The sequence below is a fragment of the Apteryx mantelli genome, chromosome Z, assembly GCF_036417845.1.
Source record: "Apteryx mantelli isolate bAptMan1 chromosome Z, bAptMan1.hap1, whole genome shotgun sequence".
Lineage (NCBI taxonomy): Eukaryota > Metazoa > Chordata > Aves > Apterygiformes > Apterygidae > Apteryx > Apteryx mantelli.
The window spans coordinates 71,684,072-71,828,250 of NC_090020.1; the positions used below are offsets into that span (position 1 = coordinate 71,684,072).

The window sequence follows — 144,179 nt, forward strand, 5'->3', positions numbered from 1 at the left end:
CCTCCCTAGTGAAGCAACAGCAAAGCCTTAGCACCCTACGGGCGGCTGTAGATGAAGACTTGGAGCGAACAGAAAAATCCATTACAGCCTTAGAAAAATCGTTGACATCGCTATCAGAAGTAGCGTTACAGAACAGAAGAGGGATGGACCTCTTATTTTTGCAACAGGGAGGATTGTGTGCAGCCCTAGGAGAAGAATGCTGTTTTTACGCGGATCATACAGGAGTTGTCAGGGATACTATGGCGAAACTGAGAGAAGGTCTTGAAAGACGCAAAAAAGAAAGAGAAGCCCAACAAGGGTGGTATGAGTCATGGTTCAGTCATTCTCCCTGGCTAACAACCCTATTGTCTACAATCGCGGGTCCATTGGCTTTATTAGTACTTGTGTTGACCTTTGGACCGTGTATAGTAAATAAAATAATTAACTTAGCAAAAAGTAGACTTGAAGCCGCACACCTGCTATTGATAAGAAGTCAATATGAACAACTAAGTAAAGACGAGAGTAAGCATAACCCTATGCTCTCCCTAGCACAAGAAACTGTTGTCCGGTTTGATGAACAAATTAAAAGGGACCAAAACAAAAAGGGGGGATTGTGATATGAGAAATTTGTTATATCAAACCAGGAAGTGTTTTTTTTGAGAAGAGACCGGATGCCTATGTGAGAGCTAAAACCGCAATGTTAGTTTGGGTTGCCTAATATGGTAATATTGTAGAACTGCATTGTGAAATGTGTGCACGCGACTTAAAGGCCACAACGTACCATGCAGAGGAAGACTCCAGCCTTCATGCCTACGACCACCAGAGGGCTGAAGAAGACCCCCTAGCAACAGTCGGCGCAACCGCAGAAGTTACAGGAAGTGCCACATATACCCGGAACTAGAACCGCATATAAGGAGACTGTGAGCAGGAGAACGCGCGCGCCGTTGGTGGAGCAGAGACTCCCCGGCCGCCCAGTGCTGTTTTGCTTACTTGTGACTTGCTCAATTATTTTATTAAATTGGAATTAATGCAACCCAGTTAGAGTGGTCATTACGATTTGTCACGTTTACCTATAACACCATATATCATGCAAATAGTTGTAGACTTTTATTTCAGGCTTTATGCTGGCTCTAGTAGTTGTAGATGGTTTCAGCTATCACTTGGTCTAAACACCTCCTATGGAACAGCATTAAACTCTTTGAACTAAACTTTGTTTCTAGTTATGCACGTTTTTGTATTTCTGTGGCTTCTGCCAACTGTTCTTGGTTCTTCACGGGCACCACTTGGAGGTTTCTCAGATGAGAATCTAGCAAGCAGCCTTCTACAGTAAGCTACATTTTCAATAGAACAATGTCTGACCCTGAGGCTTACTATTTCTTTACTGTGGGCTAGCGGGGGCAGAGTGTTGGTGCATAAAATATGATGTAAAGTTAAAAGTTGGTAAGTTTGCATAAATCAATGTCAAATACCTTTTAATGTTTGCAGTTTGAAAGCTAAGGCCTCACTTTACTTTAGAACTGAAATTCAAGTAATTTAAAAGTCATGCTTGTGGTAACTAATAGTTTTGAACTTACTCTGTTTTTCCTTAAAAATAGGGGATGCCATTTACATTTAAGCAAAACTGTAGGAAATCACATGGAGACAGATGGCTGCAAAACCTGATGCTCACTCATTTACCCCCTCATGTTTTTTCTCTGCATATGCTGGTGATCTGCTGGGAAATGCTGGGTTCTGCAGCAGAATACAGGAAGTTCAACTACAGGCTTCAAAACTGTATAAATTGCCAGATTTCTGTACTCTCTATTCTTTTTCTCTAGTTAAAAGAACAAAAATCATACAACTACATGACTCAAGCCTACTGGCACTGAATATGCATCATGATACAAACTAGAATTTCTGTGGGAAGCCTTGTCTTTGGATAATGTACAGAGAGGGCATAACTAACATAGCTGAATTCAGAAGTCAGGATGTGAGCGATCTGACGCTTCTTACACATTAACGCAGCCTCACTGAGGAACGCTAGTACAGGCTTTTCCCGCATTACATTATTTATATTTATTTATTATCTGCTTATATTAATGCTTTGTACCGGTCAGTTAGTGCTGGTTGAAAGCTTCTCACATTTTCTACTCAACAATGATCGTCATGAAAATGTTTCAAATTAAAATTCTAAAGGACCCAGATCAAAATTATGTTTTATTTTCCTTGACTATTTGACTGTTTAAAATGTAGCTTTTTCATGTCATTTTATTTCATGTCATGCAATCTGTCATATTAACTGTGTAAATACTATGAACAGTATCTGCACTGCTTGCCAGCCTATGTTTTGGCATTGCTTGGCCAAATTACTTGGTTTTATCTAATGAAAAAAGCCTTCTTTATATTTCCTATGAAATCTTTCAGAATTTTTCTTCCATAGTAATGAATGAATGGGTTTTAATTTTCACTCCATTAGTGTAGAGGGATGTTTTAAAATACCAGGATTTTCTAGGGACCAGAAATTCTGTTTCCAACTTTTGTGTTAAATTGACTGTAACACAGATAATACTGGATGGCCTCTGAATCAGGTTTCAGGCCATTAGTAGAAAAAGTTGTCTTTTAACTTCACGACATGTGGACATTTAAAAATCTTTATATTGTTTCAGTAAAATATTTATCTGTTTTCAAACACATTCAGGACTGTACTTAGGACAGGCAGGAGGAAGCATTTCAGCTGGTATCATTGACTGAGTTCAGGGAACTAGGAAATGGGGGTGGAGGGGAATTGACAGTAAACCTCTTCCTGAGTCAGTGATCTCCAGGCAAAAATCTATCTCCGGGTCTCGCTCTTTTCTCGCCTCCCGCGCAGCCCTCTGGCTCTGCCGGGGGCGTCTGTAACGGCCGCCCGAGGGCCGTTTCTCATGCCGCGCGCAGGGCTCGCCTCGGAGGGGCCGCGTCCCCTGCCGGAGCGCCGCTGGGCTGTTCCGCCCTCCTCCCCAGCCGCCGTGGTTTGTTCCCGGGGAGGGCGGGAAGCCGATAAGTGTGAGGTTCGCTTCCGGGTTTCCGTGCGGGCGGGCGCTGCGCGGTTGCTCCTCCCCCGTCGGCGCGCCCAGCCCACCCAGCCGAGCACTATGCGCAAACTCGGGCCCTGGCTCAAGATGGCGGCGGCGGATAAACAGAAACATGAGCACGGGCGGGTGAAGATCGGGCACTACATCCTCGGCGACACGCTGGGGGTCGGCACCTTCGGCAAAGTCAAGGGTGAGCGGCGGGGCCGCCGCCTCCCCTCGGCGGCCGGGCGGCGGGAGAGCCCGGCGGGGCTGCGGCGGGGGCAGCGCGCCGCCGCCTCGGGGCGGGCGCGTCGGGCGGAGGAGCGGGGTCTCCCCCTCCGCTCCGGGCGGCGGGGCCGGGCCGCTCCTGCTGGCCTCGGTGGCGGCCGCCCGCCGTCGCCTTGCAGCCCGCTGGGCTGGAGCCGGGCGCCCGCCGAGGCCCGGGCGGGCCCGCGGGGCTCGGGCGGCGGCGCGGCCCTGCTCCGGCGGCGCGGGGCGGGGCGGGGCGCGGCCGGGGGGCGGCGGGTGGAGCCGTTGGGCGCTGCCGCGCGGTGCCCGCGTCCCGCGGCGGGGGCGGCGCCCGGCCACGGGCTGCGGCGGGCGCGGGGAGCGGCTGTTCCGCCCGTCCTCTCAGCCCGCGGGGCCGCTGTGCCGCCGCGGGGGGCGGGCTGAGCCGCCGGGTCGCCGCGGGGGGAGTACGGCGCTGTGTCGGGGGCGGCCGCGGGGCTGGCGCTCAGCGGGGGTATCTGCAGCGAGGGGGGAAAAGGCACGGTCGTCTCCCCCGGCCTCGGCGGCTGCGGGCCGGCAGCCGGGGGCGGTGCTGGTGTGGCGCGGCGTGAGGGCCGCCAGCCCGAGTGTTGCGGAAATAGTTTCTGGTGTGTTGTAAACACTGCTCGGGGAAGTGTCGCTGGATTTGCTGATTTGCCCGTGGGTGAGACTTGCCGTTTTACAGCGGGAAGTAATCACTGGAGGAGAAATAGCTTTCTCCTCGGTGTTGTTTGAAAGCTAATTCCTAGAGGCTAGTTATGCCGCGTTTTTTTTTTAAAATACTACCGCGTGTGCGATGAAGGTAGGGAGGTCAGTTCTGGAGCTCTGTACATTTACATTTCGCTGCAGATATATTGACACTCGATGCCCTTATAAGGAGAGCGTGCTTCCTCGCTTTGCAAAGGGAGAAATAAGCATGAAAAAATGATGGGCCTGAGATCATTTGACTAAGTAGCAGCACAGCTGGCACACAGGCATGGAAAAACTTTGTGCTAAATCCAGTTGGCTGGTGATTGTCAACCTTTTTCAGCTCAGACTTAACTTTTCCCGGTAGGGGTGCAGATGCTACGCAGCAAATTTGAAGCCTAGTAGAAATAGTTTTTTTTTAAACTCTTTTGATTCCATTGATCATGGGTGGGAAAAACCCTGCATTAGCTTATTCTTACTATTTTAATGTTTGTGAGAATTGTTCAAATATTGGGATATGCAAATTGAAAATATCCTTTCACAGATGACTTAAACTGGAGTCAAGTTGGCCTTTTAAAATAAGCCAAAATTGTAATGGTTAACATAGCGGGTTGCTCATGATTATAATTAATGCAAAACCAGCTCATCCTGTTTTATCTGATGTGTAGCTGGTCTTTAACATGGCATGTTTTTTCGATGTAGATGTTTCTGTTGTATGTTCTCTCCACAAGCTCTCCCAAGTACAGGCATGTTCTGAAGAAAATACTGATGCTTTGGCAGTCCTTACTGTGTTACCAGTTTATCTTTCTTCCTTCAGTTAAAATTCCTCCTGCCAGAAATAGGATCAGAATATTGATATCTCTTGGGATGATTGAACAAGGAGGGAATGAAGAGGTTGGATTTCCCTCCTCTGTGAACTGTAGAAGTAGCAACAGAGATGCTATGGGGCAGTAATAGTAGAAATAAATTCTACCTGGTAGTTGCTTTTTAGTAGGGAGCTTGTAACATGCTACAGAATATAGAAGTGCGTTTGGAGTGCATTGGAGAAGTGCATTTAAGAATGCCTAGGAAAGCAGTAGCAAATATTTTGAGTAAAGCCATTATAAGCCAGTCTTGAAAGAGGGTGACTCAGAAGTTTTACTACCGCAGTTGGGAGCGGTGACCCCAGAGGCAGCTGAAGTAGTTTCCTGCCTTGAGAAATTATCTCCTCTTTAAGTACAGAGGAAATGAGACAAGGGACTGTCAGACATCAGATTATCTCATCCCTCATTGAGGGACTGCATGATTTAGGGGAGAAGAAGAGTCAAAGCTTTTTTTTGTTTTTCTTCCTTCCTTCCTTGCACAATGCGCTGCACCAAACCAAGGTTGGCATGCCCATAAATGTTCTGATATGTTTGCTTTTGAAGTTCTGAGAGCTCTGTTGTGACAGTGCATTACTGCTCTTGCTCTTATCTGTATTGGCAAAAAGTGTCTGAAGTTGAAGCACTGAAAGATGGTCAATTGGTGGAGCTACTGTTAATATTATGACATATTAGTGAAAGTTTTTCCTGTTCTTTATATTTCATCAGATACAATTAGCTTGAAGGGCTAATACTCTGCTTTATTGAAACAATAATAAAAAAAGACTAGGGTTGCCAGTTTTACTACTGCTTTTTTTTTTTCCATAGTACCCCTTTATCTGTCTCTTATTCTGTTGAAGTCGAGTGTTCTTTTCAGCTACTTTGTAACTGTTGATCATGTAAAGAGTGCACATATGCATGCACGAAAATATCTTTTTTGGGGTGTGGGGGGGTCCTTTCTGTTCCTGTACCTCACAAAGGGCACTATTTTGTCTGTGATGAACTAGTTTTCTTCCTGAGCACATTTTATTTATTTAAAAGCATATCTATGCTTGTTTTCTCATAATCCTCAACTGGTGACTGATGTGGTTTCATCACTTGACCCTAAAAGGAAAAAAGTAGTGAATTTCTTCAGCTAGTTTTCCTTGACCCCATGCATGACCTAGGGATTGGGCTTATGGCTTCTTGAAAGTGGATGTTTAAGCAGCAGTGGCAGCCCCCAAAGGTAGGCTGGAGAGCCAGTGCTGTACACAGTAATTGTTAAAGGTGTCCCACAGTCAAGGGAGCCATCGGATGAATTCACCAGGCCACTCAACCCTTTTACCCTTGCAGATAATTGTTACTGACCTGCAGTAACAGTTTAACTGTTCATCTGACTGTACTAACCTGAATCAACCACTGCGTTTATATGTTTGACCATGCCTTAAATAGGCATTTGAGGAGGAGAAAGTTGTTTCCTAGCAGTATCCTGGCAAAACTGAAATACTGCAGAAATGAAACTGTAGGACAAAAGAGAACTGAAAATCGAATTCAGTTTTGTGAAGTACTTTATTTAAACTTTAATAGGGTTCAGTGTAAAACACTTATCCTTATTTTAGCTTTCTCCTCAATTTTTTTTGATCTGTGGTTTCTCTTTTAAAAAAAATTGCTCATGTTTCCTGCTGAAACCAAATGCAAAGCTTTTTCTGGATACTTCAAATAGTTAACTTTCATAAAGGAAAGAGTAGTTAGACTTGTGGTGATTTGTACAGAGCAAGTGATGATGCTGTTTAAGTTTATAAATATACAGTAATATTTGTTCCAGATTCCAGAACTAGGTTAAAAACTCTGATCTGTCTGGACTGCAGAACTGTTGCGAATAGTCCTTGCTGATCAAGGCAGTGATAAGATACCAGTGAAGGGACAATGAAGGTCAATTTGCTGTGTAATGTAGTTCAGCAATATGCCTTTGCACAGTATTAACTCGTGTTTTTATATCTAATATATATGTGTAGAAAAGACTTGCTTAGCTCATTTTTAACGACAGGGTGTGCTGGATTTAGGCTTTTAATGTATGAAAATAAGTAGATTGCCAGTGACATGCAATCACTAATCTTTAGTCTCAACTGACTGCTCTTTACTGAGCTGAAGATTGGGTTTTTGGCCTCTGCCAGAAACATTTGATTATGCAGAACATATGCTTGTTCAGCTTTTTTTTTCTACAGACTTTGACTGGTATCAGAATTTCATAAGAATGTCTTATTTGGTCAGAATAGCCTCATGATTTTTCTTTTCTAGTTCAAGACCTTCAGAACTGAGTTTATAGAGATTGTTGCTTCTGTGCTTAAACAGTTAAAGCAAGTTGTTGCTTCTCAGATTCTGTCACTGACTGGCTTTTTGAATCTTGGTGTTGTGCATAGCAATAGCAGAGCTTGAAGGCAATTGGTATTGCCAAGAATAAATAGTAAGTATGTAAAGGGAACTTCTGTTGCGGTGTTTTTTCTTGCAAGACTGATAGCTGGTTGAGGGTTAGGATGAGTAATTTAAATATTTGTATTGCTTTCTTTTAATTTGTAAGTCTCCCTAAACTTATGTCAAGACATAGTGTAGAGTAGCTCTCAGAAAGATAACACCCCCTTCTTAGTTTTCTACAGACTCCACACGATGTTATCATCTGAGGTCTTACTTACAATACCGTTTCTATGCTGAATTAAAAAATAGCCAGCAGTCTGTTACCAGTAAGTATTTGCTGTTTTGCTGATACCAGATACCTTTAACTGCTTCATCTTACAAGAAGTTCTTGTGGCATGTGGGTAAAGACTTAAAACCATATCAGTCTTTCAGTGCCTCTTCTGGGAATTAACAAATTAGTTCTAATGTGATAGTACACAAACAAAGTTGCAAAGCCATTTTAACAGTGGAGAAAGGAAATATGACAAATCTTACAAATGACTGTAATAGTTTTTTGAGTTCTAAATTCCAGTTTTCATCTAATATAGCCTGACAAATCAAAAATGAAGCAGTAATTGGCTGATAAATGAGTTTTTATAACACACTGAGTATAAGAATACAAATACATATATGCTAAGCTGTAAAACTGCTTAATTGGATATGGTTCTTAAATATAAAAAGGTATTTAATTTGGTACTCTTAACCAAAAGAAAATGCATGTTCATATGTCTAAATGAATTTTTGCTTACTTCCTAAGAAGCTGTTTCTTACTAATTGAAGTTAATTACTGTCAAATTTAACTTACCTATTGATTAATTTTGAAATACTTCTGGCTTACCTCAGCTCGTATTGCTGATATGCAAAGACATTGTCATTCATGTAAGAATTGCTTTTCTAGTGTTTTCTGTTAACAAATCATGCTTCTCTAAATTTTGAACACAGGTGATATAATTAGGTGGGTTCCTCTTAAACCTCAATCATTCTTGAATTTAAGAAAAAAGGGCTGTAATAAAATTATTTGCTTTAGTTGCAGTTATGACTGAAAACAAATCATTCTTCCTGTATGTGGCATGGTTTAATGTTCTAGGCACTCACCTACTGAGGCTCTGTGGTTTGTCCAGAACTTGTGATTAATGTTGGCTTTTTTCTGCATTCCTCAGCAGTGTGAACGTGCTTGTCCAGAGTTCTAGTTATTGTGGCCCTTTTTAGGTAATAGCTCCTCTGATTTGGGATATATTCTTTGACTTGCAGTCACAACCTTTCTCTATTCTGAGATTAAAAAAAAGCATCTCACCACCACAACTGCATGTTCAGGGTTTGGGTGGTCCATTACTTAGATGCTTCCCTACTGGAATTTAGACTAATTGCATTATTTCACACAGTAGCCGTCTTTTTGTGTGAAGCACAATCACTCTGAGTATCAGTTTTGGCACCCACTGTTCTTGCCTGTCTGTCAAGAGCAGGAATTTCTCAGTTACATTGGTTTTTAGATAGAGGAAAAGCAACAGCAGAGTCTTATGTTGGAAATTAGATTTGCAGATTGATAGGCTTTTGCTAATTTCATCAATTATCAGTTGAATGCAGAATGATTTTGTGGATCACTGCAGTAGAATAATTAACCCAGTAAAGAACTATGCCTTCTGCTTTCAGAAGAGATAGGCTGACATTTAGTGCTAGCGTCTAGCTTTACCATCTGATATGTGGGCCTAATTCTTGATCCTGTTCTCAGGGTTTGTACTTGCCTTGCTGTTCTCACTAATGCAGAATTACATGTCTGCTTTTCTGTGCTTTGTTTCTTGTAAGCAAGATTATAAGTACTCTGAGATATGCTAGCTTCACTATTAAAAAGTATCAATATAATGCAGAATTCTTGGAGAATCTGCAGATGAATGCATTCTTTCTTTGGAATTCCTTTAGAATTATTTATCCCAACTTCCAATGGATAGATATACTTTAAAGCTTGAAGCCTGGAGTTTGGTTAGCTTTTCAGGTGATGGGAGGCAGCCAGGTGAGCAAGTACTGTGTTCAGTACTGTTTAGAAAACTAAAAATTAAAGGCTGAGTTGCAATTCTTTTGCAAGATACCTGTACAAGTGAAAAGGGACTTATAAAGTAGACATGGTCTTCAATAACATGTCTGCTGGCCTCCAGGAGGTTGTGATGTTTTCTCTAAACTGGTATCTAATTTGAAGAAATTGCATGGGAAGGACAGCTCAGCATAGGAAAGAGGTAAACTACCAAAGTCCACTCAAGTGGACAAGGACGAACCATGTAGATGTCCCTTGAATCTGGTCTGCCTTTAGAAGGTAGGAAGCAGGATGGCTGCTGAAGTCTTGAAAGGGTTGTAGATAGTGGTGTTAAATCACTGCATACAAAAATTAATCCAGGTGGCAAATTCTTCCTAATCAGTGGAAGTGATGGTCTTTGTCTCTGTGGCTTGTTTCTGATCTAATGTTGGGGCTAAGTAGAATGTTCTTAGCAACTTAGTCATGGCTAGTTCCAAGAGCAGCTGCAAAATTAAAGAAGTTGAGTAGCAGAACCAAATAGCCTCCTAGTGTAACTGTCTAGCATGTTTTATGCCTAGTTACAGGAGAGCTTCAGTTACCTCACTTTCCCAACTTAAAGTTATGTAAGAGGTTGCATGTTTGCATTGTTTAGCATAACTGCTACTGGATTTTACTTAATTTCTGCATTTCTCATAGCTTTTGCTATCTACTTTACATAATAGTGGTTTGGTGTGATGTTCTTGTTTAACACACAGAATGTGGAGCTTATATAGGGTCAGAATGCTCCAAGTACAGATAAATAATTATTTTTCCAAGCAAGCTGTGATCAGATACTCTTAGCAGTAATTCAGAGCAATTGCTGGAATGTCCTTCTTGGGGGAAGAGAATCAATGATTTAGTAAGAGCAGTGCTTGTAGGCATTGAGTATAAGAGCTGCTGCAGGCTTCAGAAAGACTGTGTCAGAGTTGGTTAGCAAGGGAGCCAAAAGCTTGGAGTAACTTACACAGGACAAGAAAATTAAGTAGCCAGTATGACAGTATTTTGGGATACAGAACACAGTTTGAAATAGTGCAAAAATGCAGTAATGCTGCAAGACTTCTGGGAGTTAGGTTTAAGGTTTGTCCCTAAACTTCCAGTTTGTTTTTAACTATAAAATTGTGGGAGGAATTTGTGATAGGTTAGAGGAAATGACACATGATCTAGTTTTCATTTTAGCCCAAGATGATAGGGATATGTAGGATCTAACACTTTCATTGTGGTATTTCTCGAGTATAATTGAAATGGTCCAATAAGTGTTCTTACGAAGCAGCTGAAAACCCTGACTAAACGATTCCTTGTTCCTTGCAGTTGGCAAACATGAGTTAACTGGGCACAAAGTTGCAGTGAAGATCCTGAATCGACAGAAGATTCGCAGCCTTGATGTTGTAGGAAAAATCCGCAGGGAGATTCAGAACCTCAAACTCTTCAGACATCCTCATATAATTAAATTGTAAGTTTGTTTGCTATAATCAAATCTACTTAAGCTGTAATCTCTTGCTCTTGCTGATTTGAAACATCTAAAAACATTTAGAGGGCAATAATATTAGCGGTATCTTGTTAGGAAAGTAGCCAACTCCTGAGTATGCAACTTTTCTCAGTGTCCTTCATGATGTATTTTCATAAAATTGATCTGCACAAGACAGAGCATCTGATTCTTTAGGCAGATATATAAAGGTAGTGGCATGACAGACTTCTAGCAGTATCCATCTCTTTGTATTTAACTGCTGTTTTGGTATTCTTTTTTGGTTATTTGATCTGTGTTGGTTCCTGCCTCCCCACCCCCCTGCTTAGGAGCTGAGTTAAGAGCAAGATTGCAAAGGGCATTTCTATGGGAAGTTTTTTCCCCTCAAAAAATTTTTTAGCTATGTGCTGGTTGAGTTATGTTTTTTCAATGTAGGTGGCTTTAGAAGACTTTTCTGAATTAAGGATGTGCAGTCTCTGTTAAATGGGATCAGAAACTTCAGAATTCATTCACTATAACTGCTACCATTTATCCAAACAAATGTGGTATTTACATTGTACTTGTTCACATCTGTTAGTCAATCAGTAGTTAATCAGTGGAGTTCAGAGTGCAATTAAATACATCCTAGAGTAGACTCCTATCTAGTCTGAGGAAATCATAAATGTCACTCATGTTTGACTTCTGTTTCCTATAAAGTGAACCTGCAACATCTAGTAGGGCCCACCTAGTGTGGGTGAATTTCATATTCCTAACTGTGGAGTTAGAGTTTAGATTTGCTATTGGCATAGTCCTGTCTAAAGACCACACTGCCACTGGCAGATACTCTCCCTATGCACTCCTTTGAATTGGTACCAGCCATTATGCAGTCTTGCACTGAAGCTAGATCAGATCGTGTGAGATCATCTCACTAAGTTTTTGATGGGTTGCATTTTGGAAAACTGTTGAGCTAACTTGTCTGTCTGGCTTGCTTGTGCTGCCAAAGAAGAGTGAGGGCAGGACAACTCTTTTGGTAGTAAGGTCTTATGTGCCTTGAGACAGCTGTGAAATGGCATTTTTGGTTCAAGTGTGAGCACCTGGATTGTCATGGCTTATCTGTGAGCAGCCACAGTGCAGGATTGTTCTTGAATATCTCCACTCTGCTGCAGGATCTCTAGAGTAGATGTTCTGAAGTGATAAAGACAATGTCCAGTAACATACAGGTATGGTTGCACAAGCAATTGAATTAGTCAGCTTGCTGTCCCAAAACAGAGAGATTGCTTCTGTGTGATTCCCTTTTCCACTTTCTCACATGACCCTGATCTTTGTGCATCTGCTTTGAAATTGCTTTAGCTTGCTGAAAGACAGACTAATTTAATGCTTTGAGGTCAGTTCTATAACATTTTAGCAAGTTAGAATTCACAAAGGAGTCCGAAGAGACCTGTAGCCAGCACAAGATAGGAAGTGCCAGTGTACCAGGAGGGAGGAAACAGGTATATGAACTTCTAGTGCTGCTGAGCTGTTAAGTCAGCTCAACAGATTTCAAGGGACCATTACTTTCCTAGTGAATTATGGGAAGAATCTCTTTTCTGCATGTGAGGGAGGTGGGGCAGGATGTGGGAGATGATGCAAAAGTTAATGGATCCCCAATTTTTGAGTTGTTCAGTCTGCATTTTTAAAGCAGAAAGGTTATTAGCCTGTGTGCAAATAGCGCTTGAGCTATACTTGATACCACTGTGCTGGTAGGCAGGTAATTTATGAATGTGCTGCTTGTGCTATGGGGAACTGGGTTGGGGAATTGCTGGATAATAGCTCAAGAGAGTTAAGATAAAGGTAAACAGGAATTTCTTTCTTCATCCTGTAGTTTTCTACAGCCTAACTATTGCAGATTACACAGTCTGATTTAGAAGACTGCTATGCTTATTAAAAACTTTATGCAATGCTTTAGTAAGCCTGTAATAAATAGACAAGTAATAAATAAGTAAATACCATTTTAAGCCTAAGATTTTCTTCTTATCCTATGCTTTAAATAAAAAACCCTTTGAAGCATCTCCTTTTGAGTTTTGATCTCTAATAATAGAACATATTTTTTTCCTGTACAAAAATGCTTGATGCATTCCAGTTTTCTGTGCTGTACAGTTAAGTTTGACAACTTTATTTATATTGTAGATAGATCCTTAACTTTGTTTTATTTCACAGCCTTCTTTTCCATAAATAGAAAAATGAATGGACTCTAACAGTACAGAGTCACTGTTTCACTATTCAGAGGATGGAAATCATTGTAAAGATCTAAACGATAAAGTAGACAGTTGCCCATTCATTTCATGACTATGGGATAAGCCATTAAGAGTCATGCTGTTGGAAATGAGGTTGCACTGTGACTTTTGAAGTTAAGGATTAAAATATTATTTCCATAGTATTAGGTCTTAGCTATGGCTTCAGCATATAGTTGACTTCAGTACATAAAATGCTACTTTTTCCTGTGATCTTGCCCTAATTTCAGCCAAGTTATTTGGGACAAAATCATTAAAGATGAAGCATCTTGGACTAAGCTGTCAGATAAAACTAGCTTTGGAGACCCCATGTTGGTGAAGGCCTCAGTATAGTACTTAGGTTATTGGAATGCTGTACTGTTTTAATACTAAGCTGTTGAAATATGTATGCATACACATGTACAGGCATGCATACATCTGGATAGTCTGAGTGCAGTTCAAGAATAACTTGTCTGGGCAAGCTGAAGCATGTTCACTTTCTCCCTTGTCTTGGAATCAACCTTTTGGAGAATGCTGCAGTTCTGTAGCATATGTGTGAAGTCACTTGCTTTTTACAACCAAGATATTTGCATCCTTAAATATAATACCTCAAAACATACATTTTCATCCAATTACCACCTTCTATCCTCTCTAGAGTATCTGAATTTTGATTGAAAGATAAGTGTGCTCTTTTCTGTTCCATTAAAAATTCATCATTAGATGAATTCATCATTAGAGCAGCTGCTCTAAGAGGGGAAAATATCAAATGCCTTCTAAGTAAGGATATACAGAAAACATATCAAAATAACTGAATTAGGGAATTTGGCCATAAGCTAGTTATTTCAGAACTTCGCAGCTTTTTTCAAACTTTACTGAAGTATAATGAAAAAACAACTATGCTGTCAGTACTCTTAAAAATACTAATGATGAACTTAGGTCATCTTGTAAAAGCAAACTACTCTGCATCATGAATATTTTTACTCTAGTCTTGAAGTACACTATTCATGGCAAGACAGTTCTATTGCCTGATTAGAAGGAAAGATGTATAGCTTTTGGATACCGGCAAAGTCCTCTTACATTCCTTCCTTACTGCTCTGATAAGCTGCGTGTGAGGTAGCACTCTAAATAGTGTTATAGGATAGAATAGTGGAGTGGCTCTAAAAGTGTGGAGGCTGGTCATCCTAGTAGAAAGTATAAATTACCTGCTGGTTGTTACAGCGAAGGTATCACATAAGGAAAGGAGGAAAAATAGCTTCCGAAAAAGTATTGGCATTACAGTAACTGTAAATTGGTGGCTGATAAATATTTAAAAGTATAATCTTATTTGACTTTTCATGTAACATTGGTTTTAACTAACTTGAACTAGCTTCTGATACTGAGTGTTGGACTAACAGATACATTCCTCCATCAGGTACCAGGTCATCAGTACACCAACTGACATTTTTATGGTGATGGAATATGTATCAGGAGGAGAACTGTTTGATTATATCTGTAAAAATGGAAGGGTAAGAAGTAGTCCAGTGCTACAAATCAGTGTCTTGCATTCTGTAATTTATTTTGTAACATTTTTGTTAAGTGAAGGTTTGTTTTTATAATGCTGATAGGAGTTAAAGATACTTTGTGGCTATGTTTTGTTCTGAAACTAAGAACAGTTGCATGTTCACAAATATTTGGGATCTGTTGTGTTTAATTTCTTGTCATAGCTTTTCTCATTGAAATAAAAATGATACTAATCAGCTGAACTAAAATTACTGTGTACAAAATGGATGAAGATGTATTCAGTATAACCCACTATCGGGAAGCCAATGATCTGTCCTTATTAACTGTTTTACTAGCAAACAATTTCTGTGAATGCTTTAAAGTCACTTTTGACAAACCATCTAGAGAGCTCAGTCTAACAACTAATTAAAGTATCCTGGCAAACCTTGACATGGGTTAGGACATGTTCACAGGAAGTGCTTTGACAACTCTGCTGTTTGGGGATAGCTGCTAATAGAAGCATTAGAAAAGACTAAAACCTCTACCTTTGTGCTGAGTGGCGGCAGCTTTTGTCAGCTTAAATCTTACTCTGCTTAAATATCAATGTTTGTCAATATCAAAGTTTGCAGTATTCCAGTTTGACAAAGTTGATGTTTGTGTGCTGGTGTTTCTAACCATTGATTATATAGCATCTGCCAAATCAATTTCAGAGCTATGAGGGAGAAATTGTAGTGACTCTGAGTCAGTGGATATTGTTTATTTTAGTAGTTTTCAAGTTGTATAAGAAGTAATATAGGATTAAACTTCTGTTATGAAGACACCTGGTCATCTGCTGTATAAAGTATCAAAACTATAAATGATAACTTTAATTCATTGGACCATGTTCTTTAATTCATAGAAATGAAAAACATGTCATCTTTCAGTGTCTCTAAAATTGTTTAAAACCTTTTGTCTGTCTTAGCTTGATGAGAAGGAGAGTAGACGTCTGTTCCAGCAAATCCTTTCTGGCGTGGATTACTGTCACAGGCATATGGTAGTACACAGAGATCTGAAACCTGAAAATGTGCTGCTTGATGCGCACATGAATGCCAAGATAGCTGACTTTGGTAAGCATTGCATTTTATAGCTGATAATTTTTTTGGTGTTATTCAGATGCTGTTAATTATAATAGGAATTTTTTAATAAAATGAGGATATTTGAATATCCTGATGGTTGGATATAATATGTGAACCTAAAGAATGAATGTAAAACAAAATGGTGTTCTTGCACATCTGTAGAATTTGTTTTTCTCTCAAGCTGTCTTTTCAAGTCAGGTATTTTCTGTGAGTGTTTGAAATTGTCAACTACCTAGTTTGGTCTTGCTTAACTTTTTTTTTTTTCCTCTTTGAAATGCTGAGTAGACTTAGCTCCCTGCTATGCCACTTGATTCAAAATTGACTCTTATTGCCTGTTTTTCCATTTGTAAAATGCAGATGCTCAGCTCTTGAACTAGAGTGCAAGAGCAGTTCATTATGTATAAAAACCACATTGCTCTAGTAAAATACACTATTCTTTCTATGAAACTGTTAAATTCACTTTAAAAACTCAGATATGATTGTTAAACATAATTGAGGTAAATCATGGAAGGTAAAACAAAAACAGCTAATGTTTAAACTCCTGTGCTCTTTACTATATAGCAGCCTAATTAGTCAGAAAGCTTAATTGTTTTTATTGGCTGTTTTAGACACAGCTGCTGAAGAGACTGGTAGCTAGTTCTTGGAAATATCTTAAACAGGAAACCTGACCATATAAGTAGAGCGAGGTGTCCATACTGCTTGTAATCATAGTACTTCTCTTGTAGACATAGTGAATAATACCTGCCCTTGTAAAGCACTTTGAGGTCCTTAATGAAAGGTGCTTGCTGATGTTAAGTATTCTATCTTAAAGGTATGCTGCCCAAGTACATGGGGATTGGGAATCTCCTGTGTAGAAAATGCTTTGAGAGAAATGGCTTACCTGGTGGACAGATTAAGTACACTAACTTATAAAATATCTACCTGTAAATCAAATGTTAGCAAAGCTGTCACATTCCATTAATTGTAACTAGTTTATTAAATGAGCTTAATTGAAGCTGTTTTATATTAAAGTATGAAGGCTAGTTTATCTGTGTTTTTTCATCTTTTCCCCCTGTAGAAGGACATAACTCCTTGTCTTAGACTGAGTTTTCTTTATCATGCAACCTTCACTGAGAAAGCTGGAAAATATTTTCCACAGCTATGCTAGAAGTTGTGATTCTTCCCTGACATTAAGGTGACCATGCTGAGGGCTGATGAATGGAGATGGCTTAGTTCTAAATTATGCTTTAATCACTAACAGAATATCTAAAATCAATCTATAGTAAACTGCAATTAGTCAGGAACCAATTGAGCAGCTTATATGTCTGGACTGTGAGGGGTTATTGACTTTGTCACCTGCTCCAAAGCAGTTATTTGCACTTCTCAGTTCCCTTAATTTGTATGTCCTCTTACAGAATTTCAGACAATTCTATGGTAGCATCTTCCTCTCTGGCATTTGGAAGCAAATGTGGTTTTTAAGACGCTTTGTTAATGACCAAAATTCTATCTTGCTGTGCTGCTCTGTCTGCCTTAGAGCAACTTTGTTCTCTCATGCCTGTACAATCCAAATAAGACCTTTTTGTGTGTCTTGGAATGAATGTTTTCAGACATTACTGGGTTGTGTGCAATAATGGACTGATGTTAGTCTCAGATTTCTGGTAAATTAAATGTAGGGTCACATGGTGTTCTCTTCTATAAATGTTTCAGTAATTCCAAACAATTGTTCTTCCTCACTGAGGTAAATTAGTTAAATTTCTAACTCAAAGTACTAGTGACTTGTTCTAAGTGGTATATGCAGTGTGAAATCATTTTGCTCTCTGAATTTTTAGTAGTTACTCTTGTACACTTTCAGGTCTATCAAATATGATGTCAGATGGAGAATTTTTAAGAACAAGCTGTGGTTCCCCTAACTATGCTGCACCAGAAGTAATTTCAGGAAGGTAGTTTTTTAATATTGGATACATGTGTGCATGTACTTCATTTTGCTGCCTAATGCTAAATGCTACAAAACTAGTGTAATTGACAAACTGGATGCTGAGAAAGAGTGGGATGAACTCTTGGTTGCCTTGATAACTTTTGATGATAAATATTTAAGCCCTCTGTGAACAAGCTTTGGATAGCTCCTCCACAGTGGAGTTGATGTCTAATGCCTAAAATCCAGCATGTACAGTATGCTTGATTTGGTTTTAACTTGTATAGTTCAAGTCTTCAATCTTTTTTTCTGCACAGACAAAATTACAGGCAAAGATCTGTTGTGAAATTGAGTAGCAGTGGAATATCTGCTGCAGAATGGGTATTCTGCCTGAACTTCCCATTTTTTCTTTTTGTACTCCATGATTCTCGAATCTGTTGATTTCAGTCCCCATAATAGCCTCCATTGCTATTCCATTGCTATGATCGGAGGCCAAAAATCAGATTTATTTAGGCAGTAGGATAGAAAATATGTCAAGTCTTGCTATATTGACTTGCCTTAAACTTTAAACCTCCCAGTTTTGGGGGATAGTGGACCTCATTATTATTGTTTGAATGTCATCTGTGCAATATGTAACTGTCACCTTTCTTGGCAGTAGATGCAACTTCAGTTTACCAGTGTCTCAAATTATATTTAGGGTTATACACAGCAGAGAAACTGCATTTGTGCCCTAGCTCTTACTACATATTTGAAGGGGAAGAAGACTGGACTGTGAAATTAAATGTTATTTGTAGATTTGGTTGCTCCATGCTCACATACTTCTAACTATTGTAATGTAAGCAAGTGGGGAAAAAAATCAATTTAAATGTATTAAATACAAATCACTAATAGTTAACTCTTTCCCAGATTATATGCAGGTCCAGAAGTAGATATTTGGAGCAGTGGGGTTATTCTCTATGCTTTGTTATGTGGAACACTTCCATTTGATGATGATCACGTGCCAACGCTATTTAAGAAGATATGTGACGGTATCTTTTATACCCCTCAGTACCTGAATCCATCTGTAATTAGTCTTCTGAAGCACATGCTGCAGGTGGATCCAATGAAGAGAGCAGCAATCAGAGACATTAGGTAAAATGCTAACTGATGTCTGATCAGATGCTGAAGTGATAATCCTGATGCAGATATGCAGAATGGAGAAATCATTCATACAACTTGTCCTTGTTTTGTAATCTGAGATGAAAAATTCAACTTGACTTTTGGCTTTAGTTTTGACAGTTCTGAGCTCTAGTGGCTGGTGAAGTATCCACTGGAGATCACAGTTCTGTTCTGTCTTCAAAACCCTGGCATGAATCTGAGTATGCATGACAACTACTACATAAAAACTCATACCTAAAACTTGCAGCTACAGATAGCTATTGTGGGCTCCAGATTCCAAGATGTGATTCTGAAACTAGAGAGAGTGTCTAGTTTGACATGTGCACAGTAGGTAGAAGAAAAGAAAACTGGTAGCTGGTAAAGCTGTACTTCACATAATAGTTTAGTTAGGTTTTTAAGACACCTCTAAAATATTCTGGTATCTTAGTGAAAATGTTTCCTCCCTGAGGGCTGGAGGCCAGGAAGCTGGCCATGTTCCTGTTTTTTCAGTAGTACAATAAAAGTTGTAATGCATGTATCCTTTACTACTTCATTACAATGGAAAGTACTTTCCTACAGCTTCCATCAGAAAATACTACTGTGCTGTGACAACTAAGCCTTATAAAACTTGGGCAGTTAGGAACTCAGCTTATTGAATCGTATTGAATAAGCCTGGAAGAGAAGTGGTATGAAAAAGGTGTTGAAAAATACTGGTAGCAGAGCATGGGTGGATTTTGAATCCTAAGCAATTCTGCCATTAGCCATAAGACTATGACACCTCACAGCTTAAAGGGTCAACTCTTAGTTTAATTGAATACCTTGGCTGTGTTAGGTTTTGCAGGTGCACAGGGGGAGAAGCCCACAGCAATGAGTAGAAGTAAAATAATCCTCTGCGATGAGATATCCAGTTAGGGCTGTGCTTTGCAGTTGTATAGGAAAAGCTCTTTCCGCTTCCAGATTAACTGGTCACTACTGATAGGTGCCTTCTGTTCCACAGATTTGTGCTAGGCATGTTCTCAGGATCACACTTGTTAGAGCTTCTTGATCATTATACTTAAGTCTGTAGAACAGACTTGCTGCAGATTTAAGTACTTGCAAAAGTAGTGTCATGCAATATTTTTTTGGCTAGTTAAGCAGCTTACTCTAGGCACAAACTATTCTTTTCTTAATCATTAAATACTTAGGTTATCCAGTCCTGTGTCTTCTGTATTTTCACTTTTACCCCTTATGAATACTGTTCATGTGGCCTTACCTTAGCTCTGTAAGTCTTGAACAGAGCTGTGTGGTGTTCTGAATGAAAAATGATGGGCCTGTGACTTAATGTTCAAAAATCCTCGTCCAAAACTTCTACCAAAGAAATTATTCAACATAATGATTTCTTCATTTTAGTATGTATAGTTATGTATGCACTGTGGGGGGAGGGCACAACTACTTGAATGGGTGTAGCATAAGAATTTCAGTTGGAAATTTCAAAACTTAAGATAGTGTGTGTGTATGTGTGTGTGTGTGTATATATATATATATACATACATATATATAATGAAAATGTAAAAAGCTAGTTGAGTTCTACACTAGGGTATTTTAGGAGCTCAGGTAGTTTTAGCACCTCTAGGAGAGTGTATGGGTGTTTTTCTGCTCCTGGCAGATGTCTAGTAAGATCTTGTAATGAGGTGAAGGAAGATGATGGCTTTCCCTAAAGCAGAAACTGTTAATTGCTTTAACCTGCAGCTGTTTGTGCTGCATGGAAGGGCCCTTACAGTTTAGGCTGAAGTAGATGGTTTAAATGTGTTACTGACACCTATGATTTTTTTTGTACAAACTAAAAAATATTTTCTTTGCGAAGTTGGTCTCCTTTTCAAAGGAATCTAATTCTAAAAATGCTTGCTGTAAACATACTCAGACTCTGTTTTTAAATCTAGGGAACACGAATGGTTTAAGCAGGACCTTCCCAAATACCTGTTTCCTGAAGACCCATCATATAGCTCAACCATGATTGATGATGAAGCCTTAAAAGAAGTGTGTGAGAAGTTTGAATGCACTGAAGATGAAGTGTTAAGTTGTCTATACACCCGAAATCATCAGGACCCCTTAGCAGTTGCTTATCACCTCATTATAGATAATAGAAGAATAATGAATGAGGCCAAAGACTTCTACTTGGCTACAAGCCCACCGGATTCTTTTCTTGATGATCACAATCTGTCTCGTCCTCATCCTGAAAGAGTGCCATTCTTAGTAGCTGAAGCACCACGCCCTCGCCATACTCTTGATGAACTGAATCCACAGAAATCAAAGCACCAAGGTGTAAGAAGAGCTAAGTGGCATTTAGGAATACGGAGCCAGAGTCGACCAAACGATATCATGGCTGAAGTTTGTCGAGCAATTAAACAACTGGATTATGAATGGAAGGTAAGGGAATAAAGGACCCTTACAATAGACAGCAGTAAACTTTTCAGTTACATTGGTAGCCTAGAGATTGAAAAAATTATATTCTTCGATGCTTCTGTACTGGAAAATCTGGTGTACCTATGCTTATTCTGACTCTGCTTTTGGTTGCTGTGTAAGAATGGTTTGAGGGGTGAGAGTTGATGCTGGTAGGAAAAGTCTTGTTGATGTGTCTGATCTTTCTACCGAAGCTATGGGTTTTTTCTTCCCCACACAGCAATATTCCAACAAAAATGCTTCAGACATAAGCCTGAAATCACCTGTTTGTAACCAGTGAGTTGAAATGATGGGGAAAAAACACATGCAGTGCTTTTTCTGGAGAAGTTGTAGTAGAAATTAACTCAGATGTCTTCTGTACTAGGTTGTAAATCCATACTATTTGCGTGTTCGAAGGAAGAATCCAGTGACAAGCGCATATTCTAAAATGAGTCTACAGTTGTATCAGGTGGACAGTAGGACATACTTACTGGACTTCCGTAGCATTGATGGTATGTGAAGACCTAACTTACTGTAATTGTAATGGAAATCATTCTAAATGTAAGCATGTCTTAATTTACTTGGGTAGAAGTGAAATAAGTGCTGCCCTATATCAGTTTAAGCTAATCTAATTTAGAGTTGGTGTTTTTCTTCCTTCTCTCCTTGTCCATTGTTCCTGAGACCACATGGTTAGCTGGTTCATCCCTTAAAAATAATTTTTTTAGCTATATTGATTCCTGAACATCTCCATTTCATGTCTGCACCAGCACTAATACTACTGGTGTGAAAGGGGACAGCATCGAGAAAGGCTAGATTTAGATCAGCCTAAACTGCCTGTGGGGCCTCACCCCTGGATTTAAACATTGATTTAGATCTGAGATAAGCATGTGAATATTCCTCCTAGTGAAGATACAGTTGAAGTCAAATTTTCATGCCTAGATGTCAAGTTATGTTGTATATCCAGTGCTGTAGTAAGCAAAACTTGAGATAGGAATTGTCTACTTCCAGTAATTGAATTCTTGAAAGCAAGTGGCTTAACCTGTAGAATAAGCTCTAATTTCATAGACAGACACTGGTACATCATGTAACTGAATTGGGTACCTTCATGAAGATGGATGGAGGAGGTAATATTGGTTGTCCATAACAATCATTTAAGGGTATAATAGAAGAAAAGCAAAATTATGTACTGCTAATAGTGCTCACAACATGCCTAGAGAAACATAAGGCATGGGAAAAGGATTTACTGGAGTGTGGCTGGATTACAGGATAGGACAGCTGAGACTGAGTTTGACAGCTTAACCTGATCCAACTTAGCACTGCTGTTCTTGCCTCATCCGTTTCGGTAGTATGGGTGCTTGCTTAGATCCTGTGGTACTTGATACAGGGGCTGATCACTTTCCTGAACTGTCCTACTGCAGTATGGGATGAATTCCAGCCCTGTTAGAGGGAAGATGAGTGCTTAGAGCCATGCAACTGGGGAAAGGCAGCCTGCTGCAGTCATGGCTTCAACCCTGAGAGAAATGCAACCCAAGGATGTGGATTTGACATCTGTCTTCCAAAAGTGAAGCAGATCTGAGGTTCTTTTTCCTCTGCCATAGATAACTGTTCTCCATTCCTCTTGCATAATTGTAGTTTGAAGCACCTCTGAATGGTGTGAAAGGGCAGTCTCTCCTGTGTTCACTAGTTTCTCCTGGAAATACCGTTTTTGGTGCCAAGTGTGTGTCAAACTAATGTTCAGTATTTAAAGCAAGAATAGAAGTACTTCAGCAGAATGTTACTTCTAAAAATAGAAGTATTTCTTTCTCTTAATGGAGAAAAACTTAAGTCCCTGCAGCTCAAATGTACAACACATTAAGGAAAAATTTTCTGAAAGTGAAAGATAAATTAAATGGTAGCAAAAGCATCTGCAAATCTGCAAAATGTTCAAACTGTTCTTTGACTTAATCATAAGTAGGTATAGCATCATAAGGTTAAGCTTAAAGATGAATTAAGTGAGCTACTGAAGCAATTGAACAATTAGACACTGAAATTAGTTCATAAAAAAATGTCAAGTAGTGCTGGTCTGAACTAGATCAGGTAGCCCTGGAACATAGTTCAAAGGAACTATGAACATAGGAATAGCTTGTGTAAGGGATAGCTTATCATAGTTAGGATATAGGATAACTTAGGAAAAGGAATAACTTGGTGCTTCAGCGCTGTTGAGTACGTACAGGACTTTATTGTAGCAACTGCATACAGTTTGCAAAAGCTTCTCATATACTCATAAAGATCAAAAAATGAGATTATAAGGGGAAGATGTTTGCTGTTCCTATGAATGATTTGATATTGATAACTAATTTATCTCCTCTTTCCTCCAGATGAAATTACTGAAGCCAAGTCTGGGACTGCAACTCCACAGAGATCAGGTTCTGTGAGCAACTATAGATCCTGTCAAAAGGATTCAGATGCCGATGCACAAGGAAAATCTGCAGATACATCCCTTACCTCATCAGTGACCTCTTCACTTGACTCTTCTACAGCTGACTTAACTCCAAGACCAGGGAGTCATACAATAGAATTTTTTGAGATGTGTGCAAATCTTATTAAAATACTTGCACAATAATTTTGAAGATGGGCTTATTTCTTTTACAGCAATAAGCATGCCTAAATCATAGTCAGATGCTTCCAGTTATAATCAAGTTAAATTAAGGCGCTGAAAAAACTAGCCACAAAACGCGATTTGCACAGGGATTGAAATGATTATGGGCAGTTAGGTATACTGTGTTGAAGCTGGAGTGAATTCTGATTGTGTGCTGTCCAGTTTAATACAGGTACAGGAAATTGTGTGCCCTTTGGGCAATGTTCATAACATTTTATGTTGAGTGCACGTTAGGCTTCATAGAACATTTAAGTCACAAGGACTTTTTTTGCTGGTGATGCATACATCTGATGCACTGTAAGTAAATGTACACTTACTAGTTCAATGACTGAAATATGTCTTGTTGGTCACCATCTACAATTGTGCCTCAGTTGATCAGAACTATCAATTATTTAACAGTAATGTGTTAAAACTGCTGTTACTCCCCCCTTACATTTGACAGTAAATGATCAAGATTAATGTGCTGTAGCTTACTATTTTTAATAACTGATAGATTTGATCAAATGTATATGCTGGCGAATGCAACCAGTTGAAATGTCTTAATGCATGTACATGCTCTGGAAGCACTAAGGGTGAAATTCTGTGGGCTATAAGCAGAGCAGTTGAGGCCACAGTGGTGGTGAGGGGCTCATACAAAGAAGACTCGGCACCCCATGGGTTAAAATGAAATGTTGCTCTGTGGAGAACTGTCAGCAACTTCCTTATCTGTGTGGATTGACTAGCTCTCATCTTACTGTGGTGTCAGCCCAGCAGCTCCCCACTGCTGCTGCAGGCTGAGAATCTTGTTCCTCAGAGCTATGTGCATGTAGTAAATAGCACAGCCTAATAGCCTCATGCTATTCCAGAATCTAAAACTGACAGTTTAAGTATATGTTAATACTTCCTAATACAGCTGTTTCTATACAGTATATGCTATGTCAACTTGTGATATAGTTCACTTTGCAGTTGAAGCTACACATATAGGTCAGGTTTTCTCAAGCCACCTTTATAGCAAATTTTGCCATTTAAATTAAGAAACTAACAGTGCAACTGATCAGTTGAACACTTAAAACTGATCATGACAAATAACTTGAGTGCTAATATTCAAAATGTTTTCAAGAGTAGATTGCAATTGCTGATGACAAATGTTTCTGCATTTAGCATTTCTGTGGTGTTTCAGAAATGAAATCAGTCCTTAAATGTTAATCATAGCTAGTACTCGCCCCAAAGCATTTAATCTCTCTTCTAAAATTGGATGTACTTACTACAGTTCCTTTGTCATCTAGCCCTAATAGATGTAAACATTAAACAGTAAAGTGTATGCCAGAAAACATGCTTAGTCTTGCATTCAAGAACAAGTGTTCTCTTCAGAATAAACTTCATGACCTACTCTGTTTCAGAGACTGTTCTTGCATTTACAGACTGGAAATGAAGGCATTAACATACAGAGTGAAACTTGGACTCTTAAGATGGATGGGGATTTTTGCCAATGACTTTGAATTGGAGACTTCATCCATGACTAAGTGCTAACTACAGGCAGTAAGAACAGTTTAACCCAGGACAGCTGGTTTCAGTCCAGAAGTTCATCTGTTAAGAACATTCACAGAATCTGAAGAAACTGTTTAAGTCCCAGGGAATGCTGTAACTGCATTCTGAACTGGGCAATTGCGTGGTCTGTCTAGTACCTAGGTACAGGTTAGAACTTCAGTCCCTTGTGCTCAAGTAGTGTTGCATATGGTCCCTGTAATGCAAGGTTATACTACTGTATCTCAAAGTGGAAAGACTTCCTTTAAGTAAAGCTTTGGGTTTATACTGCTGAGATTGAGATGCTAGCATGAGGGACCAACTGCAAATTATACTTTCAGATATGTTTTTTAGTCTTGTAAGAATTGGTTCTGATGTACTGAATAAATCATTGTGATCCTTTTGGTTTCCCTTTATTTTGAAATTGTTAAATATTGCACTTGTACAAATACAACAGACACACAGATTATTTATTGCAGTAATTCCTCATCTGGAATTGGTTTGGGATCACTGGAGCTGTCTCTTGTATATGTTAGACTAAATACATAAATGATATCTGCTCCTGGTTTGCAAATTTGTCATGCTAACCACAAATGCAAGATGTCAAGGTGCAAATAGCTTTTAATTTTTATATACTTTTTTGGCCCCCTTGTGCTTTAAGGCAACCATGGTTTTTATTTGTCTTGGTAGCTGGAGGTTGAAACAAGTTTCTGGCAGAAATGTACTGTATGCATAGTTTTAAATAAAGTAAACCTTATGGGTATGATAAATCAGTTTTGATGGCCAAAAGTTTTCTGATTGAACTGAGGTTTTTATACTGGGTGGGGGAGGGGGGATTGACAGCCTATTCGAATCCAGCACAGTTGTCTGTTGCATGACTTTCTTATGCTTTTTAGGTCTTGGTGTTGAAACTGCTTTCTTCAGATGTTCCTACTGATCTTGCAGACCTTTTTTTAGGCATCATAGTATCTGCTGGTAGGCTGTGAAACAAACTTTCACTGAGAAATCTGGCAGGGCTGTAAGGGGACAGCTTATGCAAATCGGTCAAGTACACTACTCCATATTCCCAACCTTACTCCAGTTGGAGTACTTTGAATTATCTTGCCTTTGTATTGTAACTTTTCAAAAATATGGATATGTCTGATTGTCCATATGCGATATAATTCACTAGGTAAAGAGTATACATCTTGGTGCAATATTTAGACTTTCATGTATGTCTTGACATGAGTGTTTAATATGAACTTGGAAATTTTATTTTGCCAGTTGATTACCATTGTAAGATATGAAGTCCTGTTCTTTAACAAAGATGTGCCTACTTCCTATATTGATTTTTTTTGACAAAGCTGAATGCAAAAATGCTTGTTTATAACTGTATGACTTTTTAAATTTTCAAAACTTAAAACTAAGTAAACAAAATACTTAACCATCTTGTTTGGAATTGTGTGCATGCTGTCTTCTAGTGTTTACATATGTCATCAATTAATAATGCAAGGGTTGCTAAACTTAATGTTTAAAAGTGACATTAATAGATAAAGGTTGGCTTAATAAAAAACCCATACCATGACCACTGAACAAATAAGATACTGCACAGTGTATGGGCCAAAGAATTCCCTGTTATGAATGTTAGCTGCCACCAACTGTGCTAGCTTAGCAACTGAATGACCCTTTTCCCTCACATTATGTAACCCCTGCTACTGCAAAATGGCATTGGAGATGAAAGTAACACTTGAATAGTCAGTGTAAAAAAAATTCCCTCCTATTTTTCTGCCATGACTACTGAGGTTCATCTTATTTCATATTTTTTTCCATGTGCCATCATTCTTAATATCTGCCCCTGTAGTTGGGGGTCAGTTTTATACCCTATACCCTGTCTTTTTCCTCCTTGTGTTTTCTTATTGTGGGTTGTTTTCTCTGTAGTGTTTCCTGTTAAGAAATAATTCCATCTTGAATGAGGTGGCTGGCACCACAAGTAAAATTATTTTTACAGCTGTACAGTGTGTTCCACCTTGCTTCATCTCTTCCGTTGTTGCATTTGCCTTTGTAGTTGCCCATCACTGTAAGTTGTAGCCACGCACAGTTGTGTATTAGTTCTCCTTCACCATTCCCTAGGTACTATTTGATCTGTACCTAGCTATGTGGTGCGTTATGTGCTACTGTGAAACCCTCAATGCTGTGTCAGCCCCTGGATGCTTCACCTGTCCTGTACCTGCTGCTTTGCGGCATGTTTTGCTCCTGCACTATGCTCCGGGCCCCTGACAAAAGCCTGGGGAGGGCACCAGGCCGCGGCTGCTGCAGCTCATCTACCTTGCAGAGGCCTCTCTTACCTTACTCTGTTTATAAATTCTGTGTAAATATAAATTCAGTCTAGATTTATATATTTTTTTTATCCCATTCCTCTGACCCAGAAAGATGCTTTTCTGAAGGGATTCAGTAAGTTTAACTAGTCCCTGCCCCCGAGCCATGGCGGCTGAGGAGGGCCCGGCCGCCCGCGGGCTTCGACGACAGCGGCCCGAGAACTACAGCTCCCAGCATGCCGCGCGTCGCGCCCCGGCGACTTCAGCTCCCGTCATGCACCGCGAGCAGCCCGGCTCGTCCCCTCGCGCTGGGGGCGGCGGGGGTTGACTTGCCCCCCGTCGCGCCGCCGGGCTCCTGTCCCTGAGGGACGCTCCCCTCCCGTTCCCGCTGGGGAAGGGGAACGGGAATGGGAATGAGGGGAAGAGGAATGAGGGGAAGGGGCCCCACCACGTCCCTCTCGCGGGAGGCTGCTCGTGTCTTCTACTTCCGCTTCCTGGCGCCCCGGAGGTCAAAGGTTGTGTGAGCCTTCAAGCCGGAAGAGAAGTGGCCGGAGGAAAGGGGCAGGTAACGGTCTGCTGCTGCGGGCCGCTGCCGGGGGCTCGGGGGAGCCGCCGCGGTGCCTGCGGGGCTGCCGGGCGGCGGCGGGGCCGGGCCGTCCGGCGGGAGGGGCCGCGGGGGGCACGGAGCCGTCCCGTCGGTCCCGGAGGGGGCTGCGGTCGGTGGCGGGGAGACGCGGCCCCCACGGCCCTGCTGGCTACGCGGCTCCGCCGCCTCCCTGGCAGCTGCGCGGGGCCTCGCCGCTGCCGGCCGAGGATCGAGGCGCGGGACGTGCCGCGGCCGCCGGCGCTGGTGCCCGCCCGGGATTGCTGGCCGCCTTCCTGCGCGCGGGGCCTCCGGCCGGGGCGGCCGTGCGGGGGAGGCTTTGCCCTAGCGCGCCGAGCCGGCGGCGTGCGGGTCTCTGCGGCCTGAGGTGGGCCTGATAGTTACAGCTTGTAGAGGTCCTGGTTAGTTGTCCGTATCTGAAGTGTGTCGCACACCTTGGACCGAGTCGTGTCCGTTTTCCTTTTACCTGCTGCCTGGTGTGTTGATTTCAGCATTATAAGGCTTTCTGGTGTGTCAGAGCTTCTTTTATTTTTCTCTTTTCCTTGCTAGAGAACGTGCTCCAGCTAGGCTCAAAATTATCGTTACCTGAGTAATACCTTGAGCAAAGCTGCTGAGCAGAATTTGTGTGGCTGCATGGCAATCTGTTGTATACTATTGTCCTAGAATCAAAATGAGTAAGTCAGAATTTTCTTTCTCTCTATGCTTAAAAACTAAATTGCTTAACTATCGAAAATATATTTTTCCCTAGTTCTCCAAATGGCTTCTTTTGGGTGGAAGAGAAAGATTGGTGAGAAAGTTTCAAAAGCCACTTCACAGCAATTTGAAGCAGAAGCTGCTGATGATAAGGGTCTGGCTGATGATGATGAAGATAACTGGGTGCATGCAACTAAGAGAAGAAAGGAAGTTCTTCTAGAAGACTGCATGAAGAAAAGCAAGCAGCTGAAGGATGAAGGTGCAAATTTGGCAGAAAACAGGAGGTACTAGTGTTATTTTACTCTCTATCTTTAGACTGAATAAGTGCTAAATGGTATTTTAATTCTTTTTCAAATATTAAACAATCTGCTAGATGTTGCATTCATATTTTTCATATTTGTAAAAGAAGTCAGTCATTCTTTTCATTTTAACCACACTCTCTGGTACTGAATCATTTGTTGTTTTCTGTGGTGCGGTTGTTGGTGCCTGTGAAGTGAAGTCTGTATTCAGTCATGTTTCTGAGTGTTCACTTAACAAAAAATGATAGAAGCAGAGAGCTGAAAAACTGATTGGATCTGAAAATTGAAAGGGTAAATAAAATTTTGTGAGGTAAGCCATACTGTAAGTCATGTTTTAGCTATTCTGTGGTAGTTTTCTCTTATACTGTTGTGAATATGTGGCAACTTACTCCTATTGAAGAGTAAATTTCTTTATATGGGTACACTGAGTAGGTAAACCGTGCTCAGCACCTAATTTCATGGTAAATCTGTGTTCCAGTTTACCTTGCAGACAGTCAGGTTCAGATAGCCACCCTGAACACCTTCTGATTAGAGAGTACTGAGCCTGGAGGCTTCCACAAGTTCAGGAGGGTATTAACATTGTCCTGTTATGCTGCATGGAGAAAATAACTTTGGAGAGGAGGGGGGGTTAGAGGAGAGAGAGTATAAATTACATATTAAGTAAGTAATTTGGCTAGGTTGTCTCTAGGGGGGAGAAAAAAAAAAGGGAACAGTTCCAAAAATAGTCCCCTTAAACTCTTTGGAATACTTGACATTTAAGTCTGTATCCTGACTTTAGTTGTATGAGCATCTCTGCTTAATTCGTTTTCGCAGAAGAGAGGTGACATTATAATGCTTAGTTTCCTGGTATAGATAACTCCATAGTAAGTCCGTGTACACTCCTGTTCTGTTGAATTCTTGCTGTTAAGATATTTTAGTCTAAAAATGGGTGCCCTGGGCAAGGTGGAAGAGAGGACAATTCAGAAGTTTGAAACAGACAAGTATGGTTGGTATTGGCAGTGTGTTGTGTTCTGATGTTTTATTTATTTATTTTAAAGAAAAATCTTATTCAAATATACAAATATGGTTTCCTCTATTTACTGTTCACTCTGATAGTGACACTGTTGGGGCAGTGGCGGGATTCACTTCTGTACCTCATTTTTGTGTTTCCAAGTTCCCTAATTCCCGAATAATGTTTTGAAACCTTTTAAACATAAGTTAAAGTCCAACTAAGCTAAGTCAGTTTTAGGTGTGCTGCCTTTGTATTAATCAATATCTTTAATGCAATAGCATCATAAATTGGTAACATTAATATTTTACAATACTCAAATTACAAGAGTTTATTGTTAACACTTTTATCTTTAATGCTAGGAATAAATTAGACCTAACTTTTTGTAGAGAACTTTTTGTATACTTTATCTTTTTTTAAGACATTCATAGAAATTGTGTTTTCAAGCTTAAGAAGGTGGAAGCATTTCTAAATGCTTTCATTCTACAGCTTGTAATAACTAATATTTATTCTGCTTATGTGTATTAGGCATAAGCTGTGATCCTTCCCACTTTCACCCTCTTCATGTTTTTTTCTGATATGCTGTACACAAAAAGAACCCTCAATGCCTTGTGGATCTTGGTGTTTTGTATTTTTTATTTTGTTTTTATGTATTATATAAAATGCAATAAATCTTCTTAAACAACAGCAAATAATCTCTGTTATATATGGGGATTAGGGCAGGAAGACAGACTGTTGTATGTTCATTCTGAGCAGCAAGTGGATTTTTTTGGTGCTTTTAGTATCTTAGTCCTAGAGATTGAGTTTTGCCTGAAGATTTTCACTTTCTGTCAGTTTGAAAACAATTAAAAAAAAATAGCTATAAGTAGTAACATGTAATTTTTTGCAGTTTAATGAGAAGAGTGTTTCATCAAAGCGCTTATGAGAGCTACTGAGAGATACTAAGTGGTTTATAACAAATACAGAAATTAAAATGCAGGTTTTGGGCGGCTTTTCACTATCTTAGTCTGGTGTGAACACTTATATCTGAGGCCCAAGAGAAGTCAACTTACAAAAGTTGTAGTTTTCATATTTCAGGGGAACTTACTGCCATCAATTTATAGTCCCTCTCTGTAGGGCGATTACTACATTAGTATGGTGCTGTCAGGGCACATAACTTTCAGGTATATCTCAGTTTTAAAAAAAAGACTTCACATAGACTTAGGTTAAACTCTCAGTGGGAGTCTTTCATTACTTCAACAAGTGGAATAGTTGACATGCCTCCACCAGTAACTTGAGGAAGCAATCTGCAAGGAACATTCACTCTTTCTGGAAAGCGTGGTGGAATTGTGTTTAGACTTAGTCTATTTTTTGATTATACATTTGTACAAGATAAGCAGGCTTATGTAACGAATTGAATACTTAATGTAGGTTGTTTCTATAAATTGTTATTAGGCACTAATATTTTAGGAAAGGTTTTGAGTTGGATAGTGCAGCATTCGGATAAAAGGATAGTATTTGTTCTGCTGGAGAAGCCCAGAAGAAAATGGAGACTGAGCACTAGAGAGAAACCAAGGTTGTATTTTAGTTGGTGTTATTTGTGGGATGGAGGGAGGGAGAAGGGGATCCTGGAAAGAAAAAGACTCGGGAAGAAGCAAGAGACTAACTGAAGGAAAGAATGGAAAGTAATAAATTCATCTTCATTCCTTATAGAAAAGGGACTCCAAGCATGTGCATGGCAAAATTAAAGTAATATGATCAAAGATGGCTTTTCTTACAAGTCTAAATATTCAGTTAGAATAGCAATGACCACTATTATGCTTGGTTAAGCCAGGTAACTTATTCTTTTGATAGGGGAAAGCTGTGTGTTGTTGCTTCCCCACCTTCTAACTGAATATACTGGCCATATGTTGTTGTTAGTCTCCATACAGGCAGTAAGTCTGTTTCTGTGAATGAGTGAACTCAGACTGGCTTGTGCTTATAAATTAAGCCTCAGTGCTTCTTGGGGGAACGAAATAATGGACTGCCAGAAAAAAATTGTGCAGCCAAGAGCAGGCTGCTGACTGGCAAACTCGGCAGTGGCATGGATGAATTGTTTCAGTGGTGGCAGCAGCCACCTGTGGGTTTTCAGCTTTCACAGGAGCTGCTTGGGGGGGCTCTGCATGTGCACTCTGTAATCTGTGTGCAGTAAGCCTGTTAAGCCTGGGGAGAGACAGGAAAAAATGCTGCCTAAGAGGACAGTTTGTGATCCACATTTTGTTCTTTTCTTGGAGGGGAACAGAGTGAGGGGAGAGACAGGGACATGGGGGCTGCCAGAAACAGGTGATGGACTAGACTGATTATCCTAGTAGGTCTAATATAACCTGGAGGTCATGGGTTAGGAAATTCTGACCTAGAAGCCTGATGAATAGTTATGAGGGAGATGACTTGTGAATGAGTAACTGTGCTGTAAGAACAGAAAGAATGGGCAGATGGCTGGAAGAAGCGAAATTTGTCTGCTGTTTGGATGTGTGGGAAGGAATGATTTAAAAATCCCCCCCCCCCCCCCCCAAATAAAACCCTTTTGTGAAACAGAGGACAGTCTGTTGGTAGAAGGAATGGAGAATATTCCAGAAGAGAAAATGTTTTTGCTTAAATGGAATTCATAATGCTGGCAGATTATCCAAAATGAGATACCAGCATGAATGTGCACTGGAATTAAAGAAAATAAACCCCTTCAGAAATCCAGTTTGTGTGTTTTGCATGGATGGTCCTAAACAATTTTAAAGCTAGCACAACATTCAAGGATAAAAATTTGCACCTTTGAAAACAGCAATTTGCCATTGTAGCTTGTTTTGAATGGTAAGTCACCTTTGTATGTGGACCCAGGCTTAGAGATGAGTTCAGAGGAGATAAAATAATGGAGCATATATGTGTCCTCAGACCAATGATGTGTAGAGAACTAACAGCAAAGAGTGGAAAATTTGTATGTCAGGCTAGTATGTTCAGTATAGTTGAATTACATGTTGATATAGATGACTTTGCTTTTCCCCATGCACACTTTTCTTTAAACAACAAAAGTTTTTGTAGCTGTCCAGTAGGTGGAGTTAGAGGTCTTCTCGAGGTATCCTGAAGATAAGCAAAAAAAAATGCTCACTTAAATATATATATATATATTTTTTTTTTACAAAGAGACGCTATTGGGTTTAAGTTTTTACTGATTTGTGTTTAATTTTTCAATTATTTTGCAAAAGTATTAATAAATAAAAAAATCATGTTAATAGCACTCTTATTTCTAATTGTGTTTATTCCTTATTCCATTTTATATTACACTAAAAAATTTCCGTTTCTAAAGCTGGCGCCTGTTTGGAAAGACTGGCTTTAACTGGAACACACTGTTTTGGCTGATCTACTAGATATTCACCTGTGTTAAAATAAATAGTTAATGTCACTTTGTTATTTGTTGATGTAAATTAGTCTGATAAATTTACTCTTCCTTTTGCAGTAGCAAATTAAACAGTGACAAGCCAAAGTGCTATGGACAGAGCAGAAAATTGGTTAATCCTCAGAAATAGTTTGCTTTTCTAGCAGAATTACTCTTTAGGAGTTACTCTGTTCAGTTTTTTACTCTACCGTTATTAAAAAACAAGTTCAACTTTTGTGAAATGCCACTTAAGCTCAACTGCTAAAATGTGGATTTACTCTTTCTCTGGCACAAATATACCAGAGTTACTTCAACATACCTATCTTGTCATTCCTCAGCAATATATGCCACAGCGAGTTTCTTTCTTGCTAGATATTGTAAGATGTTAGTGAAGAGATTATCAGTGACAATCCTTTAAAGGAAGTGTTTAGTGTGGTGATCAGTTGTGTTAACTGTTATGAAAAAGATATGTTTAGAAGTTTGAGCAAAAGATTAATATCTATTAAAAACAACAACAACAACAGATCTTTCTGTCATGATTATATAATGTTTGTATTTACTCTCAAGTTAAGTGTCTTTCAGTTTTAGATTATGGTAAGTACTTGATTACTAGTGAGTTAGGGAAGCATTAAAGTTCCTTTCAGATTATTTTGCTAATTCATTTAGGTGCAGCCAACATGGCAAAGGGCAAAGATCATTGTGTGGAAATTGCCATAAACCTTCAGTCAATAAAATTGATGTTATTTACATAATGAAAATATTAGTAAAGAAGTTTCCCAGAAGACCTACCAGCTGTCTTTGACTGAAACATTTCAGCAGCTTAATTACATTGCAGTAACCTTGGAGAAGTGAGGTACATTAGAGTATATGGGATATTTTTAGAAGTGGGGTATATTAAAGAGAAGAGGGGTCCAGGAGAGTTAGTTGATTTTATTTATTTTTTTCAAGGATTACTCCCTCCAAACTCAAGAGCGGTCCATTCCGATGAGCAGGAAATTGAACAAAGGTGGTAGGAGGTCTGCATGGATTAAACAAGGAGCTCCTGACAAAACTCAGATATAAAATGGAAGCATAGAAGAGGTGGAAGCAGGATCAGGTTACCCAGGAGGAATATAGAGATACTGTCTGAGCATGCAGGATTGGGGTTAGGAAAGCCAAAGCCCCCCTGGACTTGAATCTGGAAAGGATGTGAAGGGTAACACAAAGGGCTTCTACAGGTGTATCAGCAGCAAAAGGAAGACTAGGGAAAATGTGGGCCCACTGCTGAATGGGACAGGGGACCTGGTGACAAAAGACATGGGAAAGTCCAAGATACTCAATGCTTTCTTTGCCTTGGTCTTTACTGGTAAGACTTGCCTTCAAGAACTCCGAACCCCTAAGACCAGGGAACGTTTAATTGTACATACATAAATCTATGGGACCTGATGGGATGCACCCATGAGTGCTGAGGGAGCAGCTGATGTCATTGCGAGGCCACTCAATCTTTGAAAAGTCATGGTGATTAGGAGGAGGTTCCTAAGGACTGGAAGAAAGCTAATGTCACTCCTATTGTCAAGAAGGAAGATCTGGGGAACTACAGGCCGGACAACCTCAAATTGATCCCTGGGAAGGGCGATAGAGCAAATAATCCTGGAAATAATTTTAAAACATATGAAGGACAAGAGGTGTTTGGGAGTTGTCAGCATGGATTTATGAAGGGCAAGTCATGCTTGACCAACCTGATAGCCTTCTGTGATGAGATGGCTGGCCTGGTGGATGAGCAGTGGATGTTGTTTATCTTGACTTCAGTAAGGCTTTCAACACTGTCTCCCAATAACATCCTCATAGACAAACTGATGAAATACAGGCTAGATAAGTGGACAGGGAGTTGTACTGAAAACTGGCTGAACTACTGCGCCCGAAGTGTTGTGATCAGCAGCACAAAGTCTAGCTAGCGACCAGTCCCTACTGATGTACCCATGGGGTCAATACTAGGTCCGATACTGTTTAAACTTTTCTTTACTGACTTGAATGATGGGGCAGAGTGCACCCTCAGCAAGTTTGCAGATAATGCAAAACTGGGAAGAATGACATCAGGTGGTTATGCTGCCATTCAGAGGGACCTCAACAGATAGGAAAAATGGGCAGAGAAGAACCTTATGAAGTTCAAAAAAGGGAAACGCGAATCCCTGCTGCTGGGGAGGAATAACCCCATGTACCAATACATGCCAGGGGCTAACCGGCTGGAAAGAAGATTTACAGAAAAGGACCTGGAGGTCCTTGTAGACACCAAATTGACCATAAGCCAGCAGTGTACCCGTGTAACAAAGAAGGCCAACACCATCCTGGGCTGCATTAGGAAACACATCTCCAGCGGGTTGGGGGAGATGATCCTTCCCTTCTACTCAGCACTGGTGAGGTCACGTCTGCAGTACTGCACCCAGTTCTGGGCTCCCTGCTACAGGAGAGACATGGACATGCTGGAGCAAGTCCAGCGAAGGGCCACAAAGATGATTAAGGGATTGGAGCATCTCTCACACGAGGAGAGGCTGAGAGACCTGGGGCTGTTTAGCCTGGGAAGAGAAGGCTCAGGGGAGATCTCATCACTCTGTAAATAGCTGAGGGGAGGGAGTAAAGAAGGCAGAGCCAGGCTCTTCTCAGTGGTGCCCAGTAACAGGACAAGAGGCAACGGGCACAAAATGAAATACAGGAGAGTCCATTTAAACATAAAGAAACTTTTTTATGGTGAGGGTGAGCAAGCGCTGAAACAGGTGGTCCAGCAAGGTTGTGCAGCCTCCATCTTTGGAGATATTCAAAACTTGATTGGGCAACGTCCTGAGCAACCTGCTCTAGTTGACCCTGCCTGAGCAGGGGAGTGGATTAGACAATCTCCAAGGTCCCTTCCAAGATCAGTGATTCTGTGATTATAGCCTATTAAAACTACAGATGCGCTTAGAATACACTAGGTAATTCTTCAAATTTGAATTCAGCTTTACAGGTCATTCTTATGGAACCTTTCTCAGGGAGTGTGAAACTTCTTTCTGTTTCTTCTTTTAGCAGTTAGCATTGAATTTATTTTTTGTTTTGTTTCAGCAGTCCTTATATTTGTGGTGGAATGCTTTGGTATAGAGAGGATGGGAAAGTAGGCAGTCTTTGCTCAGCCTTCTTTCTCCCTCTGTATGTGCTAACTGGCCTTGTTTAAAGCCAAGATGGAATTGATGCAATAGAGAATTTGTGAGCCTACAAATTTAGCTTTTGTTCCTGGCTCCCAAGGTAGAATCTAAAATCCAATTAGGCCAATGTTAGATTGCATGGGGAATGTTAATTCTTCTGTAAGAGTGATCTGAAATCCCTATGGGTTGGATTTCATAATTGAGTGTAGGGGAAACTGATGGAAAATGTTTATGGTAAAACAATAATATAGTAGGCATGATTCCTACTGTTCCTTGTAGGTTGAAAATACCTGCTTAGTATCAGTCTCTTGATGTAACTTGCGTGTTAGGTATTTTTAGCCATTCCGTATAGCACTTACTTCTTTCAGAGTGAGTGACCAATACTCCAAATAAAATGAAAAATGTTAATCCAAGTTATTGTTCACTTTGATTAGGTTGATTGATTGTTTTCTAGGAATGATCATGCAAAGCATGGAGAAACTAAGTAGGTTTATCATTCTTAGTAAAATTATATATTACAAATAGAGGCTTGATAACATTGGCATGATTTCTAGTCAAAATACTTGATCACTCTAATGCTTTTAAGTGTTTAGCATGACTGTCTTGTATGTATACAACTTCGGTGCTGTTAGCTCCCTTGAGAATGCCCTGCACGTATTATGCTCACTAAAATGAGATGAAGGGTATGTGGACTGTAAATCTTGAATGCAGAGCATGTGAACTGAAACTGAAAAGATTCTGAATGTATGCAGCCTTTCTTGTCTCAATTTTTTGTCAATAATGCTTGTTGCTGCTTTTTGCTGATTAGTCAGAATATATGTCTTGTTCTGCAAGCCTTATAACCTTTCTACAGAAATAATTAAAAAAACCTGTAAGTGCAGAGTGTTTTATAGTGTTTAACACCCTCCCATAAATTGGTACCTGAAATAACACTTTAATTTTCACCTTCAAGATAACTTTTATTGCTAGCTTTATTGTTTTCTCTCACTTACTAAAAGAGTTTTTGCTTCCTGGTGATGCATCTCTTTGGCCTTCCTCATTGAAGAGGAAGTTCTTTGCTGCCTATTTGTTCTAAATAGTTCCTTTTGTTTAAATTGCTGTTTATCTTTAATATAGTTATTTTTCTTTTTTTTATGGCAAGCATTATTTTCCAATAACTGGTTATTATTTGGCAAACAGGGAGTTCAGTTTTGAATTTTCGTTACTAATTTTTTGCAGACTTTTCTGAGAGTATGTGTAAGAGAATGATTTTGATAGCATCTCTCTCTTTTTTTTAGAATTATTGTGTCTTGAGGGTATTGAATTGTGTTATTGTAGTATCTGTATTTGAATAATGTGCATATATTTATATGGGTGGGTATTTATAAATACAAAGGAAGAGAAAGGAATAGTTATGGAACAGCTGTAAACTCTGTGCATGCATTTATACATATAATATATTCATTCAGTGGAAAGCATACTATAACTGATGCCTGCATTCATCCCATCTAACTTTAGGCACTTAATGGAGGCAAGCAAGTTGTGAATCTGTTTGCTCAAGGTTTCTTTACAGTGTAAGGAGAAAGAGGTATCTCCAGACTGTGGTTCAGCCCACTAAAGAGCTTAAACTGCAATTTGGAAGTTTCTCTGTCTCAGTATTAACAATATAGCTATATTATAAATGTACCAGGACCATTTGCTGGCACTGAGGCCAGCTGGCACAGAGTGATCCATGGCCCTGCTATGCGACTCTTACCTTCCTGAGCAGGGTGGCCATGTGCAAACCGCCATTTAAGAAGGGCCTGTGGCCTGCTCCAGCTCCAAGCCCGTCCCTGGGAATTGTTTGGGGGAATGCTAGCTGGCTACAGCCGTGCCACGAACTGCTCAGTCCAAAAATTTAACAGTAATTCTACTCAAGTGCCACTGGCTAGGTATATTCCCTGACACTATTAGTTTGCTAATACAGAGATAGCCCATGTGACTACAGGGTGACTGAAGTCTTAATGTAAATGCCTGAGCTTAAATACCTAAAATTAGGTGGGATGAGTCAGGCCTAACTGCTAATACCTGTTTGAAGATGAAGGATTATTTCTGTATTATTTGTCTTTGGGTTTTAACTTTGAGGGTCTGTTTCTTCTGTGTGAGAAATAAAGTTCTTTGAATTATGTAAGAGAAAAACTTGTGTTCCCCAAAGAGATCTGCTATGTAGTAATTCTTTTTTTTTTTTTTAATAAACTCTCTTAGAAAATGTGTCAATTCTTGAAATGCTTTTTGAAACTTGTAGAACATATTACTGGAAAAGTTCTTAAGCAAAAATTTTTCTCAGTTTTTCCATATATATTAGTCTCCCAAATTTCATATAGAAGAATCATGCTTGACAGTTGTTTTCTTCTGTCCTTCTGATGCATGTGAAGTTATTGGAAAATAATAAATACCAGTCTGATTTTCACATTTCACTTTCAAAAATGCAGTACTTGCTTCTTAGTAATCAGTAGGGCAGGAATTAATAGTGTCTGAATTCTTGCATGGCAAACTGCTTCTGTTTAATTCCTAGCACCTTTTTCAGAGAGCTTTTGTTTATGTCTAAACAGAGTACTTGTATCTAGTCCCAGAAATTATGCTAAAAATGATGGTCATGAGCAGGCATTAATTGTGATGATCGATCTGGCTATGTCATGTTAGGATGTAACAAGTTGTAAGGTTACTTATAGGCAAGCAAAGAGGGCAGAAGATCTACATGTCTTGATTCTATTTTCTGTTGATATGTGCCTTGACTTTGGATATGTTATCTCTGTGCCTCAGTCTTCCCATTTGTAAAAAAAAGAGTAATTGTGCAATGCCTTGTAAATCTTCTGAGGAATTATGTAAATGTAAAGACTAAAGTACTGTTTTTTTGTTTTTCACTGTTACAAATTATTATAACAATATTTACATTTAATCTTAATAACTTATCAGAGCTGTGCTTTAAGAATTAATTTAAAATCTGTGAAAGCACTTGTGCTGCCTGTATTTCTAGCCTTAAGTTTTACATAAGTAGAATTAATTACCCTTTTATAATCTGTTCTTTACCTTTTTCAGTTCACATATCCTATTAGCAGTCTGATTTTTTTCTTTGAATTGATGTGTATATGCCACGCAGCTTTTCATGAGGTGCTCTTCTTTGGCAGCAAGTATACCCTTCTGCTGTGTATGAGGGATCAGTGTGCGAACCAGAATGCGCCTGGTGCCTTCTCATTTCCTCTCGAGTGTTTTGTGGAGATGAAGTGCTCCAGAGTGAGTTTCTCTCACAGTTAGCTCATTTGTTTCTGGAGTGGACCCCTGAAACGTTCTTCTTTTTCTTTTTTTTCCCCTTGCCATATGTTTATTTTATAAATTTGCTGGGCCAGGGACCATCTTTTACAGTAGTAGACATAACAGCAATAGCAGCACTATCACTGCCCTGTAGAAGCCCATTTCTGCTAGCGGATCTGTGCTGGTAGATGGAGGCTAAGGATTCCTGTAAATATTTTAATGCAAAAGTCTATGTTGCAAAGTTAAAATGTTTGGGGTTTTAGCCAAGAGATTCTACACATAACTTTAGACATTTATATTAAAAAAACTCTTAAATCTAGAAAATTTTATCATTTATGTACCTAGTGTAATGTAACTGAGAAAAATCTAGTAATTTACATTAATTTAAACAATATTTTACTGAAAAGTACAAACTGGGACATTTTTTCAGATCCTTTACTTGACAGACACCGGCAAGAGTTGCTCAACTGAAATACTGCTATTAATGTCCAGTATTCCCTATATTAATGATGTTCTATAGAATGTTCTTTCCCTCCCTCCCCACCCCCAAGTTATGTTCTGATATATGCAGCAGTGTAGCTAGGCATTAAAGGAAAAAAAGCTAAATATTTTATTACTCAAATAAAAGCTACTGGGTTTATTTTATGAAAATGGATTCATTTCTACATATTTCTGTTCCTTAAGGAAGCTGTAGAACAAAAATTACATGCTTTCTTAATTTTAATACCTTTATCCATGTGCTCTTAAACAAAGCCTAGTTATTGTAGCTGACAAAGTTTCCATCAAAAAACCCAGCTTGTTTGAATTGTCCTTATGGTTCATGAAATGTAATTTTAAGGCAGTAACTCAGTATCCATTACGTGATCGTCATCAAATATGTACCTGTTGTCCCTATGAGAGTTCTTCTAAAATTGAAGTGTGCTGTATTTGAGCAATCGTAATTGTCAATCAGCAGTTGTGTTTCAGTGGCTTTAGAAAGAAGTAGGATGTGGTGACGGTTTTTGTTACTTTCCTAGATAAATGTCTTGGTTTCTAAATGCCATAATGTCAGCTTGTTGCTTTCTGGTTCCCTAAATGATAATTTTCCACATCTTGCTGTATTTCATGGAAGTATCTTTAAATTAGAAAGGATGCTTTTAGGTTGTAAAAGCTCAGAATAAAAGCTATCCAGGAAAAACATCTTGTTCAATTATTCAGTCAGGCCTTTTCAATGTTGGTTCAAATGCTGGGTGGGAAAATCAGAGCAGTACATTCTTCTGTTTGTTTTTTAATGGAAATATTTGATTTTTCTAGGAGTGCTAATGGTTTAAGAGTTGATTTCACAAGATCACAAAAGACAGGTTAGCTCACTTGTAAGGACATCTGGATGGGGCCTAGAACACTGAGGATATGCTCATGCCATATAGTTAAAGAGATAATACCCCGCTTCCCTGTTCTTACTTTCAGAAAAAAACATAGATGTCTTGTTTTCACAAAAAACTGAAGTTTGCTATTCTGAAGCCAATTCAAGCTGGTAATTCCAAGCCTGCCATTTTAAGTGAGTACTGGACACATTTTCATGGCAATCTCTGGGGTTTACTGGCTCTAGGAACTAAATGACAAATCTTAGAAAACATAGTTTGTTTTGTCTTTGACCTGTCAGCTGGTAATAAAAATTTAATGTAGTAGACCATGGTTTAAGCTGTTTATCTTCTGCAAAAATTAAAAAAATGACAGTTAAGACAAAATACAGTTCATAGCTGTAGATTCTGAACTAGATTGGATAAGAAATTTTGGCAGTGAATAGTGGCTCATCTCCAGCTGGCTCCACAAGCCTGTTTTACTGTTAAAAATGGAAGACACCTGTTAAACTTGTTAAATAGCATAAGCTTGTTGAAAGGAATTCTGCAGCTTAGGTTTCTCTGTAGGAAATGCTAGTATATCTGAAGTTGTATCTGTCTAGAAGCTTTAATATAAGCTTTCCTTTTCATGACCATTAACTCCTATGATGATGGTGAGTTCACTTTCAATGAATTTGGATGTTGACATAGGTGTTTTTTATCGTCTTTAGTTTAGTCTGTCAGTGAAACTGTTCTGTCGGAAGATGTACTTTCCCTGGTATTACTCACACATGACTTATTTTCCTGGACATTCTATTTAAAATATTGAATGTATCAAAGTGAAATCATAGTTCAGTGAATCATTTCAGTTTTCAAAGGATATTTCTGGTTTGAATTTGGTTAATATTTTTTAGGCTTTGAAAAGGATTTAAATAGGGGCTTGGTTTAAAAAAAAAATTTGTATGAATAAAACATTGGGGGTGGAGTAGAAGCGCATGTTGAGATGGAAACAAAAGTTTTCCACTATTTTCTGTTGAAAATGCAATTTTGTTTTCATTGGCCCTTGCTAGGCCATCTTTCTCTGTCACCGCCAAACTGAAAAATCTACTGTTATCATAGCTCTTAATATGAAGGTGATAGGAAACTATTTACTAAAGATGTCATTTTTATAATGCATTCTGTTTCATGAATATCAGTTTGTCTTGTTTAGTAAGTAAGGGCTGTGAACTCCTCCTTCAGCAACCAAAAAGTATACTTGCAGTGCTGAAGTTTTGCTATCATGTTAACCCAAGTACAAGTGTCCCTGCTGCTGAAACAAAGCTCTCTCCTTTTCGTTTTTGCAGCCAAATGGAGAATTAGATTGGGGAGCTGCTTGGCATTTAAAACAAACTAATTTTTGGACAGGTCTTAACCTGGATTAGACTGGTGACTTGGATCACGAAGCACAAGTGTTTATGCTGGTGCAAAGTAAGGGCAAGAAAGAGTAGACTGAGATGAGGAGAGAGAGTGTAAACTACTTATTCTGAGAACTGACTTAAAATGACTTTGAAACTTTATATTCATGAATTTTTGTATTTGCCTTTTGAACTGGTGGCAAGGATCTAAGACTTTTGTATTGGGGATAGAATTGAATGAATGTGGTTTCAGAAATGATTTCTTTTAGTAGCTATTTTCTTTTGTGGCCTTCAAAGCAAGAAGGAATTCCAAGGCATACTAGAAAAAAGTGTTATAAGTGCTAGTCATATACAGAATGAAAGAAAGAAATACTAAAATTAGATCATAAGTATAAATAAAATGAAATTATTTTACAGAATCAATTTCTATCATAAAACGTGAGCATGTTTCAGGTAAATAGCTAGCACAAACAATGATCACATGCAGCATTGTATCAACATGGGAGAGATCTATTTAACCTGGATCTTTCTAGGTAACTTAAAAATTTTTCAAAATATTTTAACTGGTTGTGAGGGTGCCCAGGTTACTTAGTTTGTCGTATTCTGATAATAGGTGTGCAAAGAGATTGAAATTTAAATATTGAGCAAAACTGGAAAAAGGCAAGGTGAATACTGTTCAAGTCTAAAATTAAGAGGAATTATTGACATATTTTTAGAGTCTGTGGATGGTAGGTTTTATACAGGAAAAGCATTTATAGAGATGTTAAGGCATCTGTGAGTCAGATTTAATTATGTTTGTCTAATCAGTGGGATTGATCGAAAGTTTAAAGAGAAGGTAATAGGGGATATATGTTAAAGGGCAGATGTTTGTAATTGAGACACCAATCCTTTCTTCAGGTGCAGCTTTGATCACTTCAGACTTTCTTTTTTTAAGAAGAATGGAAGGGATCTTCTAGGGCACAGATGTTACAGCTACTGTGGATTATCTGAACAAACCAAGGTCTGCTGCCCTGTCTCCTTTCCTGAAAGTGTGTTGTAAATCCACAGGCAATTTAAAGGAAAGTGAGCCCTGCCAGAACTCAAAATACTCTTTGTAGGTCTATCCCCCTAGATAGAGCATGGGATTGGGTCATAAAAGCAGAGAAAGAGGAAGAGTTAAGTTAGGATTCAAAAGCATAGGGTTCTGTGAACTATAAATAGCTTAATTATTCCTATCCAATAACCAATGTAAGTAAAATGTATGAAATGTTAATTGTGTTGAACCTTTTGTGCTTTGATTTTCTTCTCTTGCTGTGCTGTGAGAAAAACAGAGGGAGGTAGTTCAAACAGTTCTTGCTATTAATCCTAGTCTTTATTGTGTGTATGCAAAATCACCCTGCAAACAGTGCACCAATCTAAATCTATTTTTTGACTTCCATATGAGGCTGCTCATCAGTAGAAACATAGCATTTTAAGTGGTGTTAATTAGCTCTGTCTCTCTTGGCAATTGGAGCCCAAACTTGTGCCTGCCTCTTCTGCCTCTCTAAGAACATTTTTACCGAATGACACCTACAGGTCACTATATCTCCTATCCCGCTCCTTGTCACCAGAAGTGTCATGACTCGCAGGCGAGCCACCTCGGGTTTTAGCATTGTCTGATGCATTCCTTCAGTTCTGGATGGTGACATTCAGTTGCTACCTGTATACAGTCTTTATCATGTATGTTTTGTCCTTGTATGTAAATCACGTATTGTTTATTACATGTCTATATTTCATTTCCTTCAAGATGACGTTTTTGCCCATTAGTGTTTGGACTGGTATTTTATAGTTGTTTGACATCAATACTGTCTAATCATTTGAGCTACATGAGGAGGTTTATAGAGCAACTGCCTACTTATTTGATTGGTTCTTTCATAAATAATAAATTATAATTGCCCTTTATAAATCTCAAAATGCCATAGAGAATTACATGTTTCCTGTGTCTTTATCTCTCTCTTTTTGAATATAACATATGTCATTGTTAGTCTGTGATGTTGAAACTGGCAGAAATTATAAAGAGGCCAGAAGTAACAATGGGAAAGAAAATGAAGAGGAATTACATTATTTAGTACAGGTAACAATAGTATATCACCTAGATTAAATGGAACTACCCAGAACAGACTATGAACAGACTAAGACTATTGATTTTTCTGTACCATCTGTCTCAAAATGTCAAGCCCTCCTAATACTATCCTACCCTTGAGCATCATTCATTTTTTGGCAAGAAGTCTTTTTAGTAGAGAGAAAGAAATACTGCTATTTAAATGCCGGAAGCTTGCTTTCGTGGTGCTCTGGACAGTTTTTGATGACTTCTTGTCCTAGTTCTCATGACTAATTTGTGACATGAGGTGAGACAGAGCTTTCACCCATTTCTGGACAAATATTTAAAGGGTTGAAAGGCTAAAATACCTATTCAGCTAAGAACACCACCAATGGTATCCCTCATTCTACCTGTATTACTGTTTTTCTGAAAGATATCTGATTAAATAATTCTGAAGAAAGACCAGAATACAACCCGAAAATTGCTTCAAATACAGCACCACAATTCATTTCTTCTATATTATTCTTTGTTTTGCTTTCATAGGAAATACTGTTGAAGCTATTTTGAAAAACTGAAACTTTGCATTTAAGACTTCATTTTTAGCGATTAAAAAAAATACTGCTTTATTAGCTGGTATGGACTTTGGACTCAAGATATCTGCAAAATATTTTCCCTTTGGGCATTTGAAATACAACATCTATTGCAATATCTGATACTTGTTTTATATTGAAGTTTTCAGGTAAGGATACTAAAATAATGAACTGATTTTACTAAAACTATACAGTTCTTGTCTGAAGCTTGTGAGGCTACTATTGTCTGTTCTTATTCCTTAAATAATGCGAATGCAGGTTCAAGAGTAATAATATTTGAATTTCTTCTCTTGCTTCAAATTTCCATGGGTAAATCTCAGTTCTGTTCCTATTTGTCATTGTTTATTCCAGCTTCCTACAGAGCTGTCACCCATTAAATGACATTCAATACCTAATTTTAATTATATAATGTTAAATGCAAGGCTGGTATTTGACAAAATACTCTGCATGTTTATAGAGGTTTGCACAGTGGACTCTAAACCCTGTAAAGGGTTCCTTAGGTGTTTTCATGTTTATCTGTCATCATATTTGTCGTCATCTTATCTGACATGAATGTTGAAAACTAAAGCATTTGAAAGAGCTGTTTTTTGAAAGTTACATATATGTAATTCATTTTTATTCTTCTTAATGCTCTAAAAGGAACACAGTCTTTATGCAACATATTAAATGTGTGTGAGAATGCACATCTCTTGCATGAGTGTTATGGAAGGTCTTGACAATCTTTTGTTCTTAAGCACTCTAACATGCTTTTCAATGTATGTGACTATAATTATTTCCTCTGTATCAACAACTCTATTATTAACAACATTGCCTTTTTAAATCACAGAATCACAGAATGGTTGAGGTTGGAAGGGACCTCTGGAGATCGTCTAGTCCAACCCTCCTGCTCAAGCAGGGTCCCCTAGAGCACGTTGCACAGGATCGCATCCAGGCGCGTTTTGAATATCTCCAGAGAAGGAGACTCCACCACCTCTCGGGGCAACCTGTTCCAGTGCTCTGTCACCCTCACAGTGAAAAAGTTTTTCCTCATGTTCAGATGGAACTGCCTGTGTTTCAGTTTGTGCCCATTGCCTCACGTCCTGTCGCTGGGCACCACTGAAAAGAGTCTGGCCCCATCCTCTCGACACCCTCCCTTCAGATACTTGTACACGTTGATAAGATCTCCTCTCAGCCTTCTCTTCTCCAAGCTAAACAGGCCACGCTCTCTCAGCCTTTCCTCATAAGAGAGATGCTCCAGTCCCCTAATCATCTTTGTAGCCCTTCGCTGGACTTGCTTCAGTAGTGCCACATCCCTCTTGTACTGGGAAGCCCAGAACTGGACGCAGTACTCCAGATGTGGCCTCACCAGGGCTGAGTAGAGGGGGAGAATCACCTCCCTCGACCTGCTGGCGACACTCTTCCTGATGCACACCAGGATACCATTGGCCTTCTTGGCCACCAGGGCACATTGCTGCCTCATGCTTAACTTGGTGTCCACCAGCACTCCCAGGTCCTTCTCCGCAGAGCTGCTTTCCAGCAGGTCAACCCCCAACCTGTACTGGTGCATGGGGTCATTCCTCCCCAGGTGCAGGACCCTGCACTTCCTTTTATTGAACTTCATGAGGTTCCTCTCCGCCCACCTCTCCAGCCTGTCCAGGTCTCTCCGAATGGCAGCACAGCCCTCTGGTGTATCCGCCACTCCTCCCAGTTTTGTATCGTCAGCAAACTAGCTAAGGGTGCACTCTGTTCCTTCATCCAGGTCATTGATGAAGAAGTTGAGCAAGACTGGACCCAGTCCTGACCCCTGGGGGACACCGCTAGCTACAGGCCTCCAACTAGACTCTGCACCGCTGAGCACAACTCTCTGAGCTCTGCCATTCAGCCAGTTCTCAATCCACCTCACTGTCCACTCATCTAACCCACACTTCCTGAGCTTGTCTATGAGGATGCTATGGGAGACAGTGTCAAAAGCCTTGCTGAAGTCAAGGTAGACAACATCCACTGCTCTCCCCTCATCTACCCAGGCAGTCATTCCATCATAGAAGGCTATCAGATTGGTTAGGCATGATTTCCCCTTGGTGAAGCCATGCTGACTACTCCTGATCACCTTCTTTTCCTCCACATGCGTGGAGATGGCTTCCAGGATGAGCTGCTCCATCACCTTTCCAGGGATGGAGGTGAGGCTGACTGGCCTGTAGTTCCCTGGGTCCTCCTTCTTGCCCTTTTTGAAGACTGGGGTGACATTGGCTTTCTTCCAGTCCTCGGGCACCTCTCCTGTTCTCCATGACCTTTCAAAGATGATGGAGAGTGGCTTAGCAATGACATCCGCCAGCTCCCTTAGCACTCGTGGGTGCATCCCATCAGGGCCCATGGATTTGTGGGTGTCAAGTTTGCTTAAATGATCTCTAACCCACTCCTCCTCCACCAAGGGAAAGTCTTCCTCTCTCCAGACTTTCTCTCTTGCCTCCAGGGTCTGGGGTTCCTGAGGGCTGGCCTGAGCAGTAAAGACTGAAGCAAAGAAGGCATTCAGTAACTCTGCCTTCTCTGCATCCTTTGTCACCAGGGCACCCACCCCATTCAGCAAAGGGCCCACATTTTCCCTAGTCTTCCTCTTACTGCTGATGTATTTGAAGAAGCCCTTCTTGCTGTCCTTGACATCTCTAGCCAGATTTAATTCCAAACGGGCCTTAGCCTTCCTCATCGCATCCCTGCATACTCTGACAACATTCCTATATTCCTCCCAAGTGGCCTGTCCCCCTTTCCACTTTCTGTATACTTCCTTCTTCTGGTTGAGTTTTGCCAGGAGCTCCTTGCTCATCCATGCAGGTCTCCTACCTCCTTTGCTTGACTTCCTACTCATAGGGATGCACCGCTCTTGAGCCTGGAGGAAGTGATGTTTGAATATTAACCAGCTCTCTTGAACGCCCCTTCCTTCTAGGGCCCTAACCCATGGGATTCCTCCAAGTAGGTCCCTGAAGAGGCCAAAGTTTGCTCTCCTGAAGTCCAGGGTTGCGATCCTACTCAGTGCCCTGCCTCCTCCTCGCAGGATCCTGAACTCCACCATCTCATGGCCACTGCAGCCAAGGCTGCCCCCAACCTTCACATCTTCCACCAGTCCTTCTTTGTTTGTTAGTACGAGGTCCAGCAGCACACCTCTCCTTGTTGGCTCCTCCACCACCTGTGTCAAGAAGTTGTCACAGTTGTCACAGAAGTTGTCAAATAGAAAATTGAGCTTTCTAATATATATGTGTTTAAGAAAAACAGGTATGTTATATATAGTATGGAACTATGGATGCTGGAGAAATACAGGTAAAAGGTTTACCTGACTCTAAAGAAGTTCTTAAATTCTGGGCACTGTCTGATGTGTTAAGATCTTTCACAGTGTATTTTTATAATCCTCCTTTGTGTTCTGTCCTGTGATTACTGGCTAGTTATATAGTAATTTTGCATTAATATAATAGATGTAAAAATAGCTGATTTTTTTGATGCTTCAGGTCAAACTTTTGTCCATCCTGTAGTTCTTATTTTTTTTGTGTTAAAAATTGGAAAATTAATCACTGCAGTCCATCTGCTAATATTACTCTAATTAATTGGGTATGCAGTCAGAGGCAGCAGAGTCTTGTGGCTCGTATGACAAAACTAAGACAGCAAAACCACCATCTACTTGAAGGAAGCATAACATATTCTTCTAATTCTGTTCCTCTAGTCTGAAAAAATATTCCAGAGTCTAAGTTAGTGTCTCATAGAGAGAGTTTTTGCTATTAACTTATCCTCACTTTTAAAATTACACTATGAAGTTCTGAGATGCTACTACAATTAATTGAAATTAAAGCAATTTAGGCAAATTAAGGCAAACGTCAAATAAGAGGGCAATTATTGTGATTCATTTTTGATCGTTTGCAAAGGTAAGGAAGTCTTTGTGGTTAACTGTGTATTTGTTTGTGAAATTCAGACCATGTTTATAATGTAGTCTTATTGCAGATAAATAAACTCTGTATTATATGATATGAGTAAGTTTTATATCTAATCTGTATTTGAAGGAAAAATACGAAGTAGCAGTGGCTGGCCTGAAGATAGATTCTGCAATAAGGCCAGGAGCAAAACTCTGGAGTTCCAGAATTCTGCACAATGGTCTGTGTAACAAAGAGATTGTTTAGCAGTATGCAACTTGTTTAGATTTTTGGTGAATATCAGGATTTTTTTTTTTTTCCAAGAAAAATACTTGCTTTGGTCTTGCCCTAACCAGTGCTTGTCAGTCACATGTAATTCTTTGTTCATCAGAACAGAATAATTACTTCATGGTTGTAGAACTGGCTGTGGAAAAACATGCATATGTTCCAAAGGCTTCTTTGAGGACAGAGCCCTGCAACTGTGCGTGTTGTGGTAGTGCCAGTGCACAAGGCATAGGGCTCTGGAGCTGAAGCAGTCCTTCAGTAAGCAGCAGGAAAATGGACTAGTGGTTAAATGTACTCCATTTGGGTTGCAACTGGCTTCTCTCCTTACGGGTAAGTGCAGTATCTGAGCTGGGTTGGACCATCAGTCAGTGATTCACCAGACTGTATAAACTAAGATAGGGAGTAGAGTACTCTGCTCACAGTTAAATACAAGCAGTTTTTTTATGAAAGACATGTTATGGCAGACTTGCAGCCATCAGGCCTAGACTCTGATTACTCTCCATCATATCTAGTACTCTGTTGCATGAACTCATCCATTGTTTGTCTTTAAAACAATTTACTGCAGTATAGTCTGTTTATGGGTCTCAAAATATTAATAAAACAATCATGAAGGAGTGAGTGATTTTTGAGGTTAAATTTTCATCTGTATGTGGGGAAACTAAATATTATTTCCACATGAGAGAGGATGTCTCTATCGGAGATGATACCAGAATCCTGATGTCATGGTTTTCAGTTCTGGGTATTAGTTACAAGAAGATACTTCTCCAGTATTGGATTTTATAGGTTTTCTTTGACAAAGGTATTATCGAACTTTTATTTGCATATTTGTATACTTGAAATGGTGATGTCCATGGTTGCACCTCCAGATGAATTAAAAATCAGGAAATTGAGACTGGAACTCATGTTAAAAATCTCAGCTACTAGTTTGGCATGATGCTAGAGATTCCTTCTGATATGTGATGAAACGTTATCTCCAATTTGTTCCTCTGTGGGAGTTCTTAAGTAAGGTAAGGCTCTCTGAAGTATTTATGTAGCAATTTAATTCTCTCTGGTATATTCAACTGATATATTTGTATCAGATCCTTATATTTTTGCTTCATGAAAAAGGTTATACTGTATAAATCTGCCTGATCTATTTTCACTATACGTGTTACTGGTGTCCAGGCATCAATAACCTGATAATGAGAAGTCTAATGTGTACAAAAATTAGTAATGCTTACAAATGGTTACCCTTTAAATGATGTGCATCAGCTGTGTACATCCTGTTTTATCCCATAGAATATTCAATGTAGTTTATGTATATGAAGTTAGATCAAGTGGGATTGATTTTCGTCTCGTTACTATGGGGCAAGAGCATGTATATGATTAGTTCCCATTGAAGAATTGCCACTTAACTCTTTCCCTGTGGTAATTAATTAATGTGGCCATACCTAAATCATCCTGTTAAATTAAAAAAAGATATGTTAGAAGTTTTAGTAGATAGTAAAGCTGTCTGCTCTAACTTTCTCACTCTACAATTGTAGCTGACATAAGGCATTTATTTACTATGAAATAGCTGTGCCATTGAGGTGCAGTGATGGTAATTCATCAATAGTGTCAGAATTGTCTGCAATAAAAAAATTTTTTGGGTTACTAAGGCTGTTCAAAAGAGCGTGTACTATTGCATTTCATATGTCTAAAGACGTAATAATCTTATAAAGGTTACCAGGGAGGTTAGATGTGCTGTATGGCACTAACTACAGACTAGAATTTTCTGTATGCACTTCTGCAAGTAATACTTGTTACTGCGCATTGCTTTTTTTCTAGATGCCTATATACAGTGCCATGCAGATATTTTTCCTGCCAGCAGAGAAGCTATTTTACCATAAAATCATAGCTGACATAGGGCACCCTAGAGTTGTTAAACACCAAAAAAGCTGTTACATTCATTTGTCTTCATACTTTCCTTCTAGTAGTTTCCTTCTACTTGTTTTTCTTCACGTTTCCTGCTGCAGTGTAATCCTGCATCATATTCCAACTTAAAAAAGGAAAGTCTAATCATGTGGTCAACTTTCCCTTTCCTTTCCTCTTTATGTACCGTTTATAATAATGTCTAGTGTTCTTTTCCTTTAGCTTCCACCAAAGTCTTTATTGTATTTGGCCTTATGTTAGGCTAAAATTGCTCTTCCCAATGTTTCTGGTGGTCACAGACCATTATTCTACCTTTGTTCTCTGTGATCTGGTGTAAATATTTGACAACTAATCATATTCTTTTTGAAATCTTGTTCTCTCTTGTCTTCCTTAACCCTGTCTAGCCACATTTTTCCTCATTCTCCTTTAACTTCTGTTTTGTCAGATTCCCTTCAAATCTTTTAAAAATTCTGAGGAGTTATATTGCCTCTTATTTTCTCCTTACACTGTACTTCTGTGATCTGCCTCTCTACTGCAGGCCTGTCTCATTTTGTCTAAATTTGATATTGTCTCATCTCTTTGGTATGTCTTCATGTATTTTCAATTTCATTCAAAACATGCCCTGAGGTTTTAATCTGTTCCTAAAGCATCAACTATGCACTCCTGTCAAGAGTAAAGGTACTGGACTGTAGATCCTGTGATCTACAGTGACCATTTTTAACATTACATGCATTGGGCTCAAGTTACACATCAGCAATCAAATTTTGAACCATAAGTTTGGTATTTTACCCAGAAGCTTCCAATTAAATACATTTTTATGGAAAATATGAATTTGGCTTAGTGATCTTGTTTGAGAGTTCAAGAGATGATGTTTTCCCAGAAGTGTTGTTGAAAAAGTGAATTGTAAGCATGAAATGTTTGTTTCATACATTTAGCGAGCTGTGTTAAAACCTGCCAAGTCTGTATAGCTCCCAGATGGTTAGTAGCATGTCTGAAGAAAGCAGTTTTACCACTTTAGGGGAGCTCTGGGATTTCGTATCCAGTTAAATAAAAATTGGCAAGATCCATCAAATCTTGTACTCTGAAACCATCCCAGATGTATCCAGTTTTAAATAATTTACTTTTTTGGCATTTTGATAGAGAAGATAAAATGATAGTTATGTTCTGGATACATTGTATAATTTTTTGTTGTTGAGAGTGTACCGTTTTACTGAAGCGTCACTATGGGTACATAAAAGTATGCCTTGTCTTTATACTCAAAGAATAATGAATACTTCAAAATATGATATAAAATCTTGTAAAAAAGTTTTTTATTGCTTAGGCTTAGATGTTTAGTTACATGCAATTGTATATATACAATAAATTGTACATAAAAATTGTATGACATACACATACAATATTGTGTGTATATATACAATTTTACTTTTTCTGGAAATAAATATTATTTTGATTTTATAGAATATCAGATTATGCCTGTTTTTAACATCCTGTGACTTCCTTATGGTTATACTAGATATGCTTTTATAGTATTCCCATACAACATCAAAAAATTAAGGATGCCTTGGTGATTGTCTAGTCAAAGCAGGGTCAACATTGAATTCAGACTAGGTTACTTAGGGCTGTGTTCAGTCGTGTCTCGAGAGCCTCCAAGGATGGATGTTCCATACCACTGCTGGACAACTTGCTCCAGTGCTTGATGATCATCCCAGTGAAAAGGTTTCTTTCCTATATCCAGTCAGAACCTCCTCTTTCAATTTATGACCGCTGTCTCTCTTATTTCCCACTGCATGCCTCAGTAAGGAGCCTTGCTCTGTTGTCTTGATAGCCTCCTCTTAGATATTGGAAGGCTCCTATTAGATTCCCCCCCCTATATTGTATAACAGGTCTTTATTAAAATACATACCCTGAAAACCAAAGGAACAGATTTTATATATTCCTGCTTTTTACTAAGGGGAGGGAAGAGAGCCTTTTGCTTCATATCTTTTTTTGTTTGGTTGTTCCTGAAGGGTGAGTTCAACACAGGGGTTGTGAATTCAGATATGCTCTTCCTCTGTGCCCTAAACAAGTCTGAAAATGACTAGCAGCTGGGATGGTCTGTTATTTGGTTGTTTGTATGCTAGCGGTAGACTTTATTTTGTAACGCTCTTGGTTATCTTGAATTGGCTTTTCTCCCTGGCAATTTTATTTAATAGAGCTGGCTAGACTATTTGGGGGGACTGAACCTGCATGCCACTCATTTTCTGGTATAGCACTTGACAAAGGTGTTGGAATTCTGCTACTTAAGGCAAAAAGCCCTTAGAGCTGGGGAAGTTCTTTCACTCCTAGCCTTTCCTTTTCCTCTTGCATATTTTTGTTATCAGTTTTTAGGGTATGTGTACCAGTAGGTGGAGGGAGTTAATCTTTTACTTTTGTTGATTGAAAGTGAATGAATGATGAAATAGGCAATTTCCTTTGCATAAAACACTTTTTATTTTAAAGAAATGTACTCATTTTTCCATGATTTTGTCTATTGGGGAACCACATACTTCTCAGGACAGTATTTGGGTCGGCATTTATTCTTGCATTGTTAGAACTAGTTTACAGACGTTGTATTCTTCAATTGCATTTCTTGCATTCTTGCATTCTGGTACAGATCACACATAAACAGTTCTTAGGCTAGAAAGTGTTTATCTTGTTTCCTGTAACCAAATATATATGGAATGTGATTTAGACTTGATGAAATCGCAGGAGACAGGACTGTAAGGGACCTCCAGAGGGCACATACTGCGTTCTTAAAAAAACAGCTTACAAATAGATAACCTATTTACTTGTCTAATGTGCATAAGAATACATATGTCAAGCCAGAACATTGCCAAGGGCCATTCTTCATTATGTCCTGCTGTCTCTGCTAATCACAGGATCACTGATCTTGGAAGGGACCTTGGAGATCATTAGTGCAACCCCTCTGCTCAGGGTCAACTAGAGCAGGTTGCTCAGGACGTTGCCCAATCAAGTTTTGAATATCTCCAAAGATGGAGGCTGCACAACCTTGCTGGACCACCTGTTTCAGCGCTTGCTCACCCTCACCATAAAAAAGTTTCTTTATGTTTAAATGGACTCTCCTGTATTTCATTTTGTGCCCGTTGCCTCTTGTCCTGTTACTGGGCACCACTGAGAAGAGCCTGGCTCTGCCTTCTTTACTCCCTCCCCTCAGCTATTTACAGAGTGATGAGATCTCCCCTGAGCCTTCTCTTCCCAGGCTAAACAGCCCCAGGTCTCTCAGCCTCTCCTCGTGTGAGAGATGCTCCAATCCCTTAATCATCTTTGTGGCCCTTCGCTGGACTTGCTCCAGCATGTCCATGTCTCTCCTGTAGCAGGGAGCCCAGAACTGGGTGCAGTACTGCAGACGTGACCTCACCAGTGCTGAGTAGAAGGGAAGGATCATCTCCCCCAACCCGCTGGAGATGTGTTTCCTAATGCAGCCCAGGATGGTGTTGGCCTTCTTTGTTACACGGGTACACTGCTGGCTTATGGTCAATTTGGTGTCTACAAGGACCTCCGGGTCCTTTTCTGCAAATCTTCTTTCCAGCCGGTTAGCCCCTGGCATGTATTGGTGCATGGGATTATTGGCCACTATGATCAGTATCAGAGGCTTCTGAAGGTTTAAAAAATCGCCAGGGGTTGGATTTGGGATTTTTGATTCTCATTTTTGTTTCTGATACAAGTTATTTCTGATTTAAGTTATTTTAATTTTTGAAGTGCTGGGTTTCACATTCATTTTTCTGAAGTGACGTGGGATTTAAATGCATGTTGCTGTGCGTTAGCTGTGCCATAGCATGTGTTTTGAATTTGTGTGCTCTCATTCAATATCAAGCACATGGAAAAACATGTTTAGTAGGCCTCAGTGCAACAGGTTTAAGCTAAAATTCTTTACTTTCTTTTTGCCAGTCTGATATACTAGTTCTTGCAGCTCAGTAGATGCATATGAACTTGTTACATGGTAATAACTTAATTCTGTGTGTGACCTTATTTACTTTTTTAGAAAAGAATTGGAACAGCAAGTGGAGTAGTCATTAAACTTGTATAACTGTGTTAACTGAACCCAAAGCAGATATAATATTTATACTGAATTTATCCATTTTAAAATTAGTTCTCCCTGCTTCTAATGGTAAAGGTTCCCTACAGTCCAGTTCCATCAGATGCTGAGACTTAAAATTATTTTAGTGACACTACTACTGAGTTAGCTTACTACTTGTTTGAACCAAGGTTTATGGTTTTCATCAAAGCTTTACTGGAATATTGACTTGACAACTGTATCTTATGCCCCCAGAAAACATTTGCAGTAGGGCGTCTGATACTTAACACAGTATATAATCTTTCCCTTCAAAAGAATGAAGAGGAAAATCTTTGGATTAAAGAACTAGCTTTACAGAAGAAAGGAATCTTTTCTTAAATTGTGTGTTACTAGAGCAAACAGCATGTCTCAATTTCTTTTATTAAGAACAGTATCCTTATTTTTTTCCTGGAACAGCAATTGAAACTTTTTTCCCCTGCATATTTCTAAAAATTAAACAGACCTGTTTTATCAGACTTTCTTCTTATGGAAATATATGCACTGAAAAGATAAATGTTTCATCGCAGTGTGGATATAACCATACTGTAAACCTTCATTTCTCTTAGATCACCCTTTCTGAAGTTCACAGGTCAAGTTGAGTGTTTTGCTAACAAATTACTGTTCACTCTTTTGTTCATGTGTATGGCAGCAGTTGTTGGATCACTGACTTCTTTGCTCAAATATATACACATAGCACAGCATTTTTGTGAATGCACAGCCTCTTGTTCCCTTGACTGTCTCTCTTTTGTTGGCAGACCATGGACAAATTTGCAGCAAAACCCAACAGGATTTGAGAATATTTGCCTACTTGGTGCTCCTTCAGAGGTAGCCTGTTCTTCCTATGAGTTTTATCATATTCAGACTTAAATTTTGGGGGAACACTGGTGACCCTTTCATATAGAATAGAGACTCTCAAAATGTGACTTTGATCTTGCTGCCTTTCCATTCCATAGTGCCACTGTGTCGTTCCTTCCTTCATGGATATTGATGGTCATTACTGTTTGCTCTGTTTTCCAAACTCTTCTCTGTTTCTAAACATCTTGGCTACATTAGCAGTATTTCAGCTTACTCTGTGGCCAAGGCATCATCTGAGTTGATGGCTTCCCACAATCATGCAATCCTTGTAGCTAATAAAGTTTTTTGGGCTATGTCTGTGCTAGGTTCTGGACAAGACTATAGTCTTTTACTCAAAAAAGTCCTCACTAACTAAAGAACAACTTAACACTTACACTGACATATGTAGGAAATGTGATGTTTCTTGCAGCATAAACGCCCATGCATAGGGAATGAACTGAGACTACAAAGGCACAGCTCGTAGCTAAATTTTTAGGAAATGTGAAAATGCATTGAAACATCCCTTTGTCTGACTTGAATTCTAAGTATATTTATCAGATTATATTTTATATTTAACATATATTTATTTGTATTTACTTAAATATATTTAATATATTTAACAAACTAATAATACCTGAAGCACTTACTGAGAGTTAGAATTTGGTTGAATAGCTTTTTCAATATAGTCTCGTGTTTCCATTCAGTTCAGAACTTTTTGAAATCTTCATGTATTGGTCTGGAAAATTCAGAGGTGCAAAGCAAGCCAGAGGACTAGAAAATGGGGGAAGGGAAAGAAGAAGGAGGGGAGATAAACTGTTTGTATAAGAAGTGTGTATGAAAATTACTTCCATTTTGTCTATATTATTAAAATGGCCATGTGTACATGTATCTGTCCATCTAAAGAGTAACAGCTTTCATATCTTGGCAGTAGAATTAATGGAAATATGAGTCCCTAAGCAAAGTTTCGTAACAAAGATGGATTTTGTAACAGTAGATTCATGGAACTTGTGGATCCCCATACCCCCGATAGTATTCTTATTGTTCATCTGAAGACTTTTTTAAGGCTGAAAGATTGCACTCCTGCAACTGTGTTTGCTCCTGCACTTTGCTGCAACTCTGCAGCAAATGATGCTGCTAGAGTTCTCTACTGTGGTTTAAAACCCCAATACGTCTTTGTCTAAGTTTTACCTCTTTGTTTAAGACAAAGACTTCTTGGTTTTGGTCAGCTCATTATCGTCTGTTTCCTAGGGGATGGAAACATATTTCTAAGCTACTGTATATCTCCTAAAGTTGAATGATTTAATGATCTTAGGTACACCTGTTTACTTTGAATTTTCTTGTTATTTTGTATACCTGAGTTACCCCAAATTTCTTTGTTTTGGTCTCTGTTGCAATACAATAATGCAGGAGGGTGACTCCAGTTTTTAGCAGCTTTTTAAGCTAGAAAGAAATTTTAAATTATGACTATATCAAGGCATATGAAGTTCAAGGTACTTTTTTTCTTCTTCATCCCTGACTAAGAATGATTTTGACAGTGAGGGGAATTGCATTCAATTCAGAAATTCTAGTTTTAGTTCATTGCTCTGAATAAGTTTTCTATGTTGACTTGTTAATTCACTTGAGGCCAGTTTTGAGCTAGGGCTTAGTACCCATTTGGTCACAAGAACAAATACCCGGTTCCTCAAAACAGTTCTACATATCTTACAGAGAAGTGGTTAGCAAAATCATAAATATTAATTAGATGCTGTGGCACTTTAATTAGGACAATGTCAGGATCTAAAACAATAAAATTACTTGGTATAAGTCACTTTTTAAAATGTAGTGAGGCTAATATTGTTTTAACTACAGGTACCGGGAGGCTATTCACAAATGGGATGAAGCACTTCAGTTAACTCCAGAGGATGCTACACTTTATGAGATGAAATCACAGGTAAATTATGACAATTATCTGTCAGTTTTGAAATTCAAAAATAAAACATTGTGGTTGTTTAACAGATACCATGTAATGTTGTATGATTGCTTATATGCATAAACTACAGCATAATTAATTTAGGGTTTCCATTTCTTCTCAGCACAACAGGGTCTTTTTTACAGGTAGTGGAAATATGCTGTAATCTTAGCCAATCACAAAAAATCTTTTCTTACATTGTAACATTCTAATTCATGCCCTAGCAAAAGCAGCTTAAATATTTAAGAAATATATTAGGCAGAGGGGGAAGAGAATGTTTCTCTGACAGGTGAGCAAATTTGGCTCTACCACTAAAATCTTATCTGCTCTTTCTAAAGAGTTGGCTTAATACCATCACCATTAAACAGGGATGCTGTATAAAAGACATGCTCCAGTTTGTGTCCACATTCAGTCTTACATAGATAAATTAGTCTTGGAAAAAAACATTAAATAGAGTGCATTTGTCTCAATTCATCAAGCCTTTATTTTACAGCTTTTTTAAAGAAAAAAGCTTGTAGTCATCAATGCCTCACTAAAATTGTAAGTTCATCTATAAATTTGTAATTTCAGTGTCTTTCTGTGTGACTTGGATGGCAAAACTACCAGGACCCATTGTTTTGCTTAGGTCAGGAAGTCTTTGTCTTCATCTATTTGCGAAGGTACAAAAATATAGTTTTTCCATATTAAACAAAAAGCTGTTATTTTGCAAAAAAATTTAATTGGGATTGGAAATGAAAATAAGAAATGTGCAACTACAGATTTCTTATCCCATTTTGCTTTTCATTTAACATCTGTTAAAGCTGCCCTTTTTATTTCAGTTACTAAAAGCTTTTGTCACTTGTTTTTCCCATCACAGGGTTTTTTCTGCTTTACTATCTTCACTATATTTTCTTTTAAGAATATGATAACAGCTTGGCTATGTCTTAGTCTATATAAATGGAAATAGAAAACACTTGCCAAGCTGCTGAATATTTCACCTGTATTTTAATATTTTTGTTTGCAGGGAATATCAGTAGCACAGCAGGTGAGAGGGAAACAAGAAGCAGCAATGTTAAATATATCTTCATGTTTGCAGAGACTATTCTAACAGGAAGGGACAGGGCTTCTCTCCTCAGGCTGGCAGCTTGGTTCCCTTTTTGGAAATTTAAAAAGCCTTTCTCCCTGCTAACGTGCCACAATGTAGGCACATTCAGATTCTTTGGGGGGGAGAGGCTTTTTTGTTGTTTCAGAGAAAACAATGAGAGCTGTTTCTTCTTCACTCAAGTTTTCTGGAATCCTTAAGTAACATTGAATCCTTGACAGATTTTTGTCAATTGACATATGTGATGACAAAAGGCAGAGGACAGGTAAGTAAATAGAGGTGAAGGGAAAACGATGAAAATCAAAGTCAGAGGAAAGGCTATTTCAAAAATGAGTCTTTTTCAGTTGGATAGTAAGTTTAAAATGGAATAATTACTTTAAGGTAGCTACTCAAAATACAGATGAAAAATACATTGTTGAAAGCTAGGAGAAGGAAAAGAGAAAGTAAAAGTAATAAGTGCTTAATTTTTAGGAAGCTTGCTGTATTGTTTAATTTTAAAATCTGTTACTGTAATTTGTTTCTGGTATTTAAAAAAAAAAAAAGGCAACAAAACCTCGTTATTTTCCAAGCCCTTTGCTGAAGGTGTGATGACCCTGTTACTTTTTGCTTGGATTTTACCATGTCTTCTCCTCTCACCTCTGAACTGAAGAAAGCTTGATTCTGTAAAATAATTGAATAATCATAAGCTGCTTTCAGTGCAGTAGTGCTAAAGGAGGGTTTTGTTCTATATAGCTGTGGAATGTTTAGAACTTGGTTTTGAATTTGGTTTGAAAATATTTTACAGCTTTAACAGGTTTTTCTTCCTCAATTATTTTGGGAGAAGTGTGTTGATTGTTGCATTGTTATGTCAAGATATCATGTGCATATAGGGGATACAGTTAGCTTGTGTTAGGAAGAAGTGGGGGGGTGGGAGGGCATAGAGCTCCTTTCTGAATTAATTAAAAAGGTTCATTAATTTTAGTGGTAATAAGATGATAATAAGGTTCTTATTGATAATAAGATCTTATTGGTAATAAGATTCAGTAATTGTTTTTACTTGAAACCACTGAATGTTTCTGGTGAAATTCACTCATACTTTCTTTACATGATCTTGAAAAGGGCGTGTTTCCCCTTTCACTCCACTTCCCACCAGACTTGTGGAAAGTTATGCAGTGGTACTTTCCATTAACTCAGGCACACTTAGGATCAGATTTACATGGTATTTAGTATGTCCAGATATGCATATTGGCATTTACAAATCACCTCTATGATTTAGGTGCTTGACTCCTATGGATTTTACAGTTCTCTGGTGCTAAAACTTCTTAAACATATTTGTAAAGCTTCACTGAACTTTTATTCATATGTGGATAGCTTTACATAAGAACATCAATACTAGATGAAATCAGAGATCCATCTAGGCTAGTATCCTGACAACTCCCAGCAAAATGTTATACAAACAGTACAAGCGTGTGGTGATACTTCCCCAGAACGCTCTTCCCAGCCTCCAACAAGCTGTGGTTCTGGGACTTTTTTTGTGTTTAAAAGCCCTTGAAAGATTTCTCTGCAATGAATTTGTTTAGCTGCTTTCTGAATTCCTGTAAACTTCTAGCATTTGCAGATTTATGCAGCAAGGAGTTCCAAATCTTAATTATGCATTGTGTGAAGAATCACTGCCTTTTGTCTGTTTTGAACCCTACGTTTGCTAGATTCACTTTATGACCCTTATTCTTTTATTGGAAGAGAAAATAATATGATTCTGCTTCAAATATCAGTTCCAGGTTCCTGGAAAGGTTGCTAATTTGTACATTCAATTTTTAAATTCCACTACTAAAGAAATTTCCTTCAGATATGAAAAGTGTTGGTCCTTAGTTTTTTGACTATTGATTAAGTACAGAAATCTTGTTTGAATAAAGCAGAACAGCTAGTAGGATTTCTTCTAGTTTGGAAAAAAGGAAAAAAAAAGTTCAGGTGCTCTGATACTGACTTTATGCGGAGTGTTTTTCAAATAACCTTTTTTCTGCATTTTTTTTGTCTTGAAGACAAGATGAAGCTGTAGAAAAGAATAACTATGCTCAATGGAACAAATCGAATAGCTCTTGTAGTAGTTCTTTTTTATTATAGTTATGTGGTCTTACATGAATGCAAAAGTTAATGTACAGACAAAGCTCTCCAAAAGTTGTCTATTTAATTGCACTTATTTTACAATTAAATGTATTCACAGTGGAAAGAATAGGAGAATAGGGAATTACTTGTTTACCAGGATCCATACTATGGGGCAGTGACCTGTGTAAGCAGGTGCTTACTACAACATCATTCAGTTGGTGCTCCAGCTGCAATACCTAATACTTAGAAATGATTACTTATTTGACGCCCCAGGCTCATCATTCAGTTTAATGATACCTTTAGAGAATAATGAAAACTGAAAGATTAAAGGAATGCAGGGCTTTGCTTCCTACATGCCTTTGCTTCTTTCCCGAAGAAGGGAGAACTGCTGGACAGTTGCACTCTTTCTCTTTGGTTTCACTTTCTGGTATTGTGTAGTGCTCATGTTCTCATTCAATGCAATGGAAGAAAAACTTATGTACAAAACATAATGCATTTATAAAATTTCTTAAATGTTTTTAAGAAAACCTGTATTTTACACTTTAAGGTGGCAGGATCTCTGTAGTACTCACAAATAGCTTTTACAGATGTTATTTGTGGTATGACTTACACTTACTGGAAGCTAGTTAACATAATGCTGTGTAATTTGATACCTTTCTGCTTTTAAAGGGACTAATGCGAGCTGTAAAAATTCATTTTTGCCAAAACAGGAATATGCAACTCATTCCAAAAATGTTACAGTTGATTTTCAAATGATATTGTTTTACAGTTGAGTATGTTGTTCCAGTCCACCATACCAAATGCTAAAGCTGCTATTGTGTTGCTTAATGAGAAAGTCTTGGTAGCTCCAGATTTTGGAAGAATCACCATACACTGATTCAGCCAGGGCTTGACCAGTATTGGCCCTATGCAAGTCTGCCTGTCTTGTTTGCAAGACACATACTATAGGATGTGATTCATATTAAGAATGTCTTAGCACTATATGCAGAGATTCTTTATGGTCTATACTAATTTTCTTTCAGTAAGGAAAAGTCTCCCTGTAAAGTCATTTCTTTTGAGAATTAGCACTGGATGGAATGTTTTGTGTGAGCTTGAATATCTGTGTATCCTGTTAAGTTTATTAAGATAATTTTATGTTGGATTACATAGCAGCTTCCCAGTTCATCAGTATTTACTGTCAGCAGCAAAGTAATATATTTTAAATACCCTGTTGTTTACTATACAGCTCAAATAAATATGCTGTCTAATGACACAGTAGGAATCTGTAAATATTTATAGAAAGAACTTAAAGATACATATTTTAACAGATGTTTTATTTTGTAGGGCAAATGTCCTTCAGCATTTCTGAAGAGCGGAAATAGTGTTTAAAGTTCTCAATATTCAGTGACTGGTGCAGTAAGTGTGTTTCCAGAAAATCATATGGGAACTGTGGAATTGCTCAACTCTATCTTGGTTCAAACCCCATAAAAGTTGATGAGTTTCTTTCCATTGCTGTCAGCTACTCTTTGATCCATTTGAAAACAGATTGCTCCGGTATGTGGAGAGATTAGGGTGCACATAGGATGTTGTCCTTCAAGTGCAAGTTGTTTCAGTTTATATACTTGATATTCCTTTACCACCTTAAACTGTTTTATTATTACAAGAATATTAAATGGCAAGTAAATGTTCATACAAGCAGATTTTTTTTTCTGTGTTTTTGTAAAAATTCTTTTGGAAAAGACCCGCAACCTTGGTTTGAATTTCAGCATTAGGTAACTGGTATCTTATATGTTCAAATTAGTGTATGAAGATCACCTAGATTATGCGGTCTCTAAGACTGCTTGAAATTCATTGTAGGCAAAGTTTCTTAGGCATTGACTGGATTCTTTTATTGCTGTTTTGAATTAAAAAGAGGGAGGAGGAGTTTTAGAGGATTTTTATGAATTTGAGTCTTTGTACACAGGACCACCTGGGGCTCTTTTAGGGGGGACGGGGGATAGAGAGAGGGTGGGGAGGAGAGATCAGAGGGCTCATACTCATTACATAACAATATATGTTTTATAAACTCACTTAGGGCTCTTGGGATTTGGGGACTCTGCTATGCTATATCACTCCCGAGATTTTACCTGGTTAATGTTGGTTATCAAGTGGCACTTGCCCCCCCCAAAGATCTCGGCTAACAAATTTGCAAACACCTTATGCAACTGAATGGTGATATCTCTGCTATTCTTTTGGGGTCCTGATTTTTCATAATAGTTTAGCATTGATGGACCTTGCATGAATAGTCCCATATTTGAGTTTCAGGGATCACTACATTACATGTATATTATTTGCCATACCTTGCATTCACTCTTAATGTCAGTCAGGTTAAAAAGTAAAGTAAATACAAAGTAACATCCACAGGAATCCTAAAGTGCACAGTACAATTTTATATATACATATACACACACACACACATACACACACACACACACACACACACACACACACACATATATAAATATAATAGCTTTTATATATATGTGTGTGTGTGTGTATATATATATATAAACCAATGACTACAAATTAAAACAGTAAGCAGTCAGGATGATCTGCCTTTGATAAGCTTTTTGGGTGTGGTGTTCATTGCTTGCTGTCTGAGGATCTAGTTTCGGCGCAACACTGCATTCTTGATTTGCATTCGTGCAGCAGGAGCAGGATTTCAGATGCATATCTCTTATAGCCCAAACCTATCATGTTCAGATTGAAACCATCCTGTCTCCCCTGTTCGTAAGGATTTCTTAAACCTTCACTCAATAAAGAAATAATTTCAGCTTCCACCTATCCTTCTTCCTGCTTAAGAAATGATAAGGTTCCTAATGCTTGACCAGATTCCTAATCCTTAGTTTGGGTTATAACAAATCAGCTAATAATTGCTGATTTATATCTAGTTGATATAAACATATGATGTTTCGTTACATTGACATAACCAGCAATCATTTGAAACCAGACATGCTAGTAAAAGATCAGTTTGTGGTGGTGAGTTGGAGAGTGACTACTCCCAAGCTGTTTGAGGGATGGTATAACAATATAAAGGAAGAGAAGAGAGGGATGTGTGTGTATTTTCCACACTGCCCCCACCCTGCCCCAGGCCCAGTGGAATCTGTTTGCTGGAACACTTCTTCAGCTTATGTATGACTCCACTGCTGTCAATGAATTTCATGTAGGCGTGAATCGGTCTGGACTGAGTTTATTGTACTCTTCTGAGAGGCAGTCTAAACTGCTGTTTTGACCCGACAGACTGTGAAAGTCTGCCACCAAGAAGTATTGAAGTCAGTTGATTGAAAAAAGGAATTGTACGTTTCTGCGGATAGCAAAAATATCTAGTAGTGTAGTCATTAAAACAAGCATTATTTCTGAGCAAAATCAACATCGTGGTACAGTGCCACTGCACCTACTTAGAGTTAAGAGGAGATTCAGTGAGAGGACTGCAGCAGAACATCTGCCTCCTGTGTTTTGTTTTTGTGCTGTCCTTGAACTGTGTTTGATATTCTTTGTGGGACTAGGTGAACTTCAGGTTATTCAGTGTAGGAACTGCTAAATTCTTCTTGGAATCTTAGTCAATATTATAGCTGTATGCATTATATTGACTCTATAGGCCTGTGTTCAAATACTCTTGATTTATAATATTTGAGATTAACCAATTTGTGATTTGCTGAAATTATGTAAAGTTAGAGTAATATCTCAACTGCTCAAGCTAGAAAACTAATAAATATTTTAGTATTTTGTATCAGCCCAGTGTATTTCATCTGTAAGAACCTCGCTGCCTATTGGGGTTACAGAGAAGACAGACTCTTCCCAGAGGTGTGCAGTGGAAGGGCAAAAGGCCCTGGTCACCAGTTGCAGCCAGAGAAATTCCAATTTGATGTAAGGAGGGGAAAAATACTTCTCAGTGAAAGTGGTTAAGCATTGAATTGGTTTCTGAGAGAGACTAGAGATTTTCAAAGTTGGACTGGACAGGATGTTGAGCAACCTGATTGAAGTTAACTGTACTTGGAGCAGAAGATTGGACTAGATGACCTCCAGAGGTCCCTCTTAAACTAATTTATTTTGTAATTCTCTATGGTCATAATGTAAGAAAATGTGAAAGGTAGGATTCTCACTTTAGTGTTTTTTTTTTTTTTTTTTTTAACTAGAACATACAGTTTACCATCAAACATTGAGATAAACTCCAGAAAGGTAGATAACAAAAAATACTGCTCTGTGGTGTGAAAGTAATTGCTTTTCAGCATGGGTAAATGTCTGCTTACAGGTAGGAAGAATTTTGTTCATCAGTATTTTGAACTTAATTTCTGTATGGAAGGGGGGATTGGGTCAGTTTAACTGGACTTGGAATGCATCTGTATGTAGTGATTCAACTTGAAGACTGTGAGCTCATCTAAAATGAGGACTTGCTCAGCTTCATAACGGTTCCAAAATGCTGTGGGTAGGACATAACAGGTCATACTACTGCCTGGATATTTTATTTGGTCAGTCTCCTGATGACACTTGCTATTCAATTGATTTTTGTCACTGAGTTCTTCTAATTCTTCTCATCTGTTCTCACTTTTATGATTTATTAAAGCTATATCTATTAAACCCTCAGTCACTGTAGTGACAGGAATGTTCTTTGTTTTGATGCATATGCTAATGGTAACTCTATGTTAGAATAAAATAGCTTTTCAAAAGCCACCTACTGAACGTCTTCAACACATGTATTAGAAATGATTAGAGGGAAATGTGTGTATAAAAGGGTCATGAGATGCTTAATTTTCTGTTTTATTTTAGAAGTTTTTATTTTCTTTTTATACTTGTTTGATCAGTTTTAAGAATATTTTCTAATGAAGTTTTTCCACTGTAATTGGGAAATAAATGAAATATGCAAAGAGATTACTTAACTGTGAAACTTGAGTGCCATCCTGCTAATGAAATTTGCAAAAGTAGTAATACTTATGAAAATAATTTATTAAGAGAGTAACAGAAAAGGAATATAATCTTAGAATGGCAGCTCTTAAAAGGGCATTCATAAACAAACACACATCCTCATCCTTACTTTTTCAGAAAGAGAGGTGATTCTGGCAAAGTAGCCCTTTTCTATCATAGCTTGTTTCAAAGACCTATTTTGCTCATAGGATTGTCTCTTTATGAAGGTTTTCCCTGGCATAGTTATGGCAAGTAAAAACATGATATTTTCATACTTCCAAATGATATGGTTATATTGCTGCATTATTCTCAATACATGGCTATCTATAGACTCTGAGTTGATGCTAAAACAGTGAAGAAGAGAGATTTAATAGGAGTTTTCAGTGGTATATACATCCTCTATCATGTTATTTGTCTGGTCATTAAAAAATATCCTAATGCAACTGTACTATTTACTTTAAGAAGTAGACAGTCATTTAAAAAGAAATGCTAAGCCTGACCAGTCTGATTTAATCTAAGGTTTTGTGACTTTTTGAAATAACGTTTCCTTGTTCCTATTTTCACTAGTAACCTGAATTTTTGCTAGAAGTAACTAGTAGAGGATGACTATTATTCCTGTCTCTGCTGTCATAAAAAGAAAATTGAAATCATTGAGAATGTAACTTGAACTAAAACATTACTGATGAATTAATGTAATTGCATGTGCTTTTGGATTGATGGTGATGATGGTTTGCAGTTTGGTCTTAACTGTGCTATAATCCAAAAAAGTTTAAAAAAGGGTCAGGAGTTTTGTTTTATTAAGTGCAGTAGAGCTCCCAAGAAGAAAATCTCCCAAACAGAGGAGTTTATAGTTTACTCTTTTGAAAGGAATTCAACCAAACAAAAGAAAACAACATGCTTATTTTGGAGGGAGCCGGGGGGTGGTGGTGGTAATGGTGGTGGTGATATTCATTCCATTTATCCTATTTTATTCAGAATAATTATTTCAAAACAATTACTGTAGTAAATGTCCAAGTGTAAACACATTTAAATAAAAAGAAATGAATGTAACAATGAAGAGACAAAAATAAGAAAAGGTAAGAGTAACAGCAAGCATTTGAATAAGGTGGGAACAGCTGCTGGTTGGCAGTCATCTCAGTCACAGATCTGAATGAAAAGAAGATAATAGTTTTCACACCAAGTGAAACCAAGTTTCACACCAAGCGCAAATATTTCAAGCGTATGGATTGAAATGGAGGAAAGTCTGAGGGCATCTTTGTGAGAAGCAGAAACATGGACCATTATGCTGATGCCATGGTAGAGCAGATAAAATAAGAGCAACTTAGAATAATTGAAAAAGAGATAAATAGAAGGAACCAAATAGTCCAGAGCCTTAAAATGAGAGAATAAAACCAAATTGTGGATTTTCCACAGTGGAAGTGAGAGCAAGGCATGGCTGCTTTTTTTTTTTTTTTTTTTTTTTTTTTAAATTGTCAAATGGACTTTGGTCCATTATGGTGTGATATGCAGAAATCAAGGAAACCAGCAATGAAGAGAACATAATCAGAACAGAACAAACAGGAGTTGTGCATACAGTAAAAGACCTGGGTCTTTATATATAAAGTAAGGGATAAGTGTGAGCTGGATTCATGGGAAGGAAGAGAGAATTAAAAAATGATACTTGGTCCAAAGGTGTCAGGGAGACTGGTGGTAATGTCATTTGATATAGTATTTAAGTATGTATAATGCTAAAGTGTATCTTGGGCATGAAATGCTATAGATGGAATTAAAAGTATAATTGTCTTTTTCTCTTAAATTGATATGTTAAGATAGTGAATGATTGAGAGTCTGTCTTGATGAAGATGACTAGTATAATTCATGTGGTCTACCACCTTGTTTCCTCTTTTTGAACAGACCCTGGGTTATGGGCATATAAGCAGTGACAAGAATCCTGTAGATACCCATCATATTCAAGAAATGGAGTCCAAAAAATGTGTGATGGTTGTGTATAGAGAAAGATATTGACATGTCATCTTATTGAGTTGAGCACGTGACAAGCCTGTTATATGACAAAGGAGGTTACAGCATATACAACCTTGAGAAGTTGAAGTTTAGTTACACAGTGATTACCACTGTGACCTGGAAAAGTACTCTCAGTCTAAATTAGTACGCACAGCTGTCATAAATGGATCAAACTGGAACAATTCACCTGTACTAGTGAAGTCACAGTTCAGTAAACAATACAGTGAAATGTTGTTAAAAACTAAAAAAGATACCATAAATACTTATGTAGGTGCTCTGGTATTGTATTGCACTGGAAAACACTGGTAGAAGATAGTGAATGCTCTGAGACTTATAAAAATGTTAAGGTGAGTATGTACTTGGATGGTTTTCTCTTATGAGAACAAGCATGTGAAGAGATGAATGTAAAAAACATTTGATAGGTGCAGATCACGTCATTGTGGAAGGGTGTACACCTATCTACTAGTAACAGTTCGATGGTTCAATTCGTGGATCTGTTGCAGATGAAACTGCACACAGAAATGCAGTTAAACTTCAGGTTTTCGAAAAATACACAGTATTCATTGCAGACTTTGCTCAAAAAGCATAGTTGTTAGAACTGCTGTAAAAAAAAAAAAGGCGGGGGAGAAATGGCATGGCATACAGCTGTGGGGTGGCTTTTAGGTTTTTTTAGTAACTTTCTAAATTCCACTGTACAGCCTATCAAATGGAATTAAAGAGAGACCCAGATGACTAGCCTCTAGAAAAGTTTAGTCATTAAAACACTATGAGTATGGATCCAAGGTGCTTATTGGAATTCTGGATACAGGGTTACTTTCTGTAGTAAAGCTGTCTAGTTCTTTTACGGTACTTATCCCAGTGCTGTGGAAGTATTTTGTGGTAATTAATCACACTTGGATCTTCTTCCCCTCCACAGTCATATCTGTATATTTAATATATTGTAGGACAGTAAGGTTAAGTAAATGCCTTTTACACTTCAGCAGTTGTCCTAATCTGCTCTGATAGTATTCATCATGATTGCGGGTCAGCTGGGAAGAAAGTGGTTTCCCACATGAGTCTTACTCCTGTGGTTGATGTTTTCATCATACAATTGGAATGCAGTTGTCATTTGTTTCTTAGACTGGTATCTATCACCATCGCATATGGGTGTCTGAAATCATGATCTCAGAGTGATGCAGGTCTTCAGGTAATGTGCCAATTTCATGGAGGTCTTGGAGGTATAGGACAAGCTTTGTGTTGCATTATGTGTCTTTAACTATAACTCATAGGCTTAGTTATGGAGATCCAATGTGAGGTATAGAATGGTAACAGGCTTCCGCTAACCTGTACTTCTGAACAAAAGGTTTCCACATCTGGAAACCGCCTTTTAAATATTTTTTTATGTAGTTGATTTCATGTCTAAATAAAGCATTCTGCAATAGCAAAGCCTACTTTCCAAATTTAACAATCATTGTTAAGGGTTGTTTCCCTGCTGAATTACAGGGATTGCTTCCATTATTATATCATGTGCACTATAACTGTATTTGGTAGATGTCAGTCTTCTATTAAAAACAAAAAATAAAACCTAGGAGTTATTTGAAAAAATACTTCCTTACTTATTGTATTTGATTCTTAATGTGCTCATCCTTCAGTGTAATATAATAAGTCTGTTACTCTTAGAGAGAATGTGAGATTTGGAGGGAGGGAGAGGAACACTTTCAGAAGCAATTCATCTCCTTCTAACAGCTGCTTAAGTAAGTTAGGTGAATCATTCTTTAGCATACCTATTTCTCTCTATGACTGTACAGCAAGTCTAGGTGACTCTTAGACTATACAACTAAATTTTAAATGACTAAAAGCTAGGTGAGATGAATCTGGTCCTTAGTTACTGAAGCTATAATGGTGGCCTGGGTAATCCCAGAAAACTTGATTCTGTTTTCAACTCTGCTTATTCCTCTTATTCTTATTTCTTTGTCATAGGTCCTGATGTCTTTGCATGAAATGTTCCCAGCAGTGCATGCGGCAGAAATGGCTGTCCAGAGAAATCCACGTTCCTGGGATGCCTGGCAGACTTTGGGACGTGCCCAGCTTGGATTAGGAGAAATAGCACTGGTAGGAAAATGGGCAAAGACTACTAAAGTTGTAAACTAAAATTGTAAACCACACCCTCTGAATTGTGTGTGAGAGAATGAAAGTACAGAAATACTGAAGTAGCTTAATATCCTTATATAGCTTCAATGTAGGCAAGGAAAAAGGTTCTTGTTGTTTATCTCCCATATTCCCTGTATTTTTTTTTCTCACAAATGCTCACTGTGTGGTTTTGTTGCTAGACCTGTGGAAAACCTGCCTAGCTCAAAGCCATTTTTGTTATGTGCTGTATTTACATCATGATTTTATGCAACAGAATGATTATATTGATGCATTAATCTAAGGAAATTCAAAGCTGTTTGCTGCAAAAATCACAGGTCACTGGTGCTGGTTATCCTACAGTAAATGCTACAGTTACAGTAATGAAAATTATAGATACTGATTTATCCTTACCAGTTAGTAAAGTTATACCACCAGGCCTGCTCACCAGGTCATTTAAACTGTCTACATTAGCAAGTCACATCGCACCAATAGGAGCGGACATCTGGATGTAATAGTGCTGGGGACCTTATGTCCACATTATACAGTATGCATTTTGCTTTACTTCAGACTAGCTCTGTTGCTTGGAGCACTTCAGGTGCTCTCTGGGAATACCTTGTTGAGTTGAATTGGAAAGGAATACAGTTTGTTCTCTGAGACTCTTCCGCAATGCAAAATGAAGCATGTTAAATGGGAACAATTGGAGATTTGCATCAAAGCACATTCTTCATCTGAAACAAAATACTACTATAGATACACCTGCGGTTATGTTATATGGACCTTAAATGTCACTGGAGAGTGAGTTATCACAAGGTAGTTTGCCCTCTGCATGTTTGAGTCTCTCAGTTGTCTGAGTAGGGAATCCAGGGAGAGTAAGCTCCTGTTCATCTCCAGTGCTTTAACAGTAGATGTTTCTTCTACTTTGCCTTTCTGTGTGTTTAGGGCACTCTTAAAAGATTAAGACTAGAGGAGTCTTTTGAAAGGTTAAATGATTTCATAAACATTGAACTTCTTGACTGAGTGTTTTATGTCATTATTAAACTCTTCCCACTAGCCTTTTATTACTATGGTTTTATAGTTTTTTCACTGTGTTACAATTTTTACAAAGAAAAGTTAATAAAGCATAAATATCAAATTTTTTTTACTAATGTTTGAGATTTGGGAATTGCTGCTTTTCCCAAGAGCAGCTTCTTTGTTCCTTTATTTCAGTTCCTCTATGTCTGTCATCATTACCTACATCCTGCTAAATGGTCTGTTGTAATTTTCTACTACTTCACAATGGACAACCACTTTTCTTAGTAAAAACAATTTACTGTATCTTCATTTCAAGCTTCCTCTGCCTAAAATACAGGTTCCAAACAAATCCAATCTATATTATGTATGCTATTTAATATATCAGTCTATTGCCAAAGAAAGATTTCTCTTATTCTGTTTTTGTCAAACTTGTGACAGTAGCAGTGTGAGAGATATTAGCCCCCTTTTCCTTAATTTTTGGAAAAGCTGTTTGCTGTTGCTTTTTCTGAATTTAGTAAATAAGGTGAGTCAATTGTAGTACTTAAATAAAAGCAGGAATTTCTGCATTTCTATGCATTTGATAAGAGGTGATAATTCCTTAAAATGCTAGAAATGAGTCTGCAGGAGCGCACCTGAGTAAACTCTGCAAAGTGAATGTGTAAAGTGAATTCTAGAAATGCCTAGTCAGGCTTGCAATATTTCTCCCATTTGACTGTAAATGTTTGTTTTTACAAATAAGTTTTACTGTACTGGTAATAACTTAAGCAGTAACAATTTACAATTTCACATTGATATCTTTGTTAGAACAGTTCTTTCTGAGATAAACAGTGAGCTCCACACTTTCATAAAAAGCAAAAAAGCATTAAAAAATGTTACTAATTGAAGGTTACAGAGTTTATTTGACTGTGGGCTGGGGTCTTAGTGTAAAATCTGTGATATTGCAGATTACAAAATTAACTGCATGGATGCATAAATATGAACCAATTGTGCATACTTTCTCTCTGTTATTTTGAAAAACGTGGTTTGCTATATTATTAGGTAGTTAGTGGTGAATTTTAGCGTGTTATAGGCATGGTACTGAATTTTGTAAAAGAAACCAAGTTTTGAGAATGCGAATCCTCAGATCAGCCCTTTGCTTTTATTTCACTTCAAAGAAATGGAGCATCATATCTTTTATGTAAAGATGGGAGTTATGTACTAGCAAAGAGAAGAATTGCTGCATTTTTGTTTGAATCCATGTATCAGCTATCAGCCACAGATATGGACTGATACACAAAGTTGTGACAGACAATTACTGTGTGATATTTTATATATTACTGTTATAAACCTCTAATTCTGGATTTGAGAGGATTTTCAAAATGAAAATAATTTTAAGTATAGAAACACAAAGATTTGTTAATCAAAAGGAATGTTAAAACATTGCATGGCATTTTATAGTCTTTAACTTCAGAGTAGATAGTTTTCTATTGAAAAGCAGTCAAGTCTGTGCTTCCAATTGCATTCCTGCCAACTTGAGGGGATAACTTGATTTATTTTTATAGACCTATATGAGATTAAAATATTTAAGTACGCTCTTGTGCTAATCTTCCTTCTAAGGGCAACACAATGTGTGAGTTATCATCAGTTATTTGAACACAATGTTGGAATATTTATTATTATGTTAATAAAGTAGATACATGCATAATTGAAAATAAAAAGAGGTGATTCAATTTTGAAAATAGGTATTTGTTTTATAGTTTTGGCCTAGAATTTTTTGTTATTCAGTTTATAGTTATTGTTTCACACTAATTGGTACTGCTTTCCTTATCAGGTTTTGATAAAAGACATTTTTGAAAACAAATAGAGAAACCAAACATGTCAAATAAATCCTGCTCAGTAATACTAGGTTCCCCAGAGGTCCCATATCAGTTCTGCAGTCCTCAGCTACTCTAGTGTGCTGCTTTTTTTTTTTTTTTAACTGCTGTTGGAAGTCATAGATATATTTTGATAGCCCACCAAATATTTTGTGCATGAAAATACCTTCTACTCAGAGCTATCTGATTTTTGTTTTCAGTCAACAAATAAGTGCAAGTAGAATTCCAAAAGTTTAAATGCTCTTACAGATACAGTTCTAGCAGAGCTAGTAGTATTCTTGGGAGATTAGCTGACACCTACTATTATTTATACTTTCAGTTGCTTAGAACTTTTGAGGCCTTAACCATGCAGATGAAATCTATCTGTTCAACATCTAGACTTTGTAATTAAGTGTTAGCTAAATTAGATCCAGTGTTCATGACAAACAGTGATGGGGGAGGGCTTTTTAACATTACTTTAAAAATCCTTGTAATAATTCGGCAGTATAATTTGGTAATAGGGAAGTAAATATCTTTCCTTCTCCTGGATGTTTACTGACCTATGAATTGAGACACATATATTGCTTCAGCCTTTATTTTGCTAGGCTAAATATGTCAAGTGCTACGATGTGATAGATCTTCTGTTCTCTTGATGAAGGTGGATTGTGTTTATGCCTGTAGTAGAGCATAGTGTATAGTTCTCCAAGGCTGAGCCAGCCTAAAGCAGTTACTTGGACAGAGCATACGGCAATGCCTTGCGGAGATGCTCACTGAAGTAAAGGCAGACAGGCAACAAGCCTTGTGGTGAAATAAAGCTCCAGGAAGGAATGAGTTGGTGCAACAGGAGATCTGGGAAATGGGCGCACCTCACTGGAGCAAAAGAGAGTAGAAGGACTAGATAAAAACTGCTGTGCCTTGGTCAAAAGAAGAGAAAGAAGGAAACTACAAGATTAAGGAAAATGCAGCTTGAAGAGAAACTTAAAGTGGACCCAGTGGCTGACAGATGAATTTGCTGAAGCTCTCGTGTATTGAGATGTATGTCCAGGGCTGAGGACACTGAGGAGAATTTTGCTGTCAGTTACCACCAGCCACTGTGCCTGATCCCGTCTCGCGCCTCCGGGTTGAGACAAGCCAGACCCACGTCCTCCAGCCTCTTGTGTGAGCCGTCGCCCGCTGCGGTGATGGGAAGGGGGAGGATGAGTGCTGAGTCACTCGGGGGTGATGCATCCCAATCCAGTCAGTGTGAATTCTCTGCGGTGGAAAGTGTTCAGCATAGGAGCGTTAAGCTACCATCATCTCACAGACTTCTACCAAATGTATGGGAGCAAGGATTTTTAACAGGTTTATAACTTGACCAAATTCCAATAGGTTTAATGGAAAAATCTCATCTCGCATTTGGAAAACGTCCTACTGTATTTTTCCAAAGCGTGAAAACATCAGCACTTTAGAATAAACTTAGGAACTGCAAGACAGTAAGTCACCTCATTCTTGAAGGTGGAAGAATTTATTTTTGTTGAAAAAGAAATTTTCAATGAGTTTTTTTTTTGTTTTTTGAAGAGAAGAAACAATCTGAATGGAAATCTTGTATAGAAAAGTTTATAGCCTGTTTAAGTAGACAAATAAGCATATTTGCCTTTCAGGCTAAACTACATAAACTCTTAAACTAGAGTGAGAATATCTGAAAGAATTGGGGTTTTTTTTGGTTTAAAAAAGAGATGTAATGGGGAACTTGGCCAGTGTCTTTAAACATATTAAAGATTTCTGCAAAAATTAATGGGCTATTCATATTCATTGTGAGTAGTACAAGAAGTAACAGGCTTAAATTGCAGTAAAATATGTTGGATATTAGAAAAAGGATTATTAAACATAAGGATTATTAAACATAAACAATTAACTATAGGTGTATGCAAATCTCTATTGTTGGGCATCCTTTAAAACAGGTCAGATAGACAGCTATCAGATATAACAAAAAGGCCTAATCTCAGCCTTAGGGCAGATGTGAACTACATAACCTCTTGAGATGCTCCCTAACCTTTTTTAGGGGTAAAGGTCACTGTATGGTTACAGTTGCTAGCTCTGTGTATAATAACACATGGTAAAAACAGTAGTCTGATCAAAACTGACCTTTACGTTAAAGACTGCAAATCAACAGAAGAAATCCTGGTCATGAGACAAATAGAAGAGGATGATTGTTTCCTATAGAATACCCAATAGCAAGATGAAATATAAAATATTTTGAACATATGAAGCCTTCAAATATTGTAACTCAGCAAGCAAGAATGTATTGCAGTGGATTTTGTAGTGGATTTTTGTAGTACTCTTCCCTGTAGATGTAAAAGCAAAAGCGTGAGTGCGTACTGATTTTAAATCTTGTAGTCCTTAGATGTAGGGCCTCTGAGACTGCAGTTGCCCATCAAAATTGGGCTGGAAGTATCAAGTGTATCCAGTGCCATAACACTTTCCTATAATGCCAGATAGGCAATTGGAGTAAGATAAGGAGATTGCCCCACTGGTGCAGACATGAATTAAAAGTAGCACTTGAATTGACCCATGTGAATGCGTTTAGTATAGTAATAGGATCCTGAAAAACTTGCTTTTAGCAGTACTCTGTAATGATTAAAATTATAAACTGGATGAGAAATAGGAATATAAATCATTTCTATATGTTTTGTCTGGCATGTTCCAGATGGATGGTTAGATCAGATAGTAATTTAACAGCTATCAGTGCCAGTTTGGCATTTATACTCCTGGATTTTCAGTTCTTTTGTCATAATGGAAATTAATGACTGGAAGCAGTTGCAGTGGCAACATGAAATACTCTGTAAATGACAACTCTGCATTTTTCAGTATTGCATTGGTGCTTTTAAGGCTTATGTCTCTAATCTTTTGCACCTCTTAAAATGTGTTTACACCTTTCTATAATAATGTCACATGCAAAATCTTTTCCCAAATAGGCTTACAAAGGTGATTGTTATATGCTGTATCTGTATGAATTAGCAAGGTAGCTTCTCAGCTTATTAGTTAAAGCATTGCTATTTGTAAAGCTTCGGTTGCCTTAAATTAATCTGTATTTGATTACTGTGTTTAGTGTTGTTTAATGTGCATGAACATAACTATAGAGACAGGTTTTAAGTGGGAGGCCTCTTCCATGGGAAGTTTAAAAGCAGATGGTGTTTGTTTATATTTTGTGTTCAAAAAAAAGACAAAAGAGAGCATTTAGTGTTTACTTCTAACTCATCTGTCCCTTGAAATTAAAAGCCAGCAAAGTTGAAAAATATGACACTGTTTTGCAATAATTAAACTGCACTTCTCATGTCTTAAGTCCAGCAAGCTCCTACACTTCAGATCTGGCTGTAGGCCGATAGTGAAGTTGTTTTTTTTTTTTTCCTGGAACTGAATGGCTGTCTATTACAACAGCAGTAATACTGATAGCATATCAGTATTTCTTAAAAGAAATCATAGATTTGTATGTCTCGTCTGCTGTGCTAAGTTCAGTTCATGTCATACAGAGTTCATATACTACTTTGTGGTAGGAGAAAAATTAATTGGCAGTTTGTTGATGCACATAAAGTACTGCTTTTTCAAATTAATTTGCGTGTTTTGAGTATTTATAAATTACAAAAGAACATGGCATTCAGTGGTTGTTCATATGTCTTTAAAGTCTTTATACACAAGTTGCTGGAAATCTTAACTATGATCCAGCAGTATCATCACTGTTTTTCCACCCCAAAGGAAGAATCGGTCACTCAGGTGGCCACTTTCATAGCTGACCATAAATCATAAATGTGAAAAATATACATATGTGCATGTACATGTATAAGTTAGAGTAGATAAAGTCAGTTTTGACCTTCGCACTCTTAATATAACTAAAAATCCAATACAGCTGTAAGTTTTGCTCTAACATTCTTCCAGTTTTCTCTTATTACTGCTAAATGCCATACTTACTTCGTTAGTTTTTTTTAGATTTAACAACCTCTGGGTTGAGTATTTGTATTTGCGGGACATTTCCCAATTTAGATGAGTTGAAAGACAATAGAAGCAGTCTCAATTATAATTAAATAATTAATTGTATTAATACTAGATGATTTATAAGATTATAGGAGTTCTCTCTTAGAGTAACTCTTGAAGTGGGAAATTTATACTTTTCTCTGAGGTTAAATGATTGCAACCAGTTTGCTCAGTTTATTTGCTCAATTTTACAGAAACTGCTCATCATGGACATGGATGACTGTAGTATTAGATCTATATATGAAATGACTACATGCTAATTTAAAAGGGGCAATATTGGTGATATTTCACATCCCAGTCATCCCATTTCTGTCTTTGTTTAAACTATATCTGTCTGCTTGCACCCTCCTGTGTATCTGATGATAGGAGAAAACTGGGATAGAAAACCATCAAAACAAAAATCAATTTGGCTTTTCACCCTTTAATTAGAATATTATTTTTGACATGTTGTTGTTGGAATGAAAAGGTCATGTGATAAGTACTTTCAAAATACTTAAGTTGTATGGAAAAGCCACTTCTTACGATGTCTACACTTATCATCTATGTTGCACTTTCAGCCACTTATTTCATCACTCTTTCATATGAACAGTGAAAACCAGTGACCTGCTTTTAAGGAGTATTTCTGTTTGTGTCTTGAGAGGATGAAGATTAATATTCTTCCTTTGGCAGTAATATCGAGTTGCCTAATTTTTGTGAAGGGAGTTGTGGCCTTAAAATGTGTCTAATAATGCATTCTTTCATTAAATACTTCAATTCTGTTCCAAATTTTCATTTAAAATAAAAAGGAATGTTTTCTTGAAGGCTTGGTTTTAAATACTGTTTGTTTCTCTAGATAGACCATCTACGTTTGTGAACTCTTATTTGTGCCTTTGTTGCCAAGTACCTGATTTGTTCATTCTTGGTACTTTCAGACACTTGTGCACACAGTTGTTTGGGGGTAACAATGTAATTGAACTTACAGTTGAGGAGGATGTTCCCAAAAAGACAGATTGGAATAAAATGATTTTTGTCTTTGGGAAAATGTTTCTCCAGTTAATTTCTGTGAGAAAATATTCAGACTTTAACGATTCCAATCTTTGTTTTTTCCCCTGTTTTGTTTCTAGGCAATCCGAAGTTTTCAGGTATCCTTACACATCTTTCCAATGAACCCTGAAGTATGGAAAGAGGACCTTTCTTGGGCAAGAAAACTCCATGAACAGCAGGAGAAGGCAACAAAGACTGAGGCAATGCAAGCACTGGAAAAAGCAAAAGAGTTTGCACAAGAATCAATCCCAGACTATGACTTTGAAAGTGATGAGATTGTGGCAGTCTGTGCTGCCATCGCAGAGAAGGAGAAAGCAATTTCAGCAGCTAAAACTGTAGTGATTGTGTCTGCTTCAGGCACTGTAGAGACTGTTACTGAGAAGGAAGATTGTGCTACAACTCCTGATGATACCATTTTTATCAGAGCCCGATAGGGCAGCCTGGTATGTTGCCAGTAACGTTTTGAGAACTAGTGTTATTTATTGTATGTTGAGGTTTTTTTTTGCTTTTTAATCAGTTGGGGAGCCTACAAAAGAAGCTATTTTTCCTTTTGAAAATTTTGATTTGATTGAAGCTGTTTTTCTTTTTAAAAAGCACAGACCTGAATTCATCTTCCATCCGTACTGTTGGAGAAGAAAACTAAGAGTTGATTTAAAAAAATCTCATGAACAAATGTAATGTTAAAATGCTTAACTACATTATAACAGCATCTCTCATGTAACTATATTTCATAATTGTACAAGTTACTGTCTACTTTTTCCCAGTAATTAGCTATAATTTAAAATACAAAACAAAGAAGGCAATTTATTGTAAATACTATATTTCAATCCTTAATCATTAACATTTATCAGCCAGTTCAAGTGTGAGTTGTTCTCTCGTTCTCAGAAGTCTGGCCTTTCCGTATTTTAAATGCTGTACTACAGACAGCACCAAAAGTAAAATGGTAGGAGCTGGAAATCTCTGAAGTGTATTACTTTTATCATTTTCTTCCTCAGTAATGCTGAAAATCCTATAAAGGGAATCAATTGATTTTTCAGAGTTCTTACGACCTGCCGTTCATAGGGCACCAGTTGTTCAGGACAGCATTGGCTCAGTCTCCCTTTTAAGTCTTTTGGGGGTTTGGATAGTGTGGAGGGTATTCACATTATGTTAACACAGATGCATAACAGGTTTCTTTGCCTTGTCTTCATCTTTCTTCAGGGGAAGATGGTGGTTGCTTCCTCACATGGGCAGTTCAGAGAAACAAAGCCACACTACTTCCTTCAGTTGCTCTTGGCTGAGACTGCCCTCTTTCACTGTCTGTGGGGACGCTGGAGAGAATAGCCTCCTAACTAGGCTGCCCCTTTGGCATGTGTCAAAGTAGGCAAGTAGAAACTGCCACCTTGTGAAAATCTGACTTTGCTGAAGTTACCTCCTTGCACAAAACCACATTTTAGCTATTGTTTATTTTCAGACACATTTAAGCTTACTTGTCTATATAATATACAGGTGCATTTTAAGTGTTACAGTGACTATAAATCAAAGACAGTTTTGGAAAAAATGGTCAATTGAGGAATTCCCAGAGAATTCAGGATATATATTATTATTGGGAACACATAATTTCCACTTAGTTTTGATAATTTTTTCATGACAAAGACAGGTCTGTAGCCAAGGGAAACCTTTTTAAATCAGTCATCTTGGCCTTTTTAATATTTGATTTGTATTTTTAAAATTAAAATAATTTTTAATTAAAATCAAAAGTTAAAATGTTTTAAAAACACATTTTGAAAGGAAATAACTTGAGTTGCTGGAGAAGCCTACTGCTTTTTGCAATAGTAAATATATTATAGAAAAATCATTTAGCTCAGATCATAGTTTCATTTGAATCTTGTTAAGTATTCAGAGGACACATACAGTCTGTACAGAAATAGATTGTCTCTTTCAAAGATTTAATTGCAGTGTTGTAGTTACATTACTGTGTTTTCATTAATTTTTGCAAGATTCTTGAACTTATTTTTGTATATACAGTAATTTTTAGATCTGTGAGCAGATACACACGCACGCACCCCTATCTTGCACTTTTTAACATCTCCTGAATATTCAAAATAATTATAATTACAGTGACTAAAATATATTAAAAACATCTTATGCAAAACACAACACTGCTACATTTTCATTTGTTCGTTCAATTCTGGAATAGATCCTTAAATGCTTATTGAATAGACATTTGATTAACATACTGTTTCATAGAAGTTTAGAATTGTCCCTGTTGATGAATTTTGTAATCTTATTTTTCCTAACAACTTAAATAAGACAATCTAAGTAGCCACAGGCAGAGTTAGCATGAAAAGGATTTGGACAGATTTCTTCCAAGAAGAGACATCCTGTGGCTAGAGGAAGATACGTGCAAGATGCAGTAAGGTATGTGTTCTCATTTTTGAAGGAAATGGGCTATAATCTAACACATTTTTTTCTTTGCCTTTTATGCTTGTGTGAGTGTTATGTGTTTGCTTGTACGGTTAGGACTTTGCCTCCATCTTTTCAGAGGTCCATGTTATCACTGAATTTGCTTCCACTGAAATGATTCACAAAATTCCTGCTGAATGTGTTTTTTTTTCTGACTAGATTAGGCTATGAATTCTAGGTATTGTCATGACACTAATGTCTTGTAACAGGCAGCAGCTAAGTTCTTGTGACTGATGCGTTATTCTCAACCTGGGAAGTTTGACATCTATTTTTTTGCACAGCATGTCATGTTTTGCATGTATGGGATTTTTTTGATCTGTTTGAATAAAATATTGGCTTCTGTGCTGCTTGGTGATGCCTGTTTATTCTTTGGGTTATCACAAGAATAAGGGTTACCATAGACTTCTAGGATGTTATCCATTAAATTGGTTGCTTTTTTGTTTGTTTATTTCTTAACACATTAATGTGTTATAGTAAAAAACAAACATCTCAGGAAAAATGTTTAGTAAAAAGTAGTGCTCAGCCCTTTTAAACTGCTTAAGGATACCCAAATGAGAGAGTCCCAAAGGAGAAGGTAGAACACGGTGAATTACATTCACGCTTTGCCAGCAGGAGTTTGTTACTGTTCTTCATCACTAGTGTCAGTGACTGCAGTTGCCCCATTATATCTGCTTTCCATGGGAATCGTATGCTTAAATGCTTAACAAAGTGCTGCAACGCAGTTAAAGAGGAAATTTCAGTGACAACAATAGTTAAGGTGGGATTAGTTTTGCTTAAATTTAAACATCTGCAGTTAACATTCAAATTTGAATTTTCTCCTTTGAATCCGTTTATATTCAGTGGAAAGAAATACACAGCTTCAGAGGGCCATTCATATGCCTTATGTTAGATGACTATCTTAGAATGAGATGAATCAGCCTCCCAAAGTGCCTAATTATTTCCATTGACTGCAAAGGAAGCCTAAGGTGACTGACTGACAGGTGACTTTAGGCACTGAAACAGGGTGGATGAATTCTGCCCTTGTAGACTGAGATAAATGTCTATAAATTATACTGAGAGAGAGAGAGAACAGATACTTTCTGAAGATATTAGAGGATAAAGAAAGTATGAATAAAGAAAGTTTATTAAGGTAACACAACAGTGACTAATTTCATAACATGACAAAACGTTGGATTTTAAAAGTAGTTGAGGAAAAAAGGAAACTTAATGGTTTCGTTTAGTCTTCTAGTCCCTAATAGTCATCTTCAAATAACTGGTAGTGTTTGGGACTAAGATGAGAGGTAACACTGAAAACTCTGCCTGGCCATATAGGGTGAGTGTCCCCTAGATGCTTAAACCAATGGGGAAGAGGTAAAAGGTAGTACTGAGGGCAAGTGCTCTCTGACACTTTATTTCTGGGTCATGTAATGGCTATAAAACTAAGAGTAGTTAGGACTGGGATTGAAGAAAGCAGAAGTTTAAGGGCTTAGTTTATTGGCAGATTGCACATAAAACGTGATTGATTATTGTAAATGTCGGTGCCATTTAACATCACATTCTGAAATGGACTGGAGTCCTTCGCCTATGGTATATCTAGAGGACTGGTTTAGAAGCAAGAGGTGCTTATGAGTGTGTATTATTGCTGAATCCGGTCAGATGTACTGGCCTGGCTTTAGGGGCTGGTTTGCGAGTGCAGTGGCTGTAGGAGCTGTGTGGATTGTAGAGAGTAAATGATCAAGGGGAAAGGTCAGAGGTATGGACTGAATTCCTGAATTTGGATTCCGAGAGTAGGGGATTTAGACTGTAGTTCATTTCCAGATCTGTTAAAGTTGACACTTCTAGAAGAAGGCCTAGGAGTGGCAAGGTCTGATGGCATTTCGTAGCTTTGATATTAAATCTGCCCTAAGTAAATTAGATTTGCAGTTGTGTCTAGGAGCAGAACAGGGACTACAAATCTTCATAGAAGGCTTCTTGGTTGGAATGATGGCTGATGCCATTTGAAGGTAGTGGATTACAGTCATACCGTTAATGCTTTGGCATTGCACCTATAGCACTGATTTGGGTTAGGTGGCACTAGTGTTGCAGGCAACAGAGGTGCAAAAGTTTGGCTTATTACAGGTTCCTACAGCCCCACCCATGCAGTCCAGTCGATACTGGTTTAAGATATACTCTGTCACTTTATCTTAAACCCTAAAAGTGGGCCCAACCCTAATGCTAGCCTATATTATTGATCAGGGATTCAAATTAACTTAGGCATTTTCATAGAAACCACTGTCTCCTACAGGCATTGGCTCTCATCCTGCCTGTGGTGGGTAGATTCTCTGAGCCGTGCTACAGGACATGGGCTCAGACTGAGTTAGGCTGGGGTCTGGAGAGCAGGGTGGGGTGGGGGGGTCTAGCAGTACTGCCAGTGGAAAGGCTTTTGTGAAGCTGTGGTTGCGGGTATGTAGGCACAGGCTGACTGCTGTAAGTGATGGTGTAGGATTGGTATTGACCGGACTAAGCAGGATAGAGTCAAGGAGATGTAATTTTGGTATAAAAGTGTTGAGCAGTGAATGACTCTTTTTTTTTTTTTAATGAACACTTAGAGGGCTGGGGAAAATGGATGCAGATGTGGAAGGCAGGCTATTGGGGGTATATGGATCTCTGGGAGGTTGGGAGTGGAAGGGGAGCTATTGTGCATGAGAAGGGAAGCCCTTTCAAAAATATGAAAGTTATGTGTAATGCCTAGCAAGAAAATAACCTTTTATTTTAACTTTCATGTGTCAGTAATTTCTACGAACTTTTAGTTTATTTACTTATTTTACTGGGCTTCTATTAACTGAAGGGAAGCTGAGAAAGAGAATTCAGTAACTTACTCATGGTCTGTATGGAGTCAGAACGGAGGAAGGTTCCAAAGCTGACTGGGCCTGGCAGGCAGGCGAGGGTGGACATGCAGTGCATCACCCCTAAACAAAGGCACACTTGCCCAGCTGTTTTAGCCAGGCTCATTCTGAACATCCATCTATGTTTGTAACTAAGCATTAGAGATGCTCCCTGTTTTATCTTTCTGCACTGGTGTTGAGTTCTCATAGATAATTCTACTGTTCCTCAGGAGACTTTTAAATCTGCAGGTTGATTGGCAATCCCTGAGTTCAGTATTGAGGGAATTAGTGATGATATGCTGTGTGCTATGAATCCAGTTCACTGCTGACATACCAGCAATGCTGTGGACAGGAGAATGACCACAGGCTTATCATACACGTTTGCTAAGAAACATTTTTTGCTAGAAGGTCAGCTATTTAAGATGGCCTATTCTTGCTTAAAAGTCTTCCAAACCACATGTATTTATTTTTCATCAATAATATATAGGCTTTGTTCATTTAAATACTGTACACTTTTATAATGCACTGTTGCTATTTAATTCTGTCATTACATTCAGTACCAATAACAGTGGTGTGCTGCTTCATTCCAGCTGCAAAGGTGTGGCCTTAAATTGGCATAGGTTGTATAGCTGCAGGTGGCAGTCCCACCTTCCTGCTCTATCAAGTACTGTATCCTGTCTTAGGAAATACAGTAAGTGTATTCTAGTTGTTAGTCACTAGTAAAGCAATAGACCATAGCTGAGTGGTTTAATTGCAAAGAATTCGGACAGATCCTTATCTTTAGCTCCAGTAGGAAGTTGGGTAATACTCCACCTTACCTAGTGAATAGTGACTTCTGGTGCAAATATTTGTGTGGAGAGTTAACTTCATTTTCCCCATGCATCCAAGCAATAAAGCTCAACTGCTCCCCTGTTAACAGAAAATATATTGATCATTTTTTATTGTGTGAAGAAATTTCTTGGTTCTGTGTCAATGTTCTTGGGGAATTTTGGAAGATGGCTTCCTCTTGCTGACGGTGATCATGCTGTGGTGTTTTGGAAACTTGCAGAACAAAGTATGTTTTGACAGTAGCTAAGCGCAAAGTGTTCCGAAATGGGTGGCTTATTAAGGTGAGGAGTTGGCACTGAATGGCAGACTTGCATAAACTTCTGAGATCAAGCAGAACATTTCCATTTAATTGTGATCTCCAAAATGATTTTGGTCCATACAACTGCTTAAACATATCATCAACAGAAGGCTCAAGATTTTCATTACAATAAAGCATTTCACCTGAAAACACTTTAAGCAGCATAACATGCTTAGTATTTGACAAAACATCCTCCAAATATCTGTACAGAAAGTGATTTTGATAAACAGTTTTTCTGGAACAAGATCTAACCCTTAAAAAATAAAACACAAAACTCCTTTTTGTCACTGATTAACAGTTATTTTTTGTGATGTGTTTGCCATTAAAACTCTAGGAACAAGTAATTTTCAAGGGGTCCAAGATAAGGATATGGTTTTCTATAATCTGTACTTTTAAATGAAGATTCTGCTTCCATGGTTTTGTATGTTTATTTGATGGAATATCAGATTACACAGTCATAAAAATTCTATTTACTATTTAAAGTAAAATGATAAATGCTATGAAAAAATACCTTTATTACATCAGTGATGTTTTAACTAAAGTGAATATTAAGACTATCAACCAGGGATTGAAAGTTTTAGGCCCTGATATTTAAAAGCACTTCTATATGTCCTTAACTTTACATGTAAGGAGTCTCCCTGGCAGCAGAGACTACTCAGTTGGGCAATGTTAAGTGTGTGTTTAAGTGTGTGCAGAATGTGGGCCGAAGTACTCCAAGAGGAGCTGATGTGTTATACAGAGAAACATTCTCAGCACATAAATAAAATCTGGCTTTCTAGTATGTACATATACTGAAAAGGAATATTCTTAACTGAAAGGATGTTTTATTTTTCTCTCTTAATAGCACATGTTCCCATTTTACTCAGAGTTTTTACTTATTTCTAGATAGAGAACTAACTCTCATCGGCTTGTGAATCTAGCATGGACAACAAATCTAAAACAAGAATGTCTTCTCAGCAGGCAATATTGGGGAAAGAGAAGGCTGGCAATCATTTCTATATACCTTGTATTAATACGAAACCTTCTCATAGAGAAGAATAGACTTAAATATTTTCAATCCTGACATATATACAACAGTAAAAATTCACATTTTCATGCTTTAGTGAGACACTTTAAAATTCTACCCCAGATAGCTCTGTCCCATTCCGAGTAGCTGCCTCACCTTTAGCTCTAGTACCAGAAGCTTAAAACCTTGATAGCTGAGCAGCCACAGGGAGAGAAAAAACAGTTCTACCAGATTTGGACAGATAAAGAAAGGAAAGAAAAACAGGTGATGGATCTTTTTACTTCCAGAGCCTGTAGCTTTCCTGTGTCCAGGAACAAGACAGTTCATGCTTCCAGTCCTGTTAGACCTGTCTGATGACAGGGACAAGTGCAGTGTCTGTTCCATACAGTCCTCAGTAGTCTAAAAGAAATGTACCCATCACATGGCAAGAGAAACATAGCCCTTTGGAGCATAGCTGAACCCCTCTCCCCTTGAATAGGTAAAATGCCTATCTATTGCACCAGTTTTTCCAATGTACCGGGAAGGATCATCAGGGTTGATGGCTTTCATTGCTATATACACTTTTCTGATAAGTTCAATGTTTCAGTGGGGAAGGTGACCTGGAGAGGGCTGCCCTTGGATGTGGAGCTAGCCCCACTGCCAGACTGGATTTCATTCACCAAGAAGACATTCTCAGAGTCCTGCCCCTGTGAAGAGTCTGAGGTCTCTGAGCTGCGTAGTGTCCTTACTGATGTAGTGTCAGACTGAGCCAAACTTGCACTGGGGCCTGGAAGCAGCATGCGACCCCCAATGCTGCTTTCACTTAACTCTGGAGGATACAGCAGTGTTTGTGAGGTGCTGCTGATCTCCCTCAGCTCACGGGAGATGAAGGAAGGTGACTGACTGGACATGGCAGAGGAGGTCCTGCGGCCATCCACGCAGTTGAAATTGCCCCCAGGGTGCTGCCGCCGAGCTCCGCCGATTCGGCAGAAGAGGCATTTGATCTTCTCAATAGCTTTGCTGAGCACAGTCTTGCGGAGGAGGATGTAGACCCATGGATCCAAGATGGGGTTCACTGAGGCAATGCGGATGGCTTGCAGGTCAGGGTTTTGTCTCACATCCCTCACTGTTTCAGGCTGGTACAGCTGGTTCACAAAGACACGGACCTACCCAAAGGGGATGGTGGGGAGGAGAAAGACAATTTTACAATTACATCAGGAAATCAAAGTTTGCATTTCAAAATAAAGATCTACATTTGCAACTGCAAGTTACAGCAAGAGAAGAGGCTGGCCAAGCCAGGAATCTCAGATCAACATTTGTGAGTTTATTTTTGGAAATAGCAAAAAATCAGACTGCTGTAAATTGACCTTTGTTATAGACAGGAAAGTTCACTCTCCTCAGGGTTAAAAGTTGAGCCTTTAACTACTATGGTCTGTGAAATTCTTTAACGTTCAAATTTGGGCTGCTGTTTTTCTTTCTTGTTAATTTATAGAACCCAGGAGCAAAGATTTAGACCTGAATTCATTGCTTCATTGTACACCTCAAATCCTGCGTTGCCTGCAAAGAGATGTCTAACTCCACTGAGGAGACCTGGCCAATCAGCTTTTCCTCTGGCAAAGGTCTAATAATTGTATGTTTAGAAACTGAAACCCAGATTATAATCCAAGAAGTAAACTGGTCTCCAGAAACAAGTCCAGAGCTTCTATTCCCTAGTTTAGAAATACATTTTGCTGGCAGCTGTCATTACTGGACTTTCAAAGGCTTGAATACCCTTAGCTGTTTGCTTGTTGCAGCATGTTTTGAGGAGAAAGGAAATGATCTCCCAGCTAGCAGATTTTTAGTTGATCAGGATGATTCCAGCACTGGAGTACTCTGTTCTCCTACATAAGCCAGCATGTTGGTTCTACTTACAAATGCATAAAAGTAATTCTGGAATGGTCAAGACATTAAGGAGTCTGAGGTGGCTGGAGGAAGTGACTATTTATTTAGTACTTTTAATTTATCATGCACAAAATTTAAGGCTAATTAAGGCTAATTAGGATCCTGTCTTCTAAACAGAAATATCTCCTTCAGGTTCTTTTTTTTTTTGAATCTAAGAAAAGAATGGTAACCAGGCCATTCCATGGTTTATGGCTGACTTTTGTAAATGCTACTGTGAGCAAGGCACAGTCCAATTCCTTTGATATCAATTGCTGTCTTTCCAATGTCACCAAGGATTATCACATCAGATGAGTTTATTATGCTGCGCAGTCTCAAATAGCTGCTTTCCATTTTAGCAAGACCTATGCTATGCCCTGAATTTTAGGAAGGCCTAGGAAAGCTACTGAAAAGAATTTCCTATGGAAGATGCCATTTTCTTCAGACTCCTTAAGGTGAATGGAAATAAATGGTAAATATCTACTAGCAATATTGTGGGTTTTTTAAAGCCTTATCTTGGCCTTGGCTTTGATTCCTGAAATGAATGGGAGAAGATTACAGGCAAGGAGGCAGCCAAGCATTTAAATAAACTGAAGCCAAACATAAACAGCCTTCTTAAGTCATTTTTATTAGAAGTAGTGTGTATGAAGCCCTCCAAGTCTGGTGAAAAACTTCACAATTTGTTTTGGAGCAGGGCAATGTGGGGTTGGTATTCTGCCTGTCAGAACTCAGAGTCTGAATGTGCTCCAAAGCTATAAATAAAACTTGTTTTAAAAAAATGCAGAATCCCTCTTCAGGGACAGGGTTCTGAATGCAAAGCTCATACCACAAAGAGGTGAGGGGTCCCAAACTGCTTCTCAGTCTTTAGGTCTTATCCCTGAGCCTTCTCTATACTTGACAAAGCTTTTACATAACATATTTACTACAGTACTTTGTTTTATGAGCATAATGGTGAATAACTAATAGCTTAAGATCGGTGTGAGAACCACCAGATTAGCTGAGCCAAAAGGTGCAGGAGCGCTGAAAAGTTCCTGGGTGATGTGGGATGCTGTTACCTTCGCTGAGCAGGCTAACAGGAGGTGATGTGGATGTGGTCTCTGCTCTGATGTGACAGTAACATGCTCTGTACTCATTTGGTAGATAAGTTGTGGCTTGCTAAAACTAGACAGTAACCAATAACAGATGCTCAGGAAAAAGTGTAAGAATCAGGACAAACATGGAGTGGTCCCTTACATGCACATCCTTCCAGCCACCAACTGGCTGTGATTCAGGGATTCCCTGAGCTGAAGAATAAATTTGGATGAGTGTTTTTTCATGATTTTTTTTTTTTTTTTTTTTAGGGCATTTATATTTCTGGTCTCCACAACAGCCTGGAGCTGTAGAGTGTTGTGGGAAAAACTATTTCCTTTTTTTCCTGTTTGTTTTAAATCTGCTCCTTGATAGGCAGACTATGTCACCCAGATGAATGAGGTGGTCTCTAGCTCTTGTATTGCAAGAGCCATGAATAGCTGTTCCTGTTCCCTGCTGCCATTTTCATCAGGACTTTGTATGCTTTCATGACACTCACCTTCAAACTGACAAGTCTATCTCAGGCTCTCTCAAATCAGTGAGCATCAAATCAACAATCAATCAGCTTTCTTCTTTCTCTCTGTACTTTTGCCTAGTTTTAAGAGTAACAAAACCTTCCCACAGAATTTAAAATGGGAAAATCATGAATTTATACAGCAATATAGTGATGAGAGTTTTATTCTCAGTTACTTTCCTAATGATTTCTACCATTGCAGACGTCTTTTTGACGAGTACTTATTACTGAGCTGATTTTTCTGTCCAGCCAAACCTGCAACTGAGGTACTTTAAAAAGTGTTCCTATATATATCAAACTTATTTTTATGTTTTTTTTTCTTTTCTTAAGATGCATTTGCTTTGAATTTTATCATCATCAGGCATTTTATATTATCCTCCATTCCGCTGCAATTGCCATCTGATGTCCCTCAGTAAATGATTCTGTGTACCACTGGCTGGGAGAAGGCCAGTCCCTCTGGAGTCTAAAATTTATAAATACATACAGTTTTGCTAGTACTTATTGATGATGTTTTTAATAACGCACTTAAAATCTCTTGCTATTTGCCTGTGGATGGGTCCAGGAAAGCCAGTCTTTTATCTGACTTGACTATAGCATTCAGTATCACACCGCTAGGTGGCACAGACGTCATACAGTCACAGCATCCTGTGCTTCAAAATTAGAGTAAAAGGAGTTCTGTTAGCAATCCTGCTCTGATGGGCAGCAATTGCATGAAAGAAGAGGGCTAGCAAATGTAAGTGTGCTACTAGTGATATGCTTTGCAGGTGTGGAAAAGTTTTGTGACTTGATTTATAAGCTTGTGCAAGTGAATAATCTTTTCCGTCACAAGCTCTGAACCTGAAAAGCAGCAGTCAGGATTCCAGAAAGTGGAAGGCTGAAAAGTAAGTTGATGTGAATATGTTTGGCATCAGCTAAACTCCATTCTTGAAATATCTACTTGGCCATTTGTGTGAGATTTTTTCCTCCCCAAACTGGTGAAGGTTGTATATACACAAGGATCATATTTTTACAGAGGATTTAACTTGTGCCATAACATTTCTTTCCAAATGTTCCTCCTTATCTTTTTCTGTAAGGAGATTTTTCTTGTGCAGAGGAATACATCCTGGAGGTGTGTAAATGCTCCTACATATTTGACCATTTGATCATTGCTATTGAACCAGGTACCTGCCCTTAGAGCTGAGTCCAAAGGACAGTATTGTGGGAGTGGAGGCCTTTCAAAAGCTAATACGACTAAATGCACTCATTACCAGGAAGATTAGAGGAGTGATAGGGAGGGGTATTTACTGATAAATTCACCCAGATCACAGAACCAGAAGGTATACTTTGGTAGCTGAAGAAGTACACAGTCCAACTTCAGAGATCTGGGGTTTTTTGTTTTTTTTTTTAAATGTAGCTATAGTTACACATTAGAGATTTAATAGTGGGACTGTTGTTTTGATAAGCAACATCTGAAATGCAGGTATCTAATTCACCTTTCTCTGTCTGGCAGAGTTTACTGAAAGACGTAAATGTCTTTAAGTACTGACCCTGTGGCTGAAAAGGACAATGTCTAATTGCGCAGCACATCTTACTTTGTTATCTCTGTACACTTTATTTCCTTTTGACAGGTGCGTGATGTGTAGGTAAAAGATTCCTAATATGGACCTATGTAGTGAAAACTTTGGACTGCACACAGAGGTTATGCCATCTCTTATTACAAGCCCCCCAAAATGTTAGATGCATTCATCAATTCAGGCCTATTGCTTGGATTAAGTCTTAATCAAAATATGGTAAAAATTAGCCTGTATCATTTTTTTAATTTCTTCACATACTGGTGAAACAGCATTTACTAATTTATCATCTACAAGAACAGTGAGATGTATATCCTGTTTTGGCTACAAGTCTTCTGTTACAGCATATCGCATGATAGAAGATTTTGTCTCGTATCTTTTAAATAAACGCCCAGTCACTGGAATCCATTACTTCATATGTTAGCTAATCTGATGCTTGAATATGTGCAATGTGAAATCCTAACTGAGGAAAGAAGCAAACTAGGAGAAAAAAAATCCCACAGAGTGAGTTTTGTATTTGTTACCTTTGTAGCTGTAGGATTCAGGCAATATGTTTTAAAAGTATTAGCAGTTTGTTTGCAACCATGTTAAGTTTATCCTCAAGTGACAGGTAGTTGTAGGATCATAGCCCTGCGTGATTTTTTTTTTTTTAACACAAAATATAAATGCAAATCACAATTTCTATTCCTATGAGGTACTGTCAAGTGACTTGTATAGTTACTGTCACAAAATAATTAGAGTAGTTGTCTTCATAGTTTCCACCTGTTCTCATAATACATGTCCACACATACTGATAGGATAGATTTAAAAACTGTACAGTAGTAAGCAGGAAACAAGTTTTTCAGCTCTACAAGCCAATAACCTTTGTCCTCCAAGGGCTTGGTGCCTGCTGTAAGAAATCACCCCATTGCTCAAAAATCATGTCTGCCACCTTGCTCTTGGCTGTGGACAGTCCCTGATACCGCAGAGAAAAAAAGACAAACCAAACCAATACAAAATCCAAACTTTTAGATCAATTAAACATTAAGTTACAAACTCCTAGTTCTTTCATGTGATAAACCAGATGTACATGCTGACATATGGTATTTTATCTTCTATTTCACCCTAATTTAACAACAATTTTCAGTGGTCAGGATCAGAAAATGATCATGTCCTTAAAAATGTAACAGTATCTGACAGACTGAATTACAGTGAATCAGAGTTTGACTAGTATGTACCTATTTATTCTTGAAACAGATTTTTTTTGAAGACTGGATAATAATTTCTACTATATTCCTGATAAACTCCCTCCTAATATAACTTATTCCCTACTTCTAACTATATCTGATACTATTTTCTAAAAAATCACAATCTTTTAAAAGGCGAGATAACCAAAGTGGAGTGCAGGTAAGAGCCCAGCACACATTTGTCTTTTTTTTTTTTTCCTTATTTCATTTTTAAACTATTGCCAGATTCTTCCTCATGCCTTCCATATCACTTTCCTGCACATTGACAACACATCAAGTTATATGGCAAGTTTACTTTCACTAATATATATTTCTTTCAATGTTATCCTGGATAAATTTGATCAGCCTTCAGTTCTGTCAGGTTCATTCAGTTTTACACAATCCTTCATAATTTTGTTACAGCACCTGTCATCAAGAATTTGCTGATTTTCTGAATAAATCACTAAAATACTAACAACTTCAACTGAGCACTGGAGTATCTCATTATTAAAAACTGCCGTTCTCTGTGACTCAGCTTGCTGCTCATTAAACACTAACTCAAGACAAACCTTTGCTTACTATTTCAGGGTTAATATTTCAAGACTTTAAGATTTTTTGTTAAACCCTAATAAATATAGCCCCCTGGATTATTTCTGTCTACAATTTCATTAACTTACGAAAGGGTTTGTTATAAAAAAGTTAGAGCTTCACATCTCTTTCAGAAGTTGCTTTGCTTTGACTTAAATTATAGTTTATTCAGTTTAAATCATCAGTAGGAAATCAGCCCATCAGAAAATTTCAGTAACAAAGTACCCTCTGTGCCTGCTTTATGTAACTGAACTGTGCCACCACCACCTTACTACTTGCACGTTCGTTTTGTTTGCCAGGCTTTCTTGTTATAAATGAGCCCCTCATTTGCAGTAAGGGCTCTCTAGTTAATTCTGAAGAACTCCTCTGAGTCATAAAAATGTACATATATATTAGTGATCTTCCTCTCTCTGCTAGTGGCTCTTTCTAAGGACTTACCACATAAAGATATTACTTCTGTGACTACTTCTTAGTTTATTTTGGAAATCATAAACTCAATCTATATACAACAGCAGAGGGAGTAGCATGGAGCAGTTCGCACAGTAGTACACTGTGGTATAAACATGCATAATATGGTTATAGCTTTTTCTCACAGGGGGAGACAAATGACTTAAGACAAACTACTTTTATTATAAAGTAACTTCACCATACTGGACTCCGTAATGATTAATCTATATGTGGGGTTTTTTTGGTTTTCTTTTTTAAAAAAGTTTTTTTTTTTTTTTTAAATATCATGCATCTAAGTGAAGTCTTTAACCTCATCTTACATACAGAAAAGGTGTGCTGCTTTACCTGTGGAAAGCTAACACATGTGAACAGTTCCAAGGTCACAATGTGCCTTTCAAAGTAGTGGAAATCAAGGTCTGAGAGAACTACAGAACTTCATCACCTGCACCTTCACACACCACCTGATACATGCAAATTTTCCACCAGCAACTGTTTAAATAATAAACCTTTTGCCCCACCCAGGTTCATTAATTTTAATTGTCAGCAATCTAGTTCCCTTTCTGGTAGCCCCTCCCTCCTTTTTAACTACTCTGTAAGAGACTACCTAGCTCCTAATGAATATGAACAATTTCATTTTGTATTTTATATTCAGACTTCTCAACCTTCCTCTAGCCGTTCCTCCAGGGGATACAGGCTTTGTTTTTTCTAGAACTGCTGGAGTCCATTAACTGATATCCTGTATCGTCTTACAACACTGTATTTAATTCCCAGAAGCTATTCTCTGCATTTACCAGCATCTCTTCTGAAAATACAATATTGTTCTTTTGTGAAATGACTGTTACAATATTAGATTAATCAAATTAAGTACTGTCCACCCAGAGGCACTGTCCAGGGTTGGCCAGTCTGTGACCCAATGCCTCCTGCGGTGGCAAGCTGGCTTAACCGTGAAGTTTCTGGCATTGGACTGCAGAACAGTTTGTGCGCCGTTCCTAGATCTAACAGACATGTACCTCTTGGAGACACCCTGTATGCAACTCAAACAGCACATTTCGATTTCCTTTCGATGACAAGCAATAAGCACATGGCAACGTGCTCAGTTATGCCATGGCGCAACATGAAATGACAACGCTGAAGGACAAGAGACTTTAGCGACAGCCGGAAAGCTGGTACTCCAGCAAAGCCACACTTCACTGGCTTCTGTATATGTTAGTAATGTGGCAAAACTAGCCTGACCCTTACAATTACACCCTCCTTTGGAGCAGGGGGATGGACTCACTGACCTCTCAAACTCCCTTTCGGACTTATTTTTCTAAACCTCCATATTGCATTATATGCAATTTTTTTTCCTCAGTACTAGTTGGCCAATTGTATTTCACACACACATCATAACCCCTCTACTGTGGGGCACCTGCAGAATAGTTCCTACCTACAATAAATTCCCTTATAATTATCCATCTTCTAAAACCACTTTTTGTCTAAAGCTACTGCTTGGCTCCCTAAACTGTGTTTTGGAAGGTGGCGAATATGGCAAGCCAATTGTTTGTTTAACGTCTGTGAGCCAGAAGAGGAGAGAAGTTCACCAAGTTTTATTATGATGGGTGGCAAGCAGGAACTGAGGCTGGAGCTGTATTCCCCCCCCGCCCCCCCTTCCTTGGGGATAAGATAGACGAATATAAGAAAGTGGATCCTGCATGTTCAGTTAATGACAGTTATAGTATCAGCTGTTTCAGGAAATTAGCAAGTGATTAGTGGTAAGGTTGTCTGACATTTCAGTGTGATCTCCAGGCTTATGTGGGTCGGATTCTTGCAACTCTCTCTTAACTGCAAATTATACCAACAAGTGGTTCTACTGCTTTTAGCCCTCCCTCCCTGGGGGGCTTGTTGAGGGATGTAAGAATGTGGGATCTACCCCAAAGACAGTGAATTCCTCAGGGCAGGAAGCTCTGTTTCGTGCTGGAGTGTGAAGCATTAAGTATGTTGGTGATGCCATGTGAACACAACTCTCTCCTTCTGCATAGTAAGGAATGCTGTTCCCTTCAGCAACAGCGTGCACATTTTAAAAACACAATAAACATCCAGAAGTGCAGGCTAGCCCCAAGCCTCACTCATCACGAATTAATTTTAGAAGTGAACTTTGAAGTGCCTTGAGCCCTCACTAGGATTTCTGCTGTGTGGATTCCGCTTAAACAGTGAAAAATTTATTAAGAATTGTTGGCACTGAATTTTAAGCAATCAAAGGAGCCTAGAATCTGGGATAAGTGTGTTTCTTTTCTTGTGGTAAATGTAAGTTAATACAATTTTATATCACCATTTACGTACGCTAGCTGCATTAAAATTATTCTGACAGTTAGCAGTACTGGCTAAATGAGATTCTGTCCTACAGACTAGGAGGAGAAAAGACTCAGTAGTGTGGATGATGGAAAAGGAGTTGCACAATGTTACTCACCACCAGAGGAATGGAGCAGATGAGCACAACCAGGGAAGTGGCAATAAGCAGAATAACCATCTGGATCTCTGCTCCGGCCATCCGACGGAAGCTCCGGCGTCTGCGAAAGTCAGATAAGCGGCTGGAGGTGGTGTCTGTCCCCAAGGATGTGCGCCGCATGAACTGGCGGTGCATGCGAATTAGGGCCACGCACACCAGGATGTTGCAGATCACCGTGACCATGATGAGGAAGGAGCTGAAGCCAGCGTACATGTAGGAATATGCCGCATGAGTGGCCTGCTTTGCTCGCCAGTCTATGAAGCACCAAGTGTCGGGGTACTGCAAGGTAGATTTGCTGAGCCCCATGCTGGGGAGGGCGCAGAACAGCACATTGGAAGCATAGATGGCAAAGAGCGTGAGCCCTGCCAGCTTCTTATCTACGTAATGGTTGTAGAAATAGGCATGGTTGATGGCCAGGTACCTCTCTATAGACATGGCACAGATAATGCTGAGGCCAGAGAGTCCAAAGAAGAGGAGGATGAAGGAGCTGTACTCACACAGCGCTGGTCCCCCTGGCCAACGATTCTGCAGGTAAGTGGCAATAGTGACTGGACTCACCAGGCAGGTCCCCAAAAGATCGGTGACCGCCAGCCCGCAGACCAGCGTGTAGAAAGTGGTCTCCTTCTGCTCCTTCCGGGACTTGCAGAGCACCACGATGGCTATGAGGTTGCCCACCACGCCGAAGATGAACATGACGGTGGGGATGGTGGGGGGCTTCCCGCCCTCGCTGGCGGTCCCATTGGTGGAGCTGTTGGCAGGTGGCATGAAGGTGGGGTCGAAGGACATGATGCCCGCGCCGCCGCTGGGGAGGCGAGCAACAGCGAGAGCGGGTCCAAAAAATAGTAATAAAAAAAAAAAGTCGGAGTCAGAATTGGGAGGTGAAGCGGGAAGGAAGTTTAGCGTGAAAACAGAAGTTCAAACGAGAGGGAAAAAAATAAAACCAAAGAAGAAAGTCCCGCGTCTCAGCCAAGCAAACCCCGCGGATGGAGCCGGCGCGCAGGGCGCGGGCCGCCGCCTCGCGGTGCCGCCGCCTCCGCCGCCGTCCCCACCCCGCCCTGGGCGTCCCGAGCGGCGCCGGGGGTCGCGGCCCGCCCCGCCCGTGCTCCGCCGCCTCTCGCAGCGACGCGCCGCCTCGACCCCCGAGGCGGGCAGGGCTCTGCTCAGCGCCTGGCCGCCGCCGCGGCGGCTGGCAGAGCGCGGGCGCCGCCGCTCACCCGCTGCCGCCGGCAGGCGCGGAGCAGCGCGGTGCGGGCGCGGGCGCCGTGTCGCTCCGCGCAGCGCTCCCGCCGAGTTTCGCCGCGGAGGGCGGGGGCGGCGAGGGCAGCTCCCCGCCGCTGCTCCCCGCCCTCGCGCCCCATTGGCCGCGCCGAGGGGGGCGGCCGCGCCGCCGGGGCGGCAGGTTGCGCGCGGCCGGGCGCGGGCACCTCGGCGCGGGGCTGCCCGGGGCGCGCGGCGAGGCGGGGGCGGGGGCGGCGCGGGCGGCCGTTGCCGGCCGTTACGCGCCGCGCGCCCCGCGGCCAGTGTGAGGGGGCGCGGCGCAGGGGCGCTCAGCCCGCGGCCGTAGCTGATGGGAGCGAGGGCGCCGCTCGCCGCCTCCCCGAAAGGGCGTCGGTGCGGGCAGGCCCTCTGCGGAGGTCTCTCTGCTAGGGGGCCGGCAGCCCGCTGGGCCCGAGGGGGGAGCGCGGCCGCCCGGCGCGTTTCTCGGCAGGGCCCTGCGCCGCCGCGCGGGGGAAGGTGCGAGGCCGCGGCGTCGCACAAGGAGGGAGCGGGTGACACCCCGCTCCCCGCGGGAGGAAGGGTCTGAACCGTAAAATCCGTTTCACCCGTTGCTTATTCACCAGGAGCAACCCAGCTGGGCAATTTGTCAAAAAGATAAGTGCAAGTAAAGGGAGGCGGTACCGCAAAACAGAAAGACCATCAGCAAACGCTCTTGCATCAGAGGCATATTTGGTGTCCATTGCTGCTGCAGAGCTGCCTTCCTCAGAGCATGGCATCTGTGTATTGCTTATATCTGGCTTGAGTGCTCTGTTACTTCTGCTGCTGAACTCAGGAAGAGCGTGTATGCGTGAGGGAAGTGTTTGTATATTTGTTTCGAGAACTTGTTTTCTCTTGACCGTGAAAAGATCACGTAGGGAATTGGTAATAGGATAATACTTGCTGGTAGAGCTTAAGGGTTATAATTCAGTTTTCAGCTGGACTGATGGAGGGACAAAAATTATTTTTATCTGATGCCTGTGTGGTGGCTTTCATGCAAGTAGCCATGAATGTAGAGTCCCTAGTGCAGAAATGTCCACAAGAAGCAAAACAGAATAAAACAAAAACCTACCACCACAACAGATACTTGCATTGGTATTTCTGTTAGAAAAGAAAAATACTAATGATTAGTGCTATTATTGTCAGATCAGAAACAAAAAATCTTGGGGCTGTTACACTGGATCAGACACCTCGGTCTCGCTGATCTCATGTCCTTTCTCTTACATTAGGTGACATGAGTTGCTACAAAGAAGGATAGACAACATGGACCCTGAAGCATGGAATTTGTGCCCTTATAAAAACCTTTTCTCTGTCATAGCAACAAATTGTCAAATTCATATAAAAGTCTGATATTTTTCAAATCTTACTATCATTCCCTCCCCCCCCAAAAAAAAGAAAAGGTGACCTGGCAATGATGTCCATGGGCTTATTAGTGTTCTTTAAATATTTCACTTTGTTTCTGGGTAACGTTGTGACATATTGACAGAGCAAAATACATGAAAGAGAATGAATTATTCCATTTTTAATGCTGTGTGAACACATTGGAAAAATTTTTTATAATTTGATCATTTAACTTTTTAGTGTTGTCATCTTACTACTTTGAAAAAGAAATTCAATTTTAGAAATAAATAGTTGGATTTGAAATAATGCATTGCATAGGAATAAAGAAGTTATAGCAGTAGTGGTCTGCTCAGAGAAAATAAAATTAATTTTTTATATTTTGCTAGTATGACAGCTCTTTAGCTTTTACAACTTTGAAAAATTCTGTCATAAGCATAGGAGAACATATAGTTACATGTAGGAGTAGAGGTTGCCCAATTAGGTTGCCTAATTGTCAGAGGCAAATTATAAGCAGTTCAAAATACTTTCAAAAGAAAGCGCAGTACACGGATTATTTTTTCTTATCTTTTAAATACTTTTCTGTGTTTCCTTGTTAGCATAGGCCCAGGTGTTCCAGGAAAGTTGTCCCGGGTACGCAGCACTAAATTCAGGCTCTGTAATTATACGTGTTTTCTCAATGATCTTTGTTTTATATACTGTGGCTTTGGTGCTCTGGTATTAGAGAGAGGCAGTAATGTGGGATTAAGGTAAAACAGGTGCAGCAGTCATTACTAGTATAGGAAAGTAATTACCTTGTTTCCCTCTAAGCAATGCAAAGGTTGGTAATGACTAAGGGCAGAGGAAATGATTTGTGTTTCTGCGCTGCTGCTTTTTTCACTTTTTGCTTATCCACAGATCCAGTCTCATGCTATTTTGACAATCTCTCAACGGGGTGTTTGTCTTGAGAAGTCTCGATCTGTAGAAGTAAAGGCTGCTCAAGTCCTCCTGTGGGTACGTATACATGTGTGTTTATGTGGGAAGGAATGAATGCTATTTTTTGTTCTGCAAGGTCTGTCTTATAATGAATATATCTAAAGAAGTAACTGAAAATGCAAGTAAGCAAGATAAATCAGTGAAGAAACAACAGAAGTATGGCTTTGAATGCAAGGATATTAAAATCAGTTTCTCAAAACAGTGTTAGTTCTTTAATTACAGAACACAATAGAAGTCAGTCACAGAACTGTGGAACAGGTTACATGTGATCTTTCTGTATCTATCCCTTGTGTACATTTTTTAGAGTTTTCACAAAAATTTACTAAGTTTTAGGCGTTTCCCTTTGAACTAATGGTTCTGATACCTAGAACTCCTAGTCAAGATGAAAATCGTAACTTCACAAAAGACTTAATCTTTAGAGGAAAGAAGAGACTTAAAGTGGAACTGAAAAACTGAAGAAATTCCACTTGCAACCTGAGTAGTCATGTTGTCATAGTAGTAGTGTCACACACTGTAGCACTGAATAACCACAAAAGAACTGTCTGTGTGAAAACCACTTGGGTGACAAGTCAAAATATCATGAAGAAAAAGGAAAAGCTTTGAAGTTAAAAAAAGTAATTTATGGGAAAAATAGCTCATTAAAAATACTACATGAAAAAAATATAGTGTTAGTAATTTAAATGTGCTTAGGTGGTTGACTGGACACAAAAATACTTGACTACCACATAATAAATAAGATTTTTTAAACATGAGGCTTATTAACCAGTAGAACAGTTTATTTAGAATTGTTTTTGATTTCTTTATCATTTGTGGTCTTTAAATCAAGCCAAATATATATTGTGATATCCTATGGCTCAAGCAGAATTACCAGATTTAATGAAAATGGTTAAGATAATCTTTTACTTGCATCAGAGTAAACTCTCTTTCTGATTCTAATGCTGTTAAATTGTTAGAAGATTTGTACTCGCATACATGAGTGAACTACTATGGCTTGGTTAGTTGAGTTGTATAACTAATTGTGGTTCTGGCTCAGTGAAAGAGATTTAAAATAACATACTTCACTTTTTTTCCTGTGGTGTGGTAAGAGGCTCATAATTATTCAGAATGTCTCAGCTGCCACATGATAACCCTTTTAAAGCTCCTTTAGCCAACTTATGGTTCTGAGACCTTGCATGCATTGTATAGAGGCTGCTGGAATATAAACAAATAACTATGCCTATGGTGTATAACCATTTGTAATTTTGACATCAAAATGCCCATGTAGGCATCTAAATTGACAGCTTCTTTTCTGGAGGTGTTCCTATGAGCTCCGTTTCCAGAGCACTATGTTTTCGGCATCTTTGTAAATCAGGCTGTAGAAACCTATCGGTGGACACAGCCAATTTTGAAAACTGTGGCCTGAGCTCTTAACATGTTGAAGGTCTGAAAGATGTTTTGCATGCTAAACTCCCATTAAACACTTGAGGTTCAGTAATATTTTTGAATTACTCAACAGTTTGTGAACCTTCCTCCAAAGGTGGGAAATTTGGTTATGGGAAAACTTTATTTCTTTTGTAAGCAATTTTAGTTCAGTTATCATGCCCTTGGCAAATAAAGTTTTTCAGGAAAAAAGAAACATTAACATGAATTTTACTAAACTATATCTGTGTTTTGTATGCCAGAATAAAATCATTATTAATAGACAATGGGAGTAGACTGAACCAAGTGTTACATAATAGTCTTTCTTCAGTTAATCAAAAGGAAGGAAAAAATACACAAGGAGTAACTTGAAAACATGTTTAAAGGGATGTGGGAAATTCTGTAATGCAAACAGCATTGTAGGTAAATAAAACTTTTTATATTTTAAACCTTATAATATTTTTCTGCTACTGATTTTCATGCAAAGCCATCACATACAGTAATCATACTAAACTTACTTCAAGAGTTCTGGTTATTATTAATATGACTAGTATTATTACTAGTATTTCTGGTACATTTCTTTCATACCTGATGAAACAGCTTGATGAATGGGGGATTTCCCTGAGTGGGGGAATTCCCTGGCAAGGGATGGGTATCTCCCGGCTGTGCTGAGAGAGCAGCCCCTGCTGCTGTGCTCTCACTGCATGGCTCCCTCAAAGAGAGCTGCAAGTGCATCTGATGGTGCTCTGGCATGCAGGGCACCTATGTGCTCTAGTAGGACACTGTAGTGCCAAAAAACCCAGCTCTGTCATTTTACTGCACAGTCACAGTGTATGTCAATCATGCTACTGAAGTTGCTTCAGGATTTTTTTTTCTGTTCAAATGATACTATTAGTCTTTATAGTACACTGAATGACTTTTTATTTGATATTTGTCACTGTAGCAGTACATAGTTCTATTTTAGCAGTTATAATGTCCGCATTAACAGTTAAAATACTTTTAAATGATTTTTTCAAGCCATTTTTTTGGAGCTATATAGATGAAATTAGCTTCTTTCTCAATTGTTGCTTATAGCTGTATTTTATAACTTCTGATTTTTTTAAGATTGGCAGTTCTTACTTGGCTTTCAGACAGCAACAGCATAAAAGGGGAGTGCGTAAAAGAGTGCTAGTAATTAGCTTTTGACATACTTTCTTAACATCAGAGCTGTTAAAATAATTCCAGCTATTTCACATCTTACCTGATAAATTACAAATAGGCAAGTAAGTCCCTATGGGGACAAAATTGTTATGAAATAAATTCCTTTGGGGCACAAGCAATCACAGCTTCATTGAAGTAGATGAATATCTTCTAAAAATATATGCTGGATTGGTTTTACAGGGAACGTTAGAATGTACTCTGTAAATATTAATAGTTGGAAATTTTGATTTTGATTTAGCTTTTTGCAGTTGAGTGTGGAGGGGTTTAATTTTATTGTGAAGTGGTATGGTAATTCATGTCTGTGGTGGAAGCAGAATCAATCCAACATTGCACAGGAAGTAGATATCTGGCAGGTCCTACTGATGACTAGGTGTTCTGCAGATTTTTGGTGAGAGATCTCAAAACTCTTTCTAGGGATACTCTCTATAATTCTATGATGATACCTGTGTGCCAGAAATTTCAATAAAGTGTCAGACTTTCCTGTGTTTGGTTGCTTTTTTTTTGCCTTGAGGTGTGATAATTGGACTCAGGAGTGTATTAAACAGTCAGATTCTGTAGTTGGAAGAAGGAACTGAATCTGTTCATTTCCATTTGAAAGCTGAAACTTTTATCAAGTGTTAAAAGCTGTGTACCAAATGCACCTGTGATGAAATCAGTGGATCTGGGATTTTTGCAACCAGATTAACATTCATGGAAGTCGCTCAACTCATGATACGATTGGTAACATTCCTTTCTTTGTTGTCATACTTGGCTTAGTTTTATTCAACATCTCCTTGTAAAATAAACCTACATTCCTCTGGAAAAGCTACTACCTCTGTACAAGTTGTGTTTTCTGTTTCCATACTAGTGAAGAATTCTCCAAGGATGTTGTCAATAACTCTAAGGTGAAGTCTGTTTTCTTTTGTGAAGGTGTCTGGACCATATTTGGAAAGAGGGCAGAATCCTTTATAGCATGTGCTGAGTCTGTATGCTACCTATACAGCACAAAGGCTGACTTGGGCATGTGATTTGAGGCTTGATGTGTGTTACAATCAGCTGAAAGTTTAATAGAAGTTTTTTCTTGTATTGTCCTGCCCACTACAGGGCTGGGCTGTGAAAGCTTTTCTAGCTGTCAAGATGAATTAACTATTAGTGGTGCCAGCAGTGGCTTTTTCATTGCCTGGTGGAAGAATTCTCCTAATAACTGCTGAGGCTGGGCTCTTTGGGGATTTTTTTTTTCCTTTTTATAAATGCTTGCCATTATTCAGGAAGTTTTTGTACAGTATGCAACTGTTCTATGTAACCAAATCTTGCATGATGTGAATTATAGCACACTTAGCTTTGATTTCTGACAGATTCCAGGACCAGAATAATGCAAACCAACAAGCTACTAGATACTATCTGTAAATCAGCAGGCCTGCTTGGTTCTTAGAAAAAAGTCTATGTATGCTCATTTAAGAATGGCTAATTTTGTGGGAATGATTCATGTATTAGGTGAGTCAGTTATCTTTCACTGAGAGAACACTGGCTAAAAATCGTTGGAATGAACCCCAGCTTTAGAAAGCCTGCAGCAAAAGGCAAACTATACTTACAATTGAATGCTTTTATGGAAGGTGTGTATGAAGTTGTTGTAAAGGAAATGTTTTCTTGTCTGTAAATTCTCTGTTATTCCAGTAGAGGGTAGTTTATCCTCTAGGAAGCTAGGTGTGTTGAAGAAATGATCAGGAAAGGTGACTTGATGATTCCCGTTTCCTTTTATTTGGAGACAGGGCAATAAAAATTAACTTCAACAGGTTGACCTCTGCAGATTAACAGATGCAGAGATGTTGATAGGCTACAGTCTGTTTTTAGGCTGGAACTGGAAAAAGTCAAATTCAACAGTAGTCCTGTTTCTGTTCTGCTACCAAACACTTCCTTTGCCCTGTAAGAATTAATGCAGTTTGCTTCTTATGCAAAGAACAGTTCTATTATCAGCCTGGTGCATAAGAGCTACTTGACTTTCATTTGGCAGCTAGTAAAGTAGATACAGCTTCAAAATTTTTATACTGAATACATAGCATCACTCTGGTCAAAGAGTATTCATCTTGTTTATAGATGCTTAAAAACACTTTGCAATCTGGACTGATATGATGGCTTCTGTTTTGGGCCCTTTACTCTAGGGCAGGGGTATCTTAACTGTGGTGGTGAGGCACACACCACTTATCTCCTGGTGCAGAGTTGAGAGGGGTCCTAGTAATGGAGGACCGTTGAGCATCTATACCACCCTTAGTTCAGCCAATGTAGCCCCTGCTACAGCAGTTGTTGCTGAGCAGTATGTATGTTTGTGGATTTTTGCCATAGTGCACACCTGCATCTGCTCTCTAATGTACTGATGGTGTGTGGTGGCTGTGGGGATACTCTCTGTGAGTTCTGCTCTGACCTGATGCTTTATTTTAAAGCAGCCATCACAGAACAGTTCTGTCCCTAAGCTTTTGTGGCTGTCAGTCCTGAAGTGCAGCAGAAGCCTTTCTGTTGTGGGAGCACTAAGGAATGTAGAGACCACTGAATCCTTGAAAGGACATCAGAAGGAATGATGTGGATCTGCAGCTATTCTGCTGCCATTTTTAGATGAAACCCTATCAGTCAGAATTTGTTGCTGTTCAAAGCAATGCTGCAGCCCTGTACAGCTCCTCATGGATATTAGCTTTTTTACCTGATTTCTGGAAAGAGTGATTTGGTCCACCGGGAATTTTGATAGCGAGCCCCACAAAGAAAACTAAGCACGGTTCTGCACTTCACCATGGGCCTCTGTGGAGCTTGCAGCTGGCACATGAAATTTTCAGCCCAGCCATTGATAAGCCACTTAACTGAATAGTAATATAACAACAACCAGTATTTAGCATTTTATTGTAATTCATCTGACTTACTCAGAAATCAAATATAATCAGTACTACACTGATATTTTAATTTTGAACTTCTATATAGTTTGCTCTGGAAAAAAAAGCAGTACCCCTTTAAGAAACCTATGCTTATGGTTAGTGTCCAACATCCATGAAGATACTTTCATGGCTAGTTTGTGTTTGGCGTTCATATCACTCAATTTTCTCTGTGGCATATGGGACTTTGTTCTCTTTTTTAAACATTGTATCTGATCAGTCAGCTGATCTGTAAGTCAAGTCTACTTGTATCCCTCTGTGTTCTAGCCTTCTCCCCTCCCAGTTTTGAATCTGCGCTCAGAAATGACGCATTACTGTTTTCTGTTTATTGGAAAAATAAACAGAATATATCAGGAGTGAATAATGGATCTAACTTCCTTATTTTGGAGCAATTTTTTGGAACAGATTGGTATAACCAATTACTTTGATTCCATTTTTTGACCCATATTCTACATGATCAAAAGAATACAGAAAAGCTGTTATATGGATCAGTAGAGCAAGATTTGTGTCATGTTCTCTGCTGATTATACAAGAAGCCTATACAACTGATCTCTTAGTTCAGGCACTTTGGTTAGATATTGTGTTTATGTGGGATGATGCCAGGGCTGAATACTTCTCCAGAATTGCTGTTGTCTAAACATGAAAGAGACAAAGATAGGTGAAGGAACCAGAAGCAGCTTTTCCAAAGTCACATGAAGAGTTAGTGCCAGAATTTTAATTTTTCAGTCCATTGCAATCTCAGGTGACTGTGTTGCCTTTCAAAGTGGAAATATCTTTGTCTGGAGAAGACAGACCCATTTATAGTTGATTTAATGTATTTAGCTTGAACTTAATACTGTTTCACTGATAAGCTGTTTGCAAAGGACTAATGCCTGGTTGATTGACACTGTAGGCATGCCGCAGATGGAGAATGTATGTATTACCGATTAATTTACTTTAAAAAGCCATAAGTAAACTGTGAACCACTGCATTCTATAATAATTGGTTAATCATTTATTCAAGGTATTTATTAATTTAGTAAGATTTTTTGAGCTGTTTATAAGTGAGACCTCATATATGTGTCTGGTATGTATATGTCATATCCATCATTATAGTATCTGACTGCAGCAGAATAGCAGATTGGAACAAAAAATGAACTCCATTCTCTTTAGAAATGTAGATAGATAATAATTTGAAATATTGTACAAATTGAATTCCTGATGCTGTTTTCTTCACCAGCTGGAAAGCCTCTCAGTGTCGGAAAGGCATTCAGTCTGTTTGACATATGGGTGGGGGAATGTTTGTGTAATTATAAATATTAGACTTGCAAACACGCCTTTTGATTGCAACAGCCTGAACTTCCACATGTCAACAGGATTCTAACTTTTCACAAGATAAACCTTGGTTTATGTACCTTGGCATTGTCACTGCTATTTTCTATATAATTTCAGTATGTATATTGCTAAATTGTAACTGGATTTTACATGTGTGCACGTTTCAGATGAAACGTTTAGATAATCTAGGTATTCTTGACTAAATACTCAGTTACTACAGCTACTGTGTGTAGCTGTAACAGTTTTGGTATTGTGATGAAATCTCAAATCACACTCAGTATGAGTAATTACCTGTGATCACACAGGCTTGTGATATCTTGTGCAGTGCTGCTAAGCCTGATATTAATTTTAGAAATGTTGGTTGCTGAGGTTTGTGCAGGCTCAAGGAACTTTAGGTGATTCTTTCCTAGTTATGTAGCAGGAAAAAATTAAGTGCTGTCTCTTCAGTGCTGCACTAGTGTTTTTTGTTGTGTGTGGGTTTTTTTTTATTATTTCGCTTCAGCTGGAAGAAATATTTAAGAACTTGAGGATGGATTTAGGATGTGGAGTGGCTGCAGCCCTCATCTGATCTGGGGAGGAAGAAAGGAAGAAGACTGAAGCTGCCACCGTGTCATGTGAAGGAGTACCCATTAGGACTATTTGTTATAGTATGGGAACTGAAGTTTCCCTATGCTTCCCATCCTTTCTTAGGTAAACTAACTTTCAGGTGCATGACATACATTGTCTAATCCCACAAATAGTCAGACAGTTCTTAGAAAAATAATAGCTCAGGATGCATTAAGTTTTGTACTAAGTATTTCTGTGCTGTGGGAGATCCTTTGAGACATGCTGACAAGAAAGAAGGAGGAAAACAATGCAAAGGAGCAGTGTTTCCTGTTGGATGGTAATAGCCTATGGAAATCTCAAAGGTTTATGCCATCTCATTTGTAATTTCTTCCTGTATGTATATCTTCAATATGCTTATTGCAGTAAAGCTTCAACCACACCTAACTGAACAGGGACAAATATAGCAGTGTTGTGGGACCCTGTCTCTGACATCTCAGGTCTGGAAGGAATGTGTGTGATGTATTGCTCAGTTCATGGATGCCATGTGGAGAGCATTCCTGCGTAATGTTCTGATACATATTAATTGGATAAGCGAGATACCCATATGATATAAATCGGATACTTGGAAGTGTGCTAGTTCATATCACAACTGAGAATCTAATCCAGTATCCCTAATTAGGGAAGTTACAGTCTGAGTTACAAATAATCTAAAACAATTTCTTATATGTTCAGGGAGAGAGATTCACATAGAATGTTTTATTTTAATGATTAATGGTTAATCATGTTAACTTTATTAGTGTGATGAGAGAAGGGGCATTATCCGTAAGGCTGTGGAAAGATGGTAGCTTTCAAGAAGACAGCTGGTGTGGCATAAAAATTGTGGAAGGTTTGATGATAAGAATGGAAATGATGGATGAGAAAACCACAAGTAGAATTGGAAAAGACTTGTTTTGTAGGTGCACTTCCTTTCCTCTGATGCTTCACTCTTTGTGTATCCAGAAGGCTTTCTTCTCGCTGTTTTCTTGTGACTTTCTTTTGGATTACAGTAAGTGCTGTCAATCTGGGCTGCTGAGTTTTAAACTCTATTGCCTAGTGTCTACCCAGATTCATGCTCCCACCAAAGTCATCAGTGTATTTCCCCACTCTGGCAAAGACACCTTGCTCCTGGATCCCTTCTCTAACTCTTAACTGGCACCATATTCTCAAAGAAAAGCATGGGTGCTGCAGCTTTAAACTTTGCTTAGTTGCTAGGTGGTAGGTGTTGGTGAATTAACATCATTCAGGTTAGTTGCTTAGCCCATATAAAAGGGTGAGTTATATGGCAAATCCTAACAAGCTGACTGGAGAGCTGCTTGGAATACATGTTGAAAACTACTTAAGACAGGAGGGTGCCTTAAGAAATATCGCTGTCTGGGACCAGAATACCATAGTCTCCTTCAATTCAGGATCCCTTTCCCCAAATTAGCCATATAGTCTTTATTGTTCAAATACTCTTACTGTTCTTCTGCTTCTTGCCTGCCACTCCCAACACATGCTATGCACTAGCTCAGCAGTTAAAAGGCAGGAGAGACTTGTGTTCAGTTCCTTCCTCTGCCTGAGGGAGTTCTAATCAGCATCTCTTATCTTCCAGGAAAGTATCCTGGCTATAAAATACTCTGAGGTGGGATAATAGCAGTGTTTCCTTTTGAAGGTGTTTTGCTTTGCATGGAATAATTAAATATTAATTGGGAGTGCAGGAGAAGATCAGTTTATGGATTAACTCACACATCTGGGAGTAGAGACATGTGTTTTAGCCCTGGCTCCAGGGAATGCTTGTCATTAGTCTTGCTGTCTGTCTTCAGCCTGGTTTTCTGAGGATGTCCTTGATGAGGGTATCACAGTGTGATAGTGTGAGGGAAGCAGAGGAATGTGGAACTATCCATAGACATCAACAGAAGTGAAACTGATTAAGATGATTCTAGAAATGTCAGCTATCTTGAACAATAAGAGCTAAGTCCTGATATTCAGTGTTTGTAGTTAGTGATGATGTTGAGTATCTATTTTTGGAACTTAAGCACCAAGTTAAGGATCTCAATCCTACCTGTTTACTTGTATAGATCTAATAATGCATGCCAAGGCTGAAGATGTAAGACATCATTAAAGACCTATGTAATCTCTTGTGCTACTATCACTGCTTTGACCTTTTTGTATTGTATGCATCTCTCAAACCTTCCTCTTTCTGTCTCTTTCCTGTTTTCATGGCTTCCTATTTCCATATATATTGCCAGCTAGTCTTGCAAGAATCTCTCAATTCCTTTTTTCTAGATTCCATCCCTTTAAGATGCCTAAAACTGCTTCCTAAAAGATACTATTTCCGTACATCTGTTGAAGGCTAGTTATCTTACCAATGGCTTCTGTAAGTTATTTTTAGCTTTCATCACTTCCTTGTTGGAGTGCTTTCTGATATCATATCAACCAACTTGACTAACATATGACAGTGATAGTAGAAAGAACATTGTTCTTTCTGTTCACTGTTTCTTTGCTACAGAAACGGATCCATCTATTTATCTGAATTCTTATCCTAGTTTTTGCTGAATATTTTACTGGGTAGTCATCCTTTGAGAGATTAATGGTTCATCTAATATTTTATACAAATTTATAGATTTAAATAGCAGAAATGATCCCTACCAGTCACACTTTTATCAGTGATCTGAACTCTTCCAAAGTTTGGGAACTGTGCAGATTATGGGACTTTGTTTTATTTTTAAATAATAATGAGGACTATCAAGATAAAATATACATTGTTTCCCTTTTACTACTGATTCAGAAGAAACGGTGATGATACTGAATTATATTTTCAAACTATAATATGATATGATTTTAGTTATATTGTATTAAGCATATAGACATGGCCTCAGTCTTAAAAATCGTGCTGGGTGTTAAGGTTAACACTTCTCTGAAAACCGCATTTTTTAGTAGAACCCAGAAATAGTCAAGAAGACTAATCTGGTTGTGGTAGTTTGCTTTCACTGTCACAAAGCTTTGCTAGCTGAATAATGTGTTTAGCAAAGCTCACCCAGTTAGCTAACACCCCTCCAACCCAGAAAGTTCTGTAATAAAATATGTAACTTTCATAAATGTCTAGTGTCTAGAAATTGTTTATATGAAAACTGATGTTGTAGGCATCAATTTTTGGGGCAGTTCCTTTTCAGGAAACTCAAAAGCCAGAGGCATATGTAGTGAACCATATTTTGAGAAAGTGCGTCTGTTGTTACTGTAGTACCTTACTGGCAGTTCTAAGCATTCTGTTTTGTCTGGGAATAGAAGGAGAGTGTGTTAGAGTACTACCTAATCTTTTATAAACTACAAAACCCAGTCTAATGTTAGCTATAGTGGTAAGCAGAAACCTGATTATATGTCTGAAATATTAGTGTGGCAGATTAGTAGATATTTTAGTGACATGAAGAACTGCAGGTTTTATTATAGTAGACCAACATGAACTTTTCAAAATTCTAGTTGTATCTAAAGTGCACATAGATACTAATATCAGTCCATTTTAAAGAAAAGGGATCATTATGACATTTCAAGAGTGTCAGCAGAGGTAGTTTTGACTATATCTGTCCTATTGATTTAAGAGTGGAATACATTTTCAGTCGCTCTAGCCCACATTGTCTATCTCTTTTATCTGTGCAAAGACAGAGGAAGAAGCAATTATTCTTTTAATACTTTTGTTAAATCTTTTCAGTTTATTTCATCTTCTTTTCTGTGTTGCATTAAGCTGACAATAATAAGTATAATGTATGGTTTTCATTCAGACCAATGTACTCAATTATGCACTCAAGGTGTTTAGCATTGCAGTGATTTCTGATATCATCATCTGAAACTAAATTAACTGTTTCTAAATTCTGTTGCTCTCCAGCTCCCAAATGATTTAGTAATAATGACAGAATTTGATTCCCTTTGTGAACTTAATGATACAAAGTAAAGTAGTTGTGATGCTGATCTTGAGCAAAAGAAAACATACAGATATGCTTGGAATTGCTCAGTCACTAACTTCTGTCTAATTTGCCCCTAACAGGGAAGAGATCACAGAGTGTCTGATAGCAGCTAAGACAGTTGCATCATGAATGCTTTAAAATGACAAACAAACTTCCATTATCTGTGACCTTCTTTTAGTATGAATTTGTATTGCTTCATCTAAGTCACAACAGATTTAAATCATTCTATGCTGTTCCTGGCCAATGTTTTCAGTATATTTATGCTATTAGAATATTTAAGTGTGGTTAGTTTAGTTGAAGGTACGTTGAAAATATGATCAGCCATTGTCATGATGAGATGCATAGATGAGCTAAAGATTCTGTTATTTCTGTGTTACTTCTTTGCTGACAAGCTATATGTTAGGCATTTGAATTTTTTTGTCTTAAAACTTGTTGGGTAGTCTTCATTTCATTCTTTACTTCTCATTATTTTTACTTTCTCAGTATCAGTTTGTACTTTTTCCAATATATTCCTACAGCCTCATTAATTTGTAAGTCACAGACCCCTTTTTCAAGCAGCCCCAAATTTGATGCGAACTGTCTCATTTGTTTGATTGTCTCTTTTACAGCTGTGATCTGAACAGTGAGCAAGCCTAATATAAAATGATACTAGCTAAAAACTACTACAAGTCTTAACTCAGATTTTCTTGTTCATTTTATTTTAACATTTCTTAATCCTTTTTCTCATGTTGAACATGTGTTTATAACTCTTGGAACTGCCACTTGAGGTTACTTGTGGAAAAACTGTTGAGATAATTCTTATAGGGAATTGGCGAGTTAAAAACACTCCAGACCATATATCCTGTCTTTGGGTCTCTGGCCCTAGTGCTATTTCTGGAACTCCAGTGTACTTTGAGGATGTTATCAGAGGGGTATAAAAGAAAAACTGCATCCTAAATGTATGCTTCCTTTCTTCCATATGCTTGAATTTGGCCTCCAGAAGTTTGTTTAGCAGTATGCTTAATAGAGGCAACAGAACTCTTGAGCATTAATGAGGTACAGAAAGATAAATACACTTCATAATAAATTCATGTTACTATCCACTTAGAACAAATTTTAAGGAGGCAAATGAAAATTAAATATTTATAAATAAAATGAACTGAATTGCAAAACAAATTTCAGTCTTTAAGAGGAAGGGAAAGCCTTCTGAAAGTAAAATTGCTGTTACAGTAACTGGAAGCCTCAAATGTTGCACAAGAGATTTAGATGGACAGCAGATGAACAGTTTAGGGAAATGAATGACTGAACAGCTCTATTTCCAGTAGGCGTAATAGACTCAGCACATTAATGCAAAGGTTTTTTTCCTCAGGATTGGAGGGCTACTAACCTTTGTAAGTTTTTGCCAGCTTTAAGCCTCAATGAACTGTTTTTAAAAAGCACAATGAAAGACATTAAACTGCTGCTAGTTTTTAGGAAGGGAGCTCAGACCTTAGTAGAAGGTATAGTCTCAGTGAGAGTATATACACATACCCTTGCTATTTAATCATTCTTCAGCTTGCTCCTGAGCCTTTGTTATGATGATTGGATATTTTATTTTTGCTAAAAGTCAACTCAAATCTTTATAAAAAGTGAATAAAGGTTTTCCATGAATTTACTGCTGAAATCTACATTTCAGAAACTTGTGTGTAGTTGATTTCCACTGATGACTAAAGCAACCAGCTTTATAAAGGCAGACTTTTGTCCTCCTAGCAATTTGATTGCAGAACAGGGTCCAATATGGACTTTTCACCTAACTAATGACTCCATGCAGATCTTTACAGATCTGTACTTGTTGGTCTATACAGTAGGGGTCCGTAGTATTGATAATTTTTATGATCTTTATTTCAGGATAACAAGCTGAAGAAACCTTCATTACTTCTTTTCCATATGGCCTTTCAGTGATGCAATGGAAGAGAGAGATGTATTTGATGTATCTTTCTCTGTTAGATAGCCTCAGTTTTGCTTTCCAAGAATGCTTCCCTGTTAAGTCCAGCATTTCCCTATTTCTTTCTTGAGTCACTGGAATACTCATGTCACCATTTCCCTGGTAATTGCAAGGTCTTCCCACTGGTTCCTTTGTCTTTTTACTTCTGAGAAATGCCTTCCTTTTTTTGTTTGTTCGTCTTTTTGGTGACATCTTCATTTCTCAGAGGCTCTCATGAACACTAACGCTTCTTGGTTTTGTCTGATGACCTTAGTGCTAGTATCCCTGTTGGTCTGGATCTCCATTCTCCTGCCCCTGTAGAATAGGAAAAATAAGTAGTGCTTTTTGTTTGTTTTTCCTTTTCCAGGTTTGCAAATACAAATCTGCTCCTATTGCTGCATTACTTGCTAATATAAACATTTCCTATGCATACAAGTATTTCTTTTAAAATCAAGTGTAGTTAGCAGATGAGCTTGTAGCTTGTCTGTGGTGAGGGCAATGGACATCATCTTGGAGCAGAAGTAAAAGCAAAAAATTTGACTGAGGTGGGATTGTCATTTTAAGCACAGAATGTTGGACACATCTCAGCAGGAGAAACGAGGAGAAGAGGGAGAGCTGAGGCTGCAGCTGAGTGTTGCAGTGTAGGCATGCTACCTGTTTCATGGACTATATTGTTTGGAGCATGTGAATTGGAGCTAACTGAATTGGAAAAAGCACAGCTGTCTAAAACAGCAATACTGAGATCCACGAGTAAAAGTAGGTTTCAGGCCCGGCAGTTCAGGAGGCCTGGATTTGCAGGCATAACATCTTGTGTGGGATTCTGGCTGAAGAAGCTAAGAGACTGGGGTGGTTGGTATATATCAAACCGAACCTCAGGGATAACAACAATGAACTCTTCAAGCCAGATTTGGTTGTGGTGAAAGGGCTACGGGCGAAAGTAGTGGATGTAACTGTTTGCTACGAAAGTGGGTTGTCATCTCTAGGTGATGCTGCGGTGGAGAAAGTCTGGAAGTACCAACATCTGGAGGAACAAGTGAAGGAGATGACCAGTGCTGGAGAGGTGGAGTTCCTAGGATTCCCGATTGGTGCTAGAGGGAAGTGGTATAAAGGCAACGAGAGCTTCCTCGCTGACCTTGGACTCTCTAGCAGCTGCTTAAAGAGGACAGTGAGACTCTTTTCACAAAGGGCGCTCCTGTCCTCAGTGGATATACTCCACGTCTTTACAAGTAAAGGTAAGGATGTTTAAATTATTTAATTGGCTTATATACTGTGACTTTGTGTATGCAAAGTCCTTCTTCGGAAGGCAACAGTAAAATTCTTCACACAGACAACATGGGGCTTGCTCTGTCTTCTGTACCATTGAATTTTGCTCTTGCTCAGCTCCCTTGTGGTTGAGCCAGGATAGTTGGGACATGGGATCTGGTCCCCAGATGATGCGTACCAAATTTGACTCGGGTGGACAGGCCGCCTACCAAGCCCAACTCGAAAAAGGTGCCATGGAGTGTTCCATGGTTCAATAATAGCAGATAATACCAGTAAGTTTTATGTTTGCTGGCAGATGGAGACTTCTTGTGGTGGAGAATGGGCAGTGAGGGCAGGAAATGGATGCTGAAGTCTGCCTATAAAACAATTGAAGAGCTTTTTGCCAGAGTCAGGCTTGATGCATTGTGGTCTCATGGTCCTTTAGTGTGATTGTAGGCCTAATTTTTGTACTTTATCCTCTTGAAAGCTACCCATATGTCCTTGGCTTTAATATGGCCTTGTGTGGCTTGTTTTCTGTGTCTTCTCAGCCACTATAATACTGATTTCCTCAAATAGACTGTTGTTTTATGGTTTGGGGTCTTTCTTTAGCTTTCCCTCTCTTTGAAGAGTGAGGAGACTGGGAAGAGTATTGTGAGTCCATTTGGTAGCATGCGGAGTTACTATGGCACAAGCCACGGTTACACACCATAAGCTGAGCCTAGGATACAGAAGTAACCTGATGTTTGTGTTGCTAGGTGGGCTGGTGGGAGCAGGATTCAAAATGGGAGATGCCTGCTGGAGAGATACCAAAATAGCTCAGACTGCAGATGTAACCATGTGAACAATGGGCCTTGTTCTTACAGCAATGAACCACATACCAGTTTATCAGATACATTCATGTAAGGAACTGTCTCATGTGTGCAACTTGGTTTGCAGCAATGCAGACTGACCATATACAGAAATTTTGAGATGTCTGATGCTGTGTTCTTAACTTTATAAAATGTTTGGTAAGTCTTACAAAAATGATAAGTGGCACAAAAATAATTGAACTTGAAAATTCTATTCAGTAGTTGGAATGAGAATGAAGTTTTATTATATGTTTTTTTTATATCTTCAGACTTAAAAAAGCAAAGTCTATGCTTTCACCTGAAATATGGCATGTTTCAATTTCTTTTAAGGGGAAGAGTTTAACTTTTTAATAGTCTAACACTACCTGGAATACCAAATCTTGAAAGATGTAGTGTAGGAATTGCAAAAAAATTATGTACCAGCTTTTTTTCAGTGTTTTCTGATGTATAATGTTTTCGTTTGTTCCAAAGGTAAGGAGTTATTTGCTAAAAATATTCTAGTCTATAAAGATTGTCCTATAAGTTCTGCAGGAACAGCCTTCAGGGTTTTCAACTTTATGGTCTAATAACAATACAAATACAAACAATAAGGTTTCACCAAAAAAAATCATAGAAAAACTCATCAGGGTTTTAGAAATTCCATACAGTAATCCTTGCTTGCTTTTTTCTGAAGCTCCCAGATTCTATAACTATCAATTCTGCAGAAGTAACATAAGACTTCCTAAATTGTTACTGGAAAACTTTCTAAGGTGGAATTCAATTGCATGTAAAGCAGATGTTGATTTTAATTTCTGAAATTTTAAAGTTGAACCTAGCTGACTGCACTGATGGAATAAAGACAAGGACAGAAGAATCATATTTTTAGAGGCTTGCTTTGTGGTTTGCGTCTTTACTGGAAGGAAGTTTTGCATGAGCAGCTGAATGCTAAGTAAGAAAAAACTTGCTCAACAAGCACCAGGGGAAAAATCTCATAACCATACTCTGTAGACTATAGGGAAACTATCAATGTTTAAGTATGTTTCACCTTATCCAGGTTTAGCTGTCTAAAAGACAGGTGCCTAATTTTATATGGTTGGCTAGGTTACCTCTAGGTTAATTAGAACGGTACTCTGGAAGTGCCTCCTGTTGTAGGCTACAGATTTTAAATTAAGCTAGATGCAGGCTATTTTTCTCTATGTACAGTTTTTTTTTGTAGGTGTTTGGTGAGCTATATTGAGTTTCATGTTGCTGGAAGAGAGTTATCTGGAGTTCTTTGAGTTAATTTTCACTTGAATCTGTTCCCTGATCTGGCTTATCAAATGCATACCCTGTCAGCACAAGAGAGCCTGTAGGAATGTGTAGCTGAGAGAAGACAGGATGTTTCGTTTCAGCAGCAACCTGCAGTTCAGTGCAGTTCTAGTGCTGTAGGCATCTTGCCTGAGAGCACGTAGGATTGTCTTCTGAGGGTGCCTGTCTATCTTTGCTGACCACAAAGGGAAACTGGATAACTTACTGGGACAATATGCTTTATTCTTAAGTGGTAAAATCAAGTGTGAGGAATCTTGCTCACAGATTCTGTATTTTAATCTATGTTATTATGTAAGAGAGGACTTGGTATAATGAATACCTGTAAGAAAGCAACATTAGTTTGAAAATCAATTTCCATGATATTTTCTAAATTTACTGTTGTTATATGAAGAACCAGTTGTTTAAAAAAAAGAGTGTAGAAAAAATGTATTTATCCTCTGCTTGGTTTTGGGGGGGGGTGGTGGTTCTTATTCTACATTTGGAAGTTCTTTATGAAGGGTCAGTTTCAGCATTTCTATTTTATAATCAGTTACACAGTAATTCTGCCAACCTCTCTTGGCTAGAAAGATACTATTCACCCAACAAGCACTAGAACTGTGTGGCTACAGTCATAAGGAATACAGTCAGACTTGAGTGAAATATGCATCTGTTTTTACTGTCCTTACATCTGCTGATGAATACCACTTGAACTACCTTATTCTATAAAGTAACCCCTTAGATTTCATTTAGTTGCAAGACTAAACTTGCTGGAATCATCTGAAAGCACTATATTTATGCAAGTTTATTGAATTCATTTCAATGTTTACATAATTTGATTTATCTTTTAAAAATTCACATTGAATAAAGTGAATTGTAATTTTATTGTATTTTAGGTTTTCTTCCAAGGTAACTGTGGAGAATGGGTTTGATCCTACAAACTGCTACCCATGTGAATAAGACCATAAAATGAACAGCTAGAAAAACTGTATCAGAGTAAGTGTTTTCATAGTGGACTCATAATACGTGCCTTTAAAGTATTAAAGTTGAATCCAGTGCCTTCAGTATTACAATCTTTGGGTTTAATGGCGAAAACATTATACAACGTTAGTTAAGTATTTTCTGTGTCATCTCAAATAGCTAGGTGTCTCAGTTTTTCTTTTTTTTTTCAATAAGTCTCTCTGTGTTGCATTTATTTCTCATCTATAGCTCCTCTTTTTCTTTCAGCCTCTTTGTGTATGTATATGTTGTTGTTTTCCTGCTGACCTTGGTTTCCTTTCCCAACTGGGTATTTTTTTAATTTAACTTTTCCTCAGCAGCCTTTACAAATCTGCAAGATATGTGAAGAAAATAGAAAGAAATGTTGGGGGGTTATTTTTCTGTAGTATAAGTGTTTTTCCGAGGAGGACGTTTGTAATCGATGTTTTCCGATGTTTGTAAACATCAACCTTTTTTTCAATGAAAAAAATCCTGACTCTGCTTCTTTTTTCTTCATCTTAGAAAGATGACAGTGCCTCAGTCACTGTGAATAAAACAGTACTTTTTATACAGTATTGCCTTATAAGAGAACCTGGCTTTTTTATACTGTAAGAACTATAAAGATATTATTCATTAATGAACAACTGGGATTGAGTTTCCACTTTAACTTGCAAGCCTATTCCAAAGAACAATAAGGGAATAGAATGAGGAACTTTTCCTTTGGGCACATCTTCTGGCCAGATGTTTTTTTTACCATTGAGGTAAATTTTCTGTATGCTTTGGCACTTGTTTTCAACTGCTCGTTTTGGAGAAACAAACTAAAGAATAAAAGAGGTTTAAAGAAGCATACTTTTGACCTGAAGACAGCTACTATAAAGCTTCCAATTTTCACTGCATTAAAGAACAAAGATACTTCAATGAAGCACTGGGTAATAAAATGAAATAATGGAAAATGACTTTGTGAGGTTAAAATAATTGTAGTGATACAATACAGTTTAGACTGTGCCAAGACACAAAGGGATGATTTGTTCTTAGTTTTTGTTTCCAGTGTCCTGTGTTATTAAACACATCTCACCAAAACATACCAAAAGACAACAGCCTTAATGTCTCTCCTGCATGTAGTAATGCTGATTCAAATCTTTCTTGTCTAAACTCTTCACAGAGTTATGCTGGCCCTGAGAAAGCACATGTTCAGCAACTTATCTACAAGAGCTGAATTCTTGTTCATGTTGTTCGATATCAACTGCTGTAAATTCTTTGGGTTAGTTTGCCATTGCTATTTAAGCTGAATTGCTTCATGCATGTGAAGTAGCATTGATTCAAACAGGACTAAAACATGTGTGAGGCTGTTCTGTGGGAGAAAGAATAGCAAAATCTGGTTCTTTGGAATTTTTTTAGCCGTTTTCTTTGATAGCAGATTAGCAGATCACCTATCTGCCTTATTTTACGCCTTTAAGAAAGTAAGTTCATTAAATCACAGGTCATATCATCATTTTGTGCTTTATGAAATTTGTATATATGGTCATTAAAATATAAGATAATCATTCCAAGCAATTGATATTTTCATCTCAAGATGCAAAAAAATGTGTAGTTCAGAGGATGTTTTCTTGCTGCATTACCATCATGAGGCTACAAGTACATTTTCAAAGTCTAGATTATTGAAATTCTCATTTCTGCAATTTATTAGCAGCAGTTATCTGTGCTCTCTTTCTGATATCAATTAAAAATACTTTTCAAAAAGATTTGTATGAAAGCCTGGTTCTACTGAAGTCAACAGCAACTGCAAATGATAATTGTAGTGGGACCAAGATTTCAACATCAGTATCCTCTTGGAACAGAAGTCCCTCTTAGAATAAAAACAACTTAAAATTCTTGTTATGAATGAATTTTACTGGAGGTCAGCACAAAGGCTTAAGTGGAATGTAAAGATAACAGTTTAGTCTGGCTCTGGACCTCATTCCAGAGATATATTTCATCCTCTAAGCTGTATAACAACATTCTTGATATATACTTCTCTTGTTTATAAACTATTCTAGCACATGATAAATATGGAAAATGCTACATACAATAAATTTATTTACTTATTTTAGAAATAAACTGTTGACAGTCACCTCCAGCTTAAATTATGTGATAAATTTCCTTGGTCGCCTTTGATGGGCTTAGTGATGGTTAGGGTATTGGTCATAAATCTCTATATACTGGGTAAATGCCTTTTGTGGCTGGTGACATTATTAGCAGTCACAGAGGTACAAAAGATTTTACAAATCATTGAATAGGTTTATAAATAGAAGGGCTGTTTTTTTTTCATTTTTAATGTGCCATTTTTGGGCTAAATGTTGTTACTGGAAAATTATTTTTTCACTTGACAGTTGTGTTGCTTTAATTTTTTAATTTCTTTTAATGGCTTGGATTGAGGGTGAGTGTCCCCTTTCTAAATGCAATAAAGGAAGAGTTAGTCTAATATAAGTAATATCAATGTGTTTTGATGGTCCCATTTATTTGGATGAATGTTTTTCATTAGCATAGTTTCATTAGTGTTTCGTTTTGGAGAACTTCTGTGGAATTAAGATTATCAAATAAAGCCTGTACAAGCATCAGGTATACAAACTTTGCACTTGACTCAGACAAGTTTGCTGTTTGTTCCATTTTCCTTTTATAGGAAATGTTTCTTGTGAGCAAAACAAATGACAATCTCCATTTCTAGGACTGGATTCAACAAACACAGCTGGTGTTTTCATCCTTCACATCACCAGAGTTGTCCATTATCTTGTTTAGCACATACTTGTGCGGTCTGCTAGGTTGATGCTATAGAACTATGTTTGACTTTCTCCTCCTACCTTCATTTATACACTGGAGCATTAGATCACCCAGTCTCTATAATTCTGCATTTTATAGAGTGCGTTATACCCTCAGATCTGCTCTCTGACCAACCCCTCCCTACCAAAACAGTCTTTGTGTCAACCTTCCTGCAGGTGTAGTTGAATTTGGTCCTGTGCTGAGGGAACTGAGATTGTGGAAATGTAAAGCCATTTACAGAGTCACTAGACTAATTAATTCATTAGAATAAGATTTTTTAAGAACTTTACTTTACTCAGAACTTGCACAGAACAAAATAACAACCAAAGATTTTCTTTTAATTCATGACAGCCAAAAAGGTGGATTCAGAATTTGTTTTGCCTATACAAGGCTATGTTATGACATAAGAAGGAGAAATTCAGTCCTGCTCAGAGAATGTGCCCAGGACCTCTGGACTGTTTAAAAAAAAACAACAACAAAAAACCAGGGGCTTTTCACCCACAAGGCCAATTGGTTTTGAGTGTCATCACTTAGCAGGTTCCCAAAATAGCAGAAGCTCACACAGAAGTTAATTAAAAATATTTCTTACAATATGAAGAAGTTTGGAGTCATTGAAAGTCACCTTCAAGTGGGTAGATTTCCTGTGGTCTTTTACACAGTAACTGCAGTACAATAGGCACTTTTATTTCTGTTTAAGAAGTTAAACCTTGTGCAATTGTATTTTTATGAGTAAGGTTTATGGTTAAATGTAATAAAAAGTACAGACCAAATTGAGTCATACCATTCCCTATAGTGAATAGTACCATAGTGCATGGATAGTACCATTGCCATCAATGGAACTATTCAGTTTGAGGATGTATTGTACAGATGGGCTCCGAAATAGTCAGATGGGTTGGAATTTGTTCAAAGGGAGTATTTTAACATTCTGTCCTGGCAAAACTAAGCTGTCCAGATGGAGAGGTATATTATTTAAGTTAAAATTAATTCTGTGCAGCTTCATGTTGTGCTCACCTGTTCATGTCAGGAATTCTGTTTGTACAGTATGAGCAATTTCTTTAGAGTTCATTCACCCAGATCCTTTGTACGCCTAACACAATATTCATTCAAGCAGCCTCAAAACAGAAGCAGGTTTCTCCATGATCTCTCTCCTTTTTGTCTGGGTGAGCAAAGACCTACTTTCTTGTGTAATGGACCAAGGTGATCTATTGTTGCTTTGGAATACTTTAAATTGTGCATGTAGCTCCTGGCTATCAATAGCAATGAATCACCAGCATAAACAATCCATGTATGGAAGAGCAAACTTTACAGTCCCTCTGGAAAGGAATAGTATCATTTTCATATGGTTTTGGGACTTATCTGTTTGAATCCTTTAGACCACCAATTTTGTGATTTATGAATTAAAAATATTTCCCATTTTCTTTTAAAGAAAGTGGTGGGACCTTGCTATTAATCCAGGATCAAATCTTCTGACAACAAACATAGATGTAAAAGTTTGCACTGATGTTTGTGGAGCAGGATTAGGCCCTTAACCATCACAACGCACTTATTGCACAGAGCAAATCTTTCACTTGTGGTGCCAGATTTAAACTAGTGCCTCACAGACCTCCAGTAACTCTGTGTTGACTGATGTTGCTTATGCTCCACTTTTTTCACTTCACTGGGGGTCCGCTCACACGAAGCTTGGAGAAGGACTGGAGAGAGAGGTGAGGAGTTCTCCTAACAGGAGCTGTGCCTGTTAAACACCTACCCTGCTTGTTTGGATCTGATAACAATGTGCATGGTGGAACATATTCCAGACTTTACTATTCCAAACTAATCAAAAAAAAAAAAGAGGACATTAATTTGGAGAGGACAAACAAGTAGTATATATTAAAATACATAATAATGATTCCTATCTGAATTAAGTGAATGTAAACACTTGCAGAGTCCTGAAGACTGAGAATTAAATCTTGTTCCTACTAACATTTATGGCAAATTGCCCATTGATTCATTAGGGTCAGGAATTTACCTTGAAACAGAGGGTGAGGCGGAGAGAGAGGTTACTTGGCAGCAGCTGCACTTGTCAGTAGTGAAAGTGTAAATGAATTTTCTAATGCACAGTATTATCTGGAATATATGGTATGCTGTGGCAGCACACTGCATGCCATATGCCTCACCCTTTCATGTTACTCCCCCTCATTTTTAATGACTAGTTCAGTATATTAAGTGCGGCAAGTATTCCAGCAGTGAGACTGGCACATTCTTTACACAGCTGAATTGACATGTCTGGAGTTGCCTCTGGCTACTGCTTATAGACTGCCTTGCCTTTCTTTCATGGAGGATATTTTTCCCTAATTATAGTCATGCAAATCCTGCAGTATGATGTTGTCATAAGTCCTTGCACAGTAGAAGGTGGCAGTCTGCCTCCTTGTCCATATATGGCTTTTACATTATTGCCATGACTGGCTCTGACATCACCTGAATGTCACAGACATTTCATTTGGTGTGACCTACTAAGTGCATCAGAAGGGAAATAAGGTTTTCTGCAAGACAGAAAAAGATCTATCCATTTGGGGCTCTTGTAATGACAGGAATTAAAAAAAAATAATTGTATTTTATTTGATGTTTCCTCTGATGTAAAGAAAAAAAAATACCAACAAAAGTCAAGTAAAAGGTAGGCCAGATGCTAGTAATCAGAGTTAAGTGTCCAGAAGTTACTCTGTGCTAGCAAGCAGTACTAGGGAATGCACCTGGGCACTAAACTCAGTTGTCTCTACTACTACATTGTCAGGACAGCCTCCACTGCACTGCTGGCCTAGGCCAGCTACTGCTTTCCCAAACAATTCCTGGGCAGGATTTGGGAGTTAACACTGGCTGATGACCATTCCAGGAGGCAGTTTAGATGTGCCTTCTCTGTTTTGCAAACTGAGGTGAGTTTAGTAGTAGAAATCTAGTCAGTTCTTTGCCAATTGGCCTCAATGTCAGAAATCTGTTCTGGCCATATTTAATTTGCTAATATATATACACATACATAGCCAAGGAGCCCTGGTCCTATAGAGAGGAGATTTGCAAAGACACAATGGCAGTTACCGATTTATACTGAAAATCAGTGGGAGCTAAACATATGACCCCCCTTAATGTCCTTGAAAATCTCCTTTTGGACTTCTTTAAATCTCAGATTGCTCACTGTGGAAGATGAGAGTTACATCTATTTTGTTCTGACGTTACAGATTATAGGCCACTATGTGAGTGGTGCCTAAAACTCTTTTAGTCCTTCAGATAGGCACACTGAAATGCAAGTTTCCTAAATGCCTTTGTGGGGCCTCAAACTACAATCATTCTTAGAGTAGCTTTCTGGACAGAAGTCCCTCCGGTTCCTGGCTGTTTATAACACGTGTATCCTTTCTGGGGCCTGTGCTGTGATGCAGACGTACTCTCTTTAAAACAAAGCATAATTTATTACTTTTTCAAAGGTACCCCTTTGAAGAGGTTCATTAATACTGTGAGAGGCCTCAAATGGGCTTTCTTACCTAAACTTAACCTTTGCCAACTGCTTAATTCACATCTCTGCCTTGGTAGAGCTACCTTTTTTTTCCTGTTAACCTAGTTTTTATGTTTTTGTCCAGGTCATCCCCTTACCTTCCATGATCAGCAGCTGTGGTTTAGCATTGCTGTTGTTCATAATTTCAGCTTTGATAAAAGGATTTAAATAATCCCTTATAAACTGCTTTTCACTGTTTCTTTGCAGTGATGATGTTCCATTTCCTAATAGCTTCTCTCTTAACTGTCTCTTTACTGTGATTCCAAGGAGTCTTGCTGGTACACAATGCACATAGCTTCTTTCACTCACAAAAACAGAGACACGGCCAGAGTAAGAGCAGTTTTGTGGTTGGTCTAGTTCAGTATGCTGCTGTCAATTCGGGCCATCACCAGGTAGCTGAGGAAGTGCAAGAAACTGCTGGTAAAGTAGTGGGTAATCTACTTCCTAAATTTGGGTTGTTCCTTATCCCTAGTAGGTTTACTGGTCCTTCCAAATTTTCTAGCACTGTTTCTTTTAATTTTTTTTTAATTATGTCGTAATATTTAAAAAGGGAATAAATGGCTGTAAGTACTTGGCTTCAATGACATTTGTGACAGTGCTTTATACAGATTAATCATGAGTTAGATGAAGTATTTCCTTTTACCATTTTTAAATTTGTAATGTTTTCATGTCAATTTATGACCTTGTCCTTGTGACATGAGGCAGGGAGATGGAAAACATCTATTTGCTTTCTCCATGCTTCATTTTAGTGCACACTTGTCATTGACAGTCTGTTCCTTTCAGAAGTTAAGTAATTTTTTCATCCTTTCTGATTAATGCACATGAGGCTTTCTAGCCCTTTGATCATTTGCATTGTTTTTCTCAGAATCCTGCCTAGTTCTGCAATATCCTTTTTGAGACAGGCTAATCAGAAGCGCATACAGCATTCCAGATGAGGCTCCACCACTGATTTATATCATGGCATTACAATAGTTTCTGTATTATTCACCATCCTATTTCTTATCCTTAAAAACATCATGTCTGCTTTTTTACTGCAGCTCAGCATTGAGCTGAGGTCTTTAATGAGTTTTCTACAGTGATACCAGACTCTTCTCCCAAGTTCACACAGTTAATTTAGGATGATGAAAGTATCCTCTTTCTTTTTTTTTCTGTCCAATGTTGGTTATTCTGTATGTACTAACATTGAGTTTCATTTGCCATTTTGGTGATTACTTAGGTTTCTCTTGTAAACTTCTCACAGTCCTCTCTGGACTTGACCACCCTAAATAACTTTGAAGCACCTGCAGTTTTTTCTTGCCTAATACTCACTCTTCTTTCCAGTTTTCTTTTAGTTACGTTAAAGACAAACAAACAAACAAACAGCTTGAATTTATAGTGATCAGCTTACCTTTTTCAGTAAAGAAAACTGACCACTTATTACTGCTCCTTTGTTTTTGTGTCTTAGCCAACTTCGATTTATGACAATACTTCATAGCTCGCAAGTTAAGTACTCTGCTTCTTTACTGGCATTTTGAAAGGGATTTTGTCAGAAGTCTGATTTTTTTTTTTTAATTGAAGTGCCAACCAGCTCATACATTCTGTGCTCCATTAATTTATAACATGAGAACTCTTGGCTCCTAAAACTGCTGCTGAATAAATTTACTTCTCTAATTATCACCCTTTCTCATATTTTTCAATGGTAAGAAGATGTCTTGAGTTTTTGCAATTTAATAGCAGAGTAAGCGAAAGAATCATAGGAAACAGGGCAAAGCATGGCTACTAACATGTCATTCCTGACAGATGTTTGTTTAACCTATTTTTAAGGACCTCTGATGATGCCTTTGAAGCAGTTGGTTTCAGACCTTAACCTGTCCTTACTGTTAGAAAGTTTTCCCAAATGTTTGGTGGTTTTCCTCATGTTTAATATTCCTCATATGCCTCATATTTCCTAATCTGCACTCCTGAAGTTTAAAATAATTGTTTCTTTTCCTGCCCACCAGATACATGTAGGACAGATTACTACCTCTATTTTTGCACTATCAGCTTATCTGTAGATTGTTTTCAGATCTCACCTTCACTCTTCCTTAGAGCAAACATTCTCAAGCTTTCTTCACAGATCATGCTATGTAGATTTCTGATTATTCTTACTGTTCCATGCTGTACCTTTTCCAGTTCACATACAACTTCTGAAAAGTGCAGTTCCCTAGACTGGACACAGTTCTGCAGCTGACACTTTTCCAGTGCTGAGTGGAGCCAAAACACCTTCTTTCACAGGTAGTCATGTAAAGTTTATCTCAGGAAGGAAGCATCAGAAAGCAAAACCGTTATGAGTGTCAGTAGGAAAGCCCCAAATCTCCTGCTGTTTCCATTGAAGCTTCCAGTGTTGATGTTCCTGGATATCTGTCATCAGCTGACATCTTTGAAACTGTATTTCTCTTTAGGGACTTTGCTGATCAGGAAAGAAAAGTGGGCTTGCTAGATAGAGGTGGAATGAGTAGCCTCAGCAAGTCTGGGTTTGTTTACTTTTATTTGACATTTTATCTCATCATTTTATTAAACTTCCCAGCTGCTGTTTTCATTGTAAAGTATTACTGCAGTATCATTCTACACAGTGTAAAAGAGTCTGTGAGAAGCCTCTGTTACCTGTGTTGGGTTTTTAACAGCTTTCAAGGTTGAGGTTATGAGAAAGGAAGAATCTGTCTTTGTTTTCTTGGTGGGAAAAGATTCTTTGTCTTTTTCTTCTTTGGGAGGGGATGAGGGTAGAGAAGAAAAATCTTCTGCTAATACTTTCATTCATGTAAACATTCATGTAAAACTTTTCATTCATGTAAACTGCTTAAAGTTTTTCCAAATAACTAGACCACAGTTACTGACACACCTGCTATATTTTTGTATAGTAATGCAGGAAATACATATGAAAATATGGCAATTAAGTTTACCTTTGAAGAGAAACAGGCAAATTGCAGTACAGAAAGATGTTTACATGCAGGGGATCTGATTGTGATGTATTTTTAGCTTTGTAATTTTAAATAATTGGCAGAATATGCAGAACCCTTGGAAGTACTTTTTATTTATTTGAATCAAACAAAAGTAAAGTAGTCTTATAATCCATGTGGGTGCTCTGCAAGTGTGAATACTGTGCTGTCTGAAGAGTACATTTTATTTTGGTAGGGGAGGAGTGGCACAGCAAAGAGGCAGAGTTTGAAGAGCAATGTCAGAGGAGTGCGGCCTGTGGGAACAAGTTAAATGAACAAAGCAAGGAAAGAAGGCTACTGTGACCCTGAGTGCCTGATCGCTCCATGCGTTATTTAGCAGTGCATCCCCAGGCAAAGATGTTCTGAGTTCTGCCAGTGAATACCAGTCCTTGCCCAGTCACAGATGTCAGTTGGCCCACCCAGTAAGGATAAAAATAAAAGAATGAGGTGATGATATTTTCAAAATCTTTCACTGAACTTCCTCTATTTCTCTTATAGCTCTTAAAGTTTATTTTCTCTGAGATAGGATAAATAGAACTGAACAGTGTCTTGCAGGTGAGAGTGTGGTGCTGCTTCTTGCAATGACTTTTTAATATTTCTTTGGACATCCTTTCATTTTGTTCACTTTTTGGGACATTATTACACACTGAACAGGATTATTAACTGAATGATCATCAGTTAATGTTAGTTAACTGAAAACTAAATAGTGTTCAGATTAGGCCATCTTTGATTTGCATGGCTTAGTCCTGAATTTCATTTGTTGCTTTCCACTTGGCTAGCTTTGTTAAGATCCTCTGATACTTTTCACAGCATTTAATTGTGATTACCTGAAACGATGTTGTGTCAGCTGAAGATTTTGCTGTTGCACTGCTCATTACTTTTACCAGATGACTCATTTTAGTATGGCAGATTGGATGTTGCACCCTTAACTCTCCACTGTATTGTTGCTTTTTTTGTGCTTTTGTCTTTCAGATTCTGTCTGTGCTATACCAGTGTTTTATCAGCTGCTCAGCTTTTATTACAGTTTCTTCTGATGTTTTCTATAAGAGTTTTCTTAAATATTTACTTACAGAATTAAGAACTTGCTGCCATTCAGATCTTGACAAGGATTTTAGGATTCCCAGAGATTAACCTAGCCTCTAAAGGCTCACTGATTGTTTCTCATGCTTTCTTGCAGAGGAGGGAGATATGTATTTTCGTTGTAGTCTTGGGTATGACAGCAATCCACATCAACATGCCCAGCCCAGAACTAAGTAGTTCTGATGCTGATAATCACATAACCGTGGCAGCATGGTGCTGAGCACCCTCTTCAATGTGTCTCCAGAAAGCTATGTAAACCTGGGATGACCAGCCAGCACTAAGCAGTTTCCTACCACAGTTATTCCTGTATCAGTTTTCAAGCCAGCTAGTGAAAAAGTGGTCTGCTTTGTGTACATAAGCTGGAATCACTCTTTTGAATGCAGTCTTAAGTACCATAAAGTGTTTTGATAGCTCATCAGAATATTTCCATTAGGACAAAATGATCAGATTTCTCTTTTTCTTTTTAAACTTCATAGTTATTCTTGGGAAGTCTGTACTGTGATTCTGCCATTCATTCCATGGGCTTGTGGAGTCCACATAAACTTGGCTAGGTAGCTGCTCATTTCCTACCTATCAACTGTGACTGACATGCATGCATCTCTGCTCATGCCACTTGGATATGAAAAATGTAATAATCATATTATATCCAAAGTAAAATCTATTAAATCATAGGTAATATAGGTTAGCTGTCCTTTGCACATTCTGCAAGGTGCTCATTTGTTCATTATGATATCCAGTTTAGATAAGCCCATACGTTTACTGTCTGGTTTTGCTTCTTGCATAGTCAAGTGGTGTGGCTGTCTGAGAATCAGTGAATTTTTTTCCTGCAGGTTCATCTTCCTTGGCTTTCTGTGCATAGGTCTCCACTGCTTTTTCTAAACATATCCTCTAGTTTTGATAAGCATAGAATTGATTTTTATCACCTATCAGCTCCTACCAAATATGTACAGATTCCTTTACAAAGATAAAATTCTCCCACTTTTCACAAGTCTGAACATCTGTGAAATTTGGTTGTCTGTATTTATTTCTCACCCTTAGGACAATGTTTTCTGCCAGTGGAGACTAATGCCTAAGGAACATACTTACACAGCACAGCTTGACAGGTAAACAGGTGGTTACTATAATTAAGAAAGGAGGCTCTAGTGCATAATGCACAAACAGATTCAGGAGTAACTGCTCAGCACTGTATTTAACTTTGTGACCATGTCCCAACCTCCAGAGTTTGGCATAGCTCTGAGATTTCAGTGGCTCTGTGCCAGCTTACGGTTGCTGAAGACATGACCGAAGGTATTCAACACTTGGAGTTCAGGTGATGACTCCCCTGATTTACGGAATCTGACAGTCTCTTTCTTCCTTTCCTGCAACTAGCCTTCAGCAACTAGCCTTGTCAGGCTGTGGTCTCAAAACTCACCTCTCTGTACCAAGAGCTCTCTGTGATTTATCTGCAGGGCACAGGACAGTGCTGTGCAAAGGTACTTTGAACTACATCTAAGGATGTTAGCTAGGATATCATTAGTGTAGCAAATGCCCATGTTAACTAGCTTGCTGAGAATAAGAATGTTGCCTTGCAAGAGCATTATGTCAATACAGCTACAGTGCTTGCAGTACTGAAGTTAGCTCATTTGGAGATATTTCAGGTCTCTCTGCATGGCGCTGCTTTGTCTATATAAACATACTTTTTGTTCCTCTCTGCTCAGCTTCCTTTTAATTCCTGGCTTGTTCTGCACTTTGCAACCTTTATTATTATCTGCTTTTTCCCCTCTCTTGGGGAAAGACCATCTTTTCAAGTCCTGCAGATATGTGGAAAGGGGTTTATGCTGTAGAGTATAATAGCTGTTTCATTATCTTTGGACAAAACACATTCAACTGCTAGTATTTTTTTAACCAACATATTCCACGATAGATCTTACTGCATGTTTGATGTAAGGATACTATGAAGTCCAGTCATAAGATGTAGGAGAAAACTCAAATACAAAGTCAGATTTTTCCAGATCATCACAAAAGTGCTAAAAAATAAGTAATACCCATTCAAGAAATTGTATGTATGAACAATCACATACACACCTCCATGCCTTTTGCTATGACATGTTCGATGATGATGCATAATGAAAATACCCTTGCTTCTTTAGGTTTTTGATGAGTGGTGAAACTCTGTGAGAAGATGAGTACAGCTCACACAACTACATCAATTCAGCTCTTTTAGTAATGAACCTATTCTTTTTCTGTTGTACTATTATGCTTATGTGCCATCAGACTGTGTCAGTGATTTTTCTTTTGCTTTATTCTCATTAAACCTGATGTCCATATTTGTAAGACCAATTTGGAAATGTGAGGCAGAGTTTCTGTCTTAAACAGATGGGGCCATCTGTTCAGAAAATGGAAGGAAAAGGTCTGGAGCTGAAGATGAGCCAGTATTTCAGAAAAAAGTTTATTTTCAGGCAAGCAACGTAGTCCCTTTTTATTGGGGGAAAGAAAAAGTCCTGATCTGCTCATTGGTATCTATGCTGTCATCTGATGTGATGATTGGATGGTTGGTCATGAAATGGACAGCAACAAATCGAAGTAACAGATCATTCAGATTGTGTAGTAATAACTACAGTAGTAAGTGAGGGCATTGTGGTATTGAAATAGAACAGAGAGATATCTGAAGATGAACTTGCCAAAACGTGTTCAAGTAGGATGGCTAAGGGAGAAGGAGCCCTTGTGGGCCCCATTCAGGTCTGTGAAGAACTGGAAAAGGTGAGTCTTGAAATACTGCAATGGTGCTACAATCCAGTAGAAGGTGAGTGACACCAGTGGTGAATGCAGAAAGGCATGAATGAGTGTAGACTGTTGCACATTATTGACGTGCATGACTTTATGGCTTTTAAGGCCGTAGGCCCTTCAAGAAGGCTGGGGTATAGTAATTCTACAAAGTTGCAGAGGGGATGGTGACAGCTACATTTTTGGTCAATGAATTAGTTTATTTTAACTTACATTAATGCCTTGTTCGTATGTCCTTGCTCCTGAGATGTAAACTAGATGCATTGCTTGCATAAGCGGAATATTCAGTAATGATATATGCTTCTATAAAATGGGTTAAAATGAATGGAAGAAAGATGGCTGGACCTTGCTGTCGCGTGCTTTATGCAAAGGGTCTTTCTCCCAGAAGGTAGATATGCTTCTGATATATCCATTAGCTCTTCTTGAGTTCTACACTAAATTTTTTTCTGCATGGCAAATAACAACAAGGCTCTGGAGGAATTTAACTTCTCAGCTCATTCCTTAAGTAGGTATCACTCATATTTAAATACATACATAATGAGTATCTGTTTAGATTCTGTAGTTAGGTTTTATCTTGCCAGTGTCATGCCTGGTTGGTTCTAGCTGTCCTGAAACAAGGAAAACTAGTGAGCTGATGCCATTCAAGTGGGTCAAACCTGGTATACAAATTAGCTAAGTATGTAGGTCTGGTTTACTGTACATTTAATTGAAGGAAGTATAAGTGTTTTGAACATGTGCCAAAAATATGAGATGAAGTTGCCTAATTAAATTAATAAAAAGATTAAAAGAACAATAATGAGGTATAAAGCTCATGAGTACATACACCCATATAGTTCCAGCATCCACCTACAGTGTGTGGGAGGCCTCATAGACACATTTGTTCTATTTATCAGAACCAGATGCCTGTTTTCCGTACAGAAAGCAAACTGAGGTTGAAGGAGTGTGTGGATGGCTAAAGTCTAAAGAAATAGAATGAATCTCCTTTTATGTCTACCAACTTTTACTTGAGTTTAATTTTACTGATTTCAGTAGACGTGTCTCTACCCAGGCAAGAGGACTATAAGCCCTTAAAATTTTTATGAGGGTGTGAAGTTCCATTTGAGCCAATGAATGATGGTAACTAGTCTGAGCTCTGTTGGCAATAACAGATTTCTGGATAGAGTGTAAAAATAAATACAAATTTGGAATCCTCAGTCTTGAAGATATTTAACCCCCATATAACCTGATGTTATCTTGCATAGTACCATGATCTTCTTGTTGATTCCCTCCCCTCCATTTCTCTCAATTTTTTAAGACTGGCTGCTTCTGTCATATTTCAAATTGGACTGTTTTTATTTTGAGAAGGAAATGCAATTTCTTCTGCCTGTGTACAAAACTTTGCAAAAGAGGATAATGTATCTACTCAGACCATTGGTGTTCTACAAGTAACTTGTTGTAGGATTAGTTGCCAGTAGAGATAAATCAATACAGAAAAATATTCTAAAAATTGTATTAAAATATGCTTCAGTGGTCCATTCATATACTCTCCAGTTCCCTAGGAGTAAGAACTAGTTCTAACAGTTTCTCCACAAAGAAATACTTATATATAAGAACTGTTTTTCTCCGTGTAAATAGGATTATTCCTGTGTGTTACTGTGACATTTATAATACTGCATATTGGAAAGACCCATTATTCAGGCTAAGCCCACTTGTTAAACAAGTAGAGGATTGAGTACATATTTAAACTTTCTTCTGTTTCTGCAAACACACATCACTAAAATATAATTTATACTGTGTCCTGATTGCTGTAGCCAACATAATAAAACTTGGATTCCTAAATTAAGTATGAGAGATTTCCAGTTTTACATTAGGAAGCAAACAGGCCAGGTCCTTTGCTCTTGTGAAATGCTATCAAAATCAAAGGGCTTAACAAGCTGCCTACATTGACTTCCACAGATGATCAGTTCAGGATCTCTTTATTTAGGCATCTAAAAAAATGGTCTGTTTTCCCAGGGATTTTTAATACCACTGTTGCTGTTGTGGAGTAAATTGTGGATGAGAAGAATCACTCAAAATGAGGCCATTATTTAGAACTGATTATGAATTAGGCAAGCAAATTAAATTTTTTTAGCAAATATCTAGTCTAATTTTTAAGACTTGAGTTTGGTGTTGTTCCATTGAAGTTAGCAGAAGACCTCATTTTGACTTTAAGAGGAAAAGTTTTAGGCTTTATGAAATGCCTGCTTTTTAAAAATGGGAAAGATTCAGTATTTTATGTAAAATCCTTGAAAAGCCAAAGTAAAGAAGAGCCATGTAATTCTTACTTGGAGTATTTGAGAGCATGCATTTGATAACAACTCTAAGAATCCAGATGCTTTCTGTACGCTAGAGTCATAGCTATGCTTGTTGTTGTTACTAGGGTTTACAGAGGTACTAACCTGATAGTAAAAAGTCAAGTCTTATTGTATTGTTTGGGAACACAGCTTCTCAAGTGGGAAGATGAGAAGGAAGTATTTTCATTAATAGTGACAAACCGTATTCAACTAGGTGTGAAAATGTGTTGAGTTTTAAAAAATATCCTTCTGACTCTTTAAATTTTGTATTAGTATTTTTGGTCAGAAATTTTTGTGTTGAGCCACAAGAGGCCATTGTTATTACGGCCACTTTTAATGTGTGTTACATTAAATGTGTTACAATATGCAATTCCCAGTTACTGTTACTGCAGAAACCTAACTAGCTGAAGGAATATTCTGTCTGGCTGCATGTGTGATCAACTTTCTGTATTTTTGTTACTGAGGCTGGACAGCCTTTACCCATGATTAGAGCACAGTCTTATCATGCATACTTGATTATTTCCATGTTCTGCATAGAAATAATTGTAGTATGAGATACCATTGTTGGTAACATGTAAATGATGTTGTCTTTGTGGACTGGGGGACTGTGGAAGGTAGAAAGGACTGCAAATGCATAAGTAGGGAAATAAAATACCAGTCTGGAGGAAAATGGGACATATTGATTCCAGTGGTCAAGGAATTACCAGTTATTCATCTTTTAGTGTTTTAAAGCTGTTTAATTTCTACCATAGTCTTTTACTTGGATAGGACTGAATTTTTGTAAACAGGCAGTTTTTGCTCTACTTTTTAAAATTAACAGCCAAATACCCTAGGAACTGTTATCTAATCAGGAAAGTTTGTTTGTTTGTTTGTTTGTTTTGTGAAAGTAACAACTAGTTCTCTTGTTTTTGGTTGCTGCTGCAAACATTCTGCTTCCACTGCAGTTAAAATTCATTTCTCATGTACAGTGTCACTTTATAACAGATTTTACCACAAAATTTAGTAGGTATTGTTATCTTGCTGCTTTGTAGTTTATGTGCATAATGGTGTAAATCCATTTAATCAAAATGAGACTAGTGATATCCTTTCTGATTTGGAAATGGTAGATAGTATTGTCTTAATCAACTAGTTTGTATGATTTACTTTTTAAAAAGTGATGTAAACATTCTAAACTAGTAGAATATAAAAAATAATACCTGAAATAGTATCAGCTCTTGTAATGTAACAGCTCTTTTTTTTTTCAACAGTAGATACCAATAAGATTACTGTTTTGAACCTTCTAAACACATTAATCTAGTATTGTGAAAAACTGTTTTAAATCTTTTTGACAGGGCCCTGCAAAATGTACTGTGTAATTTTTCTGCTCCTGACATTAGCAACTTGAACATTAGATATATCTACGGACTAGTCTATCATTATGGAAGAACCAGTGCATCTGGAGGCTAAAAAAACCGAAATAATTTCCTGTTCATGACCTGTGGAACCACTGGGTATAAGTGATGTGGTATTTAGAGATATGTATAATTTAGTATTTGTTAAGCGAATGCACAGATAAATTCACAGCTTACTTTAACCAAATGGAGTGTCAGAGAACTTGTGTAGTCTTCTATGAAAAAAATAGCACATATAAAAAATGCTCAGAATAAACTTTGCCAGATATTTTAGACAACAAAGCAGTTTAAACTGTACTAGGGTGATATTTTCACAACTGTTAAAGAGCACTATTTAACAGAGGGCTCTTATTTCAATGCCTGACATGCTCAGAGTTTCAGTCCTTAGTTCTTGTATGAGTCAGTTCAGGGAAATATTTAAGTGATTAGTTGCATTGACTTCAGTGGGACAGCTCAGATGCTTTAAGTTATGCTATGGTAATAAAATCACCTCGATGGAAATCTTTGAGTTGTAAGAAAAGAACCAAAGCTCATGGTTGTTAATAGAAATCATTCCATTGGCCTTAATGGGTAATGGATTATGACCTTGCCACCTGGGCCAAGCTTATGCGGTGGCCAAACAATTAAACACTATAGTTTGTAGATGCTTGCACAGGACTCTATGGCCTGGAAAATGATGACTCCCTCAGGAAATCTCCTGAGCATTCAGAACACTTCAGTAATTCTCACTTTCCTATGTCATTGTCCTAATCTTCACTTGCATATTAAATCAGAAATAGCCAGTACTTCCTCAATTACAGAGTGAAAAGAGATCCACTACAAGGGCATATTCTGTAAGTGTCAGTAATATCTTTTAGCATGTCTGCCTTTATGCATCCTGTTCTATTTGTGACCCAGTTCTTTTTGTTTTCTGTTGGTATTCCTCCTATTCCCAGGCAGACATCTCAGGTCCTTACTGAGTTAGACTCTCTTGCACATTCATGTACTGAGCATTACTGCTGCACCACGTCCTTGCTGAAGGTATATTCAGCTAGACCTCTTGCAGTGCTCTGTTCAGTGTCCCTTTTCCCAAGAACACTTTTAGGGATGGGTACCCATAAATATGAAGCTATCTGATAACAAGATATTAGGGGAGCAGGTAAATGCAGGTTAGCTTGGGCAGTGGCAAGGACAAGTAGGATGCCCCTTATCTGCTTATTAGCTCTTCTAGTATTAGGAAAAGGCAATATAACTTGAAATAATCTCAATTTTATATACTTACCTTCATAAAGGACTTCCCCTTTTGCTACCTATAGAGTATTTTAAAAACCTGCATTGAGAGGATAGAGTAGATTTCAGAGGTAGAAGCCATTCATAGAGACTGTCAGTCTACACGGACAGTAAAAGAAAATGCTAAATGTATATGTTTTGATTAACTGAATACTTACCAGCTTAATTGCAGTACTTAAAATCACAGGTCATAGAAATGCTGGTTGGAGCTCTGAAGGTTCTAGTCCAATCCTCCTGCTCAAAGCAAGACTATCACTAGCACAAGATCAGGTCAGCCACGTCTTTGGCCAAGTTCAGAAAACCTCTAGCAATAGATTCCATAACTTCTTTGGGTACCTGCTCCAGTACTTCACTGCTGTCCTACATAAAGTGCTTTTTTAGAGCAAGTAAAATTCACAACTGTAGTAGAGGACTAGCTGGCTGGATTTGTAGTATTATCCCTCCTGCACTCTTTTTTAAATTTTTGTTATCCAAGATTAGACTCCAGTTTCTGTAATTGATTATTTTTAAGAATGTGATCCAAACCCCACTGAAGCCACGAGAGAAATGTGACTGGTTTAAAGGGATTTATTCCTGTAAATGAATTATATGTGTGCATGTGTTTGCAAGGATAAAGCCTAGTTCAGAGTCCACTTTTTAGTGTGACATTATAAAGGCCTTAATTTAAATTCTTACTGGTGCAACTATTGGACTGTATATTTCAGTTAAACTTGGAGAACATTTGTCTTTTTAAAATAATATTATAATCCTCCTTAAGATATACAACTTTTAATATTTAAATTAGAATAACAAGCTGTGTTTGTCCTTCACCCTAAAGTAGTAATTGACTATGTTCATTGGGGAAGAAGATAAAATAACATTAGAATACTAGAAGAACTCTTGGTAGTTTACAGTAGTAGGTGGGCAATATTTAGGCTTTCCAGCTGTATAAAAGCAATTCCACAGTAATTTATTTAACATCAGATTGAAAGCTGTTTGACGAAAGTTAGCGTTTGCATTTGCTTTCCATTGACTTGATATTCACCTAATGCTGTTCTTCAGTGAATATTTTTGATCATACAGAAATCATACCAAAAGCTGAGGCTGTATTAGTTCTAGAAAGTATTATATTCATGAGCTCTGTGAAGCTATGTATCTCATCATTTTAGTTAGTTTTTAAGTAAATGGGTATCAATGCATTTTGAAACTAACTCTTAGTTAAGGAACAGACATCTGTGAAACTTGTGCTATCTTCATTATTTTTGTGGAACGCTACCCTGATTATTTTAAGTATACTATTCTCTCACAATTTATAAATTGTTATACTAAAATGAGTGTAGAAGGGGAGTTCCCTGATATAGAAGAGATTGCTTCTGTATTAACAATTGGTGGATAATGGTCTTTAAATGGGCCCTTGTGAAGGTATTGAATGTAAATATGTAATCAATATATAATAATAATGGTATAGAAAAATAAATACCTTTTAAAGAACTGAAATGCTTAAATGTATCTCCCTGCTACCTTCTTAAATGGGGAATGTCCTATAAACAAGATGCAGTTGACAAAGGGGCAAATTCAGACCCAGCACAGGAAATGCACTTGACTTCAGTGAGTAGAACAAATTTCATGACAAATGCTTAAGCAGCCTTGAAAAGTCATACTGGCAGGCTGGACCTATGCAAAAAAGACTGTGACCCTTTGATTTTTCTACTCGTAGATTACAAAGGTAATTAGTATATAGTTGTATCTCTGTTCCTGCCAGATGCAATGATAGCACTCAGTTTATAATAGTCTTTAATGGAAATAGAACATAGTAGAAAGAAAACAATATTTTTCCTCTTTTTCTTCTTGGCTTCAAAATTTGATAGAACTAATTACCTTAGAAGTTTGAGCTGGTGGGAGAACAGCATTGTAAGACGAGAAAAAAAAGAGAGAGAAAGCCAAGCCACAAATAACTATGCAATATTGAGATCCCTTAAGCCCCACAGTTAAGAAAGGAAAAGAATCTCCTTGTTGAGAAGTAAGAGACGGAGAAGGCAGGGGAAATAAAATGGGTGAACCGCAAAATGGAAAAACAGTTCCAGGCTATGATGTTCTAGTGACGCAAGCTGAAAAAGGTGCTGCAACACAACTGTACTCTCCTGAGACCTGGCAATAGTCATTTCTATAGGAGAAAAACCACAGAAGACAGTGTGTAAGGGAAACTTTAACAGTGATGTAGACTGAGAGAGACTGCAAATGCAAACAGTTTTTGGAAAACAATTCAATGTCTGAGTGGAAAACAATGAGGCCTTATCCAGCGACTGAAATGATGACAGAGCACGTAGTGGGCCTGCTGCTAAACAGCTGAAAAAGTAAAGAGAAGAGAAGTGGAGGAGAAAAGTTAGGTGATCTTATGAAAGGTAAAAAAGCAGAATGCTTGAGTGAAAGCAGAATGGTAATAGGGGAAGCATAAGGAATATGTTCAGAATGGACCAGGGTAAACGGAAGAGAGGGGCTGTTTCTTCCAACAAAGAGGAATTCTGTCCTGGATCAATTATAGGCATATCAAAGTTGGTGTAAAAACAGAGGTACCCTCTGTCAGCTGATGTGAATGGTTAACCTCTACTAAGGGATTTTCAATTATCCAAAGATTTAGCATGTTTAAAGTTAAATTTTTGCTTTCCTTGATCAAGAGACAAACCTTGTTTATGTTAGGCAGGATTAGTCTGAATCACAGAGACTGAGGAGAGATGTGGAAAACAGCTTTTTTCCATTTGTCTTTAAAGGAAACATTTTTCATAAATATTGAATACTAGATTGATGTTGATTCAGAATAGGACTAGTGTAGGAAAAGGCTGGTTAGTTGATTACCTAGGGATAAGCCATCCCTGTCTCTAGATACAAATGAGGAATTTTTCATATTGTCACCTTGTTTTTTCTTACCATGGTATTAATGAGAGGGGAACAGAGGATTCTCTGGAACAGATTCCCAAGTTATCAATTCATTCTATCTGTAATTCGAATCTCAAATCCATGCAAACAAACTATTAAAACTTATATGGTACTTTATTTGAAAGGTGCTATAGTGTAACTTCTTTCCTCTATTTCTGTTCCTTTGTTGATTACCTGAGATTTACTTTTCAATTCTGAAGGACAGAACTCAGGACAAAAAATAAATTGTTACGATACTTCATAGAGGCTTGCCTCTTTCTCTGAGATGGCAAACTTATAGGTATGGCTAGACAAATCTAGGTATGACTTAATAGAATATTTTCAAGTTTATATCCTATAATGCTCAAGCACTGCTATGAAGCCCTAAGAAGGGCTTCTTCAAATACATTAGCAGCAAGAGGAAGACTAGGGAAAATGTGGGCCCTTTGCTGAATGGGGTGGGTGCCCTGGTGACGAAGGATACAGAGAAGGCAGAGTTACTGAATGCCTTCTTTGCTTCAGTCTTTACTGCTCAGGCCAGCCCTCAGGAACCCCAGACCCTGGAGGCAAGAGAGAAAGTCTGGAGAAAGGAAGACTTTCCCTTGGTGGAGGAGGAGTGGGTTAGAGATCATTTAAGCAAACTTGACACCCACAAATCCATGGGCCCTGATGGGATGCACCCACGAGTGCTGAGGGAGCTGGCGGATGTCATTGCTAAGCCACTCTCCATCATCTTTGAAAGGTCATGGAGAACAGGAGAGGTGCCCGAAGACTGCAAGAAAGCCAATGTCACCCCAGTCTTCAAAAAGGGCAAGAGGGAGGACCCAGGGAACTACAGGCCAGTCAGCCTCACCTGCATCCCTGGAAAGGTGATGGAGCAGCTCATCCTGGAGGCCATCTCCAAGCATGTGGAGGAAAAGAAGGTGATCAGGAGTAGTCAGCATGGCTTCACCAAGGGGAAATCATGCCTAACCAATCTGATAGCCTTCTGTGATGGAATGACTGCCTGGGTAGATGAGGGGAGAGCAGTGGATGTTGTCTCCCTAGACTTCAGCAAGGCTTTTGACACTGTCTCCCATAACATCCTCATAGACAAGCTCAGGAAGTGTGGGCTAGATGAGTGGACAGTGAGGTGGATTGAGAACTGGCTGAATGGCAGAGCTCAGAGAGTTGTGCTCAGCGGTGCAGAGTCTAGTTGGAGGCCTGTAGCTAGCGGTGTCCCCCAGGGGTCAGGACTGGGTCCAGTCTTGTTCAACTTCTTCATCAATGACCTGGATGAAGGGACAGAGTGCACCCTTAGCTAGTTTGCTGACGATACAAAACTGGGAGGAGTGGCAGATACACCACAGGGCTGTGCTGCCATTCAAAGAGACTTGGACAGGCTGGAGAGGTGGGCGGAGAGGAACCTCATGAAGTTCAACAAAGGCAAGTGCAGGGTCCTGCACCTGGGGAGAAATAACCCCATGCACCAGTACAGGTTGGGGGTTGACCTGCTGGAAAGCAGCTCTGCTGAGAAGGACCTGGGAGTGCTGGTGGACACCAAGTTAAGCATGAGGCAGCAATGTGCCCTGGTGGCCAAGAAGGCCAATGGTATCCTGGGGTGCATCAGGAAGAGTGTTGCCCGCAGGTCGAGGGAGGTGATTCTCCCCCTCTACTCAGCCCTGGTGAGGCCACAGCTGGAGTACTGCGTCCAGTTCTGGGCTCCCCAGTACAAGAGGGATGTGGCACTACTGGAGCAAGTCCAGCGAAGAGCTACAAAGATGATTAGGGGACTGGAGCATCTCTCTTATGAGGAAAGGCTGAGAGAGCTGGGCCTGTTTAGCCTGGAGAAGAGAAGGCTGAGAGGAGATCTTATCAGTGTGTACAAATATCTAAAGGGAGGGTGTCGAGAGGATGGGACCAGACTCTTTTCAGTGGTGCCGAGCGACAGGACGCGAGGCAATGGGCACAAACTGAAACACAGACACTTCCATCTGAACATGAGGAAAAACTTTTTCACTGTGAGGGTGACAGAGCACTGGAACAGGTTGCCCAGAGAGGTGGTGGAGTCTCCTTCTCTGGAGATATTCAAAATGCGCCTGGATGCAATCCTGTGCATTGTGCTCTAGGTGACCCTGCTTGAGCAGGGGGGTTGGACTAGATGATCTCCAGAGGTCCCTTCCAACCTCAGCGATTCTGTGATTCTGTGATTCTGTGAATGTATGTGATTTTCCGTCTTAATGAAATTAAAGATCTTTGTGTGATACCAAAGAATACTTTTGTCCTTTGAAATTTATACTTACATTTGGGTAAGTTTTTGGAATCAACCTGGGATGAGCACAAGGAACAAACTTTATCTGAAATGAAATGAAGTGTTAATATGACTCAAAGTTTTAAAATGAGAGATAAATTTATTTGCCATATTGCTAATCAAATGTGCAAATTTCAATGGACATAGTTGACGTTGATGATACATTGTTCAAAACTTTAAATAAAAAAATTTCTATAAAAAGCTTTTGATTACAGAAGCCTTTCTGTGTTTGAACACCAGGCAAGTGCTGTTACCTAAACCAACAGAGAATTTTCTGACAGCTTTCTTTACAAGTTCATCAAGTACACGGTACTTTCAGGTTCAAATTGGTCCTAATGTGCATCACTATGTATTCCACAATTTTTTACCTTTAGAATTAAAAAAAAAATTTTTTTACTTATCTGGAATTGATCAATAGAAACTTGCATCAATACAAATACCACAACAGTATGCTTAGTTTTGCATTCATGTTTTACTAGAGTGATGGAATAGGTTTGCTTTAGAGGAAATATTGTCAACCTTGGAGGAAATTCAGAAGTAAAAGTAGTATACTTCTCAATGGAACAACTCATGGAAATAACTGCTGCTCCACTTGAGCAGATGTTGTAAAATCATGCACAAGCAGTTTCTGTTAAGATTACTGTTTGTGGAACTGTTAATCAGGTAAATCATGCTTTATCTTTTATCTGCAATATTTTTTTATTTTTACCTCTGATTAAAAATTGAAATCTAAGATAACTAATAAATTTGTTCTAAAAAGTATAGTTCTATCAAAGTATTCCTACTAAGATTCCATGGTGCACCCTAGTTATCTGATAGGACAGAGTGGAGGTGCTACTGTCCAGCTGAGCCTGTAGGACTCCACAGACAAGGTAGCATAACACCTTATTTTTATAGAGTGAGATCTTAAGGCCAGCAGCAAACTCACCTACTAAGTGGAAAAAACTGTATACATCATGTCTGGTTTTTCTGAAGCACTGAATGCCTATCTGTAGTTTCTTTTGAACTGCAGATGCACAGCATCTCTGAAAGTCAGAGCATACGTGACTGTTCAAAAAGATGTAACACACAAGTATTTTTATCTAGCAATAATTAAGTAGCCTTAAAAATTATTGTTTTTTTCTCTCAAGAAAGAGGGAGGTCAAACAGAAAGATCCTCTCTTTCTGATCAATTCACAACCTTTGGCATTTTTCCAGACTTTCCCAGCCTTTCCTTGGAAGATAGTTCTGTGTCATCTTCCAGGAAGCCCATGTGTCATAGCAGAAATGCTGATATCTCACCAAGAACACTCTTTGTAGCAATATGTGGTAGATGGATTGGAATGGTGAAAAATGATGTCATAAACTGGAGTCTGTTCCCACTTCAGTCAAACACTACACCATCACAGAGACATGAAAAGATGATCAGTCAGGTAGAGCAGTCCTGAAGTCTTTGTTCTCCTGAGAAAACTCCAAGATCTATAGCCAGGTTGTTGACCCTGTAGAGGTTATAACATTTGCAGTTGGAGTTTGAATATACATACAGAGAGATATGCAAGCAAAAAAAAAAAAAAAATTTTTTATAAATAGCTGTAGATCTTTGGTTTTGTCTTATATATGTAGGTGAACTCATCATTCACACTCATGCTCATCTCTTCTCAAAGCCATTTTTCAGGTATTTGGCCTCAAAGAAGCTAAGTGCCATTCAGTGTCCTTTTCCTTATGTGGCCACATAAAGGAAAGTGGGGAGTGAATGTGCCTCATGGGTATTGCTGAAGAGAAAAGTCTCCACCTCTAAAACTAGTCATAAAGATCTTCACAATAGGACTGTGTTATAGATGACAATTCTCAAAGAATTACATTCACTGATAAGTCATTTTATTTACTAACAGTCCCATTGCACACACAGTTTGTCTGTTCATGAATAGATGGAAGGAAGACCTGGGAGCCTGTTAAAGCATGTACACTGCTTACAAGTTTGACCCTCAGATTTGACCCTCAGATTTGATCCTCAGATTTGATCCTCAGATGAGTGGACACACTTGATTCAGCAATGAGCTTCAGTGCATGCTCAACTTGAAGATTGAAACTTTAACTCAGTTGCTTTGTGTGCTGCCCCAATAAGTGATATTAGGACTACTTAAATGTTTAAAGCAATTTATCTATTTAACTGCTTTGCTGGATTTGAGTATGCTAGACTTGCAGGAATTAAATGGAATGCCTTAGCTGATGATACTGAAAGCTGAAATCTAGCTTGCAAGGACAGAAAGACCAGTTCAATGTAGCTCAGTTTTTGCTTTTGTTTGTTTTTGTTTTTTTAGCAGAGAGGAAGGGAGAAACTCTTGATAAGGGATTACTGGGAAGTTTATGTATGCACATTTGTTCCTTATTTGGATGACAGTAAGATTCCATAGTTAGTAAGTTATTGCTAACTGTGTCATCAGTGGTTTTTGTGTTATGGACACCTGTCCTTAGGAATTAGACAGAGTATATGTATTTAGGTTATTGATGTAATGCCAAGTGAAATAAGCATTTTCCCTGTAAAATAGGTGCATTATTCTGTAGATAGTTAAAGTGCTTAAAACTAAGCACATCACTTTTGTTTAGTGTGGAATAGGAAGGTGTTCAAGGGTTGTGTTTTATTGAACTCTTAATAAACTAACTTAGTTAAATCAATAATTAACACTATACAAAGAAATAGAATCAATACTCCATCATTTTAATTGTAATTAAGTTTTGATGTTAATGCTTTTACTCTGACATTTAATCTTGGTAAAGATACAAGGAACCCATTTTTGAACCATTAATTTGCATTTTTCTCATCTGAAATAAATGGAAAGGCAAATATTTGGCAGAAATCAATATGAGAGTGAGTTATGGGAAGTTTAAATGACTTGACATTATATCTGTTTATAATTCTGTGCCCTAGCAGCCAGAGACTTTTTAGTAATGAGAAATGCGAAAAGAAGAACATATGTGCTAGAACAGAATCTTAACTGAGATTCATTTCCATTATAGCAGAGGGCACAGCTGGTGAGAAAAAAGTAACTAGTAATTAATTAAAAAAACTAATGGAGCAAATAGGCCTACACAGTAAATAAGAGGAGTAGCTATTAAAAATGTTCTTGGGGGAGTATAGGAAGGAAGTCTTTTCATGCTTAGTGCACAAGGAATCCAAATTCTTTGGGGTTTACAGAGGACGGCAGCCAAAGAGTTTCTGTAGAAAGCATACAAGGCCTGTATTAAATAATTGCTCGCCCATGAGAATGAAACTTGTAGAACTGCATAGAAAGAATAGTGTATAATTTTCATCTGCATAGAAATAGCTGCATGTAATAGACAAAGCACTTAATAGAATTTTAATTGAATTAACAGAAAGACTCCTGCTGACCTCTGTATGCTTTGGATTAGATATAACACTCATGAAAAAACATTTTCATTATATGGTGTTCACTTTCTTTTTCATAGCTTTAGATAGCATGACTCATTATTGGCATAATACAAATAGTTCCTGGGGAGCAGAGGTTTCTGATGTGCTTAACCATAAAATTAGTTTAATAAGTATTATAGTTAATCAACAAAGTTTCATTTTAATAGTTAAGAAACTAAAAAGTATTTTAATTTTGGATAGTCTTTTGGAATTGTGTTAAAACAAATGTTTTAATGACACATGAAACTTGTCAGTACGTGTTAAATAGCAGACAATTTCTTTTAAATCCTCTTTCCTCATGTCTTAGAGAATGAAGTCCTATATACAGATATTGGTATATTGTAGAGAATGATCTAAGTCTTTTGATTGCCAGTATTTTTACTTCTAAAGAACTCTTGCAACAATTCTTGTTAAGAAGCTTCACAAACAGTGCTATTGTTTGCAACAGCCTGCAAGTATTAAGCAAACATATCCCTTTATGTAGGGATAATATGAGGACAGGAGGCTCTCATGTGGAATGGATTTCGGCAAGTTAGAGTAAATCCTGGTGAAGCGAATCGACTGCAAATGGTACACTGGTTATTATACAATACTCTTACAGCCTGACTCCTAGTCCTATGGATGTCACTTCTACCCATATACATTTCCAGATAGAAAAGTATAATTTTCTGTCCATCAATCCAAATACATAGGCATATATGTACATGTATAACTGTTTATGTTTTCATTTCAAAGCTGTAAAAATGAAGCTTTTTATTACCAGAGATGCTAATAATGATAACAATTTACACTGGTCAGTGTTAAGTAGTTTGGAAAGAATATCTGAAATTTAAAAAGCAACTTAGAGGTCCTCAGATAGACTGCTGTAGTTAATTAGATCATCCAATTCTATATGACTGTTCAGTCTCACACATCTCAGGCAAACTTCAGTGTCTGGCACTGTAGAATGCAAGTCTCCAGCCTAGGTTCTTGAACATTGTCTTTCT

The 144,179-nt window shown here is 38.4% G+C and overlaps 3 protein-coding genes and 1 long non-coding RNA gene across 9 annotated transcripts; 3 read left to right on the forward strand and 1 right to left on the reverse strand.

Moving 5' to 3' along the window:
* The first annotated feature begins 3,052 nt into the window (after positions 1–3,052).
* On the forward strand, positions 3,053–26,574 carry PRKAA1 (protein kinase AMP-activated catalytic subunit alpha 1). 2 transcript variants are annotated; one of them, XM_067316708.1, is made up of 9 exons: positions 3,053–3,219; positions 10,584–10,725; positions 14,377–14,470; positions 15,406–15,550; positions 17,391–17,478; positions 18,357–18,581; positions 20,507–20,993; positions 21,391–21,517; positions 23,363–26,574. In XM_067316708.1, exons 1-9 carry the CDS (start codon positions 3,090–3,092, stop codon positions 23,605–23,607), a joined length of 1,683 nt encoding a protein of 560 aa, XP_067172809.1. In that variant the 5' UTR covers positions 3,053–3,089; the 3' UTR covers positions 23,608–26,574. The 2 variants fall into 2 exon arrangements, with proteins under 2 accessions (XP_067172809.1, XP_067172810.1); XM_067316709.1 differs by lacking the exon at positions 3,053–3,219 and adding an exon at positions 7,427–7,518.
* Positions 26,575–27,747: 1,173 nt separating this feature from the next.
* Positions 27,748–80,963, forward strand: TTC33 (tetratricopeptide repeat domain 33). 5 transcript variants are annotated; one of them, XM_067315716.1, is made up of 6 exons: positions 27,748–28,005; positions 28,793–29,021; positions 58,010–58,091; positions 70,153–70,284; positions 78,257–78,619; positions 79,377–80,963. In XM_067315716.1, exons 2-5 carry the CDS (start codon positions 28,801–28,803, stop codon positions 78,608–78,610), a joined length of 789 nt encoding a protein of 262 aa, XP_067171817.1. In that variant the 5' UTR covers positions 27,748–28,005; positions 28,793–28,800; the 3' UTR covers positions 78,611–78,619; positions 79,377–80,963. The 5 variants fall into 5 exon arrangements, with proteins under 5 accessions (XP_067171817.1, XP_067171816.1, XP_013816527.1 ...); XM_067315715.1 differs by having other exon boundaries at positions 78,257–80,963; XM_013961073.2 differs by lacking the exon at positions 27,748–28,005 and adding an exon at positions 28,248–28,552 and having other exon boundaries at positions 78,257–80,963.
* A 3,655-nt stretch (positions 80,964–84,618) lies between these two features.
* On the reverse strand, positions 84,619–96,305 carry PTGER4 (prostaglandin E receptor 4). The gene is made up of 2 exons (XM_013961103.2): positions 95,311–96,305; positions 84,619–86,741 (listed from the first exon to the last, which is right to left on the reverse strand). The coding sequence occupies exons 1-2, from the start codon at positions 96,133–96,135 to the stop codon at positions 86,148–86,150; spliced, it is 1,419 nt and encodes a 472-aa protein (XP_013816557.1). The 5' UTR covers positions 96,136–96,305; the 3' UTR covers positions 84,619–86,147.
* Positions 96,306–98,661: 2,356 nt separating this feature from the next.
* LOC106499517 (uncharacterized) lies at positions 98,662–116,529 on the forward strand. Its single transcript, XR_001295199.2, has 3 exons — positions 98,662–98,934; positions 113,170–113,418; positions 116,436–116,529. It is a non-coding gene; the product is annotated as an uncharacterized lncRNA (long non-coding RNA).
* The last annotated feature ends 27,650 nt before the right edge of the window (positions 116,530–144,179 follow it).

What these genes read in the sequence shown, in the direction of transcription:
- PRKAA1 (XM_067316708.1), top strand. Translation starts at nt 3,090, where the DNA reads ATGCGCAAACTCGGGCCCTGGCTCAAGATGGCGGCGGCGGATAAACAG. An exon ending in CATCCTCATATAATTAAATT is followed by an intron (nt 10,726 to 14,376) that starts GTAAGTTTGTTT and finishes TTCCTCCATCAG; the next exon opens with GTACCAGGTCATCAGTACAC. An exon ending in AACTGGATTATGAATGGAAG is followed by an intron (nt 20,994 to 21,390) that starts GTAAGGGAATAA and finishes CTTCTGTACTAG; the next exon opens with GTTGTAAATCCATACTATTT.
- TTC33 (XM_067315715.1), top strand. Translation starts at nt 28,801, where the DNA reads ATGGCTTCTTTTGGGTGGAAGAGAAAGATTGGTGAGAAAGTTTCAAAA. An exon ending in AATTTGGCAGAAAACAGGAG is followed by an intron (nt 29,022 to 58,009) that starts GTACTAGTGTTA and finishes TTTTAACTACAG; the next exon opens with GTACCGGGAGGCTATTCACA. An exon ending in TTTATGAGATGAAATCACAG is followed by an intron (nt 58,092 to 70,152) that starts GTAAATTATGAC and finishes TCTTTGTCATAG; the next exon opens with GTCCTGATGTCTTTGCATGA.
- PTGER4 (XM_013961103.2), bottom strand. Translation starts at nt 96,135, where the DNA reads ATGTCCTTCGACCCCACCTTCATGCCACCTGCCAACAGCTCCACCAAT. An exon ending in TCTGCTCCATTCCTCTGGTG is followed by an intron (nt 86,742 to 95,310) that starts GTGAGTAACATT and finishes CCCTTTGGGTAG; the next exon opens with GTCCGTGTCTTTGTGAACCA.